At 39.4% G+C, this 144,179-nt stretch overlaps 2 protein-coding genes across 6 annotated transcripts; one reads left to right on the plus strand and one right to left on the minus strand.

Annotated features, from left to right (window-relative positions):
- The first annotated feature begins 43,625 nt into the window (after positions 1 to 43,625).
- On the plus strand, positions 43,626 to 104,732 carry gng12 (guanine nucleotide binding protein (G protein), gamma 12). Of its 4 annotated transcripts, XM_018092879.2 has the most exons (5): positions 43,626 to 43,802; positions 75,942 to 76,003; positions 96,843 to 96,898; positions 96,990 to 97,094; positions 97,878 to 104,732. In XM_018092879.2, exons 4-5 carry the CDS (start codon positions 97,002 to 97,004, stop codon positions 98,001 to 98,003), a joined length of 219 nt encoding a protein of 72 aa, XP_017948368.1. In that variant the 5' UTR covers positions 43,626 to 43,802; positions 75,942 to 76,003; positions 96,843 to 96,898; positions 96,990 to 97,001; the 3' UTR covers positions 98,004 to 104,732.
- A 3,675-nt stretch (positions 104,733 to 108,407) lies between these two features.
- gadd45a (growth arrest and DNA damage inducible alpha) lies at positions 108,408 to 113,088 on the minus strand. 2 transcript variants are annotated; one of them, NM_001016151.3, is given in 4 exon segments: positions 108,408 to 109,051; positions 111,086 to 111,299; positions 111,955 to 112,056; positions 112,789 to 112,941. In NM_001016151.3, coding segments are annotated over 4 exon segments (474 nt in total). In that variant the 5' UTR covers positions 112,833 to 112,941; the 3' UTR covers positions 108,408 to 108,937.
- Between the last annotated feature and the right edge of the window lie 31,091 nt (positions 113,089 to 144,179).

Below are 144,179 nucleotides of genomic sequence, written 5' to 3' on the forward strand. Positions count from 1 at the left end.
ATGAAATATAATTTACACAGGGTAAAAGATAAAGTGCCCCAAACTTGTAAATACAGCTATCACATGTTTACTCATCAAATTCATTAGCATGCAGTCTTTTCCAGAAAATCTTTTCCAATCCTTCAAGGCCATGATTCATCCTAAAGACGTAACTAATTATGTAAAATCACTGTAATGAAAGAGTTTAGCAGGGCATACTGACTGTTAGTTTGGATAGTGAGTTCAAGGCAATGTTTTTTTATGAGGGAGTAGCATGCTCCCATGTGGCTTTATTGACAACCATGCTTTAGAACAGTGCTGTCCAACTTCTGTAGTACCAAGGGCCAGAATTTTTCTGGCCTACGTGGTGGAGGGCCATTAATGGAAGACAGTTGTGACCACTCTCCTTTTTTAAAACCACACCTACTTTAAACCACACCCATGTTATCACAAGAGCTTTTAAGTCCATACCCACATTAATGGTGGTAGTGCAGCAAAAACCCAAATGGTTGGTTCTCACTGCAGGGATATCACCCTTCATTCATATGTGAAAGAATTATATTGTGTCATATTAAGACAAACCCCTTCCAGGTTCACCTCCCACAGGCAGAGTAAGGCACACACAGGCAGGGTAGGGTAAACAGAGTATGGCACACACAGGCAGGGTAGGGTAAGCAGAGCACATACAGGCAGGGTAGGGCAGGCAGAGTAAGGCACACCCAGGCAGAGTAGGGTAAGCAGAGTATGGCACACACAGGCAGGGTAGGGTAAGCAGAGAATGGCACATACAGGCAGGGTAGGCTAAGCAGAGCACATACAGGCAGGGTAGGGCAGGCAGAGTAAGGCACACACAGGCAGAGTAAGGTAAGCAGAGTATGGCACACACAGGCAGCACAGGGCAGGCAGAGTAAGGTACACACAGGCAGGGTAGGGTAAGCAGAGCACATACAGGCAGGGTAGGGCAGGCAGAGTATAGCACATACAGGCAGATAGGGCAGGTAGAGTATGGCACACACAGGCAGGTTAGGGCAGGCAGAGTATGACACATACAGGCAGGGTAGGGCAGGTAGAGTATGGCACACACAAGCAGCACAGGGCAGGCAGAGTAAGGCACACACAGGTAGGGTAGGGCAGGCAGAGTATGGCACACACAGGCAGGGTAGGACAAGCAGAGCACATACAGGTAGGGTAGGGCAGGCAGAGAATGGCACATACAGGCAGGGTAGGGTAAGCAGAGTATGGCACATACAGGAAGGGTAGAGTAAGCAGAGTATGGCACACACAGGCAGGTTAGGAAAGCAGAGCACATACAGGCAGGGCAGGCAGAGTATGGCACATACAGGCAGGGTAGGGCAGGTAGAGTATGGCACACACAGACAGCACAGGGCAGGCAGAGTAAGGCACATACAGGCAGGGTAGGGCAGGTAGAGTATGGCACACACATGCAGCACAGGGCAGGCAGAGTAAGGCACACACAGGCAGGTTAGGGCAGGAAGATTATGGCATACACAGGCAGCACAGGGAAGGCAGAGTAAGGCACACACAGGCAGGGTAGGGTAAACAGAGTATGGCACACACAGGCAGGGTAGGGTAAGCAGAGCACATACAGGCAGGGTAGGGCAGGCAGAGTAAGGCACACCCAGGCAGAGTAGGGTAAGCAGAGTATGGCACACACAGGCAGGGTAGGGTAAGCAGAGAATGGCACATACAGGCAGGGTAGGGTAAGCAGAGCACATACAGGCAGGGTAGGGCAGGCAGAGTAAGGCACACACAGGCAGAGTAAGGTAAGCAGAGTATGGCACACACAGGCAGCACAGGGCAGGCAGAGTAAGGCACACACAGGCAGGGTAGGGTAAGCAGAGCACATACAGGCAGGGTAGGGCAGGCAGAGTATGGCACATACAGGCAGATAGGGCAGGTAGAGTATGGCACACACAGGCAGGTTAGGGCAGGCAGAGTATGACACATACAGGCAGGGTAGGGCAGGTAGAGTATGGCACACACAAGCAGCACAGGGCAGGCAGAGTAAGGCACACACATGTAGGGTAGGGCAGGCAGAGTATGGCACACACAGGCAGGGTAGGACAAGCAGAGCACATACAGGCAGGGTAGGGCAGACAGAGAATGGCACATACAGGCAGGGTAGGGTAAGCAGAGTATGGCACATACAGGAAGGGTAGGGTAAGCAGAGTATGGCACACACAGGCAGGGTAGGGCAGGTAGAGTATGGCACACACAGACAGCACAGGGAAGGCAGAGTAAGGCACATAGAGGCAGGGTAGGGCAGGTAGAGTATGGCACACACATGCAGCACAGGGCAGGCAGAGTAAGGCACACACAGGCAGGTTAGGGCAGGAAGATTATGGCATACACAGGCAGCACAGGGAAGGCAGAGTAAGGCACACACAGGCAGGGTAGGGCAGGCAGTGTATGGCACATACAGGCAGGGTAGGGCAGGTAGAGTATGGCACATACAGGCAGGGAAGGGCAGGTAGAGTATGGCACACACATGCAGCACAGGGCAGGCAGAGTAAGGCACACACAGGCAGGTTAGGGCAGGCAGTGTATGGCACATACAGGCAGGGTAGGGCAGGTAGAGTATGGCACGCACAGGTAGCATAGGGCAGGCATTGAAAGAAAGTCTCTTATGGAATTTTTAATTTTGGTGACTAAAGACTCAAGCAATAATTGGGTTTCTGCCTTATTCTGTGCTACAATATGCTCTTTTATTCAAGAGAAAAGTCCTGTACAGGTATAAGATCCATTATCTGAAATCCCATTATTCAGAAAGCTTCAAATAATGGGATGACCATCTCCTACAGATTCCATTTTATATTAAGATTTTTAAAAATGATTTTCTTTTTCTCTGTAATAATAAAACAGTACCTTGTACTTGATCTCAACTAAGATATAATTAAAGGAGACATACTGTATTCTATAAAAATTAAGAATGTACCAGTGAATTATACTTCCACTAAAACCCCAGTAGCACCGCCCATCTGTTCCACTTCCTGCTGGCTAAATTCTCTGGATTTGCACGGGGGCCAGCGGCTCTCAGTACACTGCACTGTAGGACAGGAACCAAGCAGCAGCTACTGATCTGACCTGATAGGGAACTGAAGCCTGTCTGTGCTTGTGTGAGTGCAAGGCTGTGATTGGCTATGGAGCACATACAGGCAGGTCACCAGCGCTAGGAGCGTTGGTGAGAAAGGAGCATTGGTGAGAGAGGAGCGAGATTTATTGCTTTCAAAGCAGATACTGAGCGCAGAATTTTGGAGATATCTGTGCCTGAGCCCTCTAGGAGTGGGAGAGAAGGGGATAGAGAGGTGCAATAAGGTAAGATATTGTAGTGAAGAAGAAAGGATCATAGTCAGAAGAAAATGGAGAAGAAACAACAAGGTAAAGAGCCATCCCCTTGGGCAATGCTGTTAAACTGTCACTTCTCCCTCTTGTGTTGCCTGCCACAATTTGCTTTTTGGAGATTTTTATTTTTATTGTTGTCTTCATGAGATGTGGATTAGTTTGGCTGCTATTTTGTATGTGGAAAAAATGTTCTCATCTTGCAGGGATCTCTCTCAAACTTTGGGTACAAAGATATCCATGTTACCTGCACATGTTACAATATGAAGGAAAATTAGTTTTATTCAATACTCCATACTCTGTATGCATCAGTTTGCATTTATATTTAGGGAATAGGGGTCTTTAGGGGGAAAGTACATTTTAATTAGGACAAACATTTATTATATACCCACACCTTGTGTCTCAACCCTTTCTCCTTGTAGATCGTAAGCTCTTTTGGGCAGGGCCCTCTTCACCTCTTGTATCGGTTATTGATTGCTTTATATGTTACTCTGTATGTCCAATGTATGTAACCCACTTATTGTACAGCGCTGCGGAATATGTTGGCGCTTTATAAATAAATGTTAATGTAATGTAATGTAATATTTACCATAAAATTGTCTATGTAGTTGTGATATATTTTTTATTTTAGTGGCTTTATCTCTCCATAGATTTAAATATATATCAGGCCTTATTAATGAACCCAGCTGCTACATTGCACAAGTCCAGTTAACAAAATAACAAATAGCAATTAGCATTGATCAGTCAGCTACATGATAAAAAAAACCTGATTGGTTGCTATTGGCAACAATGCTTGTGAAATGTTACAGTGGCCAGTAACAACCAATCAGCAATCAGCTTTGATCAGTACACTATAAGATGTCTATGAAGATTCTCATTCATCCAGGTCATGATATACAGTATCTAGTAGAATTAAGTCTAAAACAACTGGACTTTTCTGAAAAAAAAACTCAGAAAAGTCCAGTTGTTTTAGACTTAATTCTACTAGATACACTATAAGATGAATAAAAATATGAAAGCAATGATCTGATTGGTTGGTTGGCAATTATTCTTGGGCAATTTTTTATTTGCCAATGACATGGCTCATGCATGGCACACTTGCACCCATGACATTAGTAAGCACAGTTTATGCACTGCACTTTACATAGTTACATAGTTACATAGGGTTGAAAAAAGACCATTGTCCATCAAGTTCAACCCATCCGAGTAAACCCAGCACACAACCTATACTAACCAATCTATACACTCACATACATAAACTATATATACAACCAGTAATACTAACTGTAGATATTAGTATCACATTAGCCTTGGATATTCTGCTTGTTCAAAAACTCATCCAGGCCCCTCTTAAAGGCATTAACAGAGTCTGCCATTACCAAATCACTAGGAAGGGCATTCCACAGCCTCACTGCCCTCACCGTGAAAAACCACCTACGCTGCTTCAAATGGAAGCTCTGTTCCTCTATTCTATAGGGGTGACCTCTGGTGCGCTGATTATTTTTATGGGAAAAAAGAACATCCCCCATCTGCCTATAATCCCCTCTAATGTACTTGTACAGAGTAATCATGTCCCCTCGCAAGCGCCTCTTTTCCAGAGAAAACAACCCCAACCTCGACAGTCTAACCTCATAGTTTAACTCTTCCATCCCCTTAACCAGTTTAGTTGCACGTCTCTGCACTCTCTCCAGTTCATTAATATCCTTCTTAAGGACTGGAGCCCAAAACTGCACTGCATACTCAAGGTGAGGCCTTACCAGGGACCTATAAAGAGGCAGCACTTTATTTGCTGTAGTAGCCACAGAATGACTCTGCCTGGAATTAGACAACTTGTGATCTACAAAAACCCCTAGATCCTTCTCCATTAAGGAAACCCCCAACACACTACCATTCAGTAGATAGTTTATATTATTTCTACCAAAGTGCATAACTTTGCACTTGTCAACATTGAACCTCATTTTCCAGTTTGCTGCCCAGTTTTCCAATTTTGTCAAATCGCTCTGCAAAGCGGCAGCATCCTGCATGGAACTTATAGTTTTGCACAATTTAGTGTCATCAGCAAAAATAGAAACATTACTCTCTATGCCCACCTCCAGGTCATTAATAAACAAGTTAAAAAGCAAAGGACCAAGGACTGACCCCTGCGGTACTCCACTAACCACACTGGTCCAATTAGAAAATGTTCCATTTACCACCACTCTTTGTAATCTATCCTTCAGCCAGTTCTCTATCCAATTACAAATATTATGTTCTAGCCCAATATTCCTCAATTTGATCATTAACCTTCTGTGAGGTACTGTATCAAACGCTTTAGCAAAATCTAAGTAGATGACATCAACTGCCATTCCAGCATCAAGGTTCCTGCTCACCTCCTCATAAAAGGCGACTAAATTAGTCTGGCAAGATCTGTTACTCATAAAACCATGCTGGCACAAACTAATAGTATTGTGAACTGCAATGTATTCAAGTACCCTATCCCTTATTACCCCTTCCAGAAGCTTTCCTACTACTGATGGCAGACTAACAGGCCTATAGTTTTGAGGCTGAGAACAAGATCCCTTTTTAAATAATGGCACCACATTAGCAATTCGCCAGTCTCTCGGCACCATGCCAAACCTCAACGAATCCTGAAAAATAATGTGAAGAGGCTTGGCAATCACAGCGCTCAGCTCATTTAATACCCTGGGATGAATCCCATCCAGTCCTGGACCTTTGTTTACCTTTACATGTTAAAGTCTCTTTTGAATTTCCTCCTGAGTGACCCACGCGTCAGTAGCTAAATTACTAGCACTGGGTATATTAAAAGGGAAGCCTTCATTAGGTGGCTCCTCAGATGTATAGACAGATGATTAAAAAAAAACATGCCCTCTTAATTGTCTTCCAGTCTGTTATTCAGACCACTGCCTGGTTTCTATGGTAATTGGACCCTAGCAACCAGATTACATAACTGGTGAGAAGCAGAACAAAAGGTTAAATCAAATCATCAAAGAATAGACAAATTGCAAATTGATGTAGAATCCCACTGCCTGTATCATACTACAAAAATGTATTCTGTGGTAAGCTAGAATTTAAAAAAAGTTGACTGTATAATAAATAAAGTTTTGTTAATATCAAATAACAACTCTAAGAGTGTACATTTTAAGCGCTTGTCTCTAAATAAACATTATTCAAACATATATTGAACAGTTCATGGGTCCCTTCCTTTTAATATACGTAAGCCATTTATGGTGCAAGGCAATTGATGTTCATGGCCAGTAGATATTGATTTTCATTTCATTCAGAATTTATGCACTAAAATAGAAGGAAGCATGTTAAAGAGGAAAGAACATTTATTTTTCCTTATACATTTCGGTTATAATTATGAAGGACAGACACTCCTACATGCAGCTCTTTTTCCCACTGGATGTCCACAACTATGACTTCCATTCCATTCTTGGGCAAGGAGGATTCGGCAAAGTGAGTTACCAGTTTCCCAACGAAGATACTTTAATATTGTAATATACAGTAAATTATATGCTCTGTGTTTTGTAGAGTTATTCTGCAATAATCATCATTCAATTTCTTTGTGATTTAATCTTAATTTGAATGATCTTAATGATATTTCAATGTTAGTTTACTTTATTTTAAATATTTCCACTTCTCCCAGAGTTACATTCTTTGTACTGAGGTTCAGTCAGAGCTCTGATCCTTCTACCTAATAAGTGTATCAGTAGGACTGATCGGTAGTGTCCCTACAAGAAAACCTCTAATATTAATTACTCTCAATGGCTTTCTCAGGTTATGTTGGCTACATTTGCCAACCGGAAGCCACACATGGCCATGAAGATCATAAAGAAGGGGCCTAAATGCAAATACAGCAGCATCTGGAGAGAGGCCAGTGTGCTCATGATGGCTGATCAAAGCCCATTCCTGTGCCAAGGTTATGCAGCTTTTGAATCTCAGGTACCAAATTGGGACAATATTGGTATTTATTCATGTTTGTGCCATCACTTCCAGTGTTTTAATAATTTTAATTTGTCTGTATAAATAGCGTCATGTTTTCCTCGTGATGGAGTACCTTAGTGGGGGCAGCCTTGAACATCACTTGGATTTATACGGGAGCCTGGAGGCAGACAGAGTGCTGTAAGTGATATGGGGGGATTTTAGGAAAAGGCAGTTGGATACAAGAAATTACAATAATGCTGTAAAGCTATTAGCAAAATAAAATAGGAAATATCCTTTTATTAACATTTTATTTTTGTTTAACAGTTTGCATTCAGGGTGCGGCCTGGAGTTCCTGCACAACTGCAGCATTGTTTATCGGTCAGTATACCTCTGCTTCTCCACATCTCATCTCCCTAATGTTTCTATTGGGTTATCTATAGTCTGATCACTTTTACATTGCTTCCATCCTTCAATTTGATTCTGTTAAACTGTTTCTATATCTGTTTGCCTTATCTTATCTACCTCTAGCTAAATGTCTTCCATTACATTACAGAGATCTCAAACCTGACAACATCCTGCTGGACCAGGACAGCCATGTCAAAATATCTGACTTTGGCCTGGTAGTTCCCAACATGTTCAGGGACAGAACCATCACTGGCAGGGCAGGTGAGCAGTGCAATTCCAGTACATTTATAGCATACATCTCAGCTTACCAAATGTACAAACATTGGGGTATCAGCATGATGGTAATATGTAATTATTATTATTATAGGAGATGTCTTAAACCTTTGTCTTTATCTCTGTCTATATTAATAACAATCTTATTTACCATGAGAACATTTTTTGGAAAATAAATATTTAGTTAAGAGATTAATTCCCACTGCATATCTTTTTACCCAGAAATGTGATCATGTGATCAGTTCCTTTAATACTGTAGGAAGGTCAGCTTTTTTTAAGTTTGTTATTTACATTTGTTTTCAAGGTTTTGGAAAGAAAAAATACAATGCTGCAGTGGATTGGTGGGCTCTGGGGATCATCATCTGCCAAATGGCCTCTGGGGACTCCCCCTTTTATGAAGGCAATGACAGGGAGAAGCTCATCAGCTCTACTATTAATGATGCGCCCAGGATTCCTCGTTGGCTGGATGAAGGCCTCAAGGATCTTCTGAGAAAGATGAGTCTGAGCAGTGTGATGGAGTAACATTCAAATATCTATATATATATATATATATACTATTGAACCCCTACTTCATTAATACCCAATCTCCATTGCTGGAAAATGGCCTCAGGTTTTATACACCATTAAATAAAATTCCAGTGTGTTCAAAGACATACTACTGTATTAATATATAGGTAATCTTTCTATAGGTAATATGTGTTTGTTTTTTTATTTCTTCAGCTCCTGGAGAAAGATCCAAATCAGCGTCTTGGTGCTCATGGGAATATCAAATACCACCCATTCTTTTCTTCTATCAACTGGGTGGAGCTAGAAAGGACAGTACCACCCCCTTTCCAGCTAAGAGCAGTAAGTACATAATTGTGAAATGCTAATTAAATAGAAATATAGTCCTGAATTAATATCATTACATATGCTAGTGCATATATCCATATCATATATCCATATCATCCTGGCTGAAAGTTTGTTTTTCCCGCCTCCAGTGGAGTATTTTATGCCAACTGAAGAAAATCCTCTTTCCTTCCTGTTGTAGGACCTTATATAATAGCATATTGTTCTTCCTACAGCTACAGGTAGGTATAGTTAATAGTTCCAGTTAATCGCTTGGAGCGAATGGTGCGTGAATGTGAGATATGAAAGGCCATGGGTGAAACAAGAAGGCCCATGGGTCTAAGATTCAATCTGCTTTGCCTTCATACACATGTCTATTGAACCCATACCCTGCTATTAATGCTTGTAGCCCAATGTTCATCCATGCAAAGGGTTTTTTTTCCCCCATTAGATGTTTTTTTTTTATAACTTCCTATGGGTGAACTAGAAGTTTATTAGGAATGATTTGAGCAAAGGGTAAACTTCCTAGACACAAGTAAGCCTCACTATTTCCCTATGGTGTTATTTATTCACTGTTGCTTTATTATTAGGCCCCCTGAGGAATGTTCCCCCAGGAGTGAATGGTGTGTGAATGGCCAGTAACAGGGTTGAAGCCTTGTCGTGGCGTTACTGCTCACATGTGTAAACATGTGCCAATTCAACCTATTATGAGACAGTGGGTATGGTACTTTTGCATTATCAGGAATGTACAAAAAGGGTGTGTTTTGGGCATGGAATAAATAAATTAAATTAAATGGAAGCTGTTTCAGCCAACCTAGTTTACTAAGGCTGGAAACTTTAATGTCCTTGATTAATAATGAAAGCAGTATCTGTTTGTCCATTACTGTCTCTGCGCTGCTGGTTCTGACTACACACACCAGTAAAACAAAACTGTAGTAGTGAGCTCTCCTCTGGACAAGACACAATTCTCACAGTGCCTTGTGTGTTCTACAGTTTACAGATGTTTTTATGCAGAAGAATAAGAGATTTGACATTTTGGGAAGATATGACTAGAACCCTGAAAAAGGGCTCAAAAGAAAAAAAGTCTTTATTACTCTCAGTGTGTAATCATTTTTAAAACAGGATAGTTCCACTATCTAACAAAAATAACAATGTACTCAGAGTGCTCTTCTGAGCACAGTGTTTTCATGATTGCTATAAGAAGTCATTATAAAAAGAAACTAAAACGTATATACTGCCCTATAACTGGCTTCTGTACACTGGAAGTTATGTAAGACATTTACCTTCCATCAGAGTAAATGCTAAAAGAAGTAACTCTGCTGGTGCCAATACAGTGATCAGACATAGGCCAAAGGACTTTTCCGCTTACAAAATGGCCATCTAAGAGATATTACTGATCTTGGTACCAAGATCAGTAATATCTACTGTAGCAGAGAACTCAAATTACAATCTCCAACCTCTTTGTCACTGCTTGTTTCCTCTTTGCAGATAGGGTTGACAATACTGTACACCAGTGCTGTCTAACTTCTGTGGTGCCGAGGGCCGCAATTTCTCTAGAATACATAGTGGAGGGCCACTAATGTAAGCCAGCTTAAACCACTCCCCTTTTTTAAACCACATCCATGTTATCACAAGAGCTTTTAAGACCATGCCCACATTACCGGTGGTTGCACAGCATAAACCCAAATGGTTGGTGCTCACTGTGGGGATATCAACCATCATATGTGAAAGAATTATATTATGTCATATTAAGACACACCCATAAATCCATATGCCTCCTCCTCCCCTGTGGATAGCACAGCAACCACCAGCTCATACTTACACCCATGAGGGACCATTTAATGGCTATTTCCAACTGCTAACAACCTCCCAGAACAAACCCCTGCCAGGTTCACCTCCCACAGGCAGGATAGGGCAGGCAGAGTATGGCACACACAGACTGCTGTACCATGCTCTGCCTGCCCTTATCTGTGTGTGCCATACACACAAGCACTATAGGGCAGTTAGTACATACAGTGACACAATGCTGGAACTGCTCCTACAGTCTGAAGTGTGAACAGGTAAACAATATGGGTGATTACAGCCTGAGCCTGAGGTGTGAACAATGTAGGAGGGTGAACAATGCAGAAACTAAAAGGTGTGAACAGTACAGGGGATTACATATTTAAACAATACAGAGGGATTACAGCCTGAATCTGAGATGAGAACAATGCAGGGGGCCAGTTAATCTTAGTACTGATAGCATTTAAAGCTTCCACAAAGGTAAGCCTTTAAAGCTGCCAGACAGGTAGGGGCCACACAAAGGGGGGGGGGGGGGTCCATGCGGCCCATGGGCCACCAGTTGGACAGCACTGCCTTAGAATAATGGTGCTGTAATTTACAGACTTCCTAGGTGAAGACTGAACCATGCAGTATCAAAGCTCCAGTGTCCTGCTGCTGCGATTTAAAACTCCCAGCATCCTCAGACAGCCTATGCCAAGAGACAATTTACAGCAACTAGAAGGCCACAAAACTGAAGCCCTAGTTTATAGGTTTAACTGTGAGCGTCATCATATGCAGGGAGATGGATTTGTCTGTTAAATGTCAGCCAGCGTGTCTTGCTCAGCCTTGAGAATATATGTTTTGTTCCCCTGATTCACTTTGACGTGAGCAGCTGTCATGAGAGAAGTATTCTCTGCTTTTCTACACTGCAAATGTTACAATGACACTGACAAGCCCTTGAGCTAGAAATGCAATTTGATTTCATTCTCAACTGACCTCAGCAATGCCATATCGCTAAATAATACACTTATTTTACCCAGCACAACATTATTAATGTTATATTAAGGGGGCCCTATGGCAACACCTTTATTTCATTAACAATGGACCTTTTCCTGTCTTTTTGTTTGCTCTGTGTATTTTATCTCACAGCATACAGATATGAAAGTGGCCCCTTTGCCTATTGTCCAGAAGCACATCTATGTGCAAGTACCCAATTTACCCTGGGAGCTTGTGGTATTGTGTTCTTAAAATTCCAGGGAATATGCACTCACCATTAGAGAAAGCATGAGCCATTAATGAAAACCATTGAAATAATAATTCCTTGGCCTGCCACAGGGTAACTAGTTTTCTTTTGGGGAACATATTATATTTTTGCTTCTCTTTATTTTCAGTTTTATACATCAAACAATAAAATAGTACATTTGTCTCTACAGAGTCTGTATCAGTGTCATCAGTTAAATATACATGAGCAGTACAGTCACATTTTATTTTCTTGTGAGTATCTTGGCCTATTCCAGTAGCCTCTCATAACCTTAGCATTGAGGGAGTATGAGCCACAGGTCAATATATGTAGCCCACATTAAGAGGTGACCTCAGTTCAACTCTTCCACACCTTATCACATTTTGGGGGACATCCCCTTGCACAATATGTAATTTGTATGGATCTAATTATATTTAGCCAATTGCCAAGTGTGGGAGGGGATTTTGCCATCCAATGTACTTGCTGGCATAGAACCACAGAGTACAAAAGATTATATTCACTAGGGCTCTTCGGTAACATCTTCTATGATACTAATCATTTATACCTATGAGTATGTTTGGCAGGGATGTTTTACGCTGAATATAGGCCAAAGTCTGTACCTAAAAGGATTGCAGGGCACTATCTAACAAGATAAAAGGGGTAATTTTCAGGAGTCTGAAAATCTTCCATGAGCAGCAAAGCACAGTGGCTGCTGAGCAGCCCTGACCTTACTGCCTGCAACAGGCCTACGTCAGGGTCATATTTATCATATAGGCACTCGAGGGCCTGTGCCCTCGCAGCTCGTAACACCTTGAAAGCCACAGACCTTTAACTAAAACTGGCCATAAACAGGCAGATTTATAGGCCCTTCCTGACTTCCTCCCTTACAGAAATCTGAATGATATCTATTGGCCAGGTTTAAATATCATTGTTACATAGTTATAGTTACATAGTTACATTGGGTAAAAAAAAGACATGAGTCCATTAAGTTCAACCCTTGTAAGTAAACCCAGCACACAAAAACCTATACTGACCTATCTATACAGTCACAAATATAAACTATATATACCAACATCAATACTAAGGGGCAGATTTATCAAAATGTGAGTTTAGAGCTTAATACATAAAAACTCACCAACGTTCTGTTTAGTCCTATGGGATTTTTAGAAGCATATTTATCAATTGGTGAAAGTTAGAACTCACCATTTGATAAATACACTTCTAAAAATCCCATAGGAATGAATAGAACATTGGTGAGTTTTTATACTGTATATTAAGCACTAAACTTACAATTTGATAAATCTGCCCCTAAGTATCATAAAAGCAAAGGACCATGGACAGACCCCTGCGGTACTCCACTAACAACACTGGCCCAATTAGAAAATGTTCTATTTACCACCACTCTTTGTAATCTATTCTTCAGCCAGTTCTCTATTCAAGTACAAATATCATGTTCTAGGTCAATATTCCTCAACTTTATCATTAACTTTCTGTGAGGTACTGAATCAAACGCTTTAGCAAAATCTAAGTAGATGACGTCCACTGCCATTCCAGCATCGAGCTTCCTGCTCACCTCCTCATAAAAGGCAATTAAATTAGTCTGGCAAGATCTGTTACGCATAAAACCATGCTGGTAGAAACTCACAGTATTGTGATTTGAAATGTATTAAAGTACCCTATCCCTTATTACCCCTTTCAAAAGCTTTCCAACTACTGATGTCAGACTAACAGGCCTATAGTTTTCAGGCTGAGAATGGGATCCCTTTATAAATAACGGCACCACATTAGCAATTCGCCAGTCTCTCAGCATCGTGCCAGACCTCAATAAATCCTGAAAAATAAAGTAGAGAGGTTTGGCAATCACAGCGCTCAGCTCATTTAATACCCTGGGATGAATACCAGCCGGTCCTGGACCTTTGTTTACCTTTACATGTTCAAGTCTCTTTTGAATTTCCTCTTGAGTGACCCATGCATCAGTAGTTATATTAATAGAATTGGGTCTATTATAAGGGAAGCCTTCATTAGCTGGCTCCTTGGTTGTATAGACAGATGAAAAATAAGAGTTCAAAATTTCTGCTTTTTCTCTGTTTGCATCAACCATCTGACCCCCCTGTGATAATAAGGGTCCCATCCCATCTTGCTTAATTTTTTTTTACTATTTATATATTTAAAAAAAAAAAATTGGATTCATTTTACTCCTAGCTGCAATAGCCATTTCCACCTATATTTTAGCTTGCCTAAGCCTTTATAGCTTTTCTGCATGCTTTATTTGTTCCTTGTACCTGATGAAAGTTCCTGCTGTCCCAGCTAACTTGAATGCTTTGAAAGCATGTTTTTTCTTACCATCCTTTATTCAGCCATATAGGTTTTGCTTTTCAATGCCTTTCCTTGCTTACAAGAGGAATATACTAACCTGTATACTTGCAAAGCAATGTTTTAAAGATATTCCATTTTCCTTCTGTGTCTAACCCCATGAAAAGCCTTTCCCAGTTAACATATTGCATAGATGCCCTTATACTGGCAAAGTCTGCACGTCTAATATTGAGTGTTTTAGTTGCTCCCTTATAGAGCTGTCTTTGCAGCACTATCTCAAAGGAGACCATGTTGTGATTAATGATCCCTAAATGCTCAACAGAAAATTGACCAGTCATGCCTGACGAAGGGGTACGCCCCCGAAAAGTTGCTACTATAGTTTGAATAAAAACACAAGGGCTAAGCCTCGCTTGCATCACACTCATTGTGCCGGTCAATTTTCTGTTGGATTGTCGTGAGAGTGCAGACTCTCTAGGCTGTGCACCGAGTCTAACTATTGGAGGAGGTAAGGGTGTGCTGGTGGAAATTTTTGCCCTAAATGCTCACCCACACAAATGTTATAGATGAGTTCAGTATTATTAGATATTTCCAAGTCCAAAAGGGAATCATTCCTAGTAGGTTCTTGAACCGCCTGAAATAAAAAGTTGTCATTTAGCATATTTACAAACCTACTAGCTTTTTCTGACTTAGCCACCCCATTACGCCAGTCGATGTCCGGATAATTAAAGTCCCCCATAATAACAACTTGGCCTAGTTGTGAAGCCTCCTCCATTTGCAATAGTAGCTGGGCCTCATCCTCCTCACTTATATGGGTGGTTTCATTTTCTTTGTAACCTTTAGCCCTGCTGAAATCTCTACTCAGAGTGATTCCAGATTGGAAACGCTTGAAGAAAATTGCTTGAAGAAAACTGCTTGAAGAAAACATTGGCATTTAAAAGTGATCTTGCATAGGCCTCTGTTGTGATCCTATTGTTGGCTTACAAAGAGTATGGATAATGCTTCACTATACCAACCACTTGTTGTAGCGCCGGGTGCAAGCTGCTGATCCTACTGCCAAGGGTCAAATATAACTCACTGATGAACACGCTGCAGCACTCTGATTCTTGTTTAAAATGTTTATTGTGCCAACTGTGCCCTATTGTTCGCTTAGGGACCAAATGATAAGATCAGTACAATTTGGACCAGCACATATGTGCCCAAATCAGCCAAAGATCTGCTTGTTTGCCAACATCACCAAATGCACAGATCTTTACGTATATGGCCATGCAATAGATCATGCAATGACACTGAGGTAACAGTGGACACTGATGAATGCCAGTGCTGCAGATTCTGTGCTTCCAGGATACATTCTAACGCCAGGCCACAAGCTGCCATGCAAACTCACAACTAAATAATCCCTCTCCCTGGCAATTAAGGGTTAATAAAATGTTAGCATGTAGAGCGATGTTTATTGATCTGCCCTTGTGCTTTCTTACTGGGAGGGCAGGAAATCACACAGCTTCCAGGTCCCTGCTAGACAGTAGCTCAATGAATCAGGAACCTAGCAACTATTAACTCACTTTTCTCATCCTACTTATCCCACTGACCCTGAAATAACTAGTTACAAGCAAGCAGGTAAGGGGTAGGAAGTGAGACGCAGAGACAGTCCTATGGGGGAGAGGGGGGAGTTGGAATGTATCACTCAAGTGTCATGCAGATTTTGTAGGGGAACGTTACATTGTTATCTGTAGTAATAAGTCAAATCAACTGGACATGCTGTGTTTTTCTTGAAGACATTTTGACAGTCATCCAACTGGCTTTCTCAATTCAGAAATAAATTCTGAATTGAGAAAGCCAGTTGGATGACTTATTACTACAGATATACCATGACCTGAATGCATGGGAATCTTCACAAACATTACATGTTTAGCTTTGAAACAAATTCATAGCTCTGATGCATTTTTTTAAAAAACATAGAATCGTAGTTCTTTTATAGTTAATATTTTGACTTTGCATGTTTCCATACATTTTTATTGTTGCAGGAAAGTTTGTATTTGACTTGATGCTGGAATCTACAAGCAGAAAGGCCCTGAACATAGCCCACCTTCTCCCCCAAAAGCCTCTGTACTCCAAGGCACTTAGCGCCAGCCAAATATGTTGATACTCCATTTATGGCAGTGCTGTCCAGCTTCTGGGGTACCAAGGGCCGGAATTTTTCTGGCCTACGTGGTGGAGGGCTGATAATGGAAGGTAGTTTTGACCACTCCCTTTTTTAAACCACACCCACTTCAAACCACACCTATCACAATAGCTTTTAAGTCCATACCCACATTAATGGTGGTAGCACACAAAAAAAAAAGTTGGGGGTCCATATGACTCCTCCTACCTTGTGGGTAGAACAGCAGCCCTCAGCACATAATTACAAACCTTAGGGGCCCCCTAACAACTATTTTCAAATGCTAACAAACTCCCATAACAACCCCCGGGCAGGTTCACCACCTACAGGCAGTGTAGGGCAGGCACAGTATGGCACACACAGGCAGCATAGAACAGACAGAGTATGGCACAAACAGACAGAATAGGGCAGGCAGAGTATGGTACACAGGCAGGCTAGGGCAGTCATAGTATGGCACACACCAGGCAGGCAGAGTATGGCACACGCAGGCAGCATAGGGCAGGCAGTATATGGCACACAGGCTGCATAGGGCATACAGAGTATGGCACACACAGGCAGGGCAGGGCAGGCATAATAGGGAAGGAGACAGGGAAACCTATCATGACTATGTAAATAACTGATCATGGCCAGTCCAAGATGGACAGTTTTTACTGCAGTACATACAGTAACACAATGCTAGCGCTGCTCCTACAGTCTGAGGTATTTGAGTTTGAGGTATTACAGATGTGAACAGTTCAGGGCCTTTTAGATGTAAGCAATACAGGAGCTTACAGCCTAAATCTGAGTTGCGAACAGTGCAGGGACCAGTTGATCTCAGTACTGATACCATTTATAGCTTACACAAAGGTAAGCAGCCAGACAGATAGCTTTGACATATAGGCACTGCTTCAGGGCACACAGGCTAAAACAAGCCCTAAAATGTTTTTTTTTATTGACTTTGCAGTGACACTGCATTTGATTGGCACTCCCTGCCACTTACAAGCAGGGTTACTGAAGCCCACATTAATAGCTATGCAACTTCCATGAGATCTATTACATTTTTGTTCTGTATTTACAAATCAGGCACAATTTGCATAACATGCCATTTTTGCAGCAATTAAGTACAATACTGGAGTGGTATGTAGGAAAACTGCATTGTAGTGAATAACATGAATATTTTACACTTTGACAACCTCACCAGCTTAGAAAATGAACCCTAATATCCCTGTAACATTATCCCTTCAGAGTTATGTCTTCTTAATGGCTTGAGTTCTGAACTCGCATTGACCTTGCATGTTGCATGCGTAATGGCAAGGCCGTATATAATTATATTGATTAGAGGTAAGGCCACAGAGTGGAGCATGCTCTTGCTTTCTGTTTAACTCTAGTTCTTGAAATTCCAGTTCAGTTCTTTATTCTTTATTTATTTTTATTACTTTTCATCTTACTAAGAATATTTCACATTTTTTGTTGGGAAAACATATATGAAAAGTATAGAGGCTTAAACCTTATTGCTTTATTTTCAAACTGTGTCCTTTTAGTTGTCTATATCAACTGAGGACAACCTGCAGCCCTCCAGCTGTCTGTAGAAAAAAAACTCCTGTGAGTGAAATGCCCCGTCAAAACCTATGCCCTTTGGTAGGCATATACAGCGATGTTATGGGTATTATTTGGTCTTTTAAATTATAATCCAATATTTACTTATCTTTGGACTGCACTCTATATAGTGGGTAAACAGCCTGAGACAACAGTCCTTAGTAAACAGAAGCCGGCATTCTAAGGTAGGCTGGACCTTAGTCAAGATTGAGAAAAGGCGCACACAGAATTAGAGCTTTAGTTTGTGTGAGTCTAGCATTCATCATATCATGCTCTACAAATTTCACTGTAGCTAGAATGAGCTTTACCAAGAAGGGAAAATGTGGAGTTAGTAATCCCCAAGTGAGCTTTAACTCAAACCTTTTACTGGGGCCTTTCCCACCCTGTTTACTTACATTCCTCTTCCACTTCATAGGTAAAACAGAGCCAGGATTTAACTCCGATGCAGCTTTTTATACCATTGGGGCCACCTCACTTGTTGGACCAAAAGGTGGCTATACACTAGCAGATTTCAGCTGCCGATTCGGCTCCTTCAGACCTATTTGGCAGCTTATGTGTCCGTATATGGGCACCCCTACGGGCCTACCTGACCGACATCTGATTGGGCAGGTTTGATTTTCCCATTGCCTCGTTGATGTGGTCCTTGGCCCGACAGCCTATATACCCACCATTTTAATTTGATTGTGGGCCCTCGATGGGCCTACCCTAAAAATGGCCAGATCTTGATCGGGCAGGTTGGTTTTCCCATTGGATCGGGGACCACATCGGCTTGTTGATATGGTTCTCAGTCCGATAAAATGGCCATATACCCGCCATTTTAATACAATCGTTTGGACCTAGGGCCTAACGACTGAATTAGACATAACTTAAATATCACTTACCTTAGGTGGGCATATTGGAAGAAAATCTGTTCATTTGGCGACCTCGCCAAATGAGAGGATCTTAATGTGCATGGCCACCTTAACACCTCATCAACACAGCCAGCCCTAAGCCCTAGGGGCTATACTACACCCTCCACAGAGAAGTCTACATGAAATTCAACCTTTTGAGTAGTATCATAACCAATGTACATTGCAATGTCCCAAGCAGTATGTGGATGATTATTGGATAATTTAGGGCAGGGGGCTGGGTAAGTTTGCTTCTCTGTGCTGGGCCCCTTTAAAGATTTGTAGGGGGGGCCTGGCACAGAGTAGTTAGTAGTTATGCCACTGCCTGCCCAATGCAGGGACATTTCTGGTCCCTTTGCTGAAGTGATCTTCGCTATGCCGCCCCTCACCCCCAGTACGCTTCATTTTTAGAATCAGAGTGGTTTGATGGGAGCTGCAATGCTCTGTGCAGTAAAACAGAAATTCTGATAGCTAGCAAGCTGGTGCCCCCTATATGTAGTTTGCAGTTTTCATCCAATTACCAACTCATTGCACTTGCAAGAAATATTTTCATTGTTTTCCCAAAGGGACTATATTGTGCAGAGTCTAATTTTGTCTAAACAATCTTGTAAATTATGAGGGTGTCTGTACAACAAGAACAAGCATTTACAGAACTATTGAATACCAGGATATGCTTTATGTAACAGGAAATACTTTATGCACATTTATCATCCACTGTCATTTAGGCAAAAAAATACATAATACAAGTACATTTTTTGTGTGACTCAATTTGTTATCTATGTGTTGAAATGTCCTTGTGTATACATTGGTGTAGTGGTACAATGTATTTGTGATAAAATTAGTGACAAAAACCTACCATTTGGAGGGAGCTTCTTAAATTGCCAGATTTTACCAGTTTCATGCAGCTGATGATGTGGCGGTATCTTTAGGGCTTGTACTTGCGAGCATTCCTTCCTACGTTTCCCTGTGGTGTGTTCTCCTGAGTTCCACTGTAGAGTTCCTAGTAGTCAAGTGTTCTGTATGGTATGCATTTGTTTCTGCACTCCCCTGCATTAAAGCGCAGGAGAACGCCACCACAGGGGGAGATAGGGTAGAATCTGTCCCCCCATGTCGGTGAGGGGGGTAACAGACTGTTGTTACAGCTCCAAAGAATGAAAATCACATGCTGTCGTTATGCAAGCTTTGTAAGTTTTAGGAAAAGTAAAAACCTTGCAAACTGTATATGTATGTGTTCTTTGTATCCAGTAGGCAGGGTTATTGTACTCATAAGTTTGCCAATGAATAGCATATCATTTCATTTTGATTGAGAAATAGATAGAAATCTCATAATGTTGCAGCTTTATGTTATGTTTTTGGGCCTTCTGATATGGACCAAGCATTTTCCGGCAGACTGTGTTAAAGACTTCAGTCAGAGCCATCTAAGATGCCAATGCACTAATGACAGTCTGAGGGCCTTTTTATTAGCTGAATACAGTAGGTTGCTTCTGTACCATACTTACTGCAATAAATAATGGACTTTTGGGTATGTTGCTACCAGGCCTTTGTAAATTCCACAGGGGCTTCTGTAAGATGCCATAGGCTGTCATTATACATTGCGCCTGTGGGGAGCTGTTTGGGCCTCTGTGAACTTGAAATGCCAGAGCCTATTTTGAATCCCAGTCCGGACCTGGTTGTTACCTTATCTTGTTGAAATGGAATGTCGTCATTCCAGCTTTTTTTTTTTTTGTGACCTAACTCCAAGAGGCATCAAAGGTAATTTTTTGTGAGCTGTATCTCATAGACAAACACAATTGATTTCTAAGTCCTTTCCGTATCAGGCAGTGTTTTGCTATTGAATTCAAGACTTTATGTTTATATTTGCAACTTTAATCCTTACATATCGATCTAAACATTTATTTGCTGTGCTCCCAGCTGAAACCTGCTTTCAAATTCAAAGCACAGTTTATGTCAAAATACTTAAAGGTGAACTAAAGCTTAGGTAGGGTAGAAAATCTGTACATTATGTTCTAGGCTTCTGTATCAGTCCAAGGCAACCATAGCCCTTTGGAAATTATGTTCTGTGCCTTCAAAAAATGTCTGCAGTAGCTCCCAATCTTTTTTCTGCTGATTTACAGCATGCACTGTGCTGCACAGTTACCTGAGCTGACTCACAATACACAGTATATACACAATATAAAATTTACCAAAAAAAAGCTGATTAGTAAGGAATTCAGGTTCTCATTACATGGCAACTCTGACATCACTGCAATTAAATAAGGCCTGCAGCTTCTATGACAGATGAAACCTCACATTCTGCTGAATGATTTGTGACAACTCCTAAGCTTACCTCCTGAACATCTGCCCACAACACAGTGAGCATGTGCAGTGTCATTGACAGAGTTTTGAAGGACCATGTAGTATATATAGGGCTAGTGAAGTAAATTCTGTATACAAAATGAGGCAATCTAGCATATTTGTTTTTAGGGTTTAGTTCTCCTTTAACAAACTAAATACCTTAGTGCCTCATGCCTGTTATATAACAGCTAAAAGGTCAACTACTAATGAAAGCAATATTTCTGGAGTTTAACGCATTATAATCTTGAATATCAAGAAGAGCAAGCGGCTAAGCATAAATGATGAACCAGCCTGTCCAGTCGGTATTGCTCCTGGACTAAGTCGCAATAGCCAGGTAGGCCAGTCCTTTAAGGAATAAATGCTGGGTGTGCTGTGAAGAGTTATGCAGAAGATAACGTTCACCTAGGGGAAAGATTTTCAATGTGGGGGTCCATGTTAATATGTTTGCCTTTATAGGAAATTTCAATGTAAATTGTAAACTTAAGGACAGCTGCAGGGGACATTGCTTCTGTATTTGTGTAAAAAGATATTACAGGGGTCTGTTATATACAACTCACAAGTTGCAGTTAAGCTGCTTTATTGCCTAATAATTATAATTATTTTCAAGTGTTTTTTTAAATCACAGCCAATGAATCTGTGTATCACCTTAAGGCTAATGTCAGACAAGGCGTCTGGTGTATATTTTTGGCAAGCAGAAAATCGTTTGCCGAAAATACCGCCATCCGCCTCCTACCTGTGCCTGCACCCGAATGAATGAGATGGTGCAGGCACATGTAGGCGAAATCCGCATAAAAACACAAGACTTTGCATTCTCTCACATTTTTATGCATATTTCAGCTACATGTGCCTGCACCCAAGCGTATTCCATTCATTCTGGTGCAGGCACAGGTAGGAGGCGGATGCCAGATGCCAGACGCCTCATCTGACATCAGCCTAAAACAGTGTTTTTTGTCATGTCTACAAATATTGCTTTACTCAATTCTGATAAAAGACATAGGAGATTATTTTAGTCACCTCATTAGAAGCCCACTCTGAATGTCAAATGCTGTACAGCATTAAAACTGTACAAGCCTTTTGGTCACTGGAAATGTTTTTATTTTTATTTACATAGTTAAGGTAATACAGCAAATGGATATAATTATCTTAGAGGAAAAAATAATTTATTAAGATATAAGTATTCTTCAAAAATAATATATTTTCTACTTGAGATTATGGAAAGCTACTACAAACTGTATATATATTGTGTGTGTGTGTGTATATATATATATATATATATATATATATATATATATATATAATAAGTTCAAGAATTGAAAGTTCAAGTATTGCAGGGTGCTGTACTATTACATAAAACAAGTATATATATATATATATACAGGTATATACACAAGTTACGGCAGTGCTCACCTTGGATAGCAATATAGTTAGTTTACTGGTGCACAGCCTTAGAAAGAGCTCTCAATATGTGTTGACTTGCCCTTGTGGACTCATCTATATTGGGGAGACCACACAAATGGTTAAGTCACGCATATCTCAACATAAATCCTCTATTAATTTTGGAAACACCAAAGTACCAGTCTCCAAACATTTTTTGGATATGGGCCATAATGCAGACCAATTGAAATGTATGGTTCTGGAAGAGATTCCACCCCTGAAATATGGAGGGAATGGGGAACTTAAATTAAAACAGAGAGAAGTTTGGTGGATACCCAAATTAGCGCCAAAAGGACTAAACAGAGACTATGACCTATATCTTTTTTTATGAATCTATACTCTGTGTCTTAATTGTTTGCGTTTAAGGTTACATACATAGGAGATGAAGGGAAGGTATGGCAGATTATGTATAATCATTGCTAGGATACCACCATTTGTGTCACTTCCTGAGTTAAGCTATTAAATTGGAGGGACAAACCAACATTGTTTGAGCTTGAGAAAGGGCACTCTGCATGCCCGAAACATCACTGGATATATCATGGAATATGTTAATGTAACTTTAAATTAACACATACAGGATGTATAACCATTTATTACCATGGTATTAATTAATGACTGCACACTTTCTGGTAGCTGTATTTTATTACTGGTTAATGCTTCAATGTATTTCTTGTTTTTGTTTGCCATCCCCTGGATGATAATAAACAAGATTTATATAGAACTGCTTTCGATCTCAGCTGCTGTATTCTGATTTGTAAGAAATAATATGAAAGTACTGTAAGTACATTAAAAAAAAATCTTTAAACCTTTGCTGCAGCCGCAGCTGCAAGGAATAAGCTCATTTACGTATTCAGTACAGGAATAAATGATATTAGTATAAAGAGAGAAGCAGTGGGCTGTACAAAAATAGAAAGTCTCTTTGAATAAACATTTGAAAACCTTTTCAAACAAAGGAGCGGAGACAGGAACTAACGTTATACAGATAAATTAAACATAGATAACATCCTCCCAGCAACAGAACTGCAGACATCCGACGATGAGATTTTATGGCAGTTCATGTGAAGGATCAATAATCTCTAGTGGCTGAGCAGTGTGGCTAAATATCTGTATATTAAGATATTATTATATATTAAGTATATAAGTTTTCCAAAGCACTGTTTCTCTTCTTCATTTTGTATTCTCTACCAAACTAAGGCCATAACATTTCTTTTCTTGCAAATTTTTAATTATCAGACTCAGTTTCAATGGAAAATATTTTATAAATACAGATCTCTGCACAAGAGAGGCTATGGCAAAGGAGAAAAAAAAGTGCAAAAGCAAATTCATAGGGTGAAGAATCAGGAAAACAGATCTGGAAAAAATGGGAAAGGGGATGGGGATCCACAAGTCAAAGACATGACATATGGTGAGAGAAACAAAAAGCGAGAGAGGATAAAACAAAAAAGTTACATGAATAGGTCACATTTGCTAGTAATTAATAAAGATGGCTCAATATAAAGTGTTATTAAAATTGTGCACCATTGTTATCAACTGATTGCTGACAATATTATAACAGTTGGTGGGCATGCTGTGTTCCACCTGCATTTAGTGCTTACATGCGCCTGAACAGCCCCATACAGAAGAATGGGGTGCGTTCCTTCCTGCTGTCCCCTGTGGTGGAACGCAGGAGAACCAACCTCGGGTGACCACAGGACAAAACACAGGACAAAACGTTCATCTGTTTGAGCCCTTAAGGAGCACAGCAGGGACACTTATGGCAGCAGTGCAGTAAATAAGAGAGAGCTCTGGCAGTTCGGTATGGGGGATGACATGTGCATGTGAGGACTACACAGGTAAAACAGTGTGAAACTGTTTGTGTTCATTGTTTGAGTTTAATACAATATTACTACTACTGTGATTTCATACCCCCTGCAATTTTGAAATTTACAAGATATAAATATATAGATACATGAGTGATGTTTGTTCCTGGCTTTGTCTTCTCACTGATAACCTAGACTCTGATATACTTATATATATTTTCTAGCATGAATGAACACTTATGACGTTCAAAGATTTGTCCATTATAGTTTCTTACCTCCGTAACAAGATCAGTGTAATAGAAAGCCTTTAAATGCAACCTATTATTGTATTCTTCTGGGTTATGTCAATTTCATGACAAAGCTAATTATATTTTCCAGCTCTATGAAAACGGAACTGATTTTTCTCTCCTTAGTTAAAAAGGTATAAGAAGATTATATTTCTTCCTCTTTACAAGTCTGCTGAACTTTGTTCAGTTTACAATAAAATCTTTACTTTCTTGATCAGATGTGAACAGAAGGTGTTTTATGCTACAGTAGTAACAGATTTACTCGTAAAAATTTGTATGAAACATGATCATTCTTGCATTTATTAAATGTCACAATAATGTCGGTAGGGTCAAACGAAAATATGGAGTTTATTGTTTGAAAATCACGATTTTTTCGAGCTGAAAATTCTGAAAAATTTGTGAAATTTAAATGGTCATTCATTTTCAATGAATACTCTTAATTTTTCCCAAACAGGAATTGCTCCAACAGGCATTTTAGCAACATTGGCACTTATTCTTGGAAAATAATTATGTGTTTAAGTTTCACTTGAAACGTAAAATAGAAAACAACAATGATATTAACTTCCCCTTGAAACTGAGTGAAACAGAAAAAAACATGGGATTAACTACCCCTTAAAACTGGGTAAAATAGAAAACAATGATGGGATTCATTTCCCCTTGAAACCAGGTGAAATAGAAAACAATGATGGGATTAACCTCCCCTTGAAAGTCTGTAGCAAAATGACAGGCTGACAATGAATATTCACATTTTTAACCATTTTCGAACATTTCTAGTATTTGAAACCTTCTATGGGACTCAATGGTACTCGACAGATCAAACCTGACGAATTTTTTTTTCAGAGAAAACAATAACCTAAGCATTAATATATTTCAAATTATACAAGTTACTTTTTTAAAAATACGAAACAATATCAGAATATCGGAAAAAATCTAATACTGGCGAAAACCCATTTGTAAATCTCGAAAATATCTAGAAGTAAAAAAAAAAAAAAACTGCAAAATACAGTTCCCACTTTTGCACCAGAATCATGAAACACAGAAATACAAGGCAGGTTGTTATCTACAGGGCTACAGGAGAATGATGTACTCTGCTCCTTGCACTGGATGCGTTACTAAATACAATACTGGCACGCAGCGCCGGATTTCAATTCCGGGCGCCCCTAGGCCACCCCCTATGCATGCGCGAACAAACCACCTCCCCCCCCCACGCCGACGCAAGCGCGCATGCGCGGACATTTAAACTCCCATAAGGAGCACTGGGGAGAAGTCCCCAGTGCTCCGTATAGGAGCAAAATGTCAGAATTTTTGTGCGGCGGGGCGGCATGCCGCCCCTAGGTTTCTGCTGCCCTAAGCCTGGGCCTTTGTGGCTTCGCCACAAATCTGGGCCTGCTGGCACAAGGGCACACAGCACAACTGTTCAGCACAGGGGCTAGGCAGAAGCTCTATACAAGCATAGTGCTCAACACATTATTTGTATATATATATATATATTTATATATTTTCAAGTTAAAAAATGATAGATGCTAATGATGTGAGATGGGGATTACTAAGGGCAAAGACACACTGAGCTACTAGTATCAACTACTTGTTATGGCTACTAAATGCCAGAAAATACCCTGCCATAGACAATACTGAGAATTGACAAAATTCTAAAATAGAGACAATTATCAGTAAATGATCAGCATGGTCTATTTTTGTAGCCGTGACAAGTAGCTGCTACTAGTAGCTCTGTGTCTTCACCCTAGGGAACATCAAGAGTGTCTGTTATAATCAAATCATTTGTATTTTCAGTGTATTGGAAATGGCTGCCAGAACAATGAGATTCTCCAGAGATGATCACTCTGATCAAAACATCCCATGTGGCCATAAGGGTCGCCAAACATTTAAACTTCCAATTTGGCTCCTTCAGGTCAACTCAGTAGTTGATCTGCCTGTGTGTGTGGCCCTCTGATGTGCCTGCCCAAAAATTGCCCAGGTAATGATTGGGCACATTTAAAAATCCCATCGGGGCAAGGACTGCATTGGCTTCTTGATGTGTGTCTTACCCCAACAGCCTGCATTTTCAATGGTATCAGCCAATGGGCACATTGGGGACAGGTCTGCTCCTTCTGCAATCTACACAAACAAGTGGATCTTTTTATATGTAGCCAGCTTAAGCCTTAGCTTTTACATGGATGAGTATGTATGTCTGTAGTCAAGTGCAATATTTTTGCAAAATTTTGGCCATGCCCCTTGTGGGTACAAAATAAAAAGCTGATGTTACTTTATAATAAGCAGTTCATATAAAAAGTTCTGTTCATTAATGTGATAAGTCCTTTAGTTTAATGGGGGTCAGCGGAGTTTGCCCTAACTACCTACCCCTGCTCTGTGCTGTCTTGATATGGAAATTACATTTGTTTTTGCTTAAGTTACATAAACAGCATAGGTTAAGGGGCTCAATGATATTGCTGTGAGGCCCAATAACTACTTAGTAGCAGTTTATGAAAATAGTAAAAATAATTGATGTGCTAATAAGTCAGTATTTTGATTGGGGGTCAGTGGAGTTTAAACATAAGTAACATAAGTTTCTTTGAAAAATATAAAGTTTTTGCATAAGTTATGTAAATTGTGTAAGTGTAGAGGCCCAATGACATTGCTGTGGCCCAATAATCGGTTATTCCCCTGCTGGAAAGTTCATGTAGAAGACACTGATGTAATTCAGTAAACAGATCCCAATATAAACAGCTGATCTTACTCTATAATAAGCAGTTCATATAAATAGTTAAAGTGAAACATTAATGTCATTTCATTGGGGCAAGTGTAATTTATCTTAGGTTTCTTAATGTATTGGTTTTCGGTGGAGTTTTTTCCTGCAAGGCATCTCTGCATTTTCTTTTGTGGTTATACAGTATGACCCAGGGTAATTTACTCTGTATGGGGCCAACCTGCAGGTCTCCATATTGAACCACATGAATGCTGCAACCTGTATTGCAACAAAAGCCAGAGGCTGAAAGTTGAATGCCATGATATAAAATGCTGCAGCCCCTTCTGGCAAAATGAGAATTCATTAAGGATTCTATTCTAATCTTAATTATACATTTTTTACAGGGACAAAAGGTGGCCACACATGGGCCAAAAATAAACTGCACTCAGACAGGTCTACCCGACTAATACCTGGACAAAAAAAAGTTTTACCTGCAACTTTTTTTTGTCCAGGTATTAGATGGGTAGACCTGTCTGAGTGCAGTTTATTTTTGGCCCATGTGTGGCCACCTTTTGTCCCTGTAAAAAATGTATAATTAAGATTAAGGTGAGTGTTCAACTTGCCATACCAGGGTTGACTATCACATAACTGGCCAGCTTGAATTTAATGCAATCTACTGACAAAAAATCCCTGTTTTGTTTAAAGCATTTTGTAGTAGCTTAATGCACACAATATCTTAATATCCAATACATTTTGATGATGGGTGAGTGCAAAGGATCTTTTTTTCTTTATTTTCTTCACATTGAGCAGCCCCAAGGGGGTTATCCCAGACTGCACCCCCTTTTGATATTTCTGACTAGAGCAGGGGTCCCCAATCTCTTTTAGCCATGAGCCACATTCAAATATTAAGCTGGCTATACACGCACCGATAATATTGTACGAAATATGTGTGTATGGCAACTCGGCGAAGTGACCGATATCGCAGAAGGCTGCGGATATCGGTCGACTCGCCGATTGGGTGGGTTAAAAGATTTTGATCGGACGCCATTGAAGGTGCCTTAGCAAAATCTACCTTCAGGGCTGAATCGGCAGAAGGAGGTAGAAATCCTATTGTTTCTACCTCCATATCTGAGGATTCATCTCTGAACGTCAGTGGAGGTCACGTGTGTGGAGGTCACGTGTGTGGCCAGCTTAAGACTTGCAAGCCACTGGTTCGAGATCACTGGACTAGAGCATAACATTGTGACTTTTCCCATATTTGTAACTTCCAAGGATATTTTTGTCTCCTGCCCAGACATGGTTACATAAACATCCTATTGTTTCTGAGGTTTTTAAATAGACAGTTTATGGTTTAAATTCCACAGCGCTGCCTGCTTTGAAGTCAGCCGTGTGTATTTACTCTTAGTATGTTGTAGATGAACCTATGTGACTCTGTTATAGCTAAACCTTTATAGCCTCAGGTTAAAATGGTTAAATAGTTTATATTATTTATTTAGCTATCATATTCTGGCCTTTTCCAGCTTGCTGCTAAAAATGCTTTCTGGTTGTTGGGAGTCACTGACAAAACAGACAATTGACCATGAGGTGTTGGTTTTACTGCCTTTTTATTTATTTATTGCTTATTTTTCCTTTCAGGCCTCAACTATTCATGGTTTGACTTCAAGATAGCACCCTGGCAGCTAGGGTAATTAACCCTTAGCCACTAGATAACAGTTAAAAATCTAGGAGTGAAAGTTACAAAAAGTAAATTTCAAGGTGAATTACCCCTTTAAATGTTAAAATGTTAGATTCTATTTTGAAAATGACATTTGTTTCTGAGCTACAAAACACACTGGCCACCAAAGTATTCACTGCAGCCTATAGATACTATTATAACTGCTAGAAATGACTAAACAACACATGGGTCTCTCAGGAAAAATAAATTGTAGAATATTGTTTATGCTACAAAAGCAGTTTCACCAAAATATTAGTCCACTGGTTTTGAGTATTGTGATTAATAATGAAGAGCAAATTATTTTTTACAAACCCTTGTTCGATTTAGTGGCAGTGACAATGTAAGCGTTTTTTAGGGACGAGATAAAGGAGCATATGGTGTTAATTTTTTGGTGTTGTCAGACAGGTTGTCTGTGGGAAATGAAAGAATGACGAGTGGGCAACATTCTTCTTGACTTTTTGTAATTACTGTTCTCTATATACATTAACAGGTCTGACAGGTAATGTAGTAGTGTGTCTGTGAAGGGCCTGAAAATTAGGCAGGAAAGCAGTACTGTGGTCTGGAGTCTAAAGAAAGCACACTATAGTTAAAGAGATACTGTCATGATTTTTAGAGTGTACTTTTTATTTCTAAATTACACTGTTTACATAGCAAATAATGTGATGTGTTTTCCCATGACAGTATTCCTTTAAGAGACAGGGATCCTTTGTGTCCAGTAAGGCAGTTTGCAAAGGGTGCAAAGGGTGCAATCCAACATTTTTTTTCTTTGCACACAGTGTTCCTGCTTTCAAGTATTGCCACAGGTCTCTGCAGTCAACTTTGGAGTGAAGAGACCTGTAGCACAGGTTACAGGTTACCTGACGCACACGTTAGGGAGCAGCGTCAGACACTGCACTCTGCACCTTGTGCAGGATATTTTTATCGGTTATTTCTGACTATTACTTGAAAGTACCTTTGAGTGTTGTACAGCTAGTGAATTTGTTACTGATTTACTTCAGTAGCTCAGGAAGGAATTCTTTGTCCATACTTGTCAGCACTTTTGTGAATTTTGTTCTTGCCATAAGAATTTGTATGTATTCTATAAATTGTTACGTTCTATAAATTGTTGTATGTATTCTATACATTTTTACGTTTATTTTCAGTGTTGTGCATTTTTATATACAGAAAGGCTCCAGTGCAAAAGTGCAGTGTGCAAAGATTTAGCTTGGACTCAGACCACCATTTTTTTACTCACATTGCAGTTTTTTTTCCACAATTCCAGCATCCTTTGAAGCTGAGTGTAGCATTGTGTTCATCATAACTGAGTCTGATACAATGCAGTTGTGCATGTTCATTAATTGGGCTAATATTGTCATAGTGGGGAATACATTACTTCTGTCTGTAAAACTTCTGAATCACATAACTGGCAGAAAAATGCAGAAGAAATCAATTTTCAGCAGTTGTACACATTGACACCAATATTAACGTATAGTGCAGATTTCTCGCAGCCAGCAAATCTCCACGTTTGCTACTAACCTTAGTGCTCTAGCACTTGCGTCTGGGGAAAAGGAAATGACCACCACGAGTTGTACTTTATATACAAACAAGTCTCAGCTGCAGCTTCCATTTACTTTGCTATCGGGCTTAGCTATCTCATTTAATTTAATTAACTTATGTAACTTATTTACTTGAAATTACAACTGTCAGAAAAGAAAAACACAGCATCTGAGCTAATGTTAGCAGGAGCCTTAGGGCTTATGGCAAGTAAGTAACTTGTTGATGAGGACTGATATCACAGGACAGCTCATCCTATGTACAGTGGGATGCAGCTGGGACTTGTTTGTGAGAAGCTTATGGTTTGCTAGGTAGTTTCTGTCCTTTGATTTTACTTTGCAAGCAGTGGAACTCTACCCTTGGCCAAAGCAGCCACTGGCTATGTGTGGCTTTTTTTTTACAAAAGTAAGCAGTAAAAAATAATGTCTGATCCAGAAACATAAGCCAGCCATGAGACTAAAGCCTTAGGCTGCCCTGCCCATCTTTCTTCATAGCAATCTATGCAATTTGTTTAAATCAATTGTATTCTAATTAAGTTCAGTTTATGTGAGCCTAGAGTTTAGTTAATTGAACCCCACCCATTTTTTCCAATTTTCCATTGCCTTTTCTATTTCATAGAGACACTAGGACAGACAAATATAAAACCAAGGGATTTTATAATGTTTATTTTGTAAACCCAAAGGAAAAATGTTAGTTGCAAATGCCTTCTCTGTATACTGAATGTAAGTGAATATTTTTTTGCACAAAATGTGATCTTGGCGTGTGATCACAAAGACAGGTTCTGCCAGTCTGGGCAGATTGTTGCACCTCACAGGAACAGGAACAGATACACATGATGTTATGCAGTGAGATTTAGATGTTATCCTAACTACTAGAAATGCTGACAAACTTATAAATAGAAATACTGACGAACAATATAATCAGGATATAAACTGGGCCTTTGCGCTAAAAAACAATATTTTGTAAATCTGTTGTGTGTATATTTATATTTTGAAGAAAATTCTGTCTGTTTTGTTAAGTTGTGATGCAGATATTTCTGACAAGGAGATTACTACCATGAGCAGAGTTTGGCAGCAAGTGCCCAGTGTAGCGCAGTGTGTGAGGGGAGGTTCAATAATGGACACTAGTGGGCTTATTTACCAATTTTAGAGTTTGTGAATTAAATAAAACTTGCATATCTAATGCTCGCTTATATATTAATAATAAAAACTTGTTTAAATAAAAAAAACTCCAATACCACAAATTTTTCTAAAAAGTTAAAAAAATTCAAATGAGAAGAAATAGTTTGACTTGCCTAGGATAACTCCCATTGACTTCTATAGAAGCTTTTACATGGCAAAGTTTTACATTTGACTTTTCTGTTTTTTTGCACGTAACAAATACCAGACATTCAAGATTTTGAAACTTTGAGGTTTTTTTTACCACAAAACAACTTGAATCATGAAAAAAAATCAAACGTTGACAAATCTCCCCCTAGAATCAGTGAATCCTAAGCAATGCTTGAGGAATTCTGACCACAGCATTTACCAGTTAGTGTCTCTGCTTACATTTACTCATATGGCTACACAGGGACCCTCCATAGGTGTGCGACAGATTATGTACTGGGAGTATGGCTAACTCCTCTCTCAGAATATGATACTTGTGAACTTATGGCTCATTTACGACTGCAAGTGCAGTGTGCCACAAATCAGCCTGTGTTCCCACAATCCCATTATGTCCCTCTCAATTGTGTCCAAAGTGTCAAAATGATTAGAATAATTCATTAATTGGAAACATCTAAAATTTCAAAGTGAATTACTTCTGCATTCGGCCTTAAAACAGCAGTAGTTTGTAATTCTTTGGGAACATGTCTGTTGCAAGTGTTGACGCAGACCACAGTAAGAAACCTGGAGTTACTGTCATATACAAGGTTTTTTAATACAGGTGTTGGCACATGAAGCATTTTTGGGCACTTTGAGCATCCCATTTTTAAGTACCCAAAAAAATGTGGCACCAGAGCAACCCAAAACTGCCCCACTGACCACAGTAAAATGTTTAAAATTGTTTTTAAGCAACAATTGCCTGAAAAGTAAAAACGTCTGTGGGCTTTAACAGCTTGGTTTTGGGCTATATAAAACACAGCCTTTACCCTACATTAACGATGTGACTCTTTTTGTAATTTTATTTCTATGGAAAAAAACATAGAAACATTTGTCTTAGAAGACACAATGCATCAAACTGATAGCCTTGATATTTTATATCCTCTTAACATTTAATAGTTTATAACAGAAGTGAAGCTTCAGCATATCAAGGCTTAGTAAAATAACCAGACAAAAAAGAAATAGAGGATGGAGTCTTATCAGTCTTATCAGCTTGTTACTGTTTTCATTTGCCGTATTTCTAGTAATAATGGAAACATATTATATATGACAGTATTCCAGCCCCACAAAGTACAAAGGAAATGTTTGGTTTTAATGATGTCTCTGTAAAATGTAAAGAGAAAGTATATATTTATTTGTATGGTGTATCTTTCATTAATTTGACATTTGTATTTTCATGTGAAAAGTAGGGGGAAAGTCCAGAAGACTAACGTAAAATGCTTACAGATTGAATTTAAAAGGGAAATGAACCCCCACTATGCTAAAAATTTGTCTGTTTTTAATCAACTGCTCTTTTTGTTTTTTTATGTATTTGATAATATGGAATCGGTTCTTAAGAAAAGAGTGACTAGCAAATTACTTTATCTGGCAGAGGGACTTTAGGAATTGAAATCGCACAATGTATATTGGGAATGTGCTATGTTTACACTTCAGTTTTGGTGCATGACTATAAGAGTACCAGTTCCCCTTTAATTAATATAATAAAAGGATGTAATTAAGTAATGACAGCATCAGTATAAGTAATTTTTCCATTTATTTTTTTCCAAAATAGGTCCCACAATATTCCTGCACTAGAGTCCTCCACTGGTTTGGTCAGAAACTGTGGTTGGGAGACACTATGCCTTAAAGGACAAGGAAAGGTTAATATAAATTAAAAGTAAGTCTAAAGGCATTCTTTTTAAGTACTTACTGCATATCTAAATTCCCAGATCCCTGCTTGCTTCTCTGAGATATGGTGCTGGCAGCCTACAGCAGTGTGAAGACTCCAGTGACATCACTGAAATCTCTCTTCCCTTCCTGTAGGCTGCCAGCGGCAGCCTTCCTATTGTCAAGAGTCCTTCTGTAGTGAGTGGGAGAAGGTAAGGTGAGTCCTTCAGGCAGGGGCTGTTATAGGATGGAGGAGGCGTGGACAGGACGTAGTGGGCGTAGACCAAATGGGACAGGACAGATCGGGACAGGACGGAGCGGGCGTAGATCAGATGGGACAGGAAGGGACGGAGCAGGCGTAGACCAGATGGGACAGAGTGGGCGTAGACCAGATGGGACGGAGCGGACAAGGCAAGATCAGGCAGAACAGGACAGAGCAGACAAAGGCAAGATCAGGCAGAACAGGAGTGAGGACTGAGGAGAAGAGTGAGGAGCAAGGAGCGAAACAAGAACAAGACAAGGAAGCAAGAAAACAAGGCTAAAGAACAAAGAAAAGAAGAAGCAAGATAAAGAAGCCAGAACAGGAACACCAGCTAGGGTCAGGCCACAGTGCTAAATGTCATTAATGTTCAGGCACTGAGTGTGAGGAGGGCTGGGCTTATATAGGGCAGAGTCAGCCCTGATTGGCTGACCCCACCTAGCCAATAAGGCTGCTGGGGTAAAGTTATGAAGCCCAGGACACTGGTGAAAGGGATTACAAAGCAATCCCCTCTCATCAGCTGCTCTCCTGGCTCAACAGTTAGGGAGACCAGCCAAGAACCAGTAGGTCCTGGGATCAAACCCCAGCAGAACCTTACACCTATTCTCTGAGCATGTGTGTAACTTGATCCTGTCTGCTGTTCTGAGCTACACAAGCCCACCAGCCAATCAGAAGCGGATCTGGGAGGGGGGAGGGAATGAAACACATGTGCAGTATGAAGCAAGGAGGGAAAGGAAGGGAGAATACCTTTTCAGAGGTGGCTGCCTGTTCTAGAAAATGTGAAGTAAGTGTGACTGAGTATATATTTGATTAGGTGAGCCAAAAGTGTAGCGTTTTTACTAAACAATAGGAGGGCTATTGGGCAGTATGCTTTTTAAATTTTGACTTGCATTCTCCTTTAAGTTGTCCTAATAACTCCTAATAACTCTTACTCATTATCTAGTTCTGCCAAGCTAATTCATAATTTAAGAATGTCTTAAGAACTGCATCATTATGACATTAGTGACCTTATCTTAGATGAGAGCTAAACCACATGTAGCATCTCTATGAAAGAGAATTTTGATAATACAGGTATAGGACCTGTAATCCAGAATGCTCGGGACCCAGGGCTTTCCGGATAAGGGATATTTCCGTTTATTTGGATCCCCATACCTTAAGTCTACTAAAAAACCATTTAAACTCAATAGGATGGTTTTGCCTCCAGTAAGGATTGTCTATATCTTAGTTGGAATCAAGTACAAGGTAGTGTATTATTATTACAGAAAAAAGGGAAATCATTTTTAAAAATAAGAATTATTTTCTTATAATGGAGTCTATGGGATATGGCCTTTCCTTAATTCTGAACTTTCTGGATAATGGGTTTCCAGATAACAGATCCCATACCTGTAATAAGAATTATGCATGCTTTACTAACATTTCTCTTGAATTGCAACAGTCAGTTTAGTAATTGTCAAAAAGTAATTTGTCAAAAATGCAATAAAATTTGTCATCCTTCCACACAGCCTAAATCTGACTATATACATTGCATTTCTAGCATCTGATTGATTATAGCATCAAAGGTCTTCAATTCGATAAAGTCTCACTTACTGAAGACCTGTCTCATTAATGTCATGCTGATACTGGTTCAACACAGACAGAATGCTCTCATTTGAGATTTCCAGTTCACTTTGAATCCCTTTGGATCATACCCAGTATTCTTATTGTTCAGGTCCTTGCATTCCTGCAAGGGAACAAAGATAAATATTTTAACTGAACCTAAAGTTCTTTAGCAGTGGTTTGATATACCATACAAACTCCTTTAGTACTGTATAGAAAAATAACTAGTACAATCCCAACTGTAAAATCCAAATTCAATATATTAACAAAGGTACCTGGGTATCTTGCTGCTACAACAGCCTCTGCTCTTCTGGAAAGACATTACATAGATTTGGGAACATAATTTATGGGAATTGCTTCAGCCATTCAGCCACAAGAGTATTAATCAAGTTGGGTGCTGATGGTGAGGATCAGGCATGGTCCACATTCGGCATTGTGTTTTATCCCACATGGCTCTGTGAAGGCAAGTTAATTTCTTCCACTACCATGTCAGAAAACCATTTCTGTATGACCTCCCTTTGCATATTGGGGCATTATAATATTAAAACTGGAAAGAGCTTCTCCAAATAATTACCATAGACAAGGAAAACACAGAATAGTCAATTACATTATTGCATGCTGTAGCATTAAGACTTTATTTCTCTGGAACCAGGTCCAAACTTTAAAAAACAGTTAAGACCAATATTTCTCCATGACCAAACTTTAGAGTGAACATTACACATTGTTAAAGTTCTCCTTCACCAAACCTAGACTTGTCTGCCAGACTGACAAATGGTAAGTGGTAATTCATCATTCCAGAGAACATGCTTTCACTGCTTCAGCATTTAACAGCAGTGACTTTCACACCATTCATTTGATACTTGGTACTGCATGTGGTGATGTTAAGCTTGTGTGTGTCCATAAAAGTATGCAGTGTCCCAACTGAAAACTGATTTAAAATGGTTTGTAAAACAAAGTGCTGCATGTTTTTCCACCTGTGATTCACTTTATTGCCAGCAGGGAAAGCATTCTGGAGACATTTGTTACCCATGGGCAACAAATCTCCCTGTGTGCCATTAGCCTAAGCTTGCCATATACAGGCAGATTTTAGCTGCCAATTCAAGCCATGCAGAACTATTTGGTAGCTTATCTTCCATGTATGGGGCCCTCCGACAGACTTCCCCGACCTATATCTGGCCGAAAATTGGCAAGATATTGATTGGACAGGCTTGACTTTTCTGTTGGATCGAGGACCACATAATTAATCCGGTCCTTGCTATCCTGTTCCCATCATTGTAATTCAATCGTTTGGACCTAATGCCAAATGACAATTATCCACCCTAAGTGCGATAGGCAGAATTTGATTATTTACATTTTCTTAAGGGAATATCAGTAGGATCACAGTTCAGAGGGCTGTAGTTTTCTTTGCAAACACTCAGAAATTTGTTTACTAAATGTCTTTTCCCTCATTAAAGTGTTTGCACAGCAGCCATTAGAAAAATGTTATGTCAAAGAAAATATTACATATCTTGCTGATTATAGGGATTTCTTAAAGTAATCTGAAAAAGAAAGTTGAGCTTGATTATAATTAGCGTTTATCATGTTTTCCCATAACTAGAAAGTTAAGTATAAGTGCAATGACTTCTGTGTTTATAGAATATTCCTGCTCTACATGTTTGCATTTGTAGAGTACTTAGAAGTGGGAAATGCTTTATTGCTGGGTTAGTCTGTACTGTCAACCATAGAACAGCACTAGATAAACAACCAACTGCTGCTGATCTACTGCAAATGTCTTTATTCCGGCAAAAAGTATAATATCTCCCACTGCATTATTTATTTGCTAATACAGGTATGGGACCCATTATCCAGAATGCTCAGGACCAAGGGTATTCCGATAAGAGGTCTTGCCATAGTTTGGATCTTCATACCTTAAGTCTACTAAAAAATCAATAATTAAACCCAACAGAAGTGTTTTGCCTCCAATAAGGATTAATTATATCTTAGTTACAAGTTACTGGTCTATTTTTACAGAGAAAAAGAAAATCAGTTTTAAAAATCTGAATTATTTGATTAAAATGGAGTCTATGGGAGACAGGCTTTTCATAATTCAGAGCTTTCTGGATAACGGGTTTCGGGATAACGGATCCTATACCTGTACTATAGTCTAGCACAGGGGTCCCCAACCGTTGGGCCGTTTACTTCTTGGCACTGGGCCGCCGTTCCACCGGAGCCCAATGCGGTGCATAAGCAAGAATGCGTAAGCGAACGCGACGTGCGCATTAAGGCGCAAATAAATGTAAGACCGCGCCGGCAATTCGCACTGCGCTCACCCCCCCTTCCCCCCGCACCCCTGGTCCGTGGAAATTTTTTTCTCCTTGCAACCAGTCCTTGGAGAAATAAAGGTTGGGGACCCCTGGTCTAGCAGTAAAATAATGTTTAGTACAAATAAGCACAAAGATGATTCCTGTATATAACTGGGGTTTATTGTTATTCCTTGTGAGGAAACTTTGGGCGACTTCAGAAAACTAATGCAGAATTTTAGCTTTTTTTTAAAAAAAAAATTGTAATATCTAAAGACAACAGATTATCTGTCCCAGGTCCATGGCATGACCTACTACATGGCTGCAATAGGTTCATCTTATCGCCACAGAATTTTAAGAGCCCTGTGATATGCTGGTAACCATTCAACATGCTGGCACAAGAGACGCTGCCCACGGTAGATTTAAATGGGTGGCAAAACATTCTATGTGTCAATGCCCTTAGCTATCTGGTAATTAAAAGATATAGTGCTAGTTGAGTAATCAGCAAAGTTAACAAAGTATAATGGGGAATTGAAGTACATGTGCCCAGGGCTGCCATTAGGGGATGACAACTGTCCTGGAACTGGTGAGTTTTCTGACCATAGGGGGGCCCAGCCGTGCTGCAGGTACTTGTATTAGCCAGGCCCCCCTGCTATCAGAGAGATGGAGACTTCAGAAGGGAGGGTGGGAGCTCGGCTGCCTGCATTTTTCCCCTACACAGCTTTCCCTATGCTTGTTGGTCACTGATGTTACGCCCTGGTAAAGCTGCATGGGGGATTGGATGGGTTGGAGGGAAAGTTCAAACTTCACCCCTCTAATTCTTGTGCAACTTTACCAAGACTGACACTTCAGTGATAAAGGAGAAGTAATGAAGGCTGTATAGGGGAAAGGACCTGCAGGAACCAGAGCTCCCACCCTCCCTTCCCAAGTCTGCAGTTCACTGACAGCAGAAGGGCCTAGCAAATCCCCATAAGTGCAGCACTGCACTGCCTTTCTCCCAGTTGCCCTCCCCATCTACCATTCTCTATTCCATACCCTCAATTCTAATGCACCAGTTCCCTTAAATGCCATTCACAGCACCATACGATTTTTTTCTCTCCTCCCTCACTCCTGTGTGCCAGTCTAAGTGCCATGCCCTCTCTTTCTATGTATATGCCATTCTCTCTCTGACTTTTAAGAGTACAAGTCTCAGACCGTTTACCCCTTTCCTTATGCATCATTCTCTTCAACCCCAAGTGCCAATATCAACCAACCCTATCTCTCGGATACACCATTATCTTTATATCCAATGAGCCAATCTCAGTAGGTTTTCTCTCTCCCTATGTGCCACCTTCGCCACCCATTTGCCGATTTCAGCTCTTTTTCTCATCTCCCTATATGTCACTCTCATCTCAACCACCATGTGTCAGTTTCTGCATTTTTCATGATTCCATTTGCCATTTTCCCTTCTTAACCCCACCCTCTCTCCTATCCCCATATATGTCACAGCACCTTCTGACCACATGCCAGAGCCTGTCACTTTCCCTCATGTAATGCCGGTTATAACAAGATTTTCACCCATGTGCCATTCCCCATGTGTCACTCACTGCCACATTTGCTGCCCAGTGCCATCCTTGTGTTCATGGGGGCCCCATATAAATAACTTGTATGGGGCCGCAAAGTTTCTGATGGCGGCCCTGCATGTGCCTCTTCAACAAGTGATGTCCAGGAAGCAAGTAAACTAGCAAAAAAACTCACACAGTCAAGTATAGTCTAAAGCAGTGATCTCTAACCAGTGGCTCGTGAGCAACATGTTGCTCACCAAACCCTTTCATGTTGCACCTAGTGGCCTCAAAGCAGCAGCTCATTTTTAAATTGAGTTGGAGGCAAGATTTGGAGGGTTACAGACCATGTGTACTGCCAAACAGACCCTTTTGTGGGCTGCCAGTCCACATTGAGCTACCAAATAACCAATCATAGCCCTTATTTGTCCCCCTAGGAGCTTTTTTTCATGCTTAAGTTGCTCAACAACTTTTTTCTATATTTAAATGTTGCTCATGGTTAAAAAAGGTTGGGGAACCCTGGTCTAAAGCAAAGCATAATAGTAGGGTACATAGCCTTATGCATTTCATGCTTCTGCTGCTCACTGACCTATAATTATGTGCAAAAGAAGAACAAAACATGTATTGCTGTGCACTTTAGTGGCGGCTGAATCAAAATTTCTGTTTGTGAATATGGAGAAAGTATTTTATATCTGGCAAGTCAGCCCTGAATGTAGGTTTTGCTCAGGTGCCTTCAATGGTGCCTGATCAAAATCTTTTAACCTGGCCAATCAACGAATCGTCCGATATCCGCAGCCTTCTGCGATATCGGTCGGCTCTTCGAGCCGCCATACACGTACCATATATCATATGAAACAGGGTTTCGGACAATATTATCAGTGCGTGTATGGCCGGCTTTAGACCCAAGGACTACAATGCACCTTAGGTATTGCTATACTGGTCTTCACTACTGGCCTAAGTTCAACAATAAAAATGATTAATGTATTGTTCCCTTTATAAAATGTGAATGTTGCTGGTAGAAGGCAAGGCGCATCATTCAGTAAACTCCTTGTAGTTTGTCAAGGGAAATCATTTGTTTGATCACAGTAAAAAAGCTTTTCAACAAAGTTTCAGTGTTTTATTGACTTTGTTTTTATTTACACATGTTGATTGCATCTGTTCTATTAGTTCTAAAGTTGTAAGGTAAACACTGGTATGTCAAGCCTTTCCTTAATAGGTCTTCCATTCAGATGCTTAGCTTAACTTTCCTCTGCCCCCCTTCAGAAAAAATGTTTGGTCCACCTCCATGTTGTATTACTCCAACCCCTAACCCCCCCTGCAAATACATGGCTTGGATGGCATGAGTGCAGGCTGGAGAGAGAGTGCCAGGGGGATTTGAGTCCTTACCAGGCCACCCCCAGCATCTTCTAATAGGTAGTTACACCGCTGCAGTCTTTCTTATAGGAAATGTGGTTATTTTTACCCCTTCTATGTAATTTTTACAAGATGGATCCCCAAAACTTTGCCTTGTTCAATTTTTTCAAGGTGTAGTCTAACTAAAGCGTTATAAAGTACTGTATGTTACATTTTGCCTATAGTTTAAACATTTTAAAATATTGTCTCATCATTATGTTGATATTATTATAATGATGATATTAATGTGCATTTTACTAATGACAATTTGAGAGTAAGTTTGACCAAAAGTTTAATTTCTCCTGTCTTTGAATGGAATGTGGCATATCACACAATTCAGAAATACAGCTGTACCCCAAATATTCTGCCATTATAAATGGTAGAAGTGAAAGCTGATTTCCTCCACTACAAATTTCTTATGGTGTGTCTCAATACTGCCCTATCCCAGGCCAAGCAAGTATACTATAACACACTTGTAAATAATAATAAATCAAACCCGCACACACACACCCCCCAGGACTTTGCTGGCTTCTTTAAAAGCAAAGTCGATTCTATCCGCAAACAATTTTCCCAACCTTCAGATACCGGTAATCTCAACCTTCCTAAATCTCCTCTCTCCGTATTCTGTAAGATTGTACAGCGCTGCATACCCTTGTGGCGCTTTATAAATAAAGTTATACATACAAACCGGATTCCAAAAAAGTTGGGACACTAAACAAATTGTGAATAAAAACTGAATGCAATGATGTGGAGGTGCCAACTTCTAATATTTTATTCAGAATAGAACATAAATCACGGAACAAAAGTTTAAACTGAGAAAATGTACCATTTTAAGGGAAAAATATGTTGATTCAGAATTTCATGGTGTCAACAAATCCCAAAAAAGTTGGGACAAGGCCATTTTCACCACTGTGTGGCATCTCTCCTTCTTCTTACAACACTCAACAGACGTCTGGGGACCGAGGAGACCAATTTCTCAAGTTTAGGAATAGGAATGCTCTCCCATTCTTGTCTAATACAGGCCTCTAACTGTTCAATCGTCTTGGGCCTTCTTTGTCGCACCTTCCTCTTTATGATGCGCCAAATGTTCTCTATAGGTGAAAGATCTGGACTGCAAATTGGCCATTTCAGTACCCGGATCCTTCTCCTACGCAGCCATGATGTTGTGATTTATGCAGAATGTGGTCTGGCATTATCTTGTTGAAAAATGCAGGGTCTTCCCTGAAAGAGATGACGTCTGGATGGGAGCATATGTTGTTCTAGAACCTGAATATATTTTTCTGCATTGATGCTGCCTTTCCAGACATGCAAGCTGCCCATGCCACACGCACTCATGCAACCCCATACCATCAGAGATGCAGGCTTCTTAACTGAGCGTTGATAACAACTTGGGTTGTCCTTGTCCTCTTTGGTCTGGATGACATGGCGTCCCAGATTTCCAAAAAGAACTTCGAATCGTGACTCGTCTGACCACAGAACAGTCTTCCATTTTGCCACACTCCATTTTAAATGATCCCTGGTCCAGTGAAAACGCCTGAGCTTGTGGATCTTGCTTAGAAATGGCTTCTTCTTTGCAGTTTCAGCTGGCAACGGCGGATGGCACGGTGGATTGTGTTCACTGACAATGGTTTCTGGAAGTATTCCTGAGCCCATTCTGTGATTTCCTTTACAGTAGCATTCCTGTTTGTGGTGCAGTGTTGTTTAAGGACCCGGAGATCACGGGCATCCAGTATGTTTTTACGGCCTTGACCCTTACGCACAGAGATTGTTCCAGATTCTCTGAATCTTCGGATGATGTTATGCACAGTTGATGATGATAGATGCAAAAGCTTTGCAATTTTTCGCTGGGTAACACCTTTCTGATATTGCTCCACTATCTTTCTGCGCAACATTGTGGGAATTGGTGATCCTCTACCCATCTTGGCTTCTGAGAGACACTGCAACTCTGAGAAGCTCTTTTTATACCCAATCATGTTGCCAATTGACCTAATTAGTGTTATTTGGTCTTCCAGCTCTTCGTTATGCTCAAATTTACTTTTTCCAGCCTCTTATTGCTACTTGTCCCAACTTTTTGGGGATTTGTTGACACCATGAAATTCTGAATCAACATATTTTTCCCTTAAAATGGTACATTTTCTCAGTTTAAACTTTTGTTCCGTGATTTATGTTCTATTCTGAATAAAATATTAGAAGTTGGCACCTCCACATCATTGCGTTCAGTTTTTATTCACAATTTGTTTAGTGTCCCAACTTTTTTGGAATCCGGTTTGTACATACATACATACATGGATATGTTTCTATGTGCCCTTCGTTTTGTGTTCCTTACTTGCATTTAACGATTCAGAATATACTATATGCTAGTAAAAGCACTCAAAACAGAATTAAATTGTTTCAATGCTTTTGAACTGTGTATTCATAGACTCTATTACAAAGGCACAGAAAAAATAACTGTTCGTTTGAATGCATTGCAAAATATGTGCTTTACAACATTAAAAGAATGCGGTATCTTTACATGAACCCAAACTATTCTATACTTTAATTGTGCGTTGAACTGCCCCATAAACCCACTGTGAATATGGATGACTTAATAGAATTAAATCTGATCAACTATAAGAATAAAAAGGAGAAATATTTTTTTCCTTTAAAGTTGGTATCAACCAATGGGAGAACTGGCTCTCAACTCCACCACTGACAAATAAATAATAACAAAGAAGTTGCTCCCTGGTTATGTTTATAACTAAAGATTTTTAAGGACGCAGAAAAAGGCGGACATTGGTTTAAGAATCGTTCCCGTCAAAGCACACCGCTCATTGAAAGTTTCCAGCTTGAAATACTTTGCAGCTTTCTGTATCGCCTACCCCACCTTCTCAGCACTAAGGATCTCAAAGACGGTAAAATCCACAGGTGTCATCATAACTTCTGGGGAATAATGGAAGAGCAAGTTAATAACTGCTAAAGCAGCAGGGACCCTGACAATTGCGGTCCTCGCTTGCCCCTCTCGACGATCTATGCCACCTATTTGCTAGTCCCGCCCACTCTGTCGAGACAAGAAGGCGGGGACTCCCTTGAGGATTCTTCTGACGTCACGATCCATCCCAGCATTCCAGGGGTTTTCACTGCCTTAGCAACGGCGGAGTGAGACCGAGGCGCGGCCGGGTGAGAGGTCAGCGGAGAGCTTCGAACCCAGGGGAACCGAAAGGGTGGTGCGTACGGCGACTCGAGCAAATAGTGAGGGAACAGGTAGAGGTAAGGAGATGCGACTTAGCGGGGCTTTTCAGCTTTGCTTCTTATGAGAAAGGGAAAGGAAGCTCCGGGAAACTCTGGAACTGCCTACGGAGGAAAGGTGTGCGGGCTCTGGAGGGTGTGTAAATCTCAGCGCTGGCAGCTGTCACAGTGCCACTGTCACACGGAGAGGCACCAGCTGGGGCAATGCTGACTTTCTTCTAGGCAAACAGGTTACTTTACATTGCATAGTCCGTGAGATAAACTAAGGAATAGAAAGGAAGTCACTGTCAAACCTGTGCAAAATTAGTTTTTATTCAGCATAGCTGTCTACTTTCTTCCCATTGTTGGGGAATGGCAACCAGGTGCTGACTGACACTTTGCTTACTGCGGGGCTTCTTCTTATCGTTTGACATATTTACAGAAATCTCAAGCCAAGTGAAACGTAACTACAGTAGGATTTATCTGTCTGGCTATGTTGGGAGATGTAGTTGAACAACAGTCGAGGAGCCTTAATTTGAAGAAATATGTAAACCGAGGATGTCCTGCCTGCAGCTTCTTCACATGATGATGAGCAGCTATTGCCTGTCTTGTATTGAGTTATGGGAATGTGGCCATTGTAGTTCAGTAGCTGTAGGGGCACTGGCAGGACATCTCTGTGCTGTAAACTCACAGCTCATATGTATGGCCTCAACTGCACCAGGGCTGAGAGCTGCCATATATCATCCCATTACTGAAGTTCTCTGAATATAGTTAATATTTTAAATGACACGTGAGTGATGGCTAATAGAGAAATGTCTTACTTTCTTTTAATGTCTTATCTCTTTTCTATGCACTGTAAAGTAACAAAACTTGCCTCTTGTAATGGCATATGGTACTGTAAGCAATAAGTATCTGACATGTTCTGCTCCGCATATTCATTTGCAGGTGCCGGGTTGGGTGTTGTATTTTGTAGGTTATCCCTGTATAAGCCATTTCAGTAAATTAATTTATTAACCTGTTGGTGTTGGGGGGGGGGGTTGGCTCATAACCATAATAAGGTGACCATCATCTGTCACATCTGTCTCACCAGATAATACTCAATCACATGTTCCCTGGGCACCCAAATGGTTAACTCTAGCCTTCTGGAATTAGTTAAGTCTTATACTGGGAGGTTTAATTACAAGCAGATTATTGGCCACTGCCAGCACTCTTTGTTGTCAGTATTATTGAAATCTGCATTTGTGTATTCTATTTAAGAGCACTATCACAACCATAAGAACTATCCTGATGATTGTTATTAAGAGTCACTAGTGTACCCATTAACTGATCTTCCACCCAGATGTAAACTGCGTAAGTTTTTAGAATGGTATTTTGCAGAAAAGAAATACAACTAAAAAGGCAAGAAACTGGAAATATAAAACTCAATGCCCACAGCAGAATAGCTGCAGTACTTTTTCATAAATATATATAAAAAGCTCCTGTTCAAAACAGGAGCTTTTAAAATGTTGTCACTTGACTTCCCTTTAACCAAGTAATATTTTAAAGTGGAGTGTGTAACAGGCAGTGCTAGTAAAGCTTCAATAGGGGAAATCAGGAACTGCTTTCATAGACTGTTCTGTTTGCTTTGTAATGTTTTTCTCCCTTCGTGCTGTCTTGAAGTGAAGGTTAATCCGTTGATTCTAAGTTTTTAACCTTGAATGGTATATGGGCTTGTTCTAGCTGATCTCTGCTGTAAGGGCTGACTTTTGGCACTTAATTTAATGGTTATACAAAATGTAAATTCGGGATATTTTGTAAATAGGCAAATTGTTATTAGTAAATAGGTAAAATAAATATACCCCCTTTGAACAATGAAATATACTGGTATTGGAATTTGTTCTTCCATTTTGCTTGGGATATCTCCTGGTACTTTGGTTTCCTCCCATAATTCAAATATATACAAGCATGTATATATTTCATCATGGGCCAAGTTACTTGACGCATGATGGAAGTTGGCAATAATGTTATAGGGGCTTAGATTGTAAGCTTCATTGGTGTTGGGACCAGGCACAGGCTGGGAATCTGTGGGGTCTGGCATATGCCAAAGGGGATGCTGTAGTCACTCACTATTTATTGGCCCTGTGGGGGTTGTTTAGGTGTGTAATTGAAATGAGAGGGCCTATTTTGAATCTCAGTCCAAACCTGGTATGGACTGCCTGATGTAAAGCACCGTATAATATGCCAGCACAAAATAAAAAATAATCAGTGTTATTTTTCCCACCTCCTTTCCTACATATATATATATCTCAATCCAATAACTTCTCGGCACACCACAAACCTTGAGCAATATGATCGAGGTGCTACCAATTAATGCTGCTTACAAAAAATCCAAAAATACGAAAGGTGCACACTCGGAACTATTTCAAAGTAAATACAAACTTTTATTCTTTCACATATTTAAAGATGTCAAAATTTCAGTCTTTTCCTAAGACCTTTATGTAATATATATAATTTGTACCCATAATTTAGTTCTGGTCATTCTTATTAAGAAAATATATTAAGAAATGTATAATAATATTTCATTTATGTGTGAATTGGGATGGGGTGTTTAAGATTCTTGCTACAGCTTATATTTTACTGAGCATACAAACTTTGTAACTGTATGTATAGAGTCACATTCTCCTGCCCTAGGGTTCATGCTGAAGCTCTTTCACCACTCTTTTACATTATTGATTTTTGGTATAATGGATTCTTTTGTAGAAAAGTATATAGATATTTTCTTAAACATTAAAATGACCTCTATATAACTGGGCAATTATGTAAACCATTTAAAAACCATTTAAAATCAGTTTTGTCCATATTAAAGTAATTGGTTGCCAAGCCATCAAAACAGATCTAATCTAGTTTACATTTAGTTTAATGTTGCCCACTTTTAAAGGGCAATTAAAGATTAAACACATTCTGCTACTTTCAGTAAGATTTTACAGGTTTTATATTCCAGCAAAAAAAAAAAAAAAACCATATACAGGTATAGGACCTGTTATCCAGAATGCTCGGAACCAAGGGTATTCCGGATAAGGGGTCTTCCCTTAATTTGGATCTTCATACCTTAAGTCTACTAAGAAATCAATAAAACATTAAACCCAGTAGGATTATTTTGCATCCAGTAATGATTAATTATATCTTAGTTGGGATCAAATACAAATTAAAAATCTGAATTATTTGACTAAAATGGGGTCTATGGGAGACAGGCTTTCTGTATTTCGGAGCTTTCTGGATATCGGGTTTCCGGATACGGGATCCCATACCTGTAGTATGCTTCATGTTGATTATTCCTTTGTCATCCTTCCATGGTATATATATTTTTATATTCTGTTCACCCAGGATCTCTACAAATAAGACTTCTTGGGAAAAGTAGACCTGATTAAATTTTTCTTCCATTTTCATCCTTTCAGAGTTTACAGGGCCTTAAAACAGCATTTTACCACTGTTTACATAAACTGTGTGATGACACAAGAGAAAAGTTCTTTCAGTGCTGTAATCGTGATATAAGAAATTTGATTGCAGCTCCCCTAATGAAATCCACTCAGCTGAATGCACAAATCATGAAAAGTATCTGTGGTGAAACTTTACAATAGTAAATGCACACTTGCCCACAAAATACAAGATAAAGTGCAAGTGCTGCTGCTGACTTCATTTGTGCGAAGGTGCAAAACTGCAAATAAATGTGTTAAAATGTAGGTGATGGTATCCTCTCAATAGCAGGATCAGCAGATGCCTAATTAATCAAAGCCAAACGTAATACGCATGAGCTCCAAACGTATTTGTTATGGAGAGACATGCTAAATAGTGTAATACAATTTTAATCTTTGAACTAAACTAAAAGGGATACTCCCAAAAACAAATTTCAATTACAGCATTGTACAATGATAATATCAAAACTATTAAAGCACCTCTATGTGTTTCTCGTGGACCGCCATGCTTCCTCAGAAGGTGCCAGGATACCTCCTGAGGAAACGCGGCAGTCCGCAATAAATGCGTATAGTGCTTGAGTTGGTTTTTATTTTTTTTAATATGCGGGCACTCTGGTAGTTGCCCTTCAAGTTATCTTGTAGTGTTTGCGTTCATCCACATGCAGGTATTATAGGATTACCAGCAGTGGACATGATCCCTTGTTCAGTACTTGCAGATAAAAGTCTTTCCGAAAATAAAATCACGTGAAGAGCTGCTTTTTATTTTAGAGTTTTATTTCTGAGGTGTCTTTCTGAGGTACATTAAACATCAGTTATGATTTTTAATGAAACTCCTTTATGGCTGGCATTAGTTGTCATACATAAAAACAGAAGTAAAAACAATTCATTGCTTACTTGTGTGTGCCACAGTAATTTTCTCAATGAAGTGATTTCGGGGAAGTTTCCTCTCAAGGCAACCTCTGTGATTTCACTGAAATTGCGCCGCCGCGTATGCCATCCCACCGGCGATTTACATTTTCACCGGTGGGATGGCATTTCGGGGAGATTAGTCGCCCGCGAACAGGGTGATTTGTCGCGGGCGACTAATCTCCCCGTGTGCCAGAGCCCTAAAAGATATCTCTGCTTTTTTATGGTACTGCACTTGTGTATATTCTGTTCAACCAGTCAATGTAAATGCAGCATAGTTTTAACTTAAAATATGTAAGGAATTTAAACAAATACCAATAAAATAAGGGCAATATGATGTTTAGTTCAGTGATTATTGATAAATAATGAATATGACATGCAATTTACATCTGATCACTGCATGTTGTGTTTCACTTGTATTCGGTGAACAGCTTTTATTGAATGTGAATGAATGGGCTTTGTTAATGCATGCATTCCCTTGCTGTAAAACACATAAAAAACCTGCTGCAGGGACACACTGAGCTACTAGTAGCAGCTTCTTTTTCACGGCCACTAAAAACCAGTAATCCCCTGCCATAGACAATACTGAGAATTGCCTCTGCTAAAACACACGTAGAGACAGTTTTCAGTAAATGATCAGCATTGCCTGTTTTAGTAGCCACACCAAGTAGCTGCAACTTGTAGCTCCATGTGTCTTCACACTAAGGGCTGTGGCAGATGGGGAGATAAGTCACCGTGCGACAAATCTCCCTTATCGCGGGCGACTAATCTCCCCAAAATGCCATCCCACCGGCTAGAATGTGAATTGCCGGTGGGATGGCATACGCGGCGAAGTTTCCTCTTAAAGCAACTTTGCAGATTTCGGCAAATCGCTGTGCTGCGTATGCCATCCTACCAGCGATTTACATTCTAGCCAGTGGGATGGCATTTCGGGGAAATTAATCGTCCACGGGCAACAAATCTCCACATCTGTCATGGCCCTAAGAACCCTCAGCCCCAGACCTTTAAATATCTCCCTGGCTAGAGAATCAGATTTAAAGGTAAGATAAGGCTAATAAACAAGTTCAGTTTTTCAGTCAGTAGTTTGCTAGAGTGGGTTTTGTTTTTTTGCTAAAACTAAAACAAGAAGTGCAAAACAGTAGACACATTCAAGGCAGAAGAGAAAGGTACACATTCAACACTAAAAACCATGGTAACTTTATGCTCCACTTTTATTACAATAACTTTTTGCATTAAATATAATCTGTGTCAATATTTGTCACATTGAGTTTAATACATCTTAATATTTATTTACTTTATTTCCTGTTATTTATATAGCCTTGACACATTTCTGCAGTACTTTACAGAGATTATTTATCATTCATATTACAATCTAAAGTCCCTATCACATTCACACATACTATGGTCAGTTTAGTCAGGAGACAGTTAACCTGCCTGTATGTTTTTGGAGTGTGGGAGGAAATCGGAGTAACCGGTAGAAACCCATGCAGACACGGGAAGAACATACAAATTCCTTGCAGACAGTGCCCTAGCTGGGACCCAGGACTGAGGAGTTACTCACTGTCACCGTGCTGCCCCAGTAGCACCAGAAAGAAGACAGGGGACAAGGTGGTGGGAAAGGGTACAAAGAATAGAGCAAAATGTAAGGTGGAGGGGGGGGACAGGTTTGTATCCGTGCATGGACACAAATATAATACTGAAATTTTAAGTGTGCGTTGTCTTGCATAAATCTGGTTAAGATTTTAATGTGTAAAAGAAAAAACTTCCATGCTAATCCCTTTTGCGCTTGTAATTTTACTTCTTGAGCAATGGCTTTGCATCAGCATTACTTCACTTTTTGCTTTCAGTTTTTCTTTTACAGATAAAAATTTGCTCTGGGCATCATATTGCAAGACTATTGTAAAATGCATTATTGAAAGCTTAGCTATCCATGCAGAAGACTACTGTGACCACTTAACCAGTTAAACATGAATTTCAAATGAATTCTTACAAGTAGACTGTTCCTTAGTTTTTTGTTTTTTTTCAAATCGGGCCCACATTGGAATTGTGAGTAAGATTTATGATCCAAAACTTGCTTAAGTTAAATTTTATATATATATATATATATATATATATATATATATATATAAATTTATTTTTTCAATTCCTATTGTGTATGTGTTACTGCATGAAGACCATGGGTACACAGGGCAGATTTGGCATGTTTTGGCCTGCATTTTATGGCTCAGCCTTAAACTTCCAATCATCCCCTGCCAACTACGTTTGTATTGTATGGGAATTATCTCCTGAAAGCTCCAGCAGTAGAGATTATTGTGGTAGTCTGCATTCTACATCATGACAGCCAAGTTCTGATTTATAATGTAAAGGACAAAGGAAATTCTCAAAGTTTGCATTATACAACAACAAAAAATACATAGGTTTAAGTATAAGCATGTAGATAAAAATAGTACATTTAAATACTCATGGCAGAGACTGCATCTACTGCTTATGTACATATTTTTTTCTCCTTAAAAATACAAATCTACCCCCCCCCCCCCCACCCCCCCAGTTTGCTCTTTGTCTAGGCTTGAGGGCAAGTGAAAGGACGCTTAATTTTTCTTGAAAGTCGCGGTGACCACTCCATCTGTCTTTGCCTTTAAAGGGAGCTCGGAAGGTTAAAATATGTTTGTGTGTGTGTGTGTATATATATATATATATATATATATACAAGAACAGAAAGGAGCACACCCATCCAACAAAATCAAATGCCCTTGGTGCTGGTCAAAAGATTCAATAGACAAGCAGAGTACCGCACACATAGGGACTTTAAGAAAATAAAAAAGGTTTATTGAAAAAAATCCGACGTTTCGAGCAACAAACTGTGCTCTTCCTCAGGGACAAACCAAAAGACAAAATACATGCAAACCCCTTAAATACCCTAATGTGTAAAATGGCGCCAAAAAAAAAAAAAAAAAACACATTAGGGTATTTAAGGGGTTTGCATGTATTTTGTCTTTTGGTTTGTCCCTGAGGAAGAGCACAGTTTGTTGCTCGAAACGTCGGATTTTTTTCAATAAACCTTTTTTATTTTCTTAAAGTCCCTATGTGTGCGGTACTCTGCTTGTCTATATATATATATATATATATAATATTATATTCCGAATAAAACACAACCAGCACCAGGGGTCTTGTGGTTCAAAAAAATATTTGTGTATTATAATTGCATGTACAACTGACGTTTCGGTCCCTTTTTCAAGGCACACACACATACAACAACTCTGTTTAAATAGCCTCCTCCCATGAATCCAGGGAGTACCAGTGACATCATATGCACATTAACCCCTAGTGATCATTACCCCCCGACATCATATAAGTGTTAAAAATCGATATTTCCCTAATACAAAAATGCATTAGTTATTCACATTAGATCTATTACATACATTTAGTATCCCAATATAGTTCAAAGGGCAACAATGTTAAAAATATCTCAATTTCTGTGAATAATTTAATAGTGCAACATTGTAAAAATCCTCCATCTCTGTGACTGATCTAAAGTGCAATCTTGTTAAAACAATTGAGTTTAAAAACAAATTGTAACCATACATTATCTATAGTATCCAAAGTCTAAAGTATCCTATAATGTTAACTCATTAGTTCCTAAATATCCAACATTCCTTTACTTTGTATATCATATAATACATTCATTCAATTGTATAACATTACTAATGTGTATACTTGCGTCAACATTATATGATACTATTACTTTTCTGTCAGAAAACAGTTCAGTTGCAGCGTGGTGTTCAATCGCCTTGGTGCAACACATCCCAATGGATGAGTCCAAAAGGCCTCCTTTTGCAGTAACAACCGATTAACATCTCCTTGGAATTTTCACACAGTCTATTGGCATGCACTTATGATTCATATAGAGTGCTTTTGCTTTCCCAATGTTGTGCAGTTGGTTGCTTTGAAATATCTTGTGTGTGTATATATAATATATATATATATATATATATATATATATATATATAATCCAAGTTTCCAGCTTCCAACATCAGAAGCCCTTTCCTGTAGCTCATTGACGCTAACAAATCCATCATGGTTTCACATTCCAAGAAAGTGAATTCCTTGCTTTCCTGCTTCCAGTGATGGGGTTAAACATGCTAAAGCAGCATGCATATCCTATTGTGCTGACATTATTTTTCTTTTTTAGTACTGCCTTTTTGTCTTCAAAATCTGAGCACTTGCAGCAAAATGGTCAAGGTCAAGTCCCATCTTTACAATGACTAGACTAAAAGGATATAAATAAGACAACAAATCTGTCAATTTTATGGTTAGCTATTACTGTTGTTTAGAAGTGCCAGTAAAATGTTGAGTTTTTTTTATTTCCACAGAGTTAAAGGACAGGGAAACCTTATTTCACTGGGGGGGGAATGGTTGGGGAAATTTTGCTGTTCGGGGAAAAAAAATGTACTGAAATGTACCAGCCCGGGTAATTTTTTTATAACAGCTCTGTTTGGCATATTTCTTTACTTTCCCAGGCAAGCCTCAGTAGACTTGACCCTGCACATTATATTAACATTCTTTGCAAGTTGCAAACCTTAAGTTGGCCATCATACATTCACCAGTAATGTCTTACACATTTAAACTCATCAGCCTGGAGTTAAGGAAACATAATGCTGCTTTATGGGTAAGAAAAAAACCAAAAAAAAAACCATGGTGACTTGCACCCAGTATTGTACTTTGAACACTAAGGCGCACATTTACTAAAATGTATTTTTTTTTTCTGGCCTTGAAAGTCGTATGAACTCGACATTTCGAGTTTGCATTCGGGAATTGCTCCAGCAGCCATTTTAGGAGCTTTCCCCTTGAAAGGTGTGAAATAGAGAACAATGAGGGGATTAAGTTCCCCTTTCAAGCTGGGTGAAACTGAAAACAATGAGGGGATTAAGTTCCCCTTGAACTGGGTGAAACTGAAAACAATGAGGGGATTCATTTGTCCTTGAAGGACAGGCTGTCACTGAGAATTCTAAGCCTCCATAGGACTCAATGGTACTCGACAGATCAAACCTGTCGAATTTTTATTTTACAAAAAAAGTTAACAAAACATTAATTATTTTACAAATTATGGAAGTTATTTTCAAGAAACTTTAATTTTTAGGGGAATAATAACGAAAAAGTTGAGTTATGGTGAAAAACTTGTAAATCTCAAAATTATCTAGAAGTAAGAAAAACTCTGACTTTATCTCATAATTTCTTAGTAAATGTGCCCCTAAATGACACCTTTTATGAAGCGTCTGTGGAAAGTGGTAAAGAAGATTGTGGGTCAGTACTACTGTAGAAAGTTCTGTTTTGGCTGTGACAGAAATAACAACATATAAACTAGAAAAGTAAGTTTGAGAACAAACTTCATGTTGCGTTGAAAAACATGAAGTCACTGAATGGGCTCCGCCCACTTTCTCTGACCTTGGGCCACAGTTATATAGTAAAAACCACTATGCAAAGTTTGGAGACCCAGGTTTTAATAGTGTCTGAATGGCAGCAATTTAAATTTCCCCACTGAAAGCCAAGGAGTGACATCTGATTGGCGGTTGGTGGCTCCACCCCCTTTTCCTAACCTGGAACTGCAGTTACCCAGTGACTAACTCTGCAAGGTTTTGTGACCCTAAGATTAATAGTTAAGGAATGGCAGCAGTTAAAATTTAAACCAATAAAAGTCAATAAGTGAATTGTAATTGGTGGTTGTGACCCCGCCCCCTTTTTTTAACCTTGAGTCGAAGTCACCCAGTGACAAACAGTGGACACTCTGGAATAAATTGTGTGAGAATGACAGCATTTTAAATTTAAACCAATAAAATTCAATGGATGAAATCTGATTGGCTGTTAGTGGCCCAACCCACTTTTCCTATTTTTGAACTGCAGTCCCCCAGTGACCAACTTTGCAAATTTTGGGGCATAAAAATTGTGAGACTGACAGCATTGTACACTTCACCATTGAAATTAAATAGGTGAAATGTGATTGCCTGTTGGTGGCTCCGCCCACTTTTTTCTAACTTTGAACGGCAAATACCCTGTTACTAACTCTGGAAAGTTTAACAACCCTGGAATTAATATTTAAATAATGGCATCAGTTTAAATATAAACCAATGAAATCTAATGGGTGGAAATGAATTGGCTGTTGGTGGCTCCACGCACTTGTTCTAACCCTGAATATGTAGTCATCCAGGCATCAAACCAATAAAAATCAATAGGTGAAATTTGATTGGCTGTTGGTGGCTCCGCCCACTTTTCAAAACAAACACTGCAGTCCCCTAGTGACCAAGTGTAAAAAGTTTGTGGACCCTGGTGTTATTACTGTGAGAATGGCAGCAGGTTGAATTTCCTTCAAATCAATAAATAAAATCTGATTGGCTGTTCACAGCTCCGCCCACTTTTGGGCATCCAGCAATCATCATATTTTCATTCAGGCTGAACCCATGACTGTGTGATTCAAGTTTGGGGAGTGTAGCCTCAAAGCTGTAAGATTGGCAGCAGTTTCAATTTCCCCATTAAAGTCAATGGGTGAAACTTGATTGGCTGTTGTTGGCCCTTCCCACTTTGGGGTCATCCAACAAATGTCGCTGTTTCATTCAGGGTGACCCCATGATTATGTTATTCAAGTTTGGGGGCTGTAGCTTCAAAGCTGTAAGTGTGGCAGCAGTTTGAAAATCTTCCCTGTCAAAGTCAATGGGAAAATTGGGGGGTTCGGAGCGGCGCCATAAAAAGACGGGGGGCGCGATCACTTAGAAAAGCACAAGCAACCTGCTCCGCTATAGGGTGAAGAAGTGTGGGGAGTTTGGGTATTGTACCCCTAAAACTGTAGGAGGAGTAGCGTTTAGAAAATGGGAGGTGCTAAGAATAAGAAGAAGCGGAAGAATAAGCCAAAGTGGAAGAACAGTCTGTGGGGTTTTCAACCCAACACAATAACTATTAAATCACTAATAATGTTTAACAAATTGATATTGGAAAGTTGCCTTGAATTATGTTTTCTTTTATGAGGCAAAAAAATTATTTTTGGGGTTGACATGTCCTTTATGAAAATATATGAATGTAAATTTTTAAAAAAAAAGTATTATATGAACTCCAAAAATATAGATAAATTAGGGAACTTTTGTTGCATGTTGAAATTTCATATTGCAAAACAACCCATATGATAAAAAGGGCCCATTGACTTCAATGTATCTTTTTGGGGGAAAACAAATGTTTTGCAAAACATTCACTCGAGCCAGTATAGTCCTCCACACCCGTGGAGATTATTCATACTGGCTCCCATTCACTCAAGCCAGTATAGTCCTCCACGACCATGGAGATTATTCATACTGGCTTATCACTCACTCACACATTCACACACTAAGGGTAGGGGGATCCTATCTGTATGTTTTTGGAGTGTGGGAGGAAACCGGAGAACCCGGAGGAAACCCACGCAGACACGGGGAGAACATACACTTAAACTCCTTACAGACGGTGCGCCCTGGCCAGGATTGAACTCGTGACCAGTGCTTCTGTAAGGCAGCAGTGCTACTCACTGCGCCACCGTGCTGCCCAGTTAACTTACTGCCCATATAGTTCTCTTGTCTTTTCCAGCTCATGATGTCATCAGTGCAGCTTTCAGATAGGGCTACTTGTTCTATGCAGCAACACTGGGGCTGACAGTATCCCAAAATGCAGCCTTTTCTCCTAGTATCATATTCCCCCTTCCTTTAACTGTATAATGTCAAATATACAATTGGTGTACAATGCGTTTTACTGTTTTAATGAGGGCTGGGCAAGTCCTTTCCCTCTCCCACAAGAAACAGTCATAACTGTAAGTGACAAACAGAACTGTGCAGGAGCAGCAGCCCAAGTGTGTGTTTAGTGGCGCTGCCCCAAACTGTAAGGTTATACTGTGCCCCTATATCAGCAGTTGTCTCATTCACAGCACTTTTATTTTCACGCAGCTTCTACTGTGTAGCAGTCTCCATTAAAGCACTAGCTGTTGGATACTATGGTACGGCCCTCCTCCTGCCAGCAACAACTCCCTTCAACCTTATATTATACATTGGGGGGGAAAAAACATGACAATTCCTGTCCCAATGCGTCTTGCCCTTTGCAAGATGCCCCCTAAGACCTGATAGTGCCAGACATGATGGGTCTCATCAAAGGCTATTATAATGTGAAAGTTATTTGATCAAATATCCCTGGGTGGTCAGACTGATGTTAGAGGGGTTTCAGCCTTTTCCAGATCTCTATAATAACTTAAAACACTGAGACTGTTTGCCAGTGATATGAAGGTGGAAGGAACAATGAAATCTCTTTAATTGTCACCTTGTGCCGAGTTTAGATGGGCAACATATGTTCTGTTCACATGAGCAGGTGGAAAGGGGCTGCATCTGGGCAAACTGATGGGCTGTAGTTATGATTAAACCAAATAAGAGGAGTTTGTTCTGTTTGCCTCATTTTTTTTTTTTTTGATTTGTCCACAACCAGCAGATGTGTTTCCTGCGACAAGCAAATATTTCATTCTGCGCTTATCTGCACTCTTGCACTTTTTTTGACAACTTTTCTACCCCCTACAGATCTGGCAAATGACTTTTCTTCTTGAAGTCATTGGCCCATCTAGTCATTGGCTGGTCAATGTATGTTAAATACTTATCATACCCTTGACATCCTGTATACAATATAAAATAAATGGAAGGATGCCACATATGTAAAAAAATCACTGTTTGCCCAGTAGCAGTAACCCATAGCAACCATTAAGATGTTTGCTTTTAAATAGGTGACCAGCAAATTCTAAATGCTGATTGGTTGCTATGGGTGATTGCTCCTGGGCAAACTTAGTCACTTTTTTTTACATAGCCCCCAGTGTTCTGTCTATTAATGCTCTAAATCAAAATCATCCTCAGCTTCTAATCCATGCTGCGTGGTGCATTTGCTCTGAAGCATTACCTTGCAAACACTACTAATCTTTGTGGCATAGCAAGTTCTTAGTTGATTTATTGTAGAGGATTAAATAAGAAAATCGGGGACTCTAGTGCAATACTGTAGTAGGTAGAATGGTAGTTTTTAAGGGAATCTGGCATGGGAAAACACACAGATTTCAATGCAGGATTCTGCAGGAGAAGCTCTATTAACTGATGCTTTTTGAAACGCATATTAAGCATGTTGAACTGGCCAGTGGGTTAGTGTGTAACCAGATAAACACTTCTGTGGACTTTGCTAGTTGTTATTTATAAAGCATGGCCATCAAACTGGGGAGAGAAAGAGACATATTAGGATCCATATTTTCTTTTCTGAAGCCAGAACTTAGAAGCAGATTCAAAAAGCAATGCAGCCTAGTTCTTCTCTTTGTAATGGCTGCTACATTGCTATTTGATACAAGTCTCTCTAGTTAGAAAGTATTTGCTGCCCCTTACCCTGACCCTTTGTCTCCACTGTACTTTGAAGACAATGTTTCTGGCTGTTGGGTTTGACATCTAGAAGCAGACATTATTTGTTACTAATGCACTTTAAAACACATTGTAGTGGGCACCCAGCAAGCTACAGTACAGGAGTATACATCTATATTCAATAGATGCAATTAGAGACTAAGCTCCTGGGGCATCATTCATGGGCGTGGCCTAATGTCTGTCTGTGCAAAGATATAACATAAATATGTCTTGTAGATTGTAAGCTCTTTTGGAAAGGGCTCTCTTCACCTCTTGTATCGGTTATTGATTGCTTTATATGTTACTCTGTATGTCCAATGTATGAAACCCACTTATTGTACAGCGCTGCGGAATATGTTGGCGCTTTATAAATGCCAGTTTGGGGACCCTGGTTTTAATAGTGTCTGAATGGCAGCAACTTAAATTTCCCCACTGAAAATCAACAAGTGACATCTGATTGGCGGTTGGTGGCTCCACCCCCTTTTTCTAACCTGGAACTGCAGTTACCCAGTGACTAACTCTGCAAAGTTTCGTGACCCTAGGATTATTAGTTAAAGAATTGCAGCAGTTAAAATTTAAACCAATAAAAATCAATAGGTGAATTGTGATTGGTGGTTGGTGGCTCCGCCCCTTTTTTAACCTTGAGTCGAAGTCACCCAGTGACAAACAGTGAGTACCCTGGCATAAATAGTGTGAGAATGACAGCATTTTAAATTTAAACCAATAAAATTCAATGGGTAAAATCTGATTGGCTGTTAGTGGCCCAACCCACTTTTCCTGTTTTTGAACTGCAGTCTCCCAGTGACCAACTTTGCAAATTTTGGGGACTCAGGCATAAAAATTGTGAGACTGACAGCATTTTACACTTCACCATTGAAAGGAAATGTTATTGGCTGTTTATTGGCTCCGCCCACTTTTTTCTAACTTGGAATGGCAAATACCCAGTGACTAACTCTGGAAAGTTTAACAACCCTGGAATTAATATTTAAATAATGGCATCAGTTTAAATATAAACCAATTAAATCTAATGGGAAGAAATGGATTTGCTGTTGGTGGCTCCTCCCACGTGTTCTTACCCTGAATATGTAGTCATCCAGTCACTGACTGTGTAAAGTTTGGGAACCCTGACATAAACAGTGTGAAAAAAGCAGAATTTTAAATTTAAACAAAAAAAAAATCAATAGGTGAAGTCTGATTGGCTGTTGGTGGCTCCACCCACTTTTTAAAACCTAAAAATGCTGTCCCCTAGTGACCCTGGTGTTAATACTGTGAGAATGGCAGCAGGTTGAATTTCCCCATTTAAAATCAATAGTTAAAATGTGATTGGCTGTTGGTGGCCCCACCCACTTTTTCTACCTCTAAACCGCAGTTACCTGGTGACTAGCTCTGCAAAGTTTGGGGACCTTAGTTTTAATATTTAAAGAATGGCAGCAGTTTAAATTTAAAGATATGAAGTCTATAGGTGAAATCTGATTGGTTGTTGTTGGTCCCAACCAAGTTTTCTAAACTTGGAACATAGTCACCTAGTGACAAACTGTGCAAAGTTTGGGGACCCTGACATTAAACACGTGAGAATGGCAACAGTTAAAATTTCCCCACTGAAAACAATGAAAGAAATGTGATTGGCTTTTGGTGGCCCCGCCCACTTTTTCTAACCTTGAGTACGTAGTCACCCAGTGACTGACTGTGCAAAGTTTGGGAACCCTGGCATCTAACCAATAAAATTCAATAGGTGAAATCTTATTGGCTGTTGGTGGCCCTGCCCACTTTTTCAAAACTAAAACTGCAGTCCCCCAGTGATCAACTGTGAAAAGTTTGGGGACCCTGGTGTTAATTCTGTGAGAATGGCAGCAGGTTGAATTTCCCCATGTCAAGTCAATAGGTAAACTCTGATTGGCTGTTGGTGGCTCTGCCCACTTTTTCTTACCTTGAACCACAGTTACCTGGTGCCTAACTCTGCAAAGTTTGGGGACCCCTGTGTTATTACTGTGAGACTGGCAGCAGGTTGGATTTCCACCAAGTCAATAGGTAAAATCTGATTGGCTGTTCACAGTTCCACCCACTTTTGGGCATCCAACAATCATCATATTTTCATTCAGGCTTGAATGCGTAGTCGCCCAGTGTCTGACTATGCAAAGTTTGGGAATTCTGGGCATCAAACCAATAAAAATCAATAGTTAAAATTTGATTGGCTGTTGCTGGCTCCACCCACTTTTCAAAACGAAAACTGCACTCCCCTAGTGACCAAGTGTAAAAAGTTTGGGGACCCTGGTGTTATTACTGTGAGAATGGCAGTAGGTTGAATTTCCTTCAAATCAACAGGTAAAATCTGATTGGCTGTTCACAGCTCCGCCCACTTTTAGGCATCTAGCAATCCTCATATTTTCATTCAGGCTGACACCATGACTATGTGATTCATGTTTGGGGAGTGTCGCCTCAAAGCTGTAAGGCTGATGCCACACCAGGCGTAGGGCTGATTTTTTCGGCAAGCGGAAAAACGCTTGCCGAAAATTCAGCCCTACGCCTGCTACTTGTGCCTGCACTCGAATGAATGGAATACGCTCGGGTGCAGGCACATGTAGCCGATATACGCATGAAAACGCGAGACTTTGCATTCTCACGCGTTTTCATGCGTATATCGGCTACATGTGCCTGCACCCGAGCGTATCCCATTCATTCGAGTGCAGGCACAAGTAGCAGGCGTAGGGCTGAATTTTCGGCAAGCGTTTTTCCGCTTGCCGAAAAAATCAGCCCTACGCCTGGTGTGGCATCAGCCTAAGATTGGCAGCAGTTTCAATTTCCCCATTAAAGTCAACAGGTGAAATTTGATTGGCTGTTGTTGGCCCCTCTCACTTTGGGGTCATCCAACATATGTCGCTGTTTCGGGGTGACCCCATGATTATGTTATTCAAGTTTGGGGGGTGTAGCTTCAAAGCTGTAAGTGTGGCAGCAGTTTGAAAATCTTCCCTGTCAAAGTCAATGGGAAAATTGGGGGGTTCAGAAGGGCGCCACAAAAAGACGGGGGGCGGGATCACTTAGAAAAGCACAAGCAACCTGCTCCGTTATAGGGTGAAGAAGTGTGGAGAGTTTGGGTGTTGTACCCCTAAAATTGTAGGAGGAGTAGCGTTTAGAAAATGGGGGCGCTAAGAATAAGAAGCGGAAGAATAAGCTGAAGTCGAAGGACAGTATGTTGGGGTTTTCAACCCAACATAACAAGAGATGTGTGAGTACACAATATTTGTGGGCCGCAGGCTGCTTTGGTTCAAACTTTTCATTCCGTGCTCCCTGCTGGCTCCCCGCTTCCACCTCAGACAGCCTCTATTTATGGGTGAATTTGCTCTGCCCCTTCCTGACATCAGAAAAGAGGTGGATTGCCAGGTTGGGTTTAGGTTTGGAGAAGGTGGGGTAGGGTCAGGTGCAGGTTGACTTTTTGTTGACCTGCACATCACTAATATGGACAACTAAGACATTGTGAGAGTGGCTACATTTTTTTGATGTGATATAAGATATTTTCAGAGAAATCCTATACTTTGTTCATATAGTTTCCTATGTTATTATGCAAACTGTTTTATTTTAGTCACCAAAAGAATATAATGCTATAAGCATATTTCTTGGTAGTTTTAATAGTTTTTTCTAATGGCTTTTACTGAACAACTAGCATGGAAAGTCTGCATGGGCTAGTAACATGGCCCAGGAGAAGCATGTGTGTGTCTTGTGACTGATATTATTGATTGATATTCTCTATTCTGGCAATATAAATCTTTAATATCTAAAACATATTTTTGTAATTTATGTAGAAGTAAATTTACATTTTGTTTCTCCTATGTGCTTGCCTGATATGCGCTGCAAAAGATCACGTTTTTTTTTTTTTTTGTTTGTTTTTTTTTTAATTAAGTTCCCTACCAGTGCTGTGATTGATCTCAGGAAACCCTACCTACTACTGACGTCACAAGTTGTTTGGAAGGAGTAAGAACGTATCCATCTTGGACAGTACTTATCTGGCAAGTAGCTTGTGTAGAATAAGCTATTCCTAAAAAAGGGGAAAAGTCTTAGCAGCATAGATGACTTCTTACCGTGTATTGAGCGTTTGGAAGCAATCAGTATCTTTACAAATGCTTGTTTGTCCACGTCTGTATAGGTCATAATATGGCTATATAGGTGCATATGTTTTAGAATAAAACATAGTAAGAGCAAATGTATTGTGTGTCTGTATATAATATATGTAGTGAGAATGTATATATGTGTGTGTGTGTGTATATATGTGTATATATATATATAGTAAAGGATCACTGGCACTCACATGTATAGTGTATAAATTGCCTGGGTGCAGCCTTCAAAGCAGGAACCAACATCAATCAAATATCCTGGTTAGCATAATCCCCAACCTTTCTTACTTTCAGTGTTGGTGAGCCACACAAGCATGAATAAAGTTCTTTGGGGGATGCAGTGATTGGCTATTTGGTAGCCCCATGTGGACTGCTAGCCTTCATGAGGCTCTAAGTAAAACTGTGTCTCCAAGCCAGAAATGTAAAAATGGGCACCTACTTTGAGACCATTGGGAGCAACATCAAAGGGGGCGGTGAGCAACATGTTGCTCACAAGCCAATGGTTGAGGATCACTGGCATGGTCCAACTGAAACATGCTTGCATTAATTTAACGTTTTAGGGGTAAAATAACGTTAAAAGGGTAATATAGCATAACTCAAAATTCCCCTAATCTTGAAGGCAATAAAATACGGTGCCGGGTTCAATCTGGGCTTAAAATTTACTCATACTTTTTGCTTATTGTTTTTCTTACAAAATCTATGGTGTTTGCTATTTATTTAGATGAACTGGACAAACCGAAAAAAATTAAACTGTTTTTTATTAGATTCTTATAAGATAGGTAATTAGACTACCAGTATATAACATCCACGTTTCTCCTTTCTTAGAAGGTTAAACATGGAGTATTTTAGATTGCCTGTTTGCCCTGTTTAGCTAGAAATATAATAAAAAAACATAGATTTTTCTCCGATTAAAGAAACTAACTCTAAAAAATTAAAATGACCCAACTCATCCTTACCCAACCCTGCATGCCATTTTTACTTATATGCCCATGCAGTTATATAACATTGCTTTGTATTCTCAGATTCCTGTGCAGTGGTGTTTGAAAATACTGATGACAATTATATAACGGCAAAATTGAATAGCAAAACAATCTCAGTCTATAGCCCTGGTTCAGTTATTGTCCATGCTTCAGTAGAGTTAATCCTGAAAGTTTTTAGATCTTTTTAAAACCTCTTCCTAGCCTTTTTTCATATGTGACCTAGTATAAGGCTTTCTGCGCCTAATAAAGAAGTTGGTCACTGAAAGCTTGAAGATTAGGATACTTGACAGTTAACTGCAAGGTGAATGCAATCCTACCACATTAAGTTATTTTTCTCTAAGCCTATTTTTGTGTTGTGGTTGGAATCTTCAGGAGAAGAAAAATCCCATGATTTTGTGAGCACCAGGTGCTTGTGTATGACTGTTAATAGTCTTTTGACAGTTTATAGACCTACACTATGGACAATGGCAAATCATAAGCTAAAGAACTAGTCTTTTACAACCCCAGTTTCCAAAAAAAGCACACCCTTCAATGTTTCATTGAATGATTATTTTCTATATATATATATATATTTATTTATTTTTTTCAGCTGTAATATTGGTGTGCAGGCAGCCATCTCGGTGCATTGTGCCTGAGACTTAGCTTTTAGAAAGGGCCAGCACTACACAATAGAACTGCTTTCAGATAACCTTTGTTTCTCCTGCTCAATGTACTGTCAGTACAACTCAAGTCACAATAGCCAAACAGGGTTACTCCTGCTTGGGTGATATTCTCATGTCTACAACTAGGTGGGCCATGGGAGCATGTTTAGCAGTGCATATGATTTCTGATTCATGTAATCTCTACAATGCTGAAATCTTTTTTAGCCATCATAAAACCTGCTAATAGTAAATTGTAGATTTTTCAGTATTATTGTTAGCTACAGAGGCTTCTGACTGCAGCCCCAAGCTACAAAGAGTCCATTGCCTGTTGTCATTCTATAAAACTGCAAAATGGGATAAGAGGGGGGATAGGGATAACACACACAATGTTAAAGCAACCGTGCCCTGCAGCAAGCTCCTGATGAATGCTATAGTTCTCCAACTTTATTTCATTCATGCTTTTTCAGTCCGGTTTTCTTTAGTAAATGACTGCCATTCCTGAAAAATAGTTTAGTCGTGTTGTGTATAAGGCGATCAATAACCGATACAAGAGGTGAAGAAAGCCCTGCCCAAAAGAGCTTACAATCTACAAGTACTCGTTGTTTTGACCCTAGGGCCAAAAGATCAATTTAGCCCAATATCACCCACCCTAGGTGGGCATGTTAGGAGAAGATCCACTCATTTGGCGACCTATCCTTACTGTGTATTGCCACCTTAAGAGATGACACAGGAACATTATTGTTATTAACACATAATTAAAAAGCAGCAACATTTTCCATACCCCTGGGTATGGCCCCTTCTGACCCTCAGTTTTCAGTCTGACCCACTAATCACTAGTAAGTGATGTGCAGGTCAGACTGAAACCCTCGGTCAGGTGGATTCAAGGCAACATCTACATGTTATTTGCATGTTGCGGGTGGGTTTGGAGCTAACCATTCCTTCTGCCCATGATTTTACTATTCACCACTTTTGCCACTGGCAGCCTGTATTTATAGATATGGACTGGTTTATATATACGGGTTAAAAGCGGGCAGGTTAAGGTCAGGTGGGGGTCTGCAAGTTTAAGTTCATTAGTGTATACATTGAACATACAGATTACATACAAAAATATAACCAATACAAGAGTTAAAAGGGGTCCTACTCTAAAGAGCTTACAATTTTAACCCTTTTACTGCCAACAGCGTACGTCGTTGCAGTAAAAGGCTTTATCTGCCAACAACGTATGCCATACGTTGTTTGGCATATAAAGATACTCTCTGCAGAAGCGGCATGATACTCTCTGCAGAACCAGGCAAGCTTCAAGGCAGGTAAGGGTGATTTTTTTTTTTTTGCATTTATACACACTTACATACACTTACACACAGCACACAATTTTGCAGGTTTTTTTTTTTTGGTTTTCATTTTGCACACTTACATACATCTATATACACTTATATACCCTTATATACACTCATATGCACACTGTCACACAACTTTTACACATGTACACACATGTACACAAACACTTTTTTTTTTTACCACTTTGTTTTTAGTTTCTTTTCCCTAAAAAATGTGACAGCGTGACTATTGGATCAGATATTCTGACCACTAATTATGCTGTTGTGTGACTTATTTTGTTGTTTCACTAATTTGCACAATTTTTGTGGTTTTATTGCATTTTTATCCCTGTATAAGTGTTCCTAATCTGTTTTTAGCTTCGCTTTGCCTTGTGTAACTTTGGTGTAGAAAAATAACTTTACCTATTTTGAATTCATCAGAATGTGTACTTTCCAAAAATATATGTTTTTCTGGGGGTCTCTGTATAGTTAGGGGGGGGTTACGGCACATAGTATGCTGACAGGGGGCTCTGTGTGCAAAAGCTGAGTTGGCAGGCGAGAAATCCATATGCGCTATTTTCATTTTGGGGTCAGTACATACCGCAGACTTTGGTATATCTATGCATATTGGGCATCAAACTGTTCAGTAGACCTTAGGTGTTCCTATTTGGGGTGATTTGCCTTTTTATGCAAGAAATTGTGTGAGATTAAATGTGGCAAACTGCAACATTTTTAGGCGATTTTCTGAAATGTCATAAAAACCAATAACTTTAGGAAAGCTTTGCAGATTGGTACTTTGGTGTAGAAAGGACTCTTTACCGATGTTGGATTTGTCAGAATGTGTACTTTCCAAAACTATATGTTTTTCTGGGGGTCTCTGTATGGTTAGGGGGTGTTACGGCACATAATACGCTGTCAGGGGGCTCTGTATGCAAAAGCTGAGTTGGCAGGTGAGAAATCCATATGCGCTATTTTAATTTTGGGGTCAGTACATACCGCAGACTTTGGTATATCTATGCATATTGGGCATCAAACTGTTCAGTAGACCATAGGTGTTTCTCTGTGTGCAAGAAATTGTGTGAGATAAATGCGGCAAATTGCAACATTTTTATGCGATTTTCTAAAATGTCATAAAAATCGGCAAACACGAAAGCTTTGCGGCTTGGTACTTTGGAGTAAAAAGAAATGTGTACCCATTATAGATTCAGGGGAATGTGTACTTTCCAAAAATATATGACTTTCTGGGGTGAGTGTAATTTTTTGTAGCATTTATCCCACATAAAGGATGTAAATGTGTTGATTTTGTAGGAGCTGAAATGGCAGATCATATGGGGGTATGTTCCCATTGGGGCCCCTACATGCCACATATTTGAGTAAACCTATACCTATTGGGTATCAAACTGTTCAGTGGACCCCTTATTTCTACCCTATTCTACCCTCTTTGTTTAATCACGTTTTCATTTCTGTATAGCTTGATGCTTGCATATTTGCCGTTGTGCTAATAATTGCTTATTCAGTTTGCATGTAAGTGTGGAATGGAAATATTTTGTCATCTCTTAGCTTTGTTCTTTAAAATGTTTGTAAGTTTTGGTTTTTAATTGGCTAGAATTGGCCTTAGAAGTATAATTTGATAAATTACGTTTAACCGTTTCCTTCAGCAAAAAAAAAAACAAAAATAAAAAAACACTTTCAATTTTAAAGTTACTTGTTAGTGTAGTTGCTACTGAAAGCCCTATCTGTCTGGCTGTTTACATTCTCTGTGCACTTTTGGCTCTCACTTCTGAAACAACATTGCCAGCTGACTGAGACCTGTTGCAGAACAGGATAAACAATCACTGCTGTCAGTTGCAGCAACATTTCAATTTACTTTAAAACAATTTGCTTTTTTAATTCATGTGTATTGAAAAGTTGCTTAGAATTACATTTTCTGTCACTTTACAAAAAAACAGATTTTGGATAAAGAATCACTTGAGGAAATTGGTTTAATGCAAGTAACAGCTGATTGCTGAACTTCAGGTGCACAGAGTGTATTTTGGCACCAAAGGCAGAGAATCAACCCTGTCTAGCATTAGCCTACGGCTTTGTGGCATTAACACAGGTCAGGGAACACTGATGTCACTTGTTCTTCATCTCATAGCAAAGGGATAAATGAAACTTTGTACACCTTATAGATGGGTAATTGGCTGTTGTAGTTTAACCTGCAATAGCAGCACAGCTGAGAACGGTGTCGGACAAAACACAATTTCTGCCTGTAACCACTCCTCACCACTTGTTATATTAGTGAGTGATAATTACAAAAAGTCAGGTCAATGTGAGTCCAGGCACACTAGTCATAGTTGTACAGAGATCTGAAAGCAGGCAATATTAGGCAATTCCTGCATTCATTCAAGGCACTGACAGATCTCACTGATCCTGTGTAAGGTTCTTTTAAAGATCTTCTACAATCCAAATATGTTTTGGTTCTACTTGTCCTATATGAAATGGCAATGAAGTACCATTTGTGCGCTAACATATGTCAATTATTGGTGTTTTTGTCCCTGATTTTTGAAAAGGGGATTTTTTTTTTTTGATTTTTTTTTTTACAAAGTTCCTGCTAGTCTAAGATTATTTGCTTTTCTTTGTACCTCATTTTTCGCCATAAGGGAATGATGACATTTATTGTAGCTGCCAGCTACTGACACTGTTTGATTTGTTGATCCCTCTCTTAGATTTTATTTCTTCTTGGGCTGTGCAATCTGTACATTAACAAAATGTTAGCTGGTGCTTTAAAGTTCAAGCATTCTTCTTTAAAGCAGGTCATTCATTTAACAACATTCATTCATGTAAATTCATCCTGGAAATCTACACTGTTGGTGGCCAATGTAATTTTTCATTTGTGTTTACTGCCAGAACCTAAGCTTTCTTAAGATTTTTTTTCCCATCAATATATAGGACACAAAATACCCCAAAACCACAGAAAAATATATACAGTCATGGCCAAAATATTTAGCACCCCAGAAATTTTTCCAGAAGATCAAGTATTTCTCACAGAAAAGTATTGCAGTAACACATGTTTTGCTATACACATGTTTATTCCTTTTGTGTGTATTGGAACAGAACAAGAAAAGGGAGGAAAAAAAGCAAATTGGACATAATGTCACACAAAACTCCAAAAATGAGCTGGACAAAATTATTGGCTCCCTTTCAAAATTGTGGATAAATAAGATTGTTTCAAACATGTAATGCTCCTTTAAACTCACCTGGGGCAAGTAACAGGTGTGGGCAATATAAAAATCACACCTGAAAGCAGATAAAAAGGAGATAAGTCCACTTAAGGTGGCCATACACGAGGCGATTTCGCTCGTTGTGCGATGAACGATTATATCGACAAACGATCGTATGGCGATCGAGTTCCCATACGATATGCCATCCACGGGCAACGATAATTCGGGAAAGATTTTGTCGCATCATTATCGTAAAATACCTACGATCGTACATCTACGTACGATCGATGTCGTTGACTTCCGCTGCTGGCAATCGTGACATGCGCAGAGAACAATCGTTGAAAGACAAATGTCTGACACTCACACCAACTGGCAGATTTTATCGTTAAACGACCAAAATTTTTAAACCTGGCCGATCGATTTTGGGGACGATAATGTCGGCTCGTTTAGTGGGCCGACGATCGTTCGTACACCACCAACTATACGATAACTTAACGATAGCATCGGATCGTTCGGGAATCGGTCGTTTGTAAGTAAAAAATCGGTCCGTGTATGGCCACCTTTAGTCTTTACATTGTGTGTCTGTCACACTAAGCATGGACAACAGAAAGAGGACAAGAGAACTGTCTGAGGACTTGAGAACCAAAAAATATCAACAATCTTAAGGTTACAAGTCCATCTCCAGAGATCTAGATTTGCCTTTGTCCACAGTGCGCAACATTATCAAGAAGTTTGCAACCCATGGCACTGTAGCTAATCTTCCTGGGCGTGGACGGAGGAGAAAAATTGATGAAAGGTTGCAACGCAGGATAGTCCGAATGGTGGATAAGCAGCCCCAAATAAGTTCCAAAGAAATTCAAGCTGTCCTGCAGGCTCAGGGAGCATCAGTGTCGGCGCGAACTATCCATCAACATTTAAATGAAATGAAACACTATGGCAGGAGACCCAGGAGGACCCCACTGCTGACACAGAGACATAAAAAGCAAGACTACAGTTTGCCAAAATGTACTTGTGTAAGCCACAATCCTTCTGGGAAAACGTCCTGTGGACAGATGAGACCAAGATAGAGCTTTTTGGTAAAGCACATCATTCTACTGTTTACCGAAAATGGAATGAGTCCTACAAAGAAAAGAACACAGTACCTAAAGCGAAATATGGTGGAGATTCAATGATGTTTTGGGGTTGTTTTGCTGCCTGTGGCACTGGGTGCCTTGAATGTGTGCAAGGCATCATGAAATCTGAGAATTACCAAAGGATTTTGGGTCACACTGTAGAAGCCAGTGTCAGAAAGCTGGGTTTGCGTCCGAGATCTTGGGTCTTCCAGCAGGACAATGACCCTAAACATATGTCAAAAAGCACCCAGAAATGGATGGCAACAAAGTGGTGGAGAATTCCAGCAATGAGTTCAGATCTAAATCCCATTGAGCATCTATGGAGAGATCTTAAAATTGCTGTTGGGAAAAGGCGCCCTTCCAATAAGAGACCTGGAGCAGTTTGCAAAGGAAGAGTGGTCCAAAATTCCTGGTGAGAGGTGTAAGAAGCTTATTGATGGTTATAGGAAGCAACTGATTTCAGTTATTTTTTCCAAAGGGTGTGCAACCAAATATTAAGTTAAGGGTACCAATAATTTTGTCCAGCCCATTTTTGGAGTTTTGTGTGACATTATGTCCAATTTTCCTTTTTTTCCTCTCTTTTTTGTTCTGTTCCAAATACACAAAGGGAATAAACGTGTATAGCAAAACATGTGTTCCTGCAATACTTTTCTGTAAGAAATACTTAATTTTCTGGGGTGCCAACAATTTTGGCCATGACTGTGTGTGTGTATATATATATATATATATAGTCTTGCAAAGAATCGGCACTCGCCAGTATCGGGCACAGGCTGGGTGCTGACAAAAATAATACATCAAACTCAACAGTAGAAAGCACTCACGGCTACAGCATCAATCAGGTCAGTGATTTATTTCAGCATACCATCTACGCGTTTCGATCCTGATGACGATCCTGTGGTGATCGAAACGCGTAGATGGTATGCTGAAATAAATCACTGACCTGATTGATGCTGTAGCTGTAGCTTTGCTATAGGTAGCAGTCAAAAATCGCCTTAAAACTTGAAGTATACAACATCTGTCTATAATCCCCTTTTAATGTACTTGTACATTCTAAATAATAGTGCCAGTTTGTTGCTACTGCTTTTTTGTGCCAAACTATATATCCCTGTAAATGATATATTTGTGAAATGTATACATTCTGAACAATCCAGATTGGTTTGTAGCAGAAAGACATTTACTTAAACTACAAAGCCTTGCTAAAGTCAGCTATTGTTGAGATATTTCTGAAAATGTCCTCAAAGCTTGTACTTTAAGGCCAGAAAACCTTATTTTTGGAAAGTAGTTTATTTGGAATTTCTAAAAATCACCTCAAAATTGCTTTTATAGCATATTATGTTATGTTCTTAGGTGTGTAGCATGGTTGGGAAAATCATAGAAGGAAAGTATATCCCTCCCAGAATCCTCTCTGAAGCAGCACAGAAGGCTGTGAAATTAAGGGTCTGTGCAGCTGTGAAGGCTGATTAGCCTCACCTGTACTTAAAGGGTGCTCCAAGGGTAGTGTGGGAGAGAGGTGAGATGCTGGAGCTGCAGTGGGGAACTTTTCCTGTTTGGGGAAAAGTGTGTTGGGAACTGTTTTCCTCTGAGAGCCGGAGGAAGTTTATCCACAGAGGTGGATGGCCTAGTAGCAAGGACCAGCTACTGTATGCTGCCCTAAAGACTGAGGGACTGAAGTACAGCTTCTTCTGAGGAAGTGCACAGAAGACTGAGTGTGGCTGTGTGTGCCCCTGGGAAAGACAGTTTTTGAGTTTAAGCAAGACCGCTATTTTTGGTTGTATTTGGGATATCAGCTGAATGAGCTTTTATTTGCTGTCAAGCCTGCTGTGTTAAATAAATTCACACCAGAATTCAGCTGAAATCCCTGTGTCCCTGTCTCTTACTTTTGTGAATGGAGCTGCCGCTTCTACGAAAGAGCTAAATCCCCCAAAGGTGCAAAAATTAAAACTAATCATAAATGACAAAAACTAATCTCCAATGATGGCTCAAAAGGCAGCAGATCGGCCTTTTCTCTGCTAATGTATCTATGCCAGCAGAGAAAACACTGTTTGCCACTGGCCTTACTCTTAATATTCTAAGTAGTTTCATGCCTTTTGAGAGCGAATATAAATACAAGAATTATGCCCATGGTCTTATGCTAGGCTTTCAATGAAGTGATGATGCACAGGCTGCCCACATGACCCACATGTCTTCACTGTCCTCTGCCTCAGAGTTTTTAAAAATGTCTGCATAGTGCAGACAAAAGAGGATGATGTGAGTTAGAAATATAGCATTTGCATATAGGTATGAGAAACTCTGAATTACAGGAAGGCCATCTCCCATAGCCTCAATTATAAGCAAATAATTCATATTTTTTTTAAAAATGATTCCCTTTTTCTCTGTAATAATAAAACAGTACCTTGTAATTGATCTTAAGACATAAGTATTCCTTCTTGGAGTCAAAACCATCCTGACCAACGTACACATGCTGAAAATAGTACAAAAGCTTTTGTTGGTATATGGCCAGCTTTAGAGACCATGCAAGAAATGCCATTTTGTACAAATCTTTTTATAAAACATTAATGGAGGTGGTGGTGGTAAACTGCTTATTTGTAGTCCAGCAAATGTGTTGTCACGAGGTTAGATTTGGTAGTACTTTTTTTTTTTTTTTTTTTCTCCTCGCCCTTCATAAAACTGGTGCTTGAGATGTTTTAATACGTGTGACTGTAACATATTTTTTAAAAGGTTACGTATTTTGAATTTTAGATACCTTATTTGCATAATTAGCAAATTATTACTTTGGTTTCAAATTGTGGCAGCATTAAACAGACAGTGAAAAATTGCCATTGGGATGTGGGGTAGTGGGGTGATACTTAACTGTAAGACTGCTTATTTATAAAAGCACAAGCCAATTTTGTCCTTTAATGTTAGTTGTCTTGGTCACACATGCTATTGAGGTGTATATTTTTGGCAGTAAGTTTATTGGTGCATTAAAGTTATTTACGCTAAAGAAGGACCTCATTTTACGTAAAACTCTGCAAAATTATATATGTTGAATTTAATAATACTCTTAATAATACTTTTTGTCGCCTGTGTTTTGCACTCCAGCTCTTTAGTTTGCATTTAACCATTGACTGGAAGTCTGTCTTACTATTGCAACAAGTCAGTCTTTTGAGAGACTGAAAGTTGAACAGGACAATAACCCTGGCGATCAAAGAACTGTGATTTTTTTTTTTTTTTTTTAAGAGCAGAACTGTTGTCCACATATAAAAAGCTGTATTAAAAAAAAAAAAAGTGCTTTGCACCTTAAACTCACAAACTTTTCTGGTAAAATACCCATACCTGTTATAAATGTAATTAAAAATCTAAACTGTCCGTATATATTGCCTTCCCCACGTCTGTGCCTTAGGGACTTACTTTCACTTTACATTCAGCACTTCCTAGATGCCACTGCACTTCTCAAATTCCCTCCTCACAGTCTATAATTGTGTAGCATGGGCATGGGCATTAGGTCCCCCATCCTGGCACAAACACAAGATTTTGGGGTGATACAAAACTGGCCTTTTCCTGCTTGCTGTGACTGAGATGCAAGCCTGAAAGAAACATAAACTTTACACTATATAAAGAATTCACATTTTGTGACAGGGTGACAGATCCCCTGTAAGTGGCAGAATACAGAACCCACCAGAAAAATAAAATCTAAGGCCAAAGGCAGATTGTCTCAATATCTACACTAGCCAAAAAGTACATTTTTTCAAGAAGTTTATTTTTGTAGGGCCCCCTTCCAAACCATATCAAAGCAGGTTAAGGCCTCCGAGAGGGCCTTTAAGGAGCTAAAATGTATTAAAACCAAAGAAAGAGTTTAGGTGTACTTTGTCCTAAATAGCTGCTAATGCTTATCATTGGGAGTTGTGTCTAAACATAGGTATGTTACCTGTGCTGTATGCAGATAGCACTGGTTATTATTACTATCAAGTAGAAGGTATTATTTATTGCAGAGAAAAAGTAAATTGAAAAATAGAATTGTTTGTTTTAATAGTAGTTTTGAAAATGCCATTTTCCATTGAACGTTGTTATTACAGGTATGGTGTCCATATCCAGAAAGCCAAGAATTCTATGTGAGTTAATGCCTAACTGGAAAGTTGTGTTGTATTTTTGAATATGTTGTTGTCATTTGTTTTTCCTTACTAAGCCTACCCCGTACATACCAGTTTAAGTTGGTCTTTAAGTTTCCATTAAAACGTATGAGGAACCCACCCAGAGAATTTAGCATATCAAGAAACAAAAGAGCAGACTGTCTCTCTCTATTTATACAGTAGGCTAATACCAAACCAATGCAACAGTATATGAAAATGTTATTCAAATTAGTGCTAATATTTAATAGTTTTATTTTACTTCTCTGCCAAGGATTGCACGTTTGTGGTTTTTGTTGTCTTTCTGTACAACATTTAACAGTAGAACTATTAGTTTTTGTATTAGTATTTGTAGTCTATTGCAACAAACTAGCTTTAATTCTGATTGAAGAAGACATTTCATTTTTCCAGTTCTACCATGGAGAATGCATTGCAATTTATGTCTTTTAGACAAGAATCCTAACAGAACCTCTGTGCTGGCATGAGAGTAGAATGATAGTTACAGCTTATTTAGAGATGTGCATCAGTCAAATGTAGTTCTGGATGCCTTTAAACAATGCTGTATTTCAGACCTGTGGACCAGATGTGACCTCTCTTCATGGCCCAGCCTAACCAATGGCTATATAAGTGTCTTAGTATAACAAAATGGTTTTACTGCTATATTGTCCTCTAAAATAGTAGCAAAGGTTACCAAAACTACTATTGGTACTTTCCAACAGTCCATGTTTTGTTATTGTCTACAAACACCACAGTTAGATGTGCCCATCTGTATGATCTAATTGTTCCACAGTGTAAATATAAAAGAAATATATTCACAGGTACTTCATGTATAGGTAAATATTAACCTGTGTTCTTGCTGTTCAATTCCATTTTAAATTTGCTGACATCTACAACATAGCTGTTTATTTTCCTTCTAGTCATAAGGAATTCATTTCACACAGGAGGAAACTTTGCATGACTTTGGAAAACAAAGTGACATGTATGCCTTTCCACCAGCAATTTATTTTATTGCCAATGGAAAGCCATTTTGGGGCCGAGATTAACCATGGGTAACAAATCTCCCCACAGGCTCTGGTCCTTACCATGTTTGCATGTTTGCTTCAGAAACCCAAAATATATTTTAGGTAGCCATGGTAGCAGTCATTCAGTAGAATTATACTATAGGGACTATAGGGTACATGTAGGTATTCTTACTAAGAAAGTTAACTGATCGTGTTTAGAGTGAGTTTTTCACTTTCAACCAGTAGCTGTTTTTTTGCAGGCAGTTAATAACCCATTATCCCATGCCAGAAGAAACAGCATGCATTTGTTCACCCCAGGTTCTCCGATTTCTCTTGCTGGGTGCTATTCTTATACCTACCACAAGGTGGCGAACATGAGCATTTTAAAGAGATTCTGTCATGATTTTTATGGCATACTTTTTATTGCTAAATTACACTGCTTACATAGCAAATAATTCAATACCATTTAAAATTTTATTCTTGGACCAACAAATGTATTTTTTTCAGTTGTAATATTGGTGTGTAGGCAGCCATCTTTGTGCATTGTGCCTGAGTCTGAGCTTTCAGAAGGAGCCACACTCGGCTGTAAAAGTGTTTTGTGAGCCACACATGGTAGCCCCATGTAGATTGCTGGCCTGCAGGAGGCTTTGCTTGGAGTAAAACTGTGGCTCCAAGCCAGAAATGTAAAAGGGGATGGGAGCAACATGTTGTTCACGTGCCATTGGTTGGGGATAACTAGCATATGTGTTCAGTCAGCTAGATCCTTCAGGAGAGGTGTCACAGCTGTTATCTTGTTACCTGCCCATTGTTTTGTTAGGCTTACCAGGTTTTCCCTTTGTTTGCCTATCAGCTGCTGGGTGGAATGTGGGTGGGGGGGAAGCTTACCAGAGCACAAGGCTAAGAGCACTTTTGAAAGTAAGAAAATGGCTTGCCTCATGTCAAATTTAAAAATGAAATCTAAAAAGAAATGAATTGCTTGTTTTAAAAATAGATTTCAGTGCAGGATTCTGCTTGGGGGTGCCTTTAACTGATTCATTGTGGGAGGGAAAAGACATGTTTTTTCCATGACTGTATCCCTGAATAATGACAAATTGAATACAGTAATCCAGTGTATTATAAAGTGTGATGCATGATGAATTCACAAGCCTTCAAACCAAAGCTGGGGCTTTAAGTCCTGACAGTACAAGTATGGCCACTTGAGCCCATTTGTTGGTACATGAATAAGGACAAAGATGGCTGTCCTATCTATCAGGAAGGTTGGCTTGCCTATCTAGGTTCTCATTGGACTATGAAAACATTCCTATCCTGCAAGGTCTTGTTAGCCCAGGAGGGAAATGATCAGGTCAGCCTAATCTGGCCCACTACAAGGTGGTGTGGTAAACTGTTAATCCAAACATCCATCTTTTTGTGTATGTCCAATTTATCCTCTATTGTTTGTCTACAGCAGTGATCCCCAACCAGTGGCTCAGGGGCAACATGTTGCTCACCAACCCCATGGGTGTTGCTCCCAGTGGCCTCAAAACAGGTGCCATGTGACCATGTGTACTGCCAAACAGAGGGACTACCTATTACCAATCACAGCCCTTATTTGGTACCCCCAGGTACATTTTTCATGCTTGTGTTGCTCCCCAACCATTTTCCATTTGAATGTGACTCACAGGTAAAAAAGGTTGGGGTACTCTGATCTACAGTATAGAAGGCAGTTACATTTGCTATAGCATAAATCCTTCTTAATATTTAAAGCTTGTGTAGTAGGAGCAAGGTTTGCTACAGGTTATTCACCTATAGTGACCAATCAGCAGGTAGTGTTTACTGGTCACCTGTTCAAAGCAAAATTGGTTGCTGTAGATTACTACTACTTTAGACTGTGTGTCTACCTACCTATTTATCTACCTCACAATCGTTTTAGTTAATAACTAGAGTGTTTTTCATTTTCCAGATTATTCACAGAAGACTCAAAATTAAGTGAACTGGCATTCGGCAGTTGTAAGTTTTTCTTAGGTAAGCAGCATTTTTAAGAACCTTTTCCATCTGTTTTCTTTTACCCAATTCGGTCTCCACTCACTAATAACGGTTCAACGCTAAAGGCTGGAAGGATTGAAGCAAACTTTTGCATGCTCTCTTTATTTCTCATCTCAGGGAAGACTAAAATGTGGGGGGTTTTATTTGGGGGGGGGGGGGGTTGCCTTCACTTGAGATGAAGAATGCCAGGCCTGAAGTTTATTAAAATAAAAGGGTAAAGGGAAGTGGAACTACCCTCTCACAGGAATTTCTCCCCACATAAATCTGTAATCGGGGGGCTCTACTTAAATTTTAGTTAAAAAGAGAGAACAGACAAACCTTATCCTAGATTACCTAGGTAATCTAGGAAAAGGGTTGTCTGTTCTCTCTTTTTAACTTAGGCCTGTACAGTTTGAGATGAAGAACACCAGGCCTGTAAAGTTTGAGAACTAAAGTTTGCATACACTTTTTCTAACGTTGTCTGAATTAAATTTTTTTCACAAAATGTGATTTAATGTCTTGTTCAAGCTTCCGATAGATAAATTGCAACAGGCTCCCCCCTTAAGCCATTGGGCACAATCATGTTTAGAGTGTTCAGAGTTCCTACCAAACATTTTAAGGGGGCTTAGAAAGTAATTTTAGTAGATGTTCTTACAGATGCCCCCTTTAATTACTATACTTTATTGCTTCATACACTGACTAAAGTCCAAGGCATATGATTTTAAATTAATGTCAGAGTGTTGGAGTTTAGCTTTTGGCAGTTAGTCTGCCTAATTGCATTTCTGTGTGGGGAAAAACACTTTGTTGCCTTTGTTCTTACAATGCCCATATGCATCTAGAGAAACAAGAAAATACTTTTACTTAGTTAAGTAATATATGTAGGCTGTTTGGTTAGCTTTCATTGCATTCCCATTAATTATTTTTTTTTATCTTGGGGTCTGAATATAAGTCCCACTATCTAGCTGGTGGTAATCAATTCAAAAGTATGTAAAAGGGTTAATATTAGTAGTGCATACTTGGTTTTACAGGTGGCTAGTGGATATGCAGTCTCTTGTTTCTCCAGTAGAGGGAGCCATTAATCTGTTATTTATATAATGTCAAGGGCTCCATGCTTATAAGTTTCAATAAATGTGCTCACTAAGACTTCAGCATTGCACAGCATGTAAATAACAGGAAACTCATTATGTGTTAATGGTGTATATGGGAGTAAACTACCTTGGAAATTCCTTTACTTTATTAAGAAAAGACAGAAGTGCAAAATAGTCCCACAAATTAAAAAAAAACAAAAATAAGCATCATTTAAAACTATTTAAATAAAATAAAGAGGACCTTAATGTTTACGGAGACCTGGGCCTAAGCAAATACAATCATAAATGAACCAGAGTATAAACTAACATCTTTTAGGATGCTTATTATACATGTACATATAATCTCTAAGTTTAAGCTAAACGTGAACTATTAGAGGTAAAAGTAAAGCAACATTTATTGAAACAGTCTTAAAATTATATAAAGTCCTGGCGTAGCTCCTTATGTCGTCAGTAGGTACTCCTCAACAGGCTACAGACCCCATGCTGGCTGTACAACATTTCCAAATTCAAATACAAATGACCCCGGAGAGCACACATTATCTCATTGTATCATATCAGTGTAATTTATAGCACTACATGTTTCATCCTTCCTCAGGTGCATTGACATTTGACACTACTCTGTTTGGTTCTTGCGAGGTAGATAATTAGATATCCCAGATAATTCCCCTGCATAATCAAAGTATAGGTATTCAACTGCTCCCAAGCTCAATGCATCAATCCCCAATGACTCACCGTTTAGCCTTTTAGCATTTTATGAACAAAGAGGAGAGCACTTTCATGCAGATTTGCTGCTTTAAAAATATTTTTATTTCAAACCACTGCACATTGGACTCTTATATAGGGAGAAAAATCTACCTTGCAAGAACCAAACATGGAGTAGCTTCAATTTCCTATTTGCTTGTCATTTGTCCCTGGCCAAAACTCACAAATGAAAATGCTACCTGACCAGTGCAGCTATTGACTCTACAAATAGAAAATATATTAATATAGATTTGTAGTTATTTTATTGCTTCTTACATTTCTGTTGATGCACTCTAGCATGTATTATATTATATCCTTGCAATATTAGTGTATTCCTACGTTATTCTAACCAGGCAATGTCTGCCCTGCAGTTAACATTTAAACTGCTTGCTTATTTTTATGGTTTGGTGTAAAATAAAGTAAAAAAGAAGCAAACTAGGAGTCCGCATCTCGCCATACTTAATATGGCAGATGTAAATTCTGGTATCTCAACAACAGCAACCCTCCCCCCAAGATCCTCCCAGTGCCCAGAGGAATTGTTTTCTTACATTTCTCAGTCATTAACAGGACCTCTATTGGTAGGTGCCCACACTAATATTCCCAAGCTAGTGTGCTTGAAAAACCCATATAAAGTAATAAAGTGTATGCATTGTCCGGTTTTTTTTTTCGATGCAGCAGCTGTCTTTGTTATACTGAGAGGTGAAGCTGCTGACACTGATTTCTAGAAACACTATGTTTCAGATCAGTTCAGCAACCTGGTCACTGCCACTGGTGTCAGTGAGCATACCTCCTGGATCTGAGCATTTAATCATTTAAAATATAATACATATAAACACTTATACGGTACACATAAAATATAATTAAAATGCAAATTTTGATATTTAGACATTAGAATTTTGAGAATTATAATAGATGAATAATATTATAAATAAAAAAATTAATGCACTATGGATATGAAATGGTTTGTGAGTTAGTAGTGTTTGAAATCTAAATATACTAATGTACCATATCTGCCAGTGAATGGAAGAGAAGCATCAGCAAGTGGTCCAGTCTTTCAGGCTCTCAGCCCAAACTAATAGAACAGCAGAGAGGCAGCTACACCATGCATGCCCCCCTGTACAGTATTTGGATACTATGCAGGGGCTCACAGTGTTACAGTGTTTGTCTATCTTTAGCATATTAGTTGTTGCTGTGTATGAGCAGCAAATTCAGGAATTATAAAACGGTTCTGTTTTGTTTTTTTTAACTACATCACTAATGCAGAATGCTTTGGTGTTTTTGTTGCCTTTTATGTTTTTATTACTACAGTCCTTTTTAATTAAGCCATACAGGGTTTTTTAGTTTTCTTATGAGTATCACAAAAGCCTCTATCCCAAACAAAGTATTTTTTTTTTGTCAGTTGATAATTCTTTTTTGATATGCGTGTGGCCTCTGAGCATGGATAGAAGCTAGATTTTCTGTCAAAATAAATTTCCCATAGTGTGCCATTGGTTTGTCTGTTGAAAGTGCACAAGGGCATTTTTTTCCTCACAAGTGTCCTCACTTAAATGAGTTTCTCCAGTAAAAGTCAAGCATTGGTTTTACCAAATGTTGCTTATTATAGATGAAATTCCACAGGAACTCTTTTTCTTATCTGTTTTCAGACAAGATAAATATTGCTTGTTGTGCACCCATGATTAAAGTTAATCTTTTAAGCATTGCATGGGGAAAAGGCAGTGATAAAAAAATAATAAAGATGTAATGGTATAGGTTCTATGATGGCAAATCAAAGATGTCAAATTTGTATTTGTGCTTGAAACCTAGTTCTGGGCAAACTTACCCTAGTAAATTTCTTAAAGAAACCCATCAGCAGTTAGCATTGATCATTCTCACGCAGGCAGAGTAAGCCTCTGGCAGCTGTGGGTTAATGCACAGGTATTACATATGTTTTTCTGGTAGAAGTAAATAAGTCCCAGTGTGTACTGTTTAGTAAGTTTTCAACTGTAATTTTTATAAAATATTTATATATTTGGTAGCAGAAAATTGATTGACTCATTAGAAATGCATGCAAAATTAAAAAGAAATGAAAATATTAAGATTAAGGTAACCTTTAATTTAGTGATTTGCTTTAATTCAGCCAGAAGAGCATTAGTTACGTTGAGCGACAGTATTGGGAATAAGGCCTGGCATGCAGTTGGCATTCCAATTCATCCCATAGATGGTCAGTTGGGTCAAGATTTTGTACAGACCAATCAGGTACAGGTACTGTTGTGTTGAAACAAGGATGCCTTTCCCAAACATGCTGCCAAGTGGGAACATACATCACTTCATCTGATGCATGACATTGCCTGTGGTGATGATAGGCTTGTGTGTGGCTGCTCATCCATGAATATCCATCTTGTGCTCCCTGCAGATAGTTCTTGTGCTGATTTTTCCTTCAGGGAGAGTTTGTAATTTGGCAGTGAGTGTTTCAACTTTGGACCTATAACTGTTATGTGCTACACAGTTCGTGTCTCCTTCCTCTTAACAATCACAGTACAGCTGACACCAGGAAGAAATTTGCCTGGCTAACTTGTTGGAAAGATAGCATCCATGTTGAAAGCCACTGAGCTCTTCATTACAAGCCAGTGTTTGTTGCTAGGAATGACATGGCTGTGTGTTTAAAGGAAAAATATTCCCCCAGAATAAATATATATATCAGTAAATATTTCCTTTTCCCTTGATCCACCATTTAGTGATGGTGCAGGAAGTATTATGGAGGCAAAAGGAAGGACTCTATCCATGAATTGACTGATATGGCCTAGCATGTATGTATGAATCCTATGATCCGAGGAGGCAGCCCTTAATTCTATATACCTGTGTTAGCAGTGGGTGTGGCCATCATAGCCACTCCCTGTAGTTAGAAGGGTTGTTGACATAATGTTGGCCATATACTATATGTCTTTCTAACAGAATCTATGTGAATTGTTTTAAATAGACAAAGATTAATTGATGAGTTCTTGCTAGCTCTACATGTAAAAGATCTGCGATTAATTGCTTTAAAAAATAAAGTATGCTAACCCCAGGTTTGTGTTGCCTTCAGTTGGTATAATAGATAAAAGGCAAGATATAAAATGTAGGTCACAAAAAGCATTTCATTTTTTCCTTGTTCCATTAGAAGTCTGCATACCAGTTATGTGCCTCCACCCCTCTGTACCAACCCTTTGTCCTACCCATGTGACTTACACACCGATAACCTTTGTATGGGGAGATGTGGCTGTGGCAGAGGTGATGCAAGTGCAGAGCAAGCATTGCTTGCAGCTAACCGGACACGTGCTGTAATCTGATGATTGTACACTTTAATATAACACAAGGCAATAGACTTATATCCTGATTGCGGGTGCAGGTACATTATGTGCAGTGTGTCATACAGTAAAATTATTTATGACCATTGGTTTGGGTATGTAGTTTTCTGTAGACAGGTAAAGGTAGTAAAAGTTAGCTAACTGTACATTTCTTCTTTTAAGTCGGCTCCATGTAAGCTACTTCCTGGCAGTGAAAAGGTAGTAACAAATGCCCAGCTATATGCAGCCCTGTACAGGGTAACAGATGGGCAGTGTGAGCACTGCAGTAAGTCCATGTTGGAGCTGATTGCTGTCATCCTCTGCTAACATCACTGATGGCATGTACCGTCCCGCCTGCTAGGACACCCCAAATTTCTGTGCTGACATTGAAAATATTTTTATTGCAAATATTGAAAGCAATATTTGTTTATCCATATCTGTTCTCTGCATTTGTGGCCTGGTTTTGACTCTTGAAACATTGTAGCAGAGGTCAATTCAAGCTAGCTCTGTCCTCTATTAGCTGGCTTTTGCTACAGTGTTTCTACAGTGTTTCAGGAGTCAGAAACAGGAGGGAGAATTTTAAAGTTCAAGAAGAAAATGCATGAAAATCGGAGATCCTGGAATTGGTGGTAGTTTTCTACTGCAGCAGTTGTAAGTCGTGGGAAACATCAGTTGTTCACACAGGCAATTTGGTTGTTAAAGGTTCCTCCTCCTCCTCCTTACACTTCTGCCCTTTTATTGATCCTACAGCCTGTCACAGCTGTGATAACCTTTCCACTTAGGGACTGCAGTTTGAGGTCCCATTCATGCTTTTTGTTTTTGTTTTTTAAAATGTGTTAACCAGACAACCATGTTCAAGCAGAGAATAAAACCTACAGTGCAGTACTCTGCCATAAAGAAGCTAATAACAAACAATATTTGGTATATTGGAAGGGGAGGGGGGGGTCATAGGTTGTTTATTATTTGTATATATACTTGTTATATGTGTAACTTTATAAAGCTCTACCTTGATACAGACAACTGTGCGATCTTACGACACAGAAAGAACCCACAAGAAGGAGAAACATAAGTAAAAATATGCTGAGATGTAGTGCCATGTAGTAAGCTAATCGGTAGGAAGGAAGTCCCTGTCCTGTAGAGCTTACAGTCTATGTGGGTGGAAAATATACAGGCATGTTATCGCTTTTATTTTTGATGGAGCTGCATTTTCCATACAAGGCATATACCATTTGTAATATTTATGCCCCAGCATATTTTGTGCTTCTCCTTGCCAGCTGTAACTTAAATTGACTGCAAATGCATGTTTGTGACTGAAAATCTGTCATAAGAAGTGTTGGTTGGTTTAATTTATGACCATGACAGGAGGCACAGTGGGATTATATATTTTATTTCCAGTTATTTATATAGCTCCAACACATTTCTGCAGCGCTTTACATATATTATTCACATCAGTCATATGGAGTGTTTGTTCATGTAGTGAAATATGAAAGCATTGCCTAAAAAGGGCATGTGTGTGTGTTTGTGAAGGGGGTGGGTTTAATAAAATATTGTGAATGACTTGTGTGTCCCATGACTTTCTAATTACTTACCATAAAACATATCTCTAGATCTGACCTATTGTCTTGCAGGGCTTTCTTTCTGTTCTGTACTTCCCCATTCACAGCTGCAGTGATAGATAAACCAGTGTATGCCCCAGCAGTTACATTGCTGAAACACTTGTGGGCTGACATACTTCCAGCAAGATGACACTGTGGGAAACTTTACGCAGCACTAGAATTTTCCCACGTGCTTGTTTGTAACTTGCATGTGCTGCTCTACTATTTAGTTTGCTCAGATTTTGCAAAGCAAATTGTTTTCTGAAAGGGCTGCTGATTTGCAAGCTGCTGTCTTGTTGGTATGTAGTGCTAGAACTATGTATGTTTGGGGGTAGCAAATATTCCCAACATGAAAAGGTTTCTACTGCAAAAAGGAAATTTAGTGGTATCAGAAAATATAGGACAGCATAAAGCAGTGACTGGTTTTGCAAAATCTTTATTCAAAATAATGACTAAAAAAAACAGATGTCCTGTTTTTGCACAGAACTTCCCCGTTCTGTTCGCAGGCTAATATTTGCTTTTCGGAGGACAGAACAATGATGTATAATTGACTTCCTTTTAGCGCAGCAGAATTAATATGGTGCCTCTGGGCTGAGATCAGGAGTATTTGAGCAATTGGCCTGTTGGAATCTCTCTTTTTGTGAAAGCCTTATACTTTGGAAAATTCTCTCCATTGTACATAAGATATAAATTTACACTCGTGATATCATGCCTCTGTGATATAAGTGTGTATGAACCAATATATTAGGTTTTTCTGCTGTTTCACCAAGTGGCCAGCTAGTTATGTTGTACATTTTGATTCAGTGCTTATAAATACAATTCAAAATTCAAGTTCTGTTAAAGATGCAGTTAAAATGTGCATTTATTTCAGGAAGCACAATTATTTGTAAATGTGATTGTACTGCAGGAGGATAACTTGCTATTTCCCTCCCTATCTCACCTCTCTGTGTGGGGAGATATGCCTCACTACAGGTTTTGATGACCTACAACTCACAGCACTCTTTGAAAACCTTCAAAACCTGTGAGACCTTATTAACATATTTTGGTAAAAGGCAGTGTTAAGATGTTAGCTGCAGACTTTCCCGCCACAGGGTACTGCATCAGTCGATACGACTAATTGTGCACGGTTTTACGCTGAGCAGATTAGACAACGCAACTTTTTAAAAAGTCCCCGTGACTAATAGCTGCGTGTGTCTTCGCCCTAAAGAGACAGAGATACAGACTCAAACAGTACTGACACTGCATGCTTTGGCTCATGGCATACGAGGTGCTATGAGCGGATTTCAGCTGGCAAGGGCGCCAAACAAGAAAATCTTTTTCCCTGGGTAGGCAATATTGTGCTGATGCAATTATTTGGCCCTAGGGCCAAACTATCTCATTGCAATGAAGGGGATAGGAAATGTTGGAGTGAGGACTGTATCAATGAGCCAGTGCGGTCCCAGATCGGCAAAAATCAAGTGTATCTGATTGGCATCTGCTCAATTTTTGCCCAGATATCGGTCAGGGAGGCCCATACATGGGAAGATAAGCTGCAGAGTTGGTCTTAAGGACTTTAAGTTTGCACATTGACAGATTTCATGTTGGCAGAGTAAATTTACCGAGTACCTATTTTAAGGAAGAAGAAAAATTTTGTAGTTCTTTAGATAGTCAAAGGTAATATTGGGTGGGTTGTTTTGATCTGTGGCTTTTTCAAGTATATTTTAATAAGCACCCCAGGAATGGTGGCAAACATTTTTTCCTACTTGTGTGTTTCAGATTGTGTTAAAGGAACAGTAACACCAAAAAATTAATATCGTAATTATTTTTATACACTTTATGTACTGTTGCTCTGTGCTGGTACAGCTGGTGTGTTTGCCTCAGAAAGACTACTATAGTTTATATAAACAAAGCTGCTGTGTAGCCATGGGGGCAGCCATTCAAAGAGAAAAGGCACATAGCAGATAACAGATAAAGCCCCATTATATTCTACAGAGCTTATCTGTTATCTGCTATGTAGCCTGTGCCTTTTCTCCTTTTTTCCAGGTTGAATGGCTGCCCCCATGGCTACACAGCAGCTTATTTATATAAGCTATAGTATTGTTACATTAGCAAATACACAACTTTACCTGTGCAGGGCAACAGTACATTATATTTTAATACACTTTCATTTTTGGCGTTACTGTTCCTTTAAGCAGAGCAAAAGAGGCATCTACTTGAGAAATGCATGGTGGTCAAATGACCTGTCATCCCTCACTACGGTGACTATTGAAAGTAGACCTTATAGGTAGTCATCTGCCATACTGGGGAATAGAATCTGTCTCCTTACAGTTGTATACTGTAAGTATGACAGCATTCTGAATGATGGAGACCTTGTCTAAAGGTGGCCATACACGCACCGATATTATCGTACGAAACCTCGTTTCGTACGATAATCGGTGCGTGTATGGCATGTCAGCGAGCCGACCGATATCGCAGGAAGCTGCTGAAATCGGTCGGCTCGCCGATCGGCCAAGTTAGAAAATTTTGATCGGGCGCCATAGAAGGCGCCTGACCAAAATTCTCCCTTCAGAGCTGAATCGGCAGAAGGAGGTAGAAATCCTATTGTTTCTACCTCCTTACCTGCCGATTCAGCCCTGAATGGTGTGTGGCGGATCTGACGATGTTTCGTGCGACCGATGGTCGTACGAAACATCGTCGGATCTTCACGTGTATGGCCAGCTTAAGTCTGCACTTCCATGGGGTTTATCCGAGCCTATTCACAACAAATCATTATGCAGTAGCCTCATTGAACTCTTTTTGAGTGCTCTCCAAGTGTTTTGAACCAAACAACCTTTATGGAACAACTATGGGGTGCAGTATTTTCACAATTACTTCTTTATCTGGTGGGGCTCCTATGGCTGTGGCTCAGAATGCTGCCTTTCATCAGCATACAATGTTTTACACTTACAGAATGCTTCCCTTTATAAACTTAAAGTATTTTTACTTAAACATTTTGTGGCTGTCAATGTGCTCTCAGAAACGTATTCTTCTAATGTAATTTCTATTGAGTTGTTCAGTGAATCTTTCTGATCACCCAGAGAACAGTGCATAAAATTAATCAGATTGTGTGCAGATGTGTTAGTGTAAAACACAGCAGGTTGTTGCCTGAACACAGTGTGCCTCCCACTTATTCCAGGCTTCTGCTTGAGTCATTTAAAAGTGATGATACTCCACCCCTCCAATCATTATTTAACTTCCTGCTGCAGTTTTACACTATCAGCTTGGTATCCTGTGTCAGTGACTCACAGTCAGATGAATGCATTATGTCATGTGCTGAACACAAATCCCTGGATTCTTACCTTTTATGAAATACAATTAAATCTACTTTTATTGTTGAAGGGGATTTATCCAAAAATATGATTTTGCCTTATGAAAGAAATTTTTATATTAAACAACTTTGACATACACATTAACAATTTTCAGTGGTACAGGTATGGGATCCCTTACCTGGAAACCTGTTATCCAGTTCCGAATTATGGAAATGCCATCTCCCAAAGACTCCATTATAATCAAATAATTCTAATTTTAAAACATTATTTCCTTTTTCTCTGTACCTTGTACTTGATCCCAGCTAAGATATAATGAATCCTTATTGGAGGCAAAACAAACCTATTGGGCTTATTCAATATTTAAATGATTTTTAGACTTAAGTTATGGAGATCCAAATTACGGAAAGATCCCTTATCCGGAAAACCCCAGGTCCCAAGCTTTCTGGATAACAGGTCCCATACCTGTATTTAATACTTATATTTATTTTTAAATGCTGTTGAAGTATCTACATGGCCCTTCCTGTTCTCTGCGCTGATGGTTGTAACTATTGAAAAAATGTAGGAAAAGGCAGCTGACTGTGCTACATTGCTTCAGGATTCAAAATCTATAAACTGCATTTTAGTGTATTGTCAAATTAAAGGAAACAACTTAGATGGTTCTGTTGGAAGTAAGTATAGATTTACTTTGACAGTATACAAAAATGCAGTTTTTTGTTTAGAAATTCCATAAAATCCTATCCAGTAGGTTCAATAAATGGGCAACTTAACCTTCTAACCCATTGGGTTAAAATACATCATTAAAAGGTATGAGGTTGTGGTGTGCCTCAACCACAGCAGGCGTTTAGCACCTGTGTGAAGACGTTTAGTCAGGGCAGCTATGCAAATAGCAGCGAGGTTGTAACCTCTCTGTCCTGCTATCCAAATAGCTTTATATGCACAGGGAAAGGACAGAGCTAAATTACTGTGTTTGCCCAAAATGTGCCCACAACTAGACTGACAAAACCAGGAGCAAAAAAAAGTTTAGCAACCATAAATAAATGTGATTAACAGCTTGTGTTCTTTTATTTTTTTTTAATTAAACCATTGATTCAGATAGCAGTTTAAGTACTGGTTTGGACAGATGCAAGCTGACCATATCTCGAACCAAACAGAAATCTGGCCCTGCTGTCATCATATTGCAAAAATATACAAAAATATTTTATTTCTTGTCGAGCAATTTGTGTTTTTTTGCAAATGGTTCCCAGAAATGTTTAATTAAAAGTGATAATTGTGCAACGGTGCAACTGCTCCTTTTTCTTTCAGTATGCATTTCTATACCAGTGGCTATTTTTAGAGCTGGGATAATTGACTCATTGAAGAAAACAAATAGCTGCATACCTTGGTGAAACTCCAGTCTGGAAGATCTCACTGCTGTTCTACTGCCTGTAAGGAATGTTGATAATTGTATGGACCAAGAACACTCTGCCACCCTGCATAAGTGTCTTCCAACTAAGCAATCCAACCTGTTCCTGCCAACTACTCTGCATAGAAACAAAAAAATGAACCTTTCCTTCATAATAATCTGTTAAACTTGTGCTGTGCTGGTTTGGGATCTGTTATCTGAAAATCTGTTGATTTTCCTTTTTCTTCGTAATAAAATAATTCCTTGTACTTGATCGGAACTAAGATAGCATTAATCCATACTGATGGCAAAACACTTTAAAGGTGGCCACGCACGAAATATCGTCAGATGTGCCACACACCATTCAGGGCTGAATCGGCAGGTAAGGAGGTAGAAACAATAGGATTTCTACCTCCTTCTGCCGATTCAGCTCTGAAGGGAGATTTTGATCAGGCGCCTTCTATGGCGCCCGATCAAAATTTTCCAACTGGTCCGATCGGCGAGTCGGCCGATATCAGCAGCTTCCTGCGATGTCGGTCGACTCACCGACATACCATACACGCACCGAATATCGTACGAAACGAGGTTTCGTACGATATTATCGGTGTGTGTATGGCCACCTTAAGGCTTTTTAAATGTAGAAATTATTTTAAGTAGATTTAAGGTATGGTGGTCTAAATTATGGATCTGAATATTGTAGGTCCCACCCATACAAGATAATACCTAAATTTGACTCCTTTTGTAAGTGTCTGAATAATCCCTATTGCTGATATATTTCATCGATAAGTTATGGAGAATGTTCATCATATTATTACCCTTTATATGTATAACATTAGAAGTAAAGGTTAGAACGCCAGCTAGACTCTATAATAATATACTGCTATTTAGTGGAGTCTTTGCAAATACCAGAATTTGACTGTATTGTGTGCATATAGAAGGATTTTAGTCGCACACGCCCTTCTTTCATGTGGCTTTAACTGAAGTGAGAGAGGTAGCATTTTCTTTTGTTCCCAGCAGTAATGCCACTTAACTATTTTTTTTTTTTTCTAAAATTTGTTTGGCACCATAGTGTTAATTGACTTTTATTTGGTTGGAGGAGGTTGGACAGACCATTGTTTTGGAGCTTCCCCAACCAACATAATTGTCATAGTAAAAATACTATTCAACCTTTTTATTATCTTGACAGGAGGCATTAGGATGATTTTGTTGCTTTGTCCTCCATGATAAATCCAGTTTTGCCAAAACTGCAGATATGCTTTACAAGAGGCATATACATTAAGTTATGGCAATCAAAATTCATGTAACTTATTGCTAAGTAACTTCCAGTTGATATTAGTGAAAAATGTTAGGAGTTGCTATCCCCCTTGCCTTGCCAGAAAATAAAGAAATAGCCCCTTGTGTCCCATTAACCCATGGGAATGTGAATTCAAAAACACAGCATGAAGGGCAGGAGTAATACCTTTCTGTTTACTCAGATTAATCAGGGAAGGAGGATTATTAATGGACCCTTGGAACTAATTCGTAAACGACTGATCCTGTTGGGTTTCACACTTCTTAAATCTGTTGTGCCAATCTTTGTTCATTGTTCAACAAGTGCTTAAAAGAAACAGTTCAAAGCAGTTTTATGAAAATGCAATTAACCTGTTTACTCTAAATGGCCAAACAAGTTCAGATTTCATTGGGCTGTTTGGCTAGTTTTGACCATACTGCCTGACTGGGTATGTATGCTACCTTCTCAGTACACTGGGTATGTATGCCACTTTCTTACCATTTGGTTGCAAACTGTGCTTTCTATTTATTGTCTGTAATCCAGTTATTTCCGTGCCGCAACAGACTTAGCTGCATATTTATAGTGCAGTGTAAAAAAAAATTAGCCATACATCGTCGGGCTTCGTCCTGTAAAAAAAAAAATGTAGAGAAAGGTATAACTATATTCTACTATTCTAATAATAATTCTACTATTGTATAGTATATATTGAATTTTTACACAATTTTGTCTTGCAGAAGTTACGCTGGCTTCTTAAGCACTACCCTTAAACCTGCAAGAAATCCCCCTTTAACACATAATTAACACTTAATTAACCTTGAAAGTAATGGTATTTTTATAATGATTTATTTCCTGTGTTTGTATGCTTGGGACCAAGGGTTTTACGGGTAAGAGGGAATGGTAATCCAAACTACTAAAGCACCCAAAGTCCCCTAAAAAAATAATTAAAACATTAAGTAAACCCAGTACAATTGTTTTGCCAATAATATGTATTAATCATATCATAGCTGGGATTAGCGGAGTGTCCTCCACTGCTGTTTGCCTGCGGTTTGCAGTCAGGTGGAAAAAAGTGTATCCACACAAATAGGCATGGCTCTGTAGCTGCATTGACAATCACAGCATTGGCATGCGTGCAGCTATGCAGAAAAAATGCCTGCTTTCTTGTTTTTGGGTTGATCTTTGCTGATGCTTCATGTAGCTGCTTGACTTATATGATTAAAATGGAGTATATGGGGGATAGCCTTACTGTAATGCAAAGCTTTTTGGATAATGGGTTTTCCCATAAAATAAATTTAAAAAAATATATATATATGAATGCATGTGTATAGTGTAGTACTGAAAGACTGCAGCTGGATTATCAGTTTCCACCTCCATTGGGTGCCTGTTTGAAACTAAAGATAATCCCTGTCTGCTTTGCAACATTCTGGCCCTTTGGCTACTGAGAGCATTAACCTTATCTTACAGTTACAGACTGCTAAGCAAAGCCAATAAATATATCTGACAGAGGTACTTAATTCCACACCCCTGGGACTGGTGCCCCCTATTGTATTTTCGTCATCGAAGTGCTTAAAGATAGTAAATTAATTATATCCAAGGTTTTTAATAGGTCACTGGTTTTATAGGTCAAGTTGTGTAACCTGATTACATTGCACTGTTAAGCTTTTGTGTCTTATGTTGAAAGTTGCAAGTGACTACCAAGCTCTGAAACCTAGTACTTTATTGTGCTTGGAAAGAACATCAGCTCAGAGACACATTTTTCTCTTCTTGCTTTTCAAAATACTAAAATGTAATGGCTTTTGTGTAAACTATTAATTTTTTTTTTTATATTGTTATTTTATTATTCATTTATTGTTGGCATGATAAAGGTATTTCCATATTACAGTAGCAGGGCTTCTACTGGTCAAAGGGTCTATGGATCCTATAACAGGAGACAAAACATGCAGTCTATAATACTTGTGTGCTGTATATTATTCTAACGTCATACAGCATAAATAAGCATATATGAAAATTGCAGTGTATTTAAGAAAGATACTAAAGGTGGCCTTACACTTTCAGAATGTAGTCTTCTTCCAACAAACATTTGGATTTCGATCAAATCTTTAAATGTAACAATCTAAAACTAACATTCATATTGAAATTGTAGGATAAAGTCCTAAAAATGAAAAATTGGTGGATGTTCTGTAAATAAAATGACTGGTAGACAACAAAAACATCGAAAGCAATGTCCCAGAAATGCATTGTAGGTCACCCAAAGATATACATGCACAGATTTTATTTTTATCTGACCAAAATTTTCTAACCTGTCTAATCGACTAATCGACGGATCGATATGGTACAAAAATTATCGGGGTGATAATTTAAAACCCACAAATGGTCCGAAAATCATTCAAAACTACGCTTTGTACAATTTTATCAGTGCTTGTATGGCTATTGGTAGGTACTACACTGTCAGGCTAATGTCTATCCAAAGATCTTAATTTAACAGTTACATGACTGTTTATACATTATTAACTTATTCAAATAAGGAAACATATGTAAATGGAATAGATGTGTTGAATGCTTTCTTGCATAATCCAGTATTGTGGGAGATTTCCATGCTGGGCAAATACAGTCTGTAATATGGTGAAGGGAGTAGTGAAACAAGACATTCAGTTAGTATTTATTACTTCTTTGCAGAATTCCTCTTTAACTTCTTTCTGCATTGGTAAATTTTATGGCCTACTAACTCACTGAGAATGCCTCCCAGCTCTTGTTAATGTCCCTAATTTCCTATCTGACACACCCTGCATACACTGAAGCAAGCAAACTATAATAGATATCGGATATCAATAATGGATATTGTTCTCTTCTGTTTTCCTTTGCCTTTATTTTGTAATTTGTTCCTCCTATTCTGCAAATGTTTGATAATTTTGTGATTGCCCTGTTTAATATAATATTCTTCTAAAGCATTGCATAAGTAACTGGTCCTGTAAATGCTACTTCATGTTTTCAAGTAGACTTCTTGGAAATTAAAGGAACAGAGGTCGGGGGGGCAGTAAGCCAGTGTTTATAATTTTGTAAATTACTTTTCACATGATACTTGGTATGTGCACCTAATTGTAACTAAGAAAAAAGCTGCCATCTGGAAAATGGCAATCCCTTTGCCATCATACAGCGTGAAAATATCAGGTTTTGAAACAGGAGTATGACCATTTTAAATGAAAATTGGTCTGTGTATATGCCCTTACCTATTGGTTGCAGTTACTGTTAAATACCAAGGAATGACGTTATTGTGGGAAGAACTACAATGGGCAGAGGCTGGAACTAAACTCTGACTTGCTGGCCGAACCACCTGCCAGGCATAGTGCTAATCCCCTTTTTAACACTGGTTACTTCTCCTTGTTGTCTGTTACCCAAAAAAGCACCATATTTTTTTGCCTTTTGGTGCTGTGTAAGAGTCACAAGTGGGCAGCCTGTGGGTTTTGACATGCACACTCCTTCACTGCATGTAATTCAATTCAGATTGGTGACCTCCTAATACAAACTGATCTTTCAGTGTATGGCCAGCTTTTAAGTTTCACTGGCTTCTTAAGCACTACCCTTAAACCTGCAAGAAATCCCCCTTTAACACATAATTAACACTTAATTAACCTTGAAAGTAATGGTATTTTTATAATGATTTGCCTTCTTTGCCTGTTCCCAGAACCATTGTATGGGCCTAGGTGCAGGCGCACATGCAGATATTGGTGAAGAAATGCAAGAATTTGTATTTCAGAGCTGATACCCACAGTGTGTGCCAGCACCCAGGTCGACACAATGGTCCCGGGTGCAGGCAAAGAAGGGGGCTAATGGCAGCATAGGGGCTGGTTCTCTGTTTCTCCACAGGCCGAGAATCAGCCTTGTGTGGCATTAGCCTTAAAAGAATTAGTGTTTACACCTCTGCAACCTGATGCTGCTGTAGTCATTACAAGCCTTGCGTACAATTTATTGCACAGTGTAGGTACCATTATTAGAACTCCTGCAGGTGTTGCCCAGAGTGGCTCCTGGCAGACCAGAATCTACTACTGAATAAGAACAGAATCTTACTCAGTAGGAGGAATTTCTGCCAGTATGTTCCTGTATACCAGAAAGTGTTCAGATTAATTACTCGGTGGCAAATGGCAGTGTTCAAAGCATATTCTGGGTGCTACCATACTGACTGCCTTAATAATTTGTGGTTTGTTATTGACTGGAAGTTTGCAGCCTAATACCTCGTCTGTGTATTTTACTGACACTTCTCTGTGGCCTGTATACAGAAACTGCTGGTGTTGGACCTGTGCCCCACCGATTCCCAAAATCCAAGCAATGCTTTACATCATTTCCATAGTTGCTCAACAGGAAATGCAAAGGGCAGTGTTTTCTACTGTTGGTTTTAACATAAAAGTTCTGCGTGCTAAATAGTAGTTTTTAACCATTATCATGCCTTGCCTCTGGCAGAAAAATGGAAAAGTATTAGTCATGGCATACAGAATCTGATGTATCTCCAGCAAGAAGCATTCGGCTCCTTGTTACCAATGTACTTGCAATATGAAACATTATATGCTTTTGTAAAGGGCACATTCTATGATGGATTTCAGCTGTGAGCAAGAATCCATTTTAAAAGAAAAAATAGTCCTTATCTCTTTCAGTAAGAGTCTGCATGAGTTTGTGCCTTTATCCTGTGAAAATACTAGCTACTGTACATTCCACCGGTTTCCTTAATGACAGCTGTGAAAGTTTCACTCCCTACTAGCCTAGATACTGGGAACATTCCCTTGTCACCTGCAAGCTGTTTGCTAACCTGTTCTTGTATTCTTAAGACAGCTAGGCAGTAATAAAAAGCGAGCACGGCACCTTTGCAGTGCAGAAATACACTGTAGCTCCAGTGCAGGGATCTAGTGCATTCCTCTCCATGTGACTTAAGTATTATAAGTGTAACATAACTTGCCTACAGATTAAGAGAATAGTTGATCAGAATAAAAAGTTTCAGAAAAGGATATTGTCACCATTTGTTATTACGTTATAAAATGACTTTCTACTACACAATTAACTAAAGACAAGTGCAATTCTCCCTTAACATTTCCTGCACTGTCATTTTAGAATAAAATTGGTCTGTGTGTATGCCCTTACTGATTGGTTGCAATTACTGCTAAATACCAAGGAATAAAATTATTGTGGGAAGAATTAACACAGTATTTATCAGAATTGCATATTTTATGGTAATCCAATAAACTTTGTCACTGCTGAAATACTACTGTTTCCACAAGGCATGTTATATATTAAAAGGAAGTTGCTACTGAGCCAATGATAAACAAATCTCCAAAGAATTAAAGGAGAAGGAAAGGCAAAGTCACTTGGGGGTGCCAAAATGTTAGGCACCCCCAAGTGACTTAAATTGCTTATCTTCTACCCCGGGCTGGTGCCCCTGTTAGGAGAGAACAGCACCAGCCCGGGGTAGCAGCGATCGCTTCCTCCTTCCGAACTTTAACAGAGAAGTCACTCTACTGCACATGCGCCGGTCGTTTAGTCCTTCCAAAACAAAGCCGGAAGGAGGAAGCGCTCGCTACAGGTACCCTGGGCTGGTGCTATTTTCTCCTAATAGGGGCACCAGCCCAGGGTACAAGGTAAGCGATTTAAGTCACTTGGGGGTGCCTAAATTTTGGCACCCCCAAGTGACTTAGCCTTTCCTTGTCCTTTAAGAGGGGTTCACAAACTTTTTCATATGACTGTAAGTCCTTTCCCCAGTATAGCTTACAGGATAAGGGACCTGTTCATGTTTGTGGAGTGTAGAAGAAAAGCCAAACAAACGTTAAGAGAACATACAGACTCCTTGCAAATAGCGCCTTGGCTGGTATTGAACCTTGAGCCCAAGTATCCCCTGTGTCACTGTGCTACCCATGCCTTTGCCTAAGGGCTCTGGCACACGGGGAGATTAGTCGCCCGCGACAAATGTCCCTTGTCACGGGCGACTAATCTCCCTGTGTGCCAGAGCTCTTAAAGGGAAACAGTGACTTTCAGGAGAGGGCTGCATCAACATGCCAATAAGGTCCCTGCAGGAGTTTCATGTGCATAACTGAGAAATAGGCCATGACTGTTTTGCTGCATGAAAGTTTGTTTATTGCCTGAATTGGGCCAGGTAGATTAATCAATATAACTTGTGTGCGGCCATATCTTTTAAAACCCTGAGTGTGCTGGAATGAAGTACAATACTTCTAACAGATTTATATCATATAAAGTGGCCTATTAAAGAATCTTGCCAAACTGCAATAGGTATATCAGTAAATATTGCCCTTTTTTTATCTTTAACAGGGAGACACCATTTTATGATGGGCTGTTTGCTCCCTCAGAGATCACCTGATAGGAAATAATGCAGCTCTAAGGGCCATGACAGATGGGGAGATTAGTTGCCCCCAACAAATCTCCCTTGTCGCAGGCAACTAATCTCCCCGAAATGCCATCCCACCGGTGAGAAAATAAACGGATGGTGGTATGGCGTACGCGGCTCGACGATTTGCCGAAATCACCAAAGTTGCCTTGAGAGGAAACTTCACCAATTTCGGTGCCGTGTATGCCATCCCACCGGTGATTTACATTCTTGCCGGTGGGGTGGCATTTCGGGGAGATTAGTCGCCCACGACAAGGGAGATTTGTCGTGCCGCGACTAATCTCCCTGTCTGCCACGGCCCTAACAGAAAGAAGTGTGGGGGTAAAAGACAGGACTCTGTCCACAAATTGGCGTATATGCCTGAACATGTATGTTTGCACCAAGAATTGTATGATCCTAGAGGGATGGCCCTTAGTACTTAAAATGGCATTTAGGATTACCCAGTGGAACAGACTACTAAAAAACAATATTTTTATACAAGTGGTTTATTTAGATTTAGTAGTGTTTTACATATGAGCTGTTTATAAAGACTTACATTGTTCAGGGGTATAGATTTCCTTTACTGTCTGATTGTAAATGCATTGCAGTTGGGTAATTTTCACTGGATGCTAGTAAGTTATGTGACAAGTAAAAGCGCATATCTGTAGCCTGTTTAAGATCATCAGCTATGAGAGTTCCATTTGTGAGTAAAAAAAGCAGCTGTGTTTATTGATGTATGTACAATACTAAAAGCATATTCTATTCTCTGTATCGCTAAACAGAATAAAAGGATTATTGCGGTCAGGGCTGCATCAAGCAAAAACTCTCAAGTGCTTCTGAGTAATCTAGTAACCCTAAAGCTGGCCATACACGTGGCGATCTCACGATGTTTCGTATGACCGTCGGTCGCACGAAACATCGTCAGATCCGCCACACACCATTCAGGGCTGAATCGGCAGGTAAGGAGGTAGAAACAATAGGATTTCTACCTCCTTCTGCCGATTCAGCTCTGAAGGGAGAATTTTGGTCAGGCGCCTTCTATGGCGCCCGATCAAAATTTTCTAACTTGGCCGATCGGCGAGCCGACCGATTTCAGCAGTTTCCTGCGATATCGGTCGGCTCGCTGACATGCCATACACGCACCGATTATCGTACGAAACGAGGTTTCGTACGATAATATCGGTGCGTGTATGGCCACCATACATCGGTACGACCGATGGTCGTACGAAACATCGTCGGATCGCCACGTGTATGGCCACCTTTAGCAAGAAGCAAGCTTGAGACCATTTTAAGGGATAGTGACAGGTTTCTATTTTAAACCCTATGCCTACTTAAATCCAGTGTGATGCTATTTTTTTTATTTAATTGATTTTTATGTGCCTCCCCCCATACTAACCTGTGTCAGTCTCTGGTGCAGCTTCAAGTTAAACACATTCCTGAGTGATTACATGCTTGGGGGCAGGACAGTATTCTCATAGTCTGGAGACACTGTTTACATTTGTACTCCAGTTTATCAGAGTTTTGTCCCACGCCCCAACCACGCTTCATCAGAAAGTTGTTCAACTTGAAGCTGTGATAGAGTCCGACACTGGTTAGTATTGGGTGAGCTGGGGGAGGCCACTTTGTTATCTAACTGAGGTGCCCCTGCCTCCCCCAGCTCACCCAATACTAACCAGTGTCGGAAACATTCCTGCTAAAACCTGGAATGTTTCACTATACCTATAAGTTAATACTTAAAAAAAAAAAAAAGCATTATAAATGTTTAACTGTTACTGTTCAACAGAGCAATCCTTTAATTCTTTCCATTATGTTGTTAGATTGTTCAACACATTGCTCAGACAGACATTGCAGCTCTACTGCACCAAAAGGCTGGGTGTGTGGAGTACAAGAAGCTGGTATCTCTGGAATGCTGTGATTATTTGGAATAGCAGAGGACAACCTGTTCTTTCTTCTTACCTTTTTAGACCTCACCAAAGATGTCTGCAAAAACAACCAGCACAAATAACATAGCACAGGCACGAAGAACTGTACAGCAACTCAAAGTGGAGGCCTCCATAGAAAGAGTAAAGGTAAAGACCTATACAGTTGTTGAATTAAACTAAAAGAACACTTGCATACGACCAGACTGTTAACACAGATATGCCACTTTACAAGACAAAGAAATTCTTGTCTGTAAGAAGTATTGTTTTTAAGCCTTAAAGCCTCTTGACTAATTGCTGCATTTGATCCCTGATCCTTATTATGTGTTTTTACTATTAAACTGTTAAAGGAACAGTAACACCAAAAAATGAAAGTGTTTTAAAGTAATTGAAATATAACATACTGTTGCCTGCACTGGTAAAACTCTGTTGTTTGCTTCAGGAACACTACTATAGTTTATATAATAAGCTGCTGTGTAGCCCCGCTGGCAGCCATTCAAGCTGGAAAAAAGGAGAAAAGGCACAGGTTACATAGCAGATAACAGATAAGACACCATTGTATTCTACAGAGTTTATCTGTTAGCTGCTATATAACCTGTGCCTTTTCTTCTTTTGAATGGCTACACACCAGGGTTTATATAAACTCAAGTAATGTTTCTCAAGCAAACACACAATTTTTACCAGTGCAGGGCAGCAGTACATTATAGTTTAATTTCTTTAAAATATATAAATTTTTTGGTGTTACTGTTCCTTTAAGTGTGTGTTGGCATATCGATGAAAGATCTGCTCATTTGGCAACCTTGCCGAACAAGCGTATCTTCACGTTTATAGCCGCCCTTAGTGAAAAGTCTATCAGGAATTCTAAAATCAAGAATTGCTAAAATTCTATCAAGAATATCGGAATCTTGGAATAAGCTTGTTCTTTTGTTTTAGGTTTCAAAAGCATCAGCCGATCTCATGCGTTACTGTGACGAACATGCCAAGAATGACCCTTTGCTCATGGGAATCCCTGCATCAGAAAACCCCTTCAAGGATAAAAAGCCTTGCATTATATTGTAGTGTAATAGTTACTAGTGAACATCATATTTTTTTTTTAAATTTTGTCTCTTTCCAACACCAGATCCTATCTGTTTTCCACTTGAGAAAAAGTGGGTAAAAAATTCTATACCAATGATTCTTTTATATATTTCCCCTTTATAGCTTTCTTACTCATGGGATCAGTTTGTTTTTTAACCAAATGTTATGGTCTGAACAGATATTAAGGAGTGAAGTGGATACATATTTATTTGTCTGCATTTTAATGTGCAGTGTCTACTTGTCCATTTTCAACATTGCTAGAAAAATTGAAGTAAGACCAACGTTGCCTCAACTTGCTGCACAGAGTTTATCATTGCAGGCAAGGAATGATGGAGGTTTACTATGAGCTGCCATTCATACTGAACCCCCTTCTGCAGATTCAACCCAAATGTCAAATGGGCAAGCCTCAGCCATCTACAGTTAACATCCTCATTCCTCTTTCTAAGCCTTTGAACCTGGCACACTATGGGCTGCTTCTCAGGATCTTTCAAAAGCCAAATTGTATCTGTACCAGTTTAATGAATGTGAAAGCAACATTTTTCAGCAGACATTTCTGTTGTATTGATGTTGGGTTTATAATTTAGGACCCGTAATGTGTAATATTTGTAATTATTTTCCATATTTTTGCTTATGTCGTGGGGTAGGAAGTATGTTTTTACATGGAGCTGCTGGAAGCGGAAGGCACACATTTTTACAGACATGGATATGGGTGAACTAAAAAACTTGTGTTGCTCCAGTTCTGAGCTTTATGGGGGCTGGATTACCATCAACTGGGTTTGTGCTTTAAATGCCTAGGGTTAAGTTCCGGAACAAGCAGTTCTTAAATGGGACCACACATACAGAACATTATAGGAGCCACACAAGGCCCTGTAGCAAGTTATCTGTCATTTTAATCAAAGTAACGGCCTAAATCAAGCTAGCAACTTCACCAGGGAATTATTGAGTGTGCTAGTATTTTTTTTATATATTCATTTTGACCAAGTTGATTGAATGAACATGTATACTCTAAATTCATATTTTTCTACAATGCCAATATGCCGTACTTGAAGGGTAGTTAGAGACCAAGTGTTGGGTTTACCCTTGATAGGAAACCTAGATATCATGTATGTGGCTGGACCACCCTGTATTTAAGCAGGGGATGAATTTGTTAATCTGGCCGAGATTGCAGCCTAAAATGCACAAACCCTTCTACTTCAGTTAACAATCTTTTCCTAATGATGATTTTACATGATACAATATCATACATAAAGAGGATGCTGTATTACTGATTGCATTTATATTAAAGCATAATTTATAGTTTTTAGTTTGTACAGAATAAGCTTCTAAGATATGTAATACTGACTCAAAGACAAGCTTGACTTGACCAAAAAAGTAAGGAACATTATAAAATCTGCCACTTAAGAAAAGGGGAAGGTTTATCAAAATGCTACATTTATATGATAATAATAATTAATTATGTACTTTGGATAATGTTTTTTTTCTATTTCTTGTAAAAAAGTTGGCGAACACTATGTATTAGAGAAAATAGGAGGCATATCTCAATGTACAAAAAGGAGTTGGGTGCCATATAAGTAGTAATGATATATGGTACACTTCTCTTACTTTCCCCAGGCCCTGGGTAGACACTTATCGGCTCACTGTGCTTGAACTTTGTGTACAAGGCATTAGCCTGCAAGTTATACAAGCTTGGGAAAAGTTTGCAAGCATTGCCAAAACAATGCTGGCTGAAGGCCAATAAAGATGACCAGCCACCAGCAGCCTTGCATCGGCTTGCCACTTGTACCAACATTATTGAATTTTAGGAGGATGGTCCGTTGTGTCTGATGGCCAGGCACCTCAGGCAATATCTGTTAGAAGATGTTTGGGGCAACATTGCTCATGGTTGATTGCTGGGCTGCTAAGATTTGATTTACATAATGGTGGCTAATGAAGTAGACAACTGGTGCTTAGATCTTCGTTTTAAGCATCCATGGGTTAAATGAGGGTTTTGTTGCAAGGTGTAGTTCAGTTTAGAAATCCTTTGAGAAACATTCCAGTTACAGTGCTGCAATAAGATGTTACATGCTTGATTATTTTATCTACAAGGGAACACCAGCTCAGCCATTTTACCCAGTACAATATATATACAGCCTCCTGAATTCTCTGATGCCCTTGTAATTGGCTTTAAAAATAAATATTAGGCTGAAATAAGTAGAGGGGTGGGGAAAGAAGTATTAAACATAATGATGGTCTTTTAAGTAAGGAATACTGATAAGCTGTGGGCATAAACTTTCACTAAACTTAATGTCTGGTCCATAAGAAAGAAAAACTTTGCCACCAAAGATTTGTTTTTTTTTACCTTTTTTTGTGTACCACTTAATTATTAACACTGAGATTGAATAAAATATCTAATTTAGATGTAGGTTCACATTGAGCTATGCCAGGAAAACTGCTATTCCCAGAAAAGCAACAGTCTAAATTATCTTTAGAAACCATTGTATATGGCACCCTTGTGGGGCTTCCAGACTATCTAAAATCATTTTTGTATTCACACCTCTTTTCAATGCCAAGTAATAGATATAAAGATAGAATTTCTGCTAATTATTGTTTGTTTGTTTGTGACAAAAAGATGGTGGATTATCTAGATTGTAGTGGGAACTGTGTCCTTATGAGTCTCTTAGGTTTCTTGTTTCCTATTAGCTACTGTATGTGCAGTAATGGTCAGCAGGAAATACCATTGTGATATTGCGTTAATAAGTATTTTTATAAAAGGCAAAGATTGCACTTTTACTATTGCCAGTGTGTGCTTAATTATTGAACCATAAGCCAGCCAAGTAAACACTAATTTTATGATGCTTTGGCAATAAATTCTCTTTTCTAAAACTGTTACAAATCTAGCCTGAACAGCGGTGCTCTGACACAATGCCATATATATTTTAAGTGTTTCCTAAAATGTGTCTAAGGCTTATTTTTAGATTTATTTTTCCTATATAAATGAATTCTATATCCTTATTTGTGCGTGTTCACTAAATGAGAATAATTATATTTTATTAAGGTACAAAATCAAGGTAGGGGGTTGTAATATTTCACTCCACTATATGGTGTTTAGACTCTGGGGGCTAGAGAGAAGTAGCAGAAATCTCTCTGGCAGGAAGAGTCACCATTTTGCTTATATTTAGCAAGTTGCTTAAATGGGAAGAAGGGGTTTGTTTTTTTTTTTTTTTTTAGATTACGCTCTTCATGTGCCATAGTGGTTACTGCTGTGTATGGTTTTTACCTGGTCTTGAGGGATTCAACCAGCTATATACAGCAGTGACAGGTTAATGTATTCTATATGGATGTATATTCAGTGAGCTTTAATTTTAGTTACAGTATGTAACTGGATACAAGCATGTCTCTGTGATTTTGTATTGGCTACCAATGTATAACTAACATTTTAGGGGGGGGATTTATAGGTTTTTAAAATAAAAATAAATCCTGTACAGCAGTTAAACCAATGTCTGGTGCTCCATTCGTATGCTGGCATTTGCACCCTATCTATATAATGGGGTCAGGCCTACAAGTATTTATTTTTAAAATATATTTGACACCACTGTAGGAAACAATTGTTCGAGACCAGACCGGCCTTTGTTTTATTATTACTTGGCAACAAGTTTATAGTGTCGCTTCCACTGACACAATTGCTTTTACCATGGTCTGCAGATATATCCATGGTACAAAGGTAAGATTCATCAACAGTGCAGCAACAGTCGCACTACAGGTAGACATACACATCCTGATAAAAGTGGTATGGGGCCCTTATACACAGCCAATCAGCCAAATGTCAGTCGGGCAGGTTTAAAAACCCCATTAGGGCCAGGAACATGTCGGCGCATTGATGTGCTCCTCATCCCAGTGACCTGCATCCCGTCAATGTGATCTGACTGTTTGGCCCATCAATCCAGTATCACCCATCTCAAGGTGGACTCATCGGTGAAAGATCCGGTGGTTTGGCGAAGTTGCCAGATGAGCAGGTCTTTAAGTGTATGGCCACCTTAACTAATAACACTGGCCAGGGGGCTGCAGGAAATTGAGAATTCTGATTATAGAAAGGTGAGATAATCACTTAAGGTGTTTGTGATTTGCGAGTAGTTACTATACTCAGTGTAGCTGTAAACATCATGTAAATCTTCCTGTTAATATAAAGGACCATTATTGGTGTAGACAAGTTTGTTTTGAAAAATTATTTTTTAAAAAGTGTCTGTTTGCTTAACACCTGCATATATGCAACGTCATATTTTATATGAGAGAAGTCTTTAATCTGTAGTCTTATAAATCCACAAATGACGTTTGACCACTGTTCATATTCCTGTGTAAGAACTAAAATGATTGTATTCTACAGAGCTTGTCTATTAGCTGCTGTATAACCAAATGCTCTATGGCCAAATGTCAGCTTCGGTGCTCATGGCTACATAGAAGTCTATATAAATTGATAGCAACATACCTTTCCTTTTTTGTAATTATATTTATATGCTTACTAAACTTTCTTTAGTTTTGGGGGTTATGGATTCTTAACATTACAGCAACTGAGAAACTCTAAAAGGTAGTTTAAAAATCTGAATTGGGTGTCCAGGATTTCTGATTTGTCAAATTAAACTACTGCCACTACAGCTTACACCCTTATGTGTGACTCTGTCTCTTTATTCTGTACTCAGACTGGGACCGTTCTCTGTGCTGTCCTGCCTTGCTAGAGAATCTTACAGAGTAAAATGTATTCCAGATTTGCTGACACGCTGGTTGCAAATGGGGCAGAAATACCAAATCATATTTGCTGTATAAAAATAAATTACATTTTACCCATGGTAGATGGTGAATAACTACAGTGCTCATTTAATAATAATACATTGGGCAAATAAAAATGTCTATAAACAGTATTTTTTCACCTCTTGTTCTTGTGCCACGATGGTGCGAGTGGCCTAGGAATTAGGAATAAATGCCATGTAACATTAATGGGCTATTAGTAGATTTGGGCAGAGAGCATGTTTGTGTATACACACAGTGTACTACCAAAGTTTCTCATGGTTTTTGTTTTTTCTTATTGTTTTGATTATTTTTCCATCTATAAAGAAATTGCTTTGAAAAATACTGCTTTAAAAATGTGCCAAATGTATGGTACCCTTCTTTAATGCTAAATCCTTTTAGGAAGAACTAGTGTAATGTCACGTGGAGCATGTTCTGCACTTTGTCTCTAACATCTAAGGCTGTCCAACTTATTACAAGTAACGGGCCAGTTATATCTCATATAGCATGCTGGAGGGCTGGATTCAATTAAAATGATGTCCTATAGTAAAGTCTATGCAGCCTCTGAGTAGACTGGGGGCCACAAAAATTCTTTGGAGGGCCACATCCGGCCCGTGGACCTCCAGTTGAACAGCCCTGATCTAAGGGGTTACTTGCAAAGATTCTCCTGCAAAAACTTACAGAAAGCAATAGAAATCATCCATAGAAAGGATGTGGGACAGTTTGTTTCTGAGGTTGTGAAACTGTAGAGAAATGCTTACCAGTCTGCCCCCATGGAGTTTCCCCTTATCGTGTAGTAGAATGTACTCTGAGCCATAGTCTATGGAATGAAGTACTGTTAAGGAATTTTATACTGTTAAACATGTCATTCCATGTTGCTCACAGACATTACATCAACATGCCAATCAGTGTATATAGAGATGTAAGGGACAATGGGTGATTCTGTGTAAAGTGTTTTCCTACTATGATGGAGTGTCGATAAATGGGCTATTTTTATCAATGTAATTACTAAGGATACAACAAACAAGCCATTTCCTTACTGGGTGGTGAGTGTCAGATTACCAGTAGCCTAGTCCTTTTACATTTTATAGTGTTCCATGCATATGTACAAATAAAAGAAAAAACTAAACCTTGATTTAGTAAAAGTGTTGAATGTGATTTTTTTTTTCATTTGGAATGTTAATTGTTGGTTGTATGTAATTTTCCTGTACTGGATTTATAAACAAATGTCAAGCTTCTATTGGCAGTTTCTTCCTCATGTTGCAGGCCGGCGGGCAAGGGAGCGATTGCCTCGCCCCACAAGGAACCCACGTGCTACTCTGCATGACTTTTAGCAAATCATCTGGGATCATTTAACCAAAATACTGTATGCTGATCAGAAAACATTGTTTTCTCTGTAATTCTGCAGCTATTTTTGTAAACTATATTATTCTAAAATTAAAATTTCACAAAGACAAACATTTTCAAAAATGTTTTTTTTTTTTGCTTTTTGTTCCCCATGGGCGTGTGGCAAGTGCTTGCAGTTGAAATAGTTCCTAGTAATGGTTAAGAAGCCCACTGGAGATGCTGAATACCTGAATTAAACGTGTTTTTCTGTTGACTTTAACCTCTTCAAGACTGCAGGGATCTCATCCTGTTGTTAAGCCAACAGCTGCGCAATCCTGAGTGCGGTAACATTTCTGGGCGTCGAAGCTTCGTTCAGTTTAAAATCAGAGTGTGTAGATTTATTTTTTTTTCTCTTTGAAATATTTTTTGGGCCTCAAGCAACTTTCTAGCATTGTAGCTGCAGACTACCCCGTGAATCTGTTAATATCTACCCATATGAATATGTTGCTGTTGTAGCCATTTCTTTTCTGTGTGTGTTTTGTTGGAGATCTACCAACAACAATGTGCAAAGCTATTGACTAAATAGACTTTACAGGGAATAGAATAAAGTGGTTTATCCCTGCTCTATATGCTGTCTGTTTTCATTTTACATTTAGAATCTTAAATGTTCCCTTGTCAAGGTGAAAATGACTGCAACTGTCCTTGGAGTCTCAGGAGTTTGCGCCAGGCCGGTCAGCCCTCACTTGCTAATATGCAACTGAATTCCAGCTTTGCCACAACTTTCTGCTTTGTCAGTGCTTTCCACTAGGAAATGCTTTTTAATTGCTGTGCCACAAACACTCATCTGCCTTGCTAGTCCTCCGGGTCCCTAGCATTGCACTATGGCAACCTATCATTTTGATAGGAGAGGTTAATGACAGAATGCAGATAGTGACCAAGGCTACTTTGGGTGCAAAGCATAGAGGGTTTTTCACCCCTTTGCATCAGAAATAGATCAGTGTATACTAAAGTCTTATATGGGAAATAGGCAACAGTATAGGGTATGTAAGCTCTTGTACTCAAGAACTGCCTGATGAAGGAATAAGAGTTTATATGCCATAAATTGGTTCTATGATGGAATAGATGGTGGGAGGCAAAGAGGAAATCATATGCTGAATAGATACCTGGGTGGGGACAAAGCCTTGGTCAGATTTCACGTTGTGTTTTAGTAATGGATCTGTATAAGACAAAGATTTCAGCATATTTCAGCTGTCGATTCAGGTCCTTCAGACTGATTCAGCATCTTATCTGCCCCCGACGGACCTACCTGGCCAGATCTCGATCAAGCAGGTTTGAAATTCTGTCAGAACAATGACCACATTGGCTCATTGATGCAGTCCTCAGCCCAACGGCGCCTATGTCCACCACTTTGATTCGATCATTTGCCAGTGGGGCCAAATAATCAAATTAGCCCGATCCGCTTGTTTGGCAACCTTGCCGAATAAGCAGATCGCAATGTGAATGGCCACTTTAAAAGTTGTTATACGTTATGAAGTGCTAACAGATTCTGTAGCACTGTCCTGCACAGTACAGTTGCAAGCTTACCGCTACAGGTGTGTGGCAGATATGATGTATAAGGCAATTATTTGCAGCAGTGTTACGCATTCGTAAAGGTTTCTGCTTAGCATATTATGCAGAAATTGGCATTAATCTGTTATAGAAGAAGGAGAGGTGTGGAGCAAGGCTGAAAGTCGATAACAGGAGGAATGAAAGGAGTGGAGGTCTACAGAGGAGCAAATTTAGTAGTAAAATTTTGAAGGAGAAGGAAAGTCATTTTGGCATTTTACTGCCAATAGATTTGCCACATTAGTGCCACCTTTCTCCATTTGCTTAAGATAGCAGCTGCCATTTTAAGTAGCTTCCTTCCTGCAGTCTAGCCATTATAGCTCAGATAACACATTCCTAAGGGAGGGGGGAGCGGGAGAGAGAAGAGAACTGTGCAGACTCTAGCTACGGGAATTAAAGATGTTTCTGAGAGGAAGTCAGACACTGGAACATCATGTTTACAAAAAAAGAGACAAGAAATCCTGTGTTTCTTTTGATAGAGGACTCCGTGCACCATTACTGTGAGTGCTTATGGCTGTATTTACATAGACCTTTCTGATAAAGCTTACTTAGTTTTTACCTTTCCTTCTCTTTTAAATGTAGTCCTGAAAGCAATAGGAAGCTAGAGAATGTTTTAGAAAAGTGTCGGTGGAAAGCCATAGAGACACTGAGCGGCCAAACAAATTCATACCTATAATGCCCTTGCTAGAATCAAACCCATGGATGCATGGAAATATGTTTAACCTGTTAAATATACTGATACATTTAAAAAGAATCACTCCGCTTCTGCATTTCAGAGGTCTCTATAATTGTCATAGTTGCTGATGTGGTAAGGATCAGTTTATCTAACCTTCTTTGCTATGGCAGGAACTTGTTATGCATTGGATGGTTCCATCATCTCCCATAATAAAGAGATGACTAGCTCTGATCTATGTGACATTGTCGACAATACAAAGGGGAACAACCAAGTAAAAGCAAGTAAAACTAACTAAATATGCTTTGCCAAAGTACAAGCCATCTACCTGCCAAGGATCTTCCTTGCACAGCTAGATGAACAGAGAGAACAATACTAGTACTTACCAACTGATGCTCTCTTGATTAATGCTGTTTATATGGGATGGCCATTAAGGACCTGTGGCACGCTGGAGGATACCACTGACCTTTGGGGTCTAAAAGTGGCAGGGACATCACAGATTTTACAAAATAGTAGAAGCTGGGTCAATTTTAGCACTGTGCTTCCTTCATAAATTACTCCCTCTATGTATATTATAGATATGATGTATGCTGGCATCTCTAGTGTACGCATTTGTAGGGATGTTGGCCAGCTGCTGACTGGAGGCCTTCTTGTGACTATGGTTTGCTCCTGACTGATATAGCAGTAACCCATAGCAACCAATAAAATGTTTGCTTTTAAACAGATTAGTAGTGATGAGCAAATCTGTCCCGTTCTGACAAAAAATTTGTAAAACGCACTGGTTGCGGAATTTCTGTCACCTGCGCTATTTTTACGCGCCGTTTGCTGTGCGACATTTTGTGACACGCAACAAATTGTTTGGCATCGAATTTTCACTGAAGTTTCGCTAGACAATTTGCCAATGGCGAAATGTGTAAATTTGCTGCAAATCCATGCCCTGGTGAAAAAATTCTCATCACTACAGATTAGTAAATGCCACCTGCTGATTGGTTGCTGTGGGTTATTGCACCTGGGCAAACTTAGTTTTTTCATAGTCCTAAACCTGAACACAATTACCTATGGGCAGTTGTCCAGTTTGTCATAGCTTACAACCGAGGAATGGCTTGCCCAGTTTACACAGCGTTATTAGACCCCACCACATTAGAACTCACAAACTTACTGCATTACCTATTTTGGGGTCTGCTTCAGAGGGAAAAGTAAGAGTCACATAACAAATTGCTCAGTTCATCGTGACACCCTAAGGGTGCTGGTAGCTATTTCACTAATTAACCAGTTCCACTTGTACACATGCATTGTATCAACAGGGATAGTGCCAATTAGATTATTGGTGGGGGTGAAAACTGGTGCAGAGGGACATTTCTAATTGGTCCCTCTAGCAAACATGTGTATAACTGTCCCACAGGCAATGGGTCTGGTCAGGTTTTTTTTTTTTTTTGCCATGGTCAGTGACCAGACAAACAGAAAACATTTTTTATTAACAGGCCAGAGAGGCAGAGCCTTCCCCCCTCAAAAAAAGGTTCAGAAAAATAGCTTATGCAATATTAGTGACTCTAGTCTTACTAAATGTGGAAGTAAGCCTCATAGGAGTCGTGTCAAAAAGTTTCCATTTTGCTATAGAATGAAGTGTTCCTAAGGATAATGACTTCCAGTGGGCAATGCCAGGTGGATGCCATTCCATTTATTACTTCCACATTGAGGTTTGAAGCACTAGTGCTATTGTGTACCATTAAGGCAAGGGCACACGGGGCCGATTGTCACCTTGCAGATAAGCAGAAGCTGACAATCCGCCCCTACACTCAGCTAGTTGTGCCTGCACCAGAAGCACTGAATCCTCCCAGGTTCAGGCACATGCAGCCGATATCCCCCAACAAACGTGAGACTTGATGTTTGTTGGCGGATATCGGCTATGCAAGTGCAACTAAAAAGGTTTTTAAAGCGTAGGACGGATTGTCAGCCTGCACATATTCGCACGTGCCCTTGCCCTTTGCCTAAAGGTCTGCACAAGAATTTACCCCACAATTGAGTCAATTCAAAAAGCTTTATTGTAAAAAAAAAACAAAAAAAAAAAACTTAAAAACATTTCATTTGTCTCAAAAACTTTATGCATAAAAATGTCAGTGTACCAGTTTCCTAAAGAATACATTAAAGTATAGTTGCATAAATAAACAATAATTTAACATTTTATGAATTTAGAACAAAATTAAAACCCCAATGCATTAGCCAGAATATATATTTCCCATTTCAAATGGCAGCCTGAACTATTTTCCAACCCTCCTTAATTTCATGTTTCATCTTCCTTGATACTCATTGGCGCAATGTGCAATTCAGCATAGTTCTTCTTGACCAACAGTCCTCCATTTTCTAAGCGACCTCTGCGCTGCTTCTGCATATCCAAAATCCACCATCATGATGTTGTATACAAGCTATTGAAATCCTTGCTTTATGGCAGAAGCTGGTCCTGGAAAGTGTTTTTACTTTTCTTCTTGAAAGTAATTTTTTTTTTTTTAATTCACTTAAACTGCAGTTAAAATTATTAGGAGTGCGCCATACTTAATCATCGCTCTGGCAGGTTAATCACAGGCACCCACTGGTCCAGGTAACGACTCTCTTTGCAGTAACAAATCACTTCTTTGAGAGCAGGATCCTTCACCTGTAATTCATGTGGGCTCTGAGGAGAAAAAGAAAAAATTACTGTAAGACTCCAAAACACAAAAATAATTTATTTAATTAGAAATTCAGTTTCTAATGGAAACTATAGCCAACAGTGTGCACCCAGGCTGCATTCCTGTAATAGGTTATACCTGATACACAATCAGCACCCAGCAACATACACCACTATAGTACATTAAAACTATTCTGACCATTTTAAAGGGCAAATATCCTATTTAAGGGATACCTCCCCTTTGTATGAAACTTTTAAGGGATTATGTAATAAAAGATACTAAATTTGCCCATGTGCAGTAACCCATAGCAACCAATCAGCAGGTAGGATTTACTGGTCACCTGTTTCAAAGCAAACATTTTATTGGTTGCTATGGGTTACTGCTCCTGGGCAAACATAGTGCCTTTTATTACATATGGGGGTTGGTATGATTTAGACTGGGTTTAATTTACCATAGCAACTAGTTGTTGTCATCGTCATCTAACTGGAAGCTGAATTGGAAAGAGGGCCTAAATTGAAAGATAAGCCCCCCCCAAAAAAAATAACAATGAAATTGTAGTCTCACAGAACAATAGCTTTTTGGCTGCTGGGGTCAGTGACCCAACCTGACATTTGGAAGAGGAATTCAAAAACTATAGAAAAAAAAAATCAAGACAAGCTGAAAAGTTGCAAAGTATAGGATAATATATTAAAAGTTAATTTTAAGGTGAAACAGTCCCAGTAGTGTCTGCCTGGGTACAGATCCATTATCTATCTTGGACAGGTACATCTACCCTTGAAAAATCAATCTCAGAGCTGTTTTTTGGAAGCACATTAAAGGGAGGACAGGAACTAAACTGCTTGCCACTGGCAAAGAACATGTTGGAACAAGTCAGTAACAGGGAAACCCCAGAGTTCAGATGAGGAAATCAGTTGTACAAAGCAGACTTTGCTCTCCAATAAAATTGCAGTAATTGCTCTGATCTTGCATTACCGAAACTACATTTTTCAGCGGCAGGAGGGGGTGGCCTGGTAAGGAATGTGACAGTGAGTCAGTCATAGAGAAGCATGGGAAAGGTGCAACGAACTGGCAATAGAAACCAAGGGTAGGGCAGGACCAGATTACAATTCCCTCTGAGCACCAATTGTTCCTTTGCTATAGTGATCAGGGGAAATGCAAGCACCGGGTTCTGCAATGTAGGTGTGGTAAAGGCATAATCTGCCAACAAAATGTGTAGGTGTATGGCAGCAGTTCTATAACTGTAAGGAACACAGGTGCAGCCTTTATAACTGCGGCTTTGGCATTTAAAACAACTTAGTCTTCAAAGTGCCACATTGATGTTGAAGATAAATGAGAATGTGGTTTTAGCCTTGGACATCCAACAGACATAGATCTGGTTTCATGTACTGTATATCTTAAATATAAAACAAAGTTGTGGCACGAGTTCAATGCCAAGGCAACTATACAAATTAAATGTAATGGAGAATGCTCAATAAAAGACTGTATTATGTCTGAGACTGTATAACAGTAAGGCATGGATTACTATGTGGACAGAACATTCCTGTGCTGCCGTTCTATATAAGAGCTGTCCCTGCCCATACAGAAAGTCTCCCCAGAGGCAACAGGAGCAATGCAACAACATCCTGTACACACTGCATTCACTGAGCTAGAAACTGGGACTGCTCCCGCTTGTACTTATGAGAAGTATGCAGAGAAGGAACATTCTGTGCATATAAGCTATGCCCTCATACTTTACGGGGAACAAATGGAAAGTAACCTATAATTATAAATGCATTTGGATATGGTGTTTACTTTTCTCCGTGCAGCAGTTCACCATAATAGGAGGAAGCATGACTATTTACCTGGGAATGTAATGACCAACATAGCACTATGGTATTACTAAACAATCAGTTATTCAGCATTCAAATAACAATAAGCAGGGTAAATTTAAAGGAGTGACAGTATCCCATTTACAAAGCCCCTCGTTATTGTCTTGGTATGCAAACAGCAGAACCCACCCAAGCCCCTCCTGGCAGACTCCACATGAGAGTGTTACCTACGTTGATTAGAATACAATGCAGATCAGCAGGTTCCCCAGGCTTGTCAGAGCCGCCCAGGATCTCAGCTAGCCGGCTCATGTTGCTCACTCTCAGGATGTTGATGTCATTCTCACAGCAAAATGCCTGGATCAGGGTGAAGTGGATCTGTAAAGCGATATCCTGATCGTAGGTATCGTCAGTAGCCAACAAACAGAGCACAACGTTGTCTGGGTCCCTGAGAAAACAAGAGGTGCAGAGAAAACATTTAAAGTCAGCCTCTTTTCAAACCCAGCGCAATATTGATTAGTAAACGCCATTAATGTATGTATATAAATCTGCGTTTCCAAACGCTAAGCTAAATGGAATTAATGGGGGCAATTCACCTTTGATCTAACTTTTTTTTTTGTCAGAGCATGCCTTATTCTTGCCAACTTTTCAAATACTCCTCATTTTTTACAATTAATTTCCCTTCCTACTCTTCTAGCTTGCAATTTAAAATGCTATCTTGTAATTGGGGGACACTGATCCCAGCAGCCAAAATCACTATTGCTCTGTAAACCTACAATGTTATTGTTGCTTTTATTACCTTTGTATTCCATTCATGCCTTCTCCTATTCATATTTCAGTCTCTCATTCAAACCACTGCCTGGTTGTCAAGGTAAATTGGACCCTAGCAACCAGAAAGCTGAGCAAACAGCTAAATACTTCAAAAACCACAAACAATAACAGATAAAGAGCCAATGCAAATAGTCTCAGAATATATTACTAAAACTTAATCTAAAAGGTAAACGCAGCCTTGATTTTTTTATTTTTAAGTTTGATTTGTGCACTGTGACAACCATAATGTTAAAGTTGACTTTAAGGGGAAGTAACAAAAAAAGCCTACATACACATTGAGAAGTTTTGCAGCTTCGTACACCCCAATAGTGATGGTCCTCTGCAGTTTGGCCTTGCAGAGCACTTCCTCCAGTGCGTTTCCCACTGACTCCATCCTGCAGAATAACACAAGAAACACTCATGAGCATCTGAGCAAAGCATGCAAATGTGACTCCTGAGCTATTCCCAACAGCATCCTAACCATGCATGAGTCAGGCACTATGTCTGAGTAAGTTCTGCAGCAACAGGCACTTAGAATACCTCTCAGGCACAGACATGTGCACACACACACACATTACATATAGCTACTTACAGAGAGTACATTTATCACAGATTTACACTTTTGAACAAAAACTCAGTCCCAAAGTGAGCCATTTGAAAGGCCATTGCAGAAGCCACTAAGGAGCACTGGGCTGTGCTGGATGCTGGGAGCTGAAGTCCTATACAAGCAGGAAGGCCACAGTTTAAAAGGAACAGAAGCCCAGGGGCAAGGGGCCATAGGGCGAATGCACCTCATGACAAAATGATCCCTGCTGCAGTAAGGGGCAACCGGGGCGGCTATGCTATTGGTCGTTGTAACAAAATGATTACATGGGCCGTTGTGATGTAGCACCCACCGACCCCAAGAGGAGGTGCAAGTGCCCACAGCGCAGATGGGTGCATGGAAGGCATCTGTTCACACCAAACTACCATTTTGCGCAATGCTTTTGGCTGACCCCACAAACCCCTTTCTGACCCAGGCAAGTCCTCGCAACAGCAGCAACACACGAACACAGACTGCCCCATCCGCACGAACACAGACTGCCCCATCCGCACTATAACCCGCTCTGTGGCGCAAGAGATCTTACTTTCCAATGCTCTGATCCCCAGACAGCTGCTCCTCCAGAGTCATATTATATTGCTGTACGGGTTGCACTGCTCCGTAGCGCTGCAGATTTGTAGTGGATTTTGCGGCCAGCAAGGCTCTTCCTGGGAACTAGAAAGTTTCACCTCAGTTCTCGGAACTGCTGCCTGATACAGTAGCGCGCCGCTGCCCCGTGTTCTCCAATTGCTGACTCTACACACTCTGCTCTCACGCCTTCTCTACCCGGCTTCATACGCATACACCCAACCAACCACAGCTCCCCTCATTTGCCTATCGCGATGCTGATTGGCTCATGTAAATCAGGCTGCCGGCCACAGACTTGACCTCTTCTGCTACTCTGGGAACCGAGAGTACAGCGAGTGCGGGGCGGGGCTTACTTAGCGGCCTGCCCTGTGATTGGCTCCATACAGTTACCAGGTGCTGAACATTGTGTAAATAACCCTTTCACTGCTGACAATATTGGAACCTTACCGACTGTTACAGAAAACTTTAACAATTGCATGTCTTTGTTTTAAAATAAAGGTATCATTTCAAACACATTACATTACAGAAGAAAATAAGCCTTGTTTGCCACAGTGAATGTAAGCGCTAGCTAGCCCTGTCCGGCCATTGCATTTGTAGTAGTGTTTAGCTGTAATAACGTGTACAATTATCTTTATAGATGCATTCAGCTGTCAAAGGGAAAACTTGCAAGGGACTATCTTTTCAGTCTTACATTTGTCTCATTAATGGTACAAAGCTTTCTTCACGTTATTTGTTCTTTTTCACTTTAAATGGTAAATTACGAATGATAACGTTTTATTGCTAGCATATTAGATATCACCTTACATGATAACTATCCCAATGGAGACTCACCCCACTGGGGGTCCTTATATAAGCATCTTTATATGACATCAATCTACCCCTACTGTTCAGGTATAACATTATAATGTCACAGCAAAGACCTGGAAAGCACTGGTCTGAGGCATCATTAAAAGAATACAGTGAAACCTCAATTTTACATACCCTTATTTCAAGGATTTTCCTGCATTTTACCTTTTTTTTGCATTTCAATGGGTGTTTTTTCCCTTTTTTAAATTGATTCCACAGATTTTGCTCCTGATGTTCCCATAAATGTCTTTGTCCTCTGTAATATTATTATTAGTAAAATTAAGAGGTTTATATAACTATAGAGATGCATACTTTGCTATGGTTCTGTCTGTAAACAGTAAATGCTAGTATAGCTGCAGCTCATACAGTCATGCACAAATCATTTATTGCTTTAGGTTGTGCATGTGACTGGCAGGGAGGTCTTGCAAATGCTGTCCCATAGTGTAACAGTAATGCTGCACTGCTTAACCCTTGTCATTAACACACTAAATGTTGTATTTCAAAGTAAAACTGCCCCCTGTGCTTATGTCCTTTAAGTACAATCATTGGTTTAACACATTTACCTGATTTTACATTTTCCAAATTCTAAGTTTTTTCCTGGTCCCCTGAAAAATGTAAGATGGGGTTCTACTGTATTAGCCTGCCAAGCTATTTTCGAAGTTCCTCAAGAGGCAACTTCGGGCTACTTCACAAAGGCAGAGCAATATTTCCCCACAAGACATACGTATTATTGCCAGACAGACATTAGATGTGCTTTTTATGCAGTGAAATAGAGAATGTCACCATTTCCCATATGGCTTACATGCTTTAATTGTTGAGTTCAGTGAAATATATTGGCATACATAGTTTTTTGCTTTAGTTTATTAATGGAAACAGCCACTATTTGCTCTGCACAGGTAAATGATGCTTCCAGTAGGCATGTTATAAGGAACCCCGGCCTGGATTTTCCAGGCCCAGGATAATCCCCAAAAATCTAACTATACAGAATGGTCATGGAGAGGATTTTCAGATCTTGGTCACAGCACCACAGCAGCTATTGCCTTCTGATGTCAAAACGCTATAACACTTCACACTAAAGGGCAAAGACACATGAAGCTACCTGGTAGTAGCTACTTGTCACAGTCACTTAAAGGAACAGTAACACCAAAAAATGAAAGTGTATAAAAGTAATTACAATATAATGTGCTGCTGCCCTGCACTGGTACAACTGGTGTGTTTGCCTCAGAAAGACTACTATAGTTTATATAAGTAAGCTGCTGTGTAGCCATGGAGGCAGCCATTCAAAGGAGAAAAGGCACAGGTTACTTAGCAGATAACAGATAAATCCCCATTATATGGGGCTTATCTACTAGTTATCTGCTATGTAACCTGTGCCTTTTCTCCTTTTTTCCAGCTTGAATGGCTGCCCCCATGGCTACACAGCAGCTTTTCTGTAGCAAAAACACCATTTTTTTTTGCAGAGCAACAACACTTGATAAAGGGTATTAACCCGAAACATGTCGTGTTACCACTACCCATAATAAATGTTTTGCAGTTAATCTGCTGGAGCTTTTTTTTCCTATTTTTGGATTTTTGCAACAGCACATTATATTTTGATTACTTTAAAACATAATAATTTTTTGATGTTAATACCCAGCCATAGACAATACTGAAAATTGCCTTCGCTGAAACACACACAATTATTAGTAAATTAGTACATCAGTGTTGTCTAGTTTTGCAGACATGACAAGTAGCTGTTATTAGTAGCTCCATGTGTCTTTACCCTGACAACTAATTGCTTGCCCCAGCTAAGGTGAATGAATGGGCTGTAACAAACACTTATCAAGCGATAATCAGCCCTACGGGCACTGTAAAATCATTTAGACTGGGGCACTCCCACCCAACAACGGAGAATGTAAATTGACAGCAGAGAAATCCATGTCCTGCTAGTCTATTAGAAACTGAACACGGTTCCTAAACTCCTAAACGAAGAAGGCTCTCGTCCCCACAACTACACGGCGCAGACTGTTACGTCATACGCGGGAACTAGGACACAAGCGCGTAACGGGGGAAGCCGCTGCGGTCGTTTCCATGGTGACCGGACGTTCTTAGTGCAGTTGATTTGAGACGGGGCAGATAGCCTGGCTGGAAACGAAGGAAGGAGGTCACGTGCAACAAGGGCGCCTCATGCGTCCAGAATGCAAAAATGTAAAGAATAGGAGTTGGTTTGGAGGTTGCGCGCTAATAAGTTTTGTAACTAATATTAAACCTGGTGATCGAGACAGCACCAATTTACTCTTAATACGCCTAGCTACACACACCATGCTGAGGTACAGTCTGTCGCACGAAGAACGACATTGTCCAGAGATCGTTCACAGTACGAAAAAACAGTGCCTTTGAAAATGTTCTCCTGCGGTATCGCTGGAAGTCACTGGGTCCCATATCAATCATTTTATCCCCACACTATTATATAATGAAAACATACTGAACCTTTTTATCAATCAGGATCCAGGCAAGTAAAGGTGTCCATACAGACACCTTTACAGCAGACCCTGGGGGGGGAGCAAGTTTGATTTTCCATCGGAATTTAGGACCACATGGGCTCTAAAGGTGGCCACAAACACGTGGCGATCTGACGATGTTTGGTCACATGAAATATCGTCAGTTCTGCCACACACCGTTCAGGGCTGAAAGAGCAAATGAGGTAGAAACAATAGGATTTCTACCTCCTTCTGCTGAATCAGCCCTGACGGCAGATTTTGGTCAGGCGCCTTCTATGGCGCCCGATCAAAATTTTCTAACCTGGCTGATCGGCGAGATGACCGATTTCAGCAGCTTCCTGTGATATCGGTTGACTCGACAACATGCCATACACGCACCGAATATCGTACGAAACGAGGTTTCGTACGATATTATCGGTGCGTGTATGGCCAGCTTAAGTAGTCCAGGGTCCGACAGCACCTAAGCCCTAGGACCAAACAATTGAATTAGTCCAGCATTGCTAGGGTGCACTGAATTCAGCCTTTTTCAGCGGGATTCGGCCTAATCCATGCTCCTGGCTGAACCCAATCCTTAATGTCACATGACTGTACATCACAGAAACACAGAAGTTGGAAATTTTTGCCACCCGCTGTGCACGCAGTTCTCTTTTACCCTTCCTTATCCTAATTTGCACATGCAAATTAGGATTCAGTTCGGTATTCTGCCAAATCTTTAATGATGGATTTGGGGTTAGGCTGAATCTGAAAAGAGTGGATTCGGTGCATCCCAAAATATCACCTGCATAGGTGGGCATATTGGGAGAAGATCAACATGTGTGTGTGACTGGAGCCTTTAAATGTAAGTTGTGCAGCAGCTGAACTATACCTCAACTGACTGGTCTATTCAAGTCATAGAAAATGTTTAAAGTGAAAATAATTACCAGGCCTTTATTTGTGTGTTGCTATAAAAAGCTTGTCAGACTGACTCAGCAATTTACAATTATAATGAAGCATAACATGTAGATTACACATATGTGTCTGTTTGGTAATTTCAAGTATAGAGGGCATATTCATACTGCTGGGAAGGCCAGCCAGGCCAGATTCAGTCCATTTTTATGACCCCAGTTTTGTATACTTCTTTCTTTTAATGTAATCCAGTCTATGAGCATACTGTCTATCAGATTATTGGCACTTTTTGTTTAAAAATCTGGTTAGCACTGCAACCAACTTCAAATCAAAAGTATAAAAATTGTGTTTTATATGAATAAAGTTTTGCTATATAATTTTTCTGGTAAAGGACAAAGACATTTTTAAAAAGCAAGGAAGTTTCCCCCAGTGAAGAAAATGAGTAACTTTTATTTTTTTGGCTGGAATGTGAGCACCTGAGCTTGCTCTTTAATAACCTGATTTTTTCTAATAAAAATCCAACAGGTTTCCTTCTTCCAAAAAACAAGTTCACTATTTTTTATCTGCACCCAGGTGCTCCACCTTGGGTGGGTGCCAATGCAGTACAGAACTTACTGTACTGTGCAGTTTGAATAGATGCAAGGCTACCTGGAAGCAGGGGAAAAATTGGAGCAGCAATTTTCTCTATTTTTCTGTGCAAAATAATTTTTGTTGCTATTTTTTTTAGCAAGCCAAATCTACAGCTCAAATCTAATCAAATTGTGTCAAGCGAAAGGCCTAAAATATAGACATAGTTTATATATTACATCCAAATCAGTGGTATAACTTCTTTGATTTTTATTTAGGCTGTTACCCATATCTAAGCAAATGTGAGAGGAAGCTGCAGCAACTCTAGTTCCTGCATCTACTGATGCCCCATCCATTTGCTGAGAAGGGACACCTGCAGATAAGGTTCTCAGTATGGATAGACTGACTGCATGGTCTGCCCAACCCTCCAAGTAGCAATACTTGCCCAAAGTTTGGACAGGAAAGTAAAAATCAGGTTTAGTGCCCAATCAAATCTAGGAATACTTGAGAAATTGCTTGTATGAAATTAGGCTTTATAAGTTTCCATTTGTCATTCTCTAAACTTCCAAATCTGCAGCTGCAACCCCAACACAATCATGACTAAAGATTCATTGTATTTAAAGTACAGAATCAGAAACTGCAGACATGCAGTACATACTGTGCAAGGCAGGATCCCGTTATGCACCTGAGCTTGCTCTTCAAGTAACCTGATTTGTTTTTACTTCAGTGTTGTCTTCAGTGGACATTGTTGCCAGGCAGAGGCCAAACTGCAGTCTGTGGGTTTGAAGTAGAATAGAAACATACTGAGTGCATCATAGGATTACTTCTACTATTATGTGTCTGAAGCAACTTATTTAATACCGCTAAACATAAATTTATAAACAGGTCACCATTTTATAGTGTCTGGTAATTTACACAGAGCATGGTTATTATTGTACTTATATTGCAACATCCTGCCTCTGGCAAGATAATTAAATCACTTAGACGAACAGTTTAGATCAGTGGTTGTTGGACTTTTCTGGTTCAAACTCTCCTTAAAAGTCTAGCCTTTGTTCAGTGTCCCCCAAGTTACAGATTTAGGAAAACATTGGCATATGAGCTATTCAGCTACTTTTGATTCTCTCCAATAATATCTACAACAACAAATGATTAGTCATTCTAAATTTCACCAAGTTTCAAAACTTGGCTTCCTGTTACTGTATATACTCGAGTATAAGCCTAGTTTTTCAGCACCCAAAATATGCTGAAAAAGTCACCCTCGGCTTATACTTGAGTCGGGTGCCATGGGTCCTTCTAGACTAGCACCCTGTCTCCTTTGTGTGCAAATTAGGCCCCCCGCAACCAGACCCTCCAGTGCCCTGGCCTAGGCTCCCACTAGCAATACTTATTCCCCCTTACGTGTCCTCCAGGACCGGGTCTGCCGCCAGTTTGCCAATGTGCAATGAGCGTGGGGTAGTACTCATATTGTTTTTGTTGACCCTCTTCTCCACTTACAGAGCTAGTTTACTGTTTTTCTTTGAAATAAATATTGAAAAATATACCACTGATGCCTCAATTAATGTAATTTTATAGGTATTTATTTTGATTATTAAAACTTAGCAGTAGCGGCTACATTTCCCACCCTAGGCTTATACTCGAGTCAATAAGTTTTTCCAGTTTTCTTAGGTAAAATTAGGTACCTCGGCTTATATTCGGATCGGCTTATACTCGAGTATATACGGTAATTGAACTAAGGCGATACGGCGAAGGAAGGAGCAGCAATAACTATGCGACGATCAATTGATCGAGTTTAGCCTTCCTTCTGTATAGGAAGGAGTCAGGCTAGACTCGATCAATGGATCGTCACATAGTTGATGCCTGCTCTTTCCTTCGCCGTATATCCTTAGTTCAATTAACAGGTATTTTCTTTTAAAGCATTTAAAATACTAAGGGGTTTGCAGGATAGGGCAGTTATGGTGCAGGATAGAATAGCTTTTTCACTTAAAAAAATTTAGTATTACTTTTCCTTTAAATGACCATCAAGATGGGTTCTATGGGTATCTAGGAGAACAAATAGGTTTTCTCAGAAATTTCACACAAATTAGCCCTCGAGCCAGAGTACAGTTGCCACCTCACCCTCTTAAGGGCTCGTACAGATGGGTGTTTTGCCCTGCGGTGGCATTCTGCTGCATTCCAACATAGGTCAACACAGGGCATACACCCATCACAATCATCTGTTCCTGCGTTTCACTGCAGGGGAATGCATGAACAGGCGCAGCCCTTTATTCCCTATGGTGCAGTACTCGTGGTGCATGTAAGAACTGAATGCTGGTGGATCATAGCATCATGCATTTCACCTGCGTTAAGCACTTACATGCGCCTGTGAAAGTACAACAGGATAGGAAAGAATGGGCTGCATCTATTCCTGTGTGCATCTATTCCTACAGTGGAACGCAGGAAAGGTCCACAGCAGGGAAATGCAGGAACAGATGCTCTTGAGTACAAGTCCTAATACTGACCACATAATGAATTCACATACCACATTGCTAATTAGCAATTCATTAAGATGCTTGCTGCAGACTGAACTAATTTATGTGCAGTCTTGCGGCATGGATCTAAATAGTTGCTAACTAGCCATGCAGGATGTGTATTCAATATGTGGCAGGTATTAAAGGGATGAGGTGGCAACCCTAGGCCAGAGGCATAACAGCAGATGCTTGAGCCATGCCTCTTTGCAGTTTTATTTCTTTCCCCCAGGAATAAGAGACTGCAGGTTATGCACCAGGAGGTGGGTTGTATGTTTTTACCTGGTCCCCTCTTTTTGTGGGAACATGATCAACTACAGGGTCTGCTGCTTCTATAGTTACATCACTGCTTCATGCAGAGTCACCCCCCCCATCCCGCCTTCCTTTGATTAGTTGTGCAACTGTTATTATTAGATATTATTTATAAAAAGCAACATATTGTACATCAGTGAGCTGTTGTTAGGTGGGCAACATTCGGAAATGGACAGATAGCTCAGTTTTTTTTCAACATAGCTCTCAGCAGCTTTCTGCAGCACTATTCACTGCAGCTTATCATACAAGAGAGTTTGTATGATAAGCTTATGATTTCTTAAAACACTGATACTTACACTTATTATAATTGTAAATGTACATATACAGGGATTGTGCAGTTGACTTAAAGTATCTCTCTCATATACTCCATAATCTTAATACACTCAGTTTATAGAAATATGACACTTCACAGTCACTGTTTAACCAAAATTGCATCTTAGACTTTAAAATGTATATCTAAATGTATATTTAATATACTTCCCTTTGGTTCAATTACTTGCTTAGATCACCACCTCAAGGATCCACCTGTATAGTTTCACACTTCCCTTAATGCTTACACATATTTTACTATTGCTGATACTTGTTTCCTGTTCTTAATATTCTTATCATAATCTTGATGAAATCTACAGGAATATGATGGTTTCTTAAAGAGCAAGGAAAGGCTACTACTGTAGCCCTTAATATAGTGTAGAGCTCCCTTGCCCAATGCAAATCGCCAAATGTATTTTTTAAAATAATGGTCACATCTCACAAAAATTGGCTTTTAACTAAGGTGTATTTGCAGCCTGTCACGGCCACCATGTTGGATTCCCCCACTCGCAAACCCCCCCGTGGCGGTCGAACACCGCCACCCACTTGCACCCCCCCCCATGGCGGATCGACCCCCTCGCAACACCCCCTACCGGCTCGAACCCCGCCGCTCGCTCCCGGCTTGCCTTCTCTGTGTCACATGATGGGCATGGGGAGGGGAGAGCGCCGGCTTCTCGCACTAAAATCAATGCAATGCGCATGCGCCACCTACAGTGTCCCGGTCACACAGTCAATGCAGGAGCGATGCATTATGGGAATCCTCTTTATCTAGCTCGGCGGTTTTTATTCCTGTTTGGCTTCAGATCTTCTGAACAGGTGAAATATGAGGAGACTTAAGGGCACTATTGAGACAACTGAAGGTATGCCTCAGCTTGAGATTAACTCTTTATTAGCCTTTCCTTCTCCTTTAAGCATTCTCTTACAAATTTATAGGAATCATTTACAACTAGGAAGTATGCAAAAAAACAGGGGGAAAGCTAAATTTTTTTTTTGGTTTACAGAAATGTGGTACTAAATCTTTTAGTGCTATGTGTTTTTTTTAAAAGGCAGCAAGCCATACATGGGCCATCAGGTAACCTGACAGACGGAGAGTGTACAGGGGGCCAAATGAAGTATGGCCAACATGCCATTGTTCGTGCACATGACACAAATTAGTGGAACAGCAGGAAATGAATATAAGCGATGGCTCATCTTTGCTAACTTTATTTTTGGCAACCTTTATTTACAACCCCTCTATACTCCCTCTATCATTTTTATTATTACATTCCTCAGCATTATATTTGTGATTTCAGAAAAGTTTAGTTTTTTGTGTTATTTTTTTAACAGTTTACCTATTTTCTTTATTACAAGAATTTTTAGAAATATAGTAATACATGATATGACCTCAGGCAGGCTCCTATGTTTGTTCAGGAGAATTTCCTATGGAAAAAGTAATCGCCCATCTTTCTGTCAGCTGATTGAATTAAATAATTTCTCCCAAACTGTGCAGGCTAATGGAAAAATAAACCGGTTTAAATTCATTAGAGTATTAAACTGGGTAACCGAGATAGGAGAGATAAAACAACCGATTAGATTTTTTTGCCAAAATGCCATTACTAGAAAAGTAAATCAGGTTCATATTATATTGTATTGCTGCAACATACCCTATACAATAACTAAACCAGTACTAAAATGCTACAGATGTACAGGTAAACAGTTTATAAATGTTACCTTTATTTTGGCAGCCACCTGTACATTAGGGGGCCTACTTATCATGCTGTGCATTTTTTTGAGCTGGATAACAGTGTAAAATAAATGCTGAATTTCTGCATGATTTTATGCTGCCCAGTTGCCAGATTTTACACAGCTAAATTTCACCATCATATTTATGGCATAACCCGTTGAAGTCAATGGGAAAATGTAGGTAACAAGTAAAATCCTATGCTAAAAAATATATTTATTTTGCTGGAGGATTGCTGTTTTCATTTAATTGTAGCACTCTAATGACTTCTCTGGTGTGCCACAGATTCTTGAAATATTTTTTTATGAAAGTTGTATGTGTGCACCAGAGCGCTGATTTTTTAGCTAGGTTTAAGAGTTAAGTGGTAGCTTAATTTATCAACAATAGATATACAAGATCAATTTAATGTACTGTGTGCAGTGCAAAAAACTTAATGGAGAACTAACACCAAAAAAATATTTCTAGAAATATTCTCAACCTATTATACCAGCTCAGAGTCTCACAAGCTCTCTGACAGTAATGATCCATGCCTTTCAAGTTGTCCAGATCTTGGATATTGTTATGCTGTCTTGGCATTGCACATGCTCAGTGTGCTCTGCGCTGCTGTTAACAATCTTAGCTTAGAGTTGTTGGAATACTAATAAATGGTACATGGCTGATTATTAATTGAAATGCACAATGCGCTTTTAACATGATGATGCTTATGATCCCATGTAATGTCAGTCTGAATTAATTAATAATCCGCCTTGTACTGAGATATTTTATTGCATACATACAGTAACAAAGTGGCCCCCAATCAGTGACTCGCGAGCAACATGTTGCTCTTAACCAGGTAGTTATTTTTGAATTCCTGACTTGGTGGCAAGTGTTGGTTGAATAAAGACAAGATTTACTACCAAATAAAGCCTCCTGTAAGCTGATAGTGTGATAGAGGCTACCAAATAGCCAATCTTAGCCCTTATTTGGCACCTCCATGAACTTTTATGATGCTTGTGTTACTCTCCAAGTCTTTTTACATTGACTGTGGCACACAAGAAAGGTTGGGGATCCCTGCAGTAACTGATAATAGAAGAAGAAGAACAGAGCTACTGGAGACATTTTCAGAGGCAAAGATCTTGCTAAAAGGCTTTGGTGGCCTTGGGCTTGTACAGAGACCCATAACATACAGTATGACATGCACAATCATTTTTTGTTGAGCTTAAGGTCATCTTTAAACTGTACTTTAGTATCTTTTGGACATTAGACTGTACATGACCTGCACAAATATGGCAGCCCACTCATAGTGAAACATGGGGGATTAGATAGGAACAATCAGATAGATCGATCATTTTATGGCACAATTATATATAGGATGCAAACACAGTGTTAAGATAGATGTAAAAAAAAAAAAGGTTTTGTTTCTGATGTCATTATCTATTTATGGAATTGAAGGACCCAGGGCAAATAACCCACTGGTGTGGTCCAGAGTTCCTCCCAAACAAATCTGTTTCAATACAACCTTTATCCAGTTTAATATGCCTACACATCTGACTTGCAAGAGCTGTGTAAGAAAATAAAAGCCAAGTAGGTAAAACTGCCAGCCTGTTATCTTCTTTCCTATCAATAACACTGAGAATGAGTATCAGTTTTACTGGCCAGGTGGTCTATGTGTTATAATTAATAACCTGTCTCTATGGATTCTTTTGATCAGCTGGATTTTCTTTCCAGACTCTCAAACCTATTCTTATATGCTTATGGTAAAGAAAAGTTAAAAGAAAATATTTAATGTGATGCATCTGTGTCTTGCCTGTATTTTGTAGGAGTCTCCCACATACATGAATGGCTAGTAGACATACAAGCAGAACTTCGCAATACACATAGAATATCAGAATAACATATTTTGTATAGCTCATCCAGCAGAAAAAAAATCAATTGCTATTTCTGTGGGATACCCAATTCAAAAGTTATTTCTGATGAATATACTGAAACTTGGACCCCCTGTCCTGCCAAATGTATATTCTGCATTTTAGGATAAAGCAGTTTACACCCATTAATCCACTCACCTGAAAGCTAGTTAACAATATGCGACACTCAAGAATCTACAAAACAAATTAAGTGTGACTAATATATTGAATTGCTGTTTGATGCTGATATTCTGAAAATAAGAGAAAAGAATGAAGGAGGCTGGTAGAAATTACAGCATATTGTCTCATATCAAGATCAAGAGTAAAGGTCACCTTTTGCTTTATAGAACTGAGTCATGTGCTATTCCCTATGATGACACTCTTTGTAATGTATTAAGTAATCCTCTCTAAATGTACAAAACAGATGTGTAAATGCTGTTTCAAAGACCAGCTGCAACAATACTGTCACTGGGCTGCAGTTTTATACTGCCTAGTAGAAATTGAATCAGTGCCACAGGAGAGATTATAATTTGTAATTACAGCAAGATAAATGGCTGCATTGAGCAAACCATACTGGATGGAAAGAATCTATGCAGAACTATATTAATAAGTTTTAAAATAAAGGGATATTAGGGCTAATTTACAATTATGAATGCTAAGTGCAAGGCAGAAAAATAGTTATTTTGGAATGGTTTTTTTTACCCACAATGTAGCCTTTTACCCAGAATTCCAGGTTAATTGCTGGCAACCATTGGCAAGTTTTTCTTAGTCAAAGGTGGTGCAAATTGTATTATTGTGAATGACACCCAAACTGGAGCTAGCCTGGAATTAATTGGGTTCATGTGAATTGCATGTGTAGGAGCAACATGCAGAGGAAACCCTGAATGTAATACATCAGCTTGGATAAATTCCAGGGTTCCATTGCATCACATGACCTGTACTTATTGCACTATGAATGCAGAGATACCAGCCCTTTCTATTTCTATTTGCAACTCTTCTTCCCCTTATTGGGGTATTGACTTGTGAACTATTCCCAAACGTCTGGGGATAGCCATTAAAATCGTGAGAATAATACCGAGTGACAGGAGACTAGAAGAGAGAAGGCAAAATTGGGGAACTCGATAAAAAAATGTGGGGGTGACAACTCTGCGCTAAAATTCTGATGTTTTATGGGTCTTAAGATTTCAGCAACTGTCCCTTCTGTCAAAAAATGATGCCATTAACTAAGATAAAATTAAGAAGCGTGTGGATTAAGGCAGTTTCCATATCACTGATGTCAGTCCGATACATTGAATGCTAATTTGTCGTTTTAGAATGGCTTGAATTTGGCAACGCAGTTACGTTGTTTCTGCACAAATGTAAAACGTGGAAGCAGGCGCCTTCTTTTCAAACGGAGTTTCGGTTAAGCCCAGAGATAAAAGGCCGCTTACAAAGGGTACAAATTCGTAGGTTAGTCAGGCGCGCAGGGGCCGGGCAGCTTCAGGCAATGCCGCTGCATATCCCGCCATTACCGCATTGTTTGCCCTGCACTTTCATCTGGGAGCGCGCTTTCCTGGAACTGCTGCACACACTGGCGCCGCCCACAGCACGGAGGGAGGGCTGGAAGGTTATGCACTTCTGTATGAGCTTGGCGCTACACTATTCTAACGCTCTTATTTTCGCCAAATACCTGCTAGTAGCAATGCGACCTCATACTATGTTTATTAACATCAATCATTGCATTGTTTGAGTCATTTGGAGGGTGCGCAGCACAATGAATAGTTTATGGCAACACGCTGATGAGAGGCAGGGGCGCTTTGTTGTTTCCCTTCGTTTTGTATGAGGGCTAATAATCCAGTAAATAAAGCAGAAAAGGCTTGTGTCAGTGTACCGTCAAATTAAAGTCAGAGTTTGCCTTTAAAGCCAAGGTCTAGTCACTGAGATGCTCATCTGAAATTAAAAATACCTTTTTACAATATGTGGTTCAGTACTTTATGCTTGTTGGCTAATTATTTCCAAATAGGGAATGTTCCAAGCAGGTCTAAGGGTGAAGACAGGGAGCCATTTAGCAGCAGCTACTTGTCAGGTCTACTAAATGCTAAATCTTCACTATTGCAGGCGACTAATCTCTCTGACATGCCATCCCACCAGCAAGAATGTAAATTGGAGGTGGGATGGTATACGTATCGCTTTGGTCACCTGAAGTTGTATTGGAAGGAAACTTCAGACAACTTTGGAAAACTGAAGCATGTAGGGGAGATTAGTCGCCCACAATAGTGAAGATTTATCGCAGGCAACTAATCTCTCTGTGTGCCTCTGCCCTTAATAGCCAAGCTGATTAAATATTGATAACATTTGCAATTAGGGTCTGACTGGGGTACTGGGAAAAAAACCCGGTGGGCTCCAGCAGCCCAGACCCAATCCCTGTTGGTGCTCCCCAGTCGCAGGTGTCCCTTTCCTGAAGTGTTTCACTTACACACTGAGGGGGGAATGTCAGGCGGGCTGTGGAGGGTTAGGGGGGTGTGGGGGTCGCGCCAGGCGGGGACACCTTGGGGGGTGTGGGGCCCCTGGGGCGGCAGACCCGGTGGGCCCTGCACCCTACAGTCCAACCCTGTTTGCAATATTCAGTGTATGAGCCATATGGCTGACTTGCCAGATACTGTGCAATGTGGATACCTGAATGACATTTGCTTGCTAGTTGTGGGCCGGCCCACACTGTTTAAGGGCAGCTAATAATCCCAAGAATCTGCAGATGGCAGATTGTTATTGTAGATATCAAATCCCCATATTGTAGAGTCCAGCTGACCAAAATATATACATGTAGTTGGGGCCTCACAAACCAATTGATCATCAAACATCACTTAATCAGATTGTTAGATTGACCCAGCTTTAAAGGAACCGTTCAATGTAAAAATTAAACTGGGTAAAATGGATAAACTGATTGGTTACTGACTGCTAACAGCTTAGAGAGCTGTAGAGGAGGAAGTAGAGCTGTCAAATTCCCCCCCCCCTATTTCTTCTGGAGTTACCTGTATGTGGTGGCTGTCCCCCATTCTCCCACCCCCAGCATTGGAGAATGGGGGTGGCCCTGGGGTGCAGAGTTCGTAAATCCGGCCCTGATTACAGTGCATTTTTCTACTTTTTACTGTATGACAACGCAAGAGTTAACAAATTTGATTCATCCCTGTAGATGTGTGTTCAGCATTTGTGTTCAGTCCCCCTTGTCTAAAGATTAACAGACTGAGATCATTTAACACTTGTGATTCAGTGTGATGCAAAGCATAAACCTCAGTTGCACAGCAAACACAACATATACTACAATGTGGGTACATACAACTGGGAATTATATAACACTTGTGTGGCTTACCTCAGCTAAAGCATCATCATCAATACTCATCAGATAAATACACAGGGACATGTCCTTATAGGGAAATTACATTAATAGCATGATTCCATAAATATAAATGACAAAAATGTTTGAAGTGTGAGCTGAATCATCCCCTCCTCTGTGTGTATATACTTTATGTCCAAATTAGTAATTGATTGCTAAATCAATCCCTAGACATTCCTTTTGTCCTGACTAACGGCAGTCCATTCTATATCATCACATGTGAAGTGGCACTTTTCTTTTTATAAGGTTTCTGTAGACGGCATTGAAACTGCTCTATGTGAATATAAATAAAAAGGGGGGTTAAGGTAATCAAAAATAAAAACAAATCACAATAAGGTATTAGGTGGAACCAGAAAGGCAAGGACAACACAATGGTCCCTTTATGAAAAGCAAAGAATACCTTTGCAGCCTCTTCTCAGACTAATCTCATTTAGTTTAGTGGATGGGTAGCTCTGGCTTTTGGTGCTCAAGGCCATAAAGAGACACCAAAACCAGACTTCACAATGGTTTTTGCTAATGTGTTTTATCTATGCAATTATAGCGCAAAAAAACCATAGTGCAGAAAATAACTTTAAAGTTTATATTCCGGAAATAAACAGCAAACATTAAAGGAGAAGGAAAGGCTAGTAAAGAGTTAATCTCAAGCTGCAGGCATACCTTCAGTTGTCTCAGTAGTGCCCTTAAGTCTCCCCATATTTCACCTGTTCAGATGATCAGAAGCCAAACAGGTAGAAAAAACACTGAGCTGGGTAGAGAAGATTCCCATAATGCAACGCTCCTGCATAGACACTGCGACCAGATCTTCAGTTAGCACATGCGCACACATCAGGAGCGCTCCCCCTAGCGCCTGGTTGCCATGGCGACACAGTATAGGGCGCAGCCAGCAGGAGCGGGGGGGGGGGGACTGGTGGGCGCAGTTGGTGTGTGAGCTGGTGCGCTCCTGATGTGTGCACAGTTGTTGTGTGAGCTGTAGTTGTGAGCAAGACGCAGCCGGCAGGTGGGGGAGCGTGGATCAGAGGGGGGGGGCTGGGAGTTGGTGTGTGGCGAGTTGGTTTGTGACCCGGACAAAGACGCAGGATGTTGGGGACGCATTCGCAGTAGAGACGGTGAGGGAAAGGGAATGGGTATCCCTTTTTAAAGATGGCGGTGCCGTTCACTAAAACAAGTATGTAGTTTGTAGTTAGTGTATTTCTGTAAATATTTCTTTAGGCAAGTCAGAAATATAGCGTTTTTACACAGCAATAGTAGTACTATTTAATAGTGTGCTTAAAGGAGAATGCAAGTCAAAATTTGAAAAGCATACTGCCCAATAGTCCTCCTATTTACTTAGTCACACTTACTTCACATTTTCTAGAACAGGCAGCCATCTCAAAAAAGGTATTCTCCCTTCCTTTCCCTCCTTGCTTCATACTGCACATGTGTTTCATTCCCTCCCCCCCCCCTGGCAGATCCGCTTCTGATTGGCTGGTGGGCATGTGTAGCTCAGAACAGGAGACAGGATCAAGTTACACACATGCTCAGAGAATAGGAAGGCTGCCGCTGGCACCTACAGGAAGGACAGAGAGATTTCAGTGATGTCACTGTAGTCTTCACACTGCTGTAGGCTGCCAGCACCATATCTCAGAGAAGCAAGCAGGGATCTGGGAATTTAGATATGCAGTAAGTACTTAAAAAGAATGCCTTTAGACTTACTTTTAATTTATATTAACCTTTCATTGTCCTTTAATAGATTTCCTTGTCCTTTAACAGTTTGCTAAGGTGACAATATACTACTTTATCATGTAAGTTATCCACCCACTCCGGCTGTAATATTTATTGGCCATGGGGCCTCCTTCAAAACATAGGACTTTAGACTAATGACATTTAGTGGCAGATTTAGGGCTCTGGTACACGGGGAGATTAGTCGCCCGCAGCAAAACTCCCTGCTCGCGGGCGACTAATCTCCCCGTGTACCAGAGCCCTTATCAAAATATGAAAGTAGAGCTAAATACAGAAAAATTCACTGACTTTGTGGGATTTTTAAAAGCAAATTTATCAAGTGGTAAATTTCTAATTCGTACCCATTGATAAATATGCTTCTACAAATCCCACTGGATTGAATTGGAAGTGGTAAACTCTAATCTCACATATTGATAAATCTAGGGGCAAAGTCAGATCTGGCATATGGTCCACTTCTTTCCTCCTGTGAACCCTGTCTGCTCTGCAAACAAGGATATACACCACTATTTACTAGGGCTAGAGGGCATACCCAGATCTGCCTTACCCAATCGATCCTGTAAGAGCAAAGTCAGACCTAGCATACAGCTTTTTTTCCAGGGCCATTTTAATAAATGCGCAGAAGGGGTATTTGCTCATGTCCCACCAGGAAAGGGGGCCCACTAGTGCATCTTTCATCTGGGATAACTTTTGGCATAAGCATCCTGCAAAGATGGCAAGGCCCCCATTTTAATGAACTAGAAGATATCTACAGTGTAGCCCAGGGCCCGCTGGTACCTTAAAGAGGCCCTGCTTTTCACCCTGTGTTTTTAGGCAAGAGGAGAGCAGCTCTGTGTAAGCTGCACTGAGAGGCATGGCTTTGGCCTGAGTGCAGCTGCAAGGAGCTGTTATGTATGTATAAAACAATATAGCGGGTCCTTCTAAATTGTTTTCTGGGTCTTTCTGATTTTTTGTTTTTTATATATGATAAAAACTTCAACATACTGCTAATGTATATGATTTTCTAAGACAAATGTTAACAACACTTTTGGTTTCAGTGGGAAACGAATGCCATGCCCTGGAAAATATAGGTTTACCAGGTACAATGCAGTGAAAATCCCTTCTTTTGTTACTCTAGTCTCAGGAATGACAGCAAGTGTCACAGCTGTCATGAGATCTTACAATGGCTATTTAATAAGTGGGACTTGACTAATACTGTTTCCCACAGACAGGTGCACTCGCTGCATGGAAATGTGACCAGGGCTCTATAATTAATCAAGCAGAAAAAGCAAAACTTGAAAATGATTCAGTTGAATTGACAAATATTTATTTTTATAAATATGTGAAAAATGTAAGAATGGTTTCTTTGAAATTGTAGCTTTTCTGTGACCTTGCTTAGAAAGTCATGCAAAATTACTTAAAAGTTTGATTTTTCAGTAAATTTTACCTGTAACAGACATTAAATGTATATACCTGTTGGGCATTTCAACTTTTTTAGTCTGAGCACAAAACCATCAAGGCTATTGCCTTTGCACCCGTTAAGTGCTACGGTGCACAGTATGGGCACAAAAAACCCTGTACTTTATACCTGTTTTTAACTAGATGTTAAAGGAGAATGCAAGTCAAAATTTAAAAAGCATACTGCCCAATAGTCCTCCTATTGTTTAGTAAAAATGCCACACTTTTGGCTCACCTAATCAAATATATACTCAGTCACACTTACTTCACAAATCCATTTTCTAGAACAGGCAGCCATCTTTAAAAATGTATTCTCCCTTCCTTTCCCTCCTTGCTTCATACTGCACATGTGTTTCATTCCCTCCCCCCCCTCCCCTCTGCCAGATCCGCTTCTGATTGGCTGGTGGGCATGTGTAGCTCGGAACAGGAGACAGGATCAAGTTACGCACAAGTGCATTGCTACTGAAGGTAGCCACTGGCAGCCTACAGGAAGGGAAGAGAGATTTCAGTGATGTCACTGTAGTCTTCACACTGCTGTAGGCTGCCAGCACCATTTCTCAGAGAAGCAAGCAGGGATCTGGGAATTTAGATATGCAGTAAGTACTTAAAAAGAATGCCTTTAGACTTACTTTTAATTTATATTAACCTTTCCTTGTCCTTTAAAAGGTTTCTCTTTGCGCACTGTACCGGCATGCTATTTTTTGTACCAAATGCACCACAAGCAAATGTAAGAGAAAGCCTGTGCCACATATAATGCACCTAATAAAACAGATGCATCTTGCTCAAGGTTTATAAATAGGGTATCAATGATGCTGGAACCTTTCCTTTATTTAATAAATAAAAAAAACAAAAAAGCATTACTTGTACAGAATAAGATGGCTTATTTACAGTGGGCTGTGAGTAAGGTACAGAGTGCAAAAAAACAGGAGTAACACAGCCCACAGGCCCTACTCTTTGTGCAAGAATGGAGCTTCTGGTGCCGGTTTATCTATGCAACAATGGCAGTGTTGGTGCTACATAGTTACATAGGGTTGAAAAAAGACCAGAGTCCATCAAGTTCAACCCTTCCAAGTGAACCTAGCACATATTCTGGCCTATCTATACACTCACATAAACCATATATACAGGCATGGGATGATTTCCTTTTTCTCTGTAATAATAAAACAGTACCTTGTACTTCATCCCAACTAAGTTACAATTAATCCTTATTGGAAGCAAAACAATCCTATTGGGTTTATTTAATGTTTAAATAATCTTTTAGTAGACAAATTATGGAAAGACCTCAGGTCCCAAGCATTCTGAATAATGGGTCCCATACCTGTACCAACATCAATACTAATTGATACAATGCTTGTTCAAGAAATTACCCAAGCCCCTCTTAAAGGCATTAACAGAATCTCCATCACAACATCACTAGGAAGGGCATTCCACAACCTCACTGCCCTCACCGTGAAAAACCACCTACACTGTTTCAAATCTAAAGGGGTGGCCTCTGGTGCGCTGATTGTTTTTATGGGAAAAAAGAACATCCCCTGTCTGGTTATAATCCTCTCTACATACTACAGGTCAGTGTCTGACTGACCCAATAGATTACCAGGAAAATTCCAATTGAGCCCAGGTGCCAGAGGGCCCTCCTGCTCACCTATCCATTTTGCCTTTTATGCCAACTTCTTTTTTTTGTATGTGAAGAAAGAGGAGCAACGGAGCAAAGGATAGATTAAAACAAGAGGGAAAACAATGTAGAGGGCATCCCAGTTCATCACTGCTTCAAGGGTGGCACACAAGTAGGATTCCTCTGGAATGTCTTTATCTCTGCTGTGCATGTCTGTGTGAGGATTTTTTTGCACTTGAAACCATACTTTTATTCAAACAGAAAAAAAAGATAACAGATTGCCCATGGCAGGTGTAAATGCGCAAGTGTATTGTGTGGGCCCTGTGGCTCACAGTTTTACACCCCTTAATACTTCAACAATCAGGCTAAGCCTTAAGAGCATGTCTTTGATTTTTTTTCCCTCGCACATGGGTGACAAAGAAAAGAAAATACTCCTCCATAGACTGTGCAATAATCACTGCAGGTCAGTTATGGGTCAGGCAATTACCACTTGGCAACGCTCATTGACGATTTTCCATTGTTACAATAGGGATGATGTCAAAAGAGCTAGCCAAACATGCACAAGTTTGGCAGTATTTCACTTATTCTGAATTTATAGGATTATTGGCAGTGGATCTGTGGGCACTCTGGGAGGCAGTTTGTATCTCATTGGTCACAGTCAAGTAATCTAAACTGCTGATAACTATTCCTGGTCTATCAAGACTGCATTATATCCAAAAGTTTAATTTTCAGTTCAGATCCACTCATTTGTATCCAACAGTTTGGCAAGTGGCCTTGATTCGTTGGATATTCTCCAAGTCACTTTGAATATGGCTTCTTTAAGAGGGACAAAAGCTGTGAGATTAGTAAAAATGCATATACCATGGAAAGAAATCCTTTCCATCATGTCAATAAAACAAACCCCACCTTCACTATAGGAATATCTAGCACAGTGTTATGAAAAAGTTTGATACCAAAGGTTTTTTGAGGTAAAAAGGTAAGATTTATAAGACACGTACGTGGGTTCTGAGCAAAAAGATAGTCAGAACACAGGACTGGGTTTTAATAGACATTGTGACATGGGTGTTACCAGTTCGAACAAAAACTGTTCTTATGCCACAACAGGTGGCACAGCCCTTAAGGCCAAACCAAGGCTAGCTTGAGAACAGCACTCATACAAGTAAGGGGCAGTGCCTACAGCTGGGCTCTAAACAACACAGTACATAGGTGATAAGACCCACTTTAAAGCTTTAACTCAATTGGTAGCAGAAAACATGAATTGCTTCACAACATCCTTCATGGACCACTGAAGGAAGGGTGGGGGTGCATAGGAAATGTCGATTTAAACATTGATCACCTAGCACTGCAATTACTCTTGCATGTTTTTGTTCAAAGCAAAAGCATCCTATGTGCCATCAACCTTAGTCTAGGGCAGTGATCCATAACCAGTGGCTCATGGGCAACATGTTTGATTTTGCTCCCAGTGGCCTCAAAGTAGGTGCCTATTTTAAAATTCTGGAGGCAAGTTTTGGAAGCACAGAGACACAGTGTTACTCCTGCAGGCTATCAGTCCACATGGGGCTACCAAAGAGCCAATCACTGTCCCTATTTGGCTTCTCCAAAGAACTTTTTTTGTGCATGTGTGGCTCACCTACACTTTTTACATCTGAGTGTGGCTCATCAGTAAAAAAGGTTTGGGGATCCCTGGTCTAGGGACACACAGGGGGATAATCTCCTTTTCTCTACCTGCATTTTGTATGGAGAAAAGCAAATCATCTGCTTTTAAGCCCCTAGCCTTAAGCTGGCCATACACGCACGCAAAACCTTGTTTCGTACAATATTCGGTTAATGTATGGCAGCTCGACGAGGCAACCAATATCGCAAAAGGCTGCAAATATCGGTCGACTCGTCGATCGGCCAGGTTAAAAGATTTTAATCGGACACCATTGAAGGTGCCCAAGCAAAATCTACATTCAGGGCTCAGTTGGCAGAAGGAGAAGAATTCCTATTGTTTCTACCTGCATATCTGATGATTCAGCCCTGAACGTCTGTGGAGGGTGGGAACGATCTGGGACCAATGGTTGCATGAAAGATCGAAAATCGCTACATGTATGGCCACCTTTAAGGTTGCAGCTTCACATGGATGAGTCTGTGGCAGGAGAATGCAGATAAGAGGAAATCTAGCAGCTGTATTAACAGATAAGGCCATCCCTTTCAAGCAACATATCTTGGATATGTTAAAGGGGTAGTTCACCTTCAAATTAACTATTAGTATGTTATAGAATGAGCAGTTCTTAGCAACGTTTCAACGTGTATGAATTATTTATAGTTTTTTTTAATTATTTGCCTTCTTCTTTCAATTCTTTCCAGTTTTAAAACTGGAAAATAATAATAATTCAAAAACCACACATAAAAAATGAATACCAATTGCAAAGTGTCTCCGAATATCACTCTCTACATCAGGGATCCCCAAATTTTTTTTACCTGTGAGCCACAATCAGATGTAAAAAGTGTTCGTGGGAAACACAAGCATAAAAAAAGTTCTTTGGGGATGCCAAATGGCTGTGATTAGCTATTTGGTTGCCCCATGTGGACTAATAGCCTGTTGGAAGCTCTGCTTGGAGTACAACTGTGTCTCTGTGCTTCCAAAACTTGCCAGAAATGTAAAAATGGGCACCTACTTTGAGGCCACTGGGAGCCACATTAGAGGGGGTGGGGAGCAACATGTTGCTCACAAGCCACCAGTTGGGGATCACTGCTCTATATCATACTAAAAGTAAATTTAAAGGTGAACAACCCCTTTAAAAGAAGGATAAAACATAGCAGTTTAACAAAAAAGTTTATATTATATATATTAAACAACAATGTTATTTCAGCAGTGTGGTGATTTTGCTTCGCCTGCCTATGTCAAGCTTCCTCTCTTCTAAGGTCAGTGATCCCTAACCAGTGGCTTGTGAGCAACATTTTGCTCACCGTCCCCTCTAATGTGGCTCTCAGTGACCTCAAAGTAGCTGCCCATTTTTTAAATCTCTGGCTTGGAGGCAAGTTTTGGAAGCACAGAGACACATATAAGAATAAGAACATATTTTTTAATGTAATCATAGTATAGGAGGAAGAAGAACTGTATGTTGATGATCTAATTCCTGCTGCTGCACCCAGTTGGCAGGGTAAATAAATAATACCACATGAAGGTGTATAGTATATTTCAAAATAATGCTAGAAATGACCTAGATGTCTATGTTTTGTTTACCTACTTATGTATCTATCTGTGTGTCTGTAATCATTGAACTTAGTTATTTCTCCAGGTGATATAGAGGAAACAGAAGTCATAGGAAAAAAAGCTGCAGTTGTGATTAAAAGAACTATAAGGTGATTTGCCCAATGATGCAAAAATAGGAAATTTAACCCAAACTTTAGGTCAGAGTTATTTTAAAGTGCATAAACCCCTATGACAATCCTATTTAAAAGGGGATGAAATACTTTTATAAAAATGAAAGTGAACATGCATGAAGCGTACATTTAAAATGTGTTTTTTACCTCTGACAGCTCGTGCAGTTAACTGAGAGAGATATAGTACTCACAATAAGTTAGGTCACAAAAAAGTGCTTTTTGCAGTGTACCATATTTCAAGTACTGCTTCTCTGTCAGAATGTTGACAGGATACGAGCCTTCCACTGAGGAGGGTCTGTTGAAGCTGTCAAAACAAAAGACTGGAAGCTTATGACTACAGCCTTTGACCACTTTCTGGTTGTAAAGGTACCTGCTTTTGCTTGGAAAATTTGATGTTGAATCTTTAAATTTATAGAGTATTTATTTTAAAACATTTCCACTGCTAAGTAACCGTCCAGTACCATAAACAGGGCTGGATTTAATTTTCTGGTGCCCAGAGGCAGCCTCCCATTCTCCATCCCCTTCCCTCTCAGGATCGCTGCATCCTTACAGGTCACATACGGAGCACTGGGGACAGGACGCGCTTAAGTTTTCTGGACATCCCTTCCCCAGTGCTCTGTATGTAAGCACATTTTATGTGCGGTTGGGTGGCATGCCGCCCTAGGGTATGGGCCTTTGTGCATAATGTAGCTGTTGACCATCCTGAATGAGAGGACAGTGCTTGAAAAGATTTAATGCATTGTGTAATACAGTGTCCACACACATACAGGACAGAGCCACAAATGAACATACAAGCTAATGGACAAACTCAGCGTTATACAGGTATGGCATCCATTATCCGAGTCCATTTTAATAAACAAATTCAAATGTATCACAATAAATAGCTTTTTTTCTGTAGTAATAAAATAGAATCTTGTACTTGACCCTAACTAAGATATAAAGAATCCTTATTGGAGGCAAAACAATCCAATTGGGTTTATTCAATATTTAAATGAATATTTATTAGACATAAGGTGTGGAGATCCAATTTACTGAAATACCCTTCACCCGGAAAACCCCAGGTCCAGAGAATTTTTGATAATAGATCCCATACCTGTATATATAAATATTTATATATTAACATTTCCATAACGCAAATGCAAAAGTATTATCAAATCTAAGGGTGATGGCACACAAAATGTTTCTCGTGCTTACACAATTTAAATGTTTTACCACCAAAGTGAAGATATTTACTGATGTTTTCATGCCTGCAATGGAAGAGATCAAGCTCAGGCGACAAAATGCAGTGTGTGCCATAATCATAAAGGTAAATTTAAAGAGGAATACATCCATACAAAACTTAAGCTTTTTGATAAGCAACATTACAGAGAAAAAATGTTTTGCAGCTGGATTTCAGCATATAAAAATGGTATTTATTCATACTTTTTGAAGAAACAGATTAAAGTCATAGGTATATTAGGGGTTTGTGTGTGGGGAAATTTAAAAATTTTGGTTCAGAAGCTAGAGTTACCCTTTAAAGAACTCATTCATGACAAGAGATAATGGTATATTTCTGAATATGCAAGATTATGTGCCCCCGGTTAGTTATAGCCAGGGAACATGTAGGGCTGCAACTTTTGAGGAATGTAAAACAACTAATGTATTAAACTGTAACAAGGTGAAAAAGCTAATTCATTTTTGAAAATGTAAATTGAATAATATTGAAAGCTATACTATTTGAAAACAATATGTTTTGGGAAGGTGATTGATTTTCTCTTCCTCATAATTACAAATAAATAATATGCTTTGAATGTTCAGAAAATATGTCTGTGATGTCATTTTAGGAAGCAAATAGTTTTATTTTTATTTCATTTTGTAATTTAGTACACGCTTACAATAAATTGAAAGTACAGGTATAGGATCCGTTAACCCAGAAAGTTCCCGAATTATGGGAAGGCCATCTCCCATAGACTTCATTTTAATCTTGAATATATAAAAATGATTTTCTTTTTTCTCTGTAATAATAAAACAGTACCTTGTACTTTATCCCAATAAAGATACAATTAATCCTTATTGGAGGCAAAACAATCTTATTGGGTTTATGTAATGGTTAAATAATTTTCTAGTAGACCTTAGGTATGGAGAGCAAATTACAGAAAAACCCATTATCTGGAAAACTTCAGGTTCTGAGCATTCTAGATAACAGGTCCCATACAGTTACACAGTGTAAGAGAAAAGAATGTAAAATAATTTCAGCTGGTTGTATTCCCAGTTAACTTGCTGCTGATCAAAAGGCAGGGCAAGGAAATCTTTGTAACACAGGTATGGGACCTGTTATACTCTAAGGGGCTGATTTACTAAGACACGATTTTGAATCCGAATTGGAAAAATTCCGATTGGAAACAAACATTTTGCGACTTTTTCGTATTTTTTGCGATTTTTTCGGCGTCTTTACGATTTATGCGTAAAAACGCGAGTTTTTCGGCGTCTTTACGATTTTTGCGTAAAAACGCGAGTTTTTCCGCGTCTTTACAATTTTTGCGTAAAAACACGAGTTTTTCGGCGTCTTTACGAAAGTTGCGCAAAGTCGCGATTTTTTCGTAGCGTTAACACTTTCGTGCAAAGTCACGCCTTTTTCGTAGCGTTAAAACTTAAAAGGCGCGACGTTTCGCACAAGTTTTAACGCTACGAAAAAATCGCGACTTTGCGCAACTTTCGTAAAGACGCCGAAAAACTCGCGTTTTTGCGCAAAAATCGTAAAGACGCCGAAAAACTCGCGTTTTTACGCAAAAATCGTAAAGACGCCGAAAAAAATCGCAAAATTACCGATCATTACGAAAAAAACGCAATCAGATGCATTCGGCCCGTTCGTGGGTTAGTAAATGTGCCCCTAACAGTTAGAGAATGCTTGGGATTTAAAGATTAAATAAACCCAATAGGATTGTTTTGCCACCTGTATGGATGAATGAAATCTTAGTTAGGATCAAATACAAGGTACTGCTTTATTTTTACAGAGAAAAAAGAAAAAACTTTTAAAATTTTGAATTATTTGATTCAAATGGAGTCTATGGGAGGTGGTCTTCCCAGAATTTGTAGCTTTTTGGATATTGGGTTATGGATAATGAATTCCACACCTGTATTACTTTGGCAAGGCAGGAAAGCAATTAATTATTGTTACAAATAAGGCAGTTAAGGTGATAATAATAACCTATCAATATTTTAGATTAATAGCACTTATTAAAAGTATCTCATAATGACACATCCATTAGCAATAAATGCCCCACCCTAAAATCTGTAATGTTAAAAAAAAATATTTTTTGATGATTCGTAAGTTATATATTTATAATATCCAGCACAGCCCCCTGGGGCAAAATAGCACACACAATGATGATGCAAATATTTCTTAAAAGGTTAGTATATCACCCCAGTGTGTTTCTACAAATATACTGAAGTTTTGTCCATAGGAATGGGTATGCCTTTGTATTGTACTAGCCCTCTAAGCAAAGTAAATGAAAGATATTTCCTACATGGAAATAGGGCATATTTGTATAATTAACTTTTTATTTTTATCAAATAACTGATGATTATTATTATTTATTATTGATTATGAAATCAAGTTGGGGTAGTTAATAATCCTATTTATTAACCTGGGGAAATGCATATCCATATACTGTATTAACCCAATTCCCTTGTTCCTACAGGGGCAGAAAGCATTGCTTGGGCCTATATTTATAGGGGCCACATTTTAAAAAACGTGATATCTTTTAAACATCTGTTTTTTAGGACTGTGCTTGTACAGAAGAATTGCTATTACATACAGAGAGTGGCACTGATTTAATATTATAGGTGCTAAATTGTACCATTGCTGACGCCAATAGCAACCAATCAGCAATAAGTTATGATCAGTCTGCTACAAAAAAAAATAATAATGAATAAAGTAAAGATTTGTTTGATTACAATGGGAAAATTCACTGGTACAATTTAACCCCTGTGTTAGTAAATCAGCTCCATTATGTACTTTACACAGTGTTGAAGGGCTGTTTCGTGTATCAGACCCAATGTATGGCAGCTTATGTCATTAACAATTCATCCAAATATTTTAAGGAGTACCAATCAAGTCCTGTTATGAAATGTTTTGTAACGCTAATAACTATGTTTTTGGTCTAGAAATGTATGATTAATATGGTACATTATGTATATGTATTTTTCTCCTCCCTGTGATTATGAGAGGAAAATATGTTTCTCTGGTTATTTTAAAGAGATCTCTGTTATGTCACTTTAGGAAGTAACTTCCTTGCAGCTTTTCCTTTCATAATGTTACACCACAATAGACTGTTACGCACATAATAGAGTCATTATAACAAAGTAACACAGTAACATAATGTAGAGGGTTTAAAAGTGAGATCTCAAAGTTCATCCATTTCCCATTTATTCTGATTCTGATCTAAAGGAAGTAGAAAAGAATTGGTGCTATATCCACTGTTGTCTCACTTGAGAGAAGAGGAAATTATTTCATGACTACATGGCAATGGAAGTTGCAGTTATAATGCTCCTTTGTTACATAAGATGATCAGACATCTGTTTTATAGCATGTATGTGTAGACAGAATATCTTTTAAATTAGTTATGAGCTGGTCAGAAAAAATTCAGCCCTCAGCCAATTATACCCCCCCATTATTACCTACACCCAAATGAGCTCAAATTTTGCTGCCAGTCACATGACCCAGCCTTTACACCCATGTAAAGGCCCTTACATTGAAGACTAAGAATGATATAGAATTTTACCTTAGCTGAAACACATTAGTATTCATGCAGATGAATAAGGTTTTCTGTTTAGAGTAACCTGTGCCAAGATAATTTTCCAGCAGCATAATAACTAGTCACTGGAAAGCAAAATGCCTTTAGAAACTCCTAGCCCCAAATGTTGTCAGAAAAATAATCAATAAAATCAATATTTTTATATATACAATATTTACTGAACATCATTTAGGATGCCTATTGGTATTTCAGAGTCCTTTATGATCTATTGAATCTGCTGTCTTAGGGACACGTTTACTAAAACATTTCTCATTTTTTTTATTCTTAAAAATTCGAATAAACTCATTTAATGCCTGAAAGTCTGAACTTAAAAATGTCAGTGCGAGAGAATGTCGCAGAAAAATTGCAAAAATCCACATTTTTTGAATTGTTACACTGAAACATCTACTTTGTTGCACAAAAACCAGCATCAAAAATCTGAAACATCTAAAGTTTTGAAGCAAAAGGAAGGGACATCTGCCATTGACTTCTACATGATCTCGACAAGTTTTAGCTGACGAATTGTATTTAGCTATTTGTCACATAGTAATTCTTGAAAAAATTTTAAACTTTTTGCACAAAAAAAAATCTGAAATAAAATCCAAGCGTTATAATGTCCCCCTTAATGTCACACCCTAGAATCTGTCTGTTACGAATGATAATTATGTACCATGCATAACAGCCAACATTCTTCTGTGCTGAATTGCAGAATATAATATACAGTTTGCACAAACACCACACAAAACACCATTCAATCATATAACCTTAGAAAAAGAAATTTACACATCCTGCCAGTTTGCTCATCACTCAGTCATTCTAAAGGTGCCAATGCAGGAATCTGGTTACATAACTTAATTAATCTAGGCATACAATACAATTATTTGACAAGGCTTTGTTTCCTCTTGACACTGTGTTGCTTTTCTGACACATGGCACATGGCTCTGCTAATGAGCAGCTCCACAGTTTTTGCTGCTGAAGTCATATGGTTTATTATAATTTAACCTGTCCTGGAAGAATGTGAAATTAGTGGAGTCACCGGCTTTTAGAAAAAAAACAGAGTAATTAATTAGATTGTAATCAAAGCATAGAGACAAAACTGGATTTAAAAGGAAATTATCACATCTCTGCAAGATGTTTTTTTTTTTTGCAATGAGGACAATGCCATTAAATGAAAAGTGCTCTTTCCAATACTCAAAATCCACAGCATTTTATTCCTGTGGTGTTCAAACAAAAGTTGGTTAGATGATCAGAAAAGATACAGTATTAACCCATCTGAATATGCAAAAAGCAAGGCTGATCCGCTATCTGATTGAAGTTGCTGCATACTAAAGCATAATAAAAGGCCTATTTTGTGCACAGGAGTACATCCAATAACCAATATGCTATAACAGAACTGATAATTTAAGGCAGGCAGAAGTGACATGGCGCTGCTCACCCTTTGCTACTTTGGGTGTATACCTTTGGCCTCACTGCTCCTGCATGACTGGATCATTCAAAAAAAAAAAAAAAAAAAAAAAGGTTATCACACCCTTGAACCCATTCCCTTGTTGCATGTGCTAATAAGGTGGTGGGTGTTAAGCCAGGGAGTCCATAAGGCCTCTCTTTCTAGACTAAACCCATTAAGGCAGGAATAGTATATAGTATTATATATACAATATCTGTAGAAGCCTTTGATATTGGTCACCTCATCAATTGGGCAGGACTGAAAATTTTCAGGCACCTTGGAAGATAGGGGTAAAGAATTCCTTTGTTTTTACCTGCATACATGATGATTCAGCTCTTAATGTTAATGATAAATAATCTTTCCTACAACCAGTGGTCATGGGAAAGTTCATAATTGTAGCATGTTGTAGTATTGCAATTGTAGCATTGGCCACCTTTAGTCTTTCCTATTGTAGTCAATGGGGCTGGGGGGCAATGTAAACAAAAAGTGACCCCAAACTCTTTCCTATCCCCATCTCCTATAGACTCAGTTTTAAGAAAAGAATGAACATTTTGAATGAACAATTGTTTTCTTTTCATTTGTAATTTTAAAACAAATATATTAATAATCCATATTGATGGGAAAACAATCCTATTGGTAAATTTTAGCACAGTGTTTTGCAATAGTAACTAAGAGAGCCATGGAAAATAATAGCTCTTATCTTCTACAAGTATCAAACAATAGAATTACCTCCATTAAATGTAACACAGTTTATCAGTGAACTATAGAAATGCTGAAATGACAACAGAATGAAATCTGTTTATTTCATGTAAAAATGTTTTTAAGGTACAGAGATTCAAATTATGGGAGGACACCCTCAGCACCAGATTTAAAGATGGCCCTAGGCCACTTCACCCCCAACCCCTTCTCACAGCTCCCGACTTTTAGCCCTCAAACATCCACACACATCCACCTGCTCGCAAACCCCACCTGCTCCCGTTCACTTTCTCCCCGCAGTTAATCCCATCTTCAGAACTGGTCCCCACTTGTGGGGAGCCAGCAGGTGGTATACCACCCCCAGTTCTTTGCTCCCTTAGGCCGAGGCCTTTATGACCTGCCCACAAACCTGGGCCTGAACACCCTGATACAGAAAACCTCACATCCTGAGCATTCTGGATAAAAGGTATCATACCTTTGTCCTGCTTGTTGCATGTAAGCTTTATGAAATAATGCTATTCACACTCAAATGAAATCTATGAATGGACAGAAGGCTGGACCTTCTTATAAAAAAAAAACATCATACCAAAGCAATTCTCTTCTCACCCCCACCCCCAACAAAGTGCTCTAACAGAAAAGTCTATTTATTTTTGATAAATAAGTGTCATGAACAATATTGTTCTGTTCATACCAAGGAAAGATTCTTCTGTTTGTTACCTTGGGAAAACTGCTATCTTTTAAAAGCAGGTGTACTTAAAGATTAGAAACAGAAATAAGAAATTCATATAATTGCTTAGATTTCTGATGCCCTGGAAAGAACTTCAATTGTTTTCACATTCCCCGTGTACAAAAATATGTCTTGGTGAAAACATCTGTCAAAACAAGCTGCCTGTTGAAAACAATTTCTTTATTTGTTTTTTCTCTTGAAATGATTAGTTGTTAATGGCTTTGTGGCTGCTTGAGATTTTACTACCGTGAGTTTTCCAGTTGCTGTTTATCACTTAATTAACTTAATTTGTTTTGTCACAAGCAAAAAATATTGTTGGTTTTGCAGGGTGGCTACATTTCAGCATTAAAAACAATGATGATTTTGTCAACCTGTTTTCATCTCTCAGATGTTTTAACTGACTTTACCATGCTGCAAAATATAAACGTATTATCTTTGTAATGCTTGAAGGACTTTGGAGGAAGGGTGCATCTGGATGTCTGACGCCAGATCTAAAACACAACATTGTACTCACACATTTGTTTTGTATTAAAGGATGACAACCAGTGGCCTAAGCAGAAAGGGGTGCAGGGTTTGTACCCCAACGTTGGGACCTGCTGTAATCTCGTGACCACAAAGAATGAGAACTTCAGAATTTAAATGCCGTAGTGTGAGGTGGCCAAGACAAAACTTCATAAGCAAAGCTTTAAGGATATAGG

The sequence above is a fragment of the Xenopus tropicalis genome, chromosome 4 (assembly GCF_000004195.4).
Source record: "Xenopus tropicalis strain Nigerian chromosome 4, UCB_Xtro_10.0, whole genome shotgun sequence".
Taxonomy (NCBI): Eukaryota; Metazoa; Chordata; class Amphibia; order Anura; family Pipidae; genus Xenopus; species Xenopus tropicalis.

Coding starts and splice junctions, on each gene's coding strand:
- gng12 (XM_018092879.2), top strand. CDS start 97,002: ATGTCTGCAAAAACAACCAGCACAAATAACATAGCACAGGCACGAAGA. Junction 97,095..97,877: donor CCTCCATAGAAAGAGTAAAG/GTAAAGACCTAT, acceptor CTTTTGTTTTAG/GTTTCAAAAGCATCAGCCGA.
- gadd45a (XM_012961068.3), bottom strand. CDS start 112,832: ATGACTCTGGAGGAGCAGCTGTCTGGGGATCAGAGCATTGGAAA. Junction 111,300..112,788: donor GGGGATCAGAGCATTGGAAA/GTAAGATCTCTT, acceptor TTGTTTTCTCAG/GGACCCAGACAACGTTGTGC. Junction 109,052..111,085: donor TGCATTGTATTCTAATCAAC/GTAGGTAACACT, acceptor TTTTCTCCTCAG/AGCCCACATGAATTACAGGT.